This window comes from Ictidomys tridecemlineatus, chromosome 12 (genome assembly GCF_052094955.1).
Source record: "Ictidomys tridecemlineatus isolate mIctTri1 chromosome 12, mIctTri1.hap1, whole genome shotgun sequence".
Classification (NCBI taxonomy): domain Eukaryota; kingdom Metazoa; phylum Chordata; class Mammalia; order Rodentia; family Sciuridae; genus Ictidomys; species Ictidomys tridecemlineatus.
Genome location: NC_135488.1, coordinates 65,781,567 through 65,925,745, shown reverse-complemented (window position 1 = coordinate 65,925,745; position 144,179 = coordinate 65,781,567). Strand labels below are relative to the sequence as shown.

General features: G+C 38.1%; 2 protein-coding genes across 7 annotated transcripts; one reads left to right on the top strand and one right to left on the bottom strand.

Moving 5' to 3' along the window:
• Window positions 1-24,343: 24,343 nt before the first annotated feature.
• On the bottom strand, window positions 24,344-50,395 carry Cnrip1 (cannabinoid receptor interacting protein 1). 4 transcript variants are annotated; one of them, XM_078029090.1, is made up of 5 exons: window positions 50,257-50,395; window positions 49,712-49,956; window positions 47,383-47,533; window positions 42,451-42,479; window positions 24,344-25,323 (listed from the first exon to the last, which is right to left on the bottom strand). In XM_078029090.1, exons 2-5 carry the CDS (start codon window positions 49,888-49,890, stop codon window positions 25,179-25,181), a joined length of 504 nt encoding a protein of 167 aa, XP_077885216.1. In that variant the 5' UTR covers window positions 49,891-49,956; window positions 50,257-50,395; the 3' UTR covers window positions 24,344-25,178. The 4 variants fall into 4 exon arrangements, with proteins under 4 accessions (XP_077885216.1, XP_077885217.1, XP_077885215.1 ...); XM_078029091.1 differs by having other exon boundaries at window positions 50,369-50,385; XM_078029089.1 differs by lacking the exon at window positions 50,257-50,395 and having other exon boundaries at window positions 49,712-50,250.
• Window positions 50,396-62,485: 12,090 nt separating this feature from the next.
• On the top strand, window positions 62,486-123,844 carry Plek (pleckstrin). Of its 3 annotated transcripts, none has more exons than XM_040271194.2 (12): window positions 62,486-62,670; window positions 63,413-63,531; window positions 67,927-68,039; window positions 93,599-93,809; window positions 106,507-106,662; window positions 106,870-107,051; window positions 109,229-109,320; window positions 112,474-112,658; window positions 114,232-114,336; window positions 119,551-119,634; window positions 120,454-120,523; window positions 122,075-123,844. In XM_040271194.2, exons 4-12 carry the CDS (start codon window positions 93,768-93,770, stop codon window positions 122,209-122,211), a joined length of 1,053 nt encoding a protein of 350 aa, XP_040127128.1. In that variant the 5' UTR covers window positions 62,486-62,670; window positions 63,413-63,531; window positions 67,927-68,039; window positions 93,599-93,767; the 3' UTR covers window positions 122,212-123,844. The 3 variants fall into 3 exon arrangements, with proteins under 3 accessions (XP_040127128.1, XP_077885211.1, XP_040127127.1); XM_078029085.1 differs by having other exon boundaries at window positions 62,486-62,674; window positions 67,980-68,039; XM_040271193.2 differs by having other exon boundaries at window positions 62,486-62,674.
• The last annotated feature ends 20,335 nt before the right edge of the window (window positions 123,845-144,179 follow it).

The window sequence follows — 144,179 nt, the reverse complement described above, 5'->3', positions numbered from 1 at the left end:
GAAAATTGATTTTTAACTATCTTTTTTGTTTGTTTGTTTGAACTACAACTGTGGTTTATGATTCCATTGCCTGAACATGTAGCACTCCATAAATACCATTTTATGATTATACTTCATGTTTAGAGTTTGTAATTACATATATAATATAAGGCACTAAAATGAAAATCTAAGAATAAGACATTAATATGAAAATCTGAGAATTTTTTAAATATTTTTTTTAGTTGTAGTCGGACACAATACCTTTTTTAAATTTATTTATTTTTATGTGGTGCTGAGGATCGAACCCAGGGCCCTGTGTGTGCTAGGCGAGCGCTCGACCACTGAGCCACAATCCCAGTCCCTGAGAAATGTTTTTTAAAATTAATTTTTGTTTCTCAAATTTCTAGTTTTACAAGTTTAGTTGTAAATCTTTTAACAAGCTCCATGGAGTACATTACAGAGACTGAAGCAGTAAGCAGTTAATACATGCAAGAACCTGAAAGAAAAAGAAATACAAGAAAACATAGAAGAGGAAGATCGAAAGAGATTTTTTGGTTTGGTGTTGTTGTTGTTGGCTTTTTTGTGTATGTATGGCTTTTTTGTTGTTGTTGGCTTTTTTTTTTTTGTATGTTTTTGGTTTGTTTGTTTTTGTGTTTTCTTTTTTTGTACTGGGGATTGAATCCAGGGGTGCTCTACCACTGAGGTACTGAGGTACATTCCTGTTTTGAGATAGGGTGGAGTTCCACAGTAGAGAGCTTGCCTAGCATGCTTGAGGCCCTGGATTGAATCCCCCAGCATGGCAAAAAGCAAAGCAAACAAAGAAAACAAATGGTTTTTAAATTGTAAGCTCTGCTTTCGTGTCAGAAAAATGAATTTTTATTTTGATTTACATGTTTAAAAATGAACAAATGTTTGCTTTTTAAATGGCCTGCATTTTTCAAAAGAGATACGTTTTGCCTAGGGTGCTGTGTCTCCTATTTGTGGGTTGGACAGAGCACTTTAGGTGCCCTGCCATAGTCACACAATTAAGAATGTGATAGTTGGAGGATGACAGATGTGTAATTAAGGAGAAGTGATTAATTCTTCTGAATATAAAACTGAGCTCAATATGCTTATCTTATTTTGTCATTCTAAAAATGTATTAAACCTAAGTTAATTAAGAATGTTAAGAACAGAGTGCTTGGTGGGTCATGGTGGCAGGTGCCTATAATCCCAGCAGCTCTAGAGGCTGAAGCAGGAGGATCATGAGTCCAAAGTGAGCCTCAGCAAAAGCGAGGCCCTAAGCAACTCAGGGAGACCCTCTCTCTAAATAAAATACAAAATAGGGCTGGGGATGTGGCTCAGTGGTTGAGTGCCCCTAAATTCAATCCCCAGTACCCGTCCCCCCACACACACAAAAAAAAAAAAAAAAAAAAAAGAGAGAGAGAGAGTGCTCACAGGGGCTGGAGGAAGATCACTCCTAAGTTCGTTTTAAATCTTGATTTGGTGTCTTAACGTCCATTCTTAAATCTGACTTCTAGTCTTCAGCTTTTTCAAATGTGTTTCAAGTCCACTAGTTGGCTAATTAGACTTACAAAATGAAAAGGAATGTCCCTATGGAAGGATTTCTTGGTGAAGCAGCCTGAAATCTGATAATGTGTTTTACTAATATGGAGGTAGGTGAATTCAATCCATGCATTTTTAAGTTTCATTCTGTGTTTTGCTCTGTATTTTTTTCAGGTCTTTCAGGGGATCAAACTTGAACTTCCTCCTTTTTCTTCTACCATGTGGACAGAGCAAAACCAACAAATTTTGGGGTCCCAGCACCTTAATAGTACATGAATATTGTTAATGGGAACTTGAATTTAAAACAACTTTTTTTGAAAAAGAGTAGAAATAGAAAACATGCCTCAGAGAATCACAATCCATGTCTGGGATGCATTTTTATCATCTCTAAAATAAAGGACTTAAAATAGATGAAGGCCCAGCATCATCCCTCCCAGCTCCAAAGGTTTATGCTCTTATTGTTTCTCAAAGACCTATGAAACTTGCCAGGGCAAAAGCAGGCAAGTGTGTACACTCTGGGAGGAACTCAGAGGTTTTTGTTACTTTCAGCAACCATTTCAATTGAGAACCTCATTTTATTCTGCTGGCTATAGAACAGAGGCCTGCCACTTTCATTTCCAATCTGAATCACTTGGATCAATGTCAGAGAGAATAGAGCCTTCTTGTTCAAGATATGCACATAAAAATAATATTTAAAAAGAAAACTACAAGGGTTGGGGATGTGGCTCAAGAGGTAGCGCGCTCACCTGGCATGTGTGTGGCCCGGGTTCGATCCTCAGCACCACATACAAAGATGTTGTGTCTGCTGATAACTAAAAAAAAATAAATATTAAAAATTCTCTCTCTCTCTCTCTCTCTCTCTCTCTCTCTCTCTCTCTCTCTCTCTCTCTCCCTCTCTCTCACTCTCTCTTAAAAAAAAAAAAGAAAACTACAAAATATACTAACATAAAAAAAGCTCAAAAGCTCTTAGAGCAAAATATTTAAAGGGGGGAATGTTAACCCTTTATAAAAGGATCATGGGATAGCCTTTAATTACATATCACTTATATTCCTGGGAATAAGAAAAACCTTAAAAGACTGGATCATAGAAAGCTTTTGCAATTTAAAGAAACCCTTTTTTTCTGCACTGATGTAGCTAATAGAAAACTAATTGGAACTTTATTTTCTTTTTTTAAGATTTATTTATTTATTTTCAGTTGTAGCTGGACACAATACCTTTATTTTATTTATTTATGTGGTGCTGAGGATCGAACCCAGCACCTCGTGCATGCTAGGTGAGCGCTCTACTGATGAGCCATGACGCCAGCCCACTTTCTTTTTTTTTTTAAGAAGAAAAGCCACTAGAGATTAGACTCTAATGTTGTAAGTGATTCCTTGTCATAGGAATAATTTACGATGCCCAGATGGGTGAAGAGATAGGGGTCCATGGGGAAGGAAATGGTTTGAAAATATTTAGAAATAAAAATCTTCCTAATCTGAATCTAGCTTTTCTATGGTAGAATTAGATGTGTTTTAATCCTAGGTGACTGATTAAGTTTAATCATCAATATTAAAATCATCTCATTTGTCAGCTAAGTTATAACTGGAACACACCAGCAAAAGGTAGCACTAGAATTAACACACACACTGGAATGTTAACTCACCCACATTCTGCCTACTATCCCCATTCTCCTCCTGAACTACACCCCCATGTGTCTTTTGCATGCAGAGTTCTCTTTAAAGCCAGTGAGAGTTTCTTGCGTGGGAAATCAAAGCTACCTTATATAAAAGCATATGGTTAGGAGTCCAGAGGACATTGAAAAATACTATATACTTGTAGTCTCCCTGGGGGGTGCTATCCAACAATGAGACCCTTCAATTTTGCATTTCTTATGCCTACGCTGTTTAAATTGGTGGCCTCAGTGCTATAGCACCAGGGTTTGTTTTTACATTTAGTTCCCTTGGATTTTTTTTTTTTTATTAATCTACTTACACACACACACACACACACACACACACACACACACACACACATGCAAAATAGGGAAAGAAGGCAGGGGGCAATGAAAGAATAAATCATTATGCAGCTCTCAACCTCCACAGGAAAATAGCAGTACAAACCCACAGATCCAGAAGTGTCAAGTAATGGGGATGTTTGTTTACAAGTCACAGATTCAATTACATAACTAGATCAGTTAGGGGACTCTAGTGAGTGTATCATGGGTGGGAAAACCTTTGCTTTTGAGTTACTCAACAGACTTCATCTCTGAAATAGGTTCATACAGAATGTTTGCTTGTTTTTACTTTATGAATTTTTTTTTAGTTTTGTTGTACAAAAACAAAAAGTACAGTGTTTCCATGTAGAATAGCCTCTCATTCTTTATTATTAAAAATATTAGATTGCCTTAAAACACATTCTCTTCATGAGAGTTGTTAAACCAACAGCATGCACTTATAAGGAAAATTGGAATAGCTTTTTATTTGCCAGCCTAGAATTCCTGTCTGATTTCACAGGGAAAATGTGTTATATGACTAAGGGATCAGTCCTAACTCTCCTCCATTCTTTACCTTATAACTTCTTTTATTGGTGGTTTATTTTTTTATTTAAGTTTTATGACTCCATAATGTTTAGAAAATGAAAACCTTTAAAAATATTTCCACATTGTGCTGGGGGTGATGGTGCATGCCTGTAACTCCAGTAACTTGGGAAGCTGAGACAGGAGGATTGCAAGTTCAAGACCAGCCTCAGCAATTTAGAGAAGCCCTAAGCAATTTAGTGAGACCCTGTCTCAAAATAAAAATTAGAAAGGACTGGGGATGTTGCTCAGTGGCTAAATGCCTCTGGGTTCAAAATAAAAAAAAACTTTCCATGTAAATAAAAATTTCTTAGATCTGAGATAGTATAAAAATTCAACTCTAAAGAAAAAAGTTAAAAAATCAAATAAGTCATTTCATTGGACTATAGTAAACTTCATAAGTAGTTACTTTCAACAAAACTCTTAAAAAATGGTTTTATGATTTTTTTAATACTTACACTTATAATTAATCTTTAAAAATATTTTTCCCTGAAAATTTATAGCCAGATTTCATTGCTACATTGGTAAGAATGGGAATTAATTATGAAAGATTATAAGTAACCAACTTTTTTGGGGGGGAAGGGGGTACTGGGATTGAACCTAGGAGTACTTAATCACTGGATCATATTCCTAGTTTTTTTAATTTTTAATTTTTTTAAATTTTAGACAAGATCTCACTAAATTGCTGCATATGGCCTGGAACTTGTGATCCTCCTGTCTCCAGGTTTTGAAGTTGCTGGGATTACAGGTCTGTGCCACCATCCCCAGCTAATTAACCAACTTCTGACAGCAAATTAAACTAAAACTATGGTTTCAAAGTCAGAACATTCATATAACATTGTTTTTCTTTCTCATCTCTCTAACTTGTTATTCAATTGGGTCAGTTTAGTGTTATATGCTATTCCCTAGGGGAAAATCCTAAGGGAATCATTACAGAAGAATATGTTTTTCACCAGGCAGACAAAAGCACTGAGTTAGGTCCCTCAGGGAACCTTCTCAGGGTGTTCTGTTAATGGTGCAGGGCTAGGAGGGAGCTTCCCAGGGCTGAGACACAGTACCCAGAGGGCTGCTCAGCTCTTCTTTCTAGTAGACATTGAGGACAGGGATTAAGTCCAAATTAATCTGACAAGAAATGGCTTGTTTGGTTTTTTTGTTTGTTTAAATTCAAGTCTTGGCATAGAGCATGATATTTCGTGGCCTATGTCCTACTCAAGTTAAAGATGGGACTGAAATGATTTATTGTCCAGAGACAAGAATAGTGCAAGCAACTACAATAAATCATCTGGAAGAATAGTAAGTAGATTGTGTGTTCCCAATGCAGCAATATCATAGTGCCTCTGTGGTAGGATTTTGATATTTACCACGTGGTGAAGTTGGTTAAGGTCCTTCCATCCTTTGAATTGTCACTGAATATTAGGCAGAGGAAAATGAGTCAAAGGACAAGGGTAGATATCTACTACAGATGGATTTCTCTCAACTTCTATTCAAATTCTTGGTCCTTAGAGATTTTAATGCCATGTTGTTTCAATAATAGGTGATAAAGATGAATTATACAATTTATGTGGAGGTTAATTATATGAACAAGATTTTACACATCTGTAAATGTGTAAAACAATGATAGTGTACAGAGATGCCTACTTTGTCTGCTACCCAAAGGCATAAAAAAATCATCATATAAAATGATAATCACAATTATAATATTTTATCCATGATGCCTTAATTTAAATATTGAGCCTAAACTTTCAAAGCACTGTTAAGTACATAAGCTAATTTATACATAATCAGAGTTCTTTATTACACAAAGTACAATACTCTGAGGTGTGAAATGGGAGTGATACATACTTGTCTTTTTATAGGATGAAAGAGGAGTGGATTTTAGACAGTTTAAAATATAAGTGTTCTTCATTGCTGTATGTATGCTATACTTCCATACAAAGTTTAAAAGTCTCCGGAAATATTACATGTGTATTAATTTGGTATAAAAATCACTAAAAATGAGTGTGTCAGTTCTTAAAAAAGGACATGTTTTTTTTTAATATTATTTTTCAGTTGTAGTTGGACACAATACCTTTATTTTATTTATTTATTTTTATGCGGTGCTGAGGATTCGAACCCAGGGCCTCTCACATGCTAGGTGACCACTCTACCACTGAGCCACAACCCCAACCCCATATTCCTTTTTTTTAAATAAAAAATGGATAGAGATGTCTTTAAAGAGTGATTTTTATCTATCTATCCTTCAAAATGATTCTGATGATTTGTGGGTGGTCTTAAACTCTGGAGATATAACTGAGGTTTTATTAGGATACCTTGCATTAGTTTTTTAAGTTTAGAGAGACAGAATAGGGACAAAGAAGAGAGTACATTTCTACCCAGACAGCGTGGTTTCTGGTGTCACTTCTTGGTGATCTGTTTGAGATGATGCAAAGGGAATGAATGAGGCTGAGGCAGAATGGGCCTTAAACTTGTAATCATTAAGTGACCCTGTTAAAATAAAAAATAGAAAGGACTGAGGATGTAGCTCAGTAGTGAAATGCTTGCCTAGCTAGTATGAAGCCCTGGATTTGATCCCCAGTATCACAAAGAGGGGGGATAAGAATGAGCTGTGGGGTTTAATTCTCTGCTCTGTTTCTGCATCTCACTGAACCTTGGTTTCCTCATCTATAAAGGAGAAGGTTGCTCTGCAAAGTAGGTGCTGAATACTATTATTGCAGCAGGAGAGAACCACAAAATAACACTTTGGGTCTAAGTATTAGAATTATGTAATTGTAAAATAGATGAACCGATTTCCTTTCAATTGTAAGTAGTTTTAAACACCACCAAAGATGGTAAGGCTAAGCCATTAAAGTGGCTTTTATAAAACTTTTTTTCTTTGGCTTTTATCAACTATAAATTAAATCTGCTACTATAAATTTTTATCAACTATAAATTAAATCTACTCTATTCATAGTTTGAAGCTGAGGAAGTAAGCTCTTGTGACCTGCAAATATTTTCACCCCAGGAAAATGATTATTCCTAGAAAAGCCAAAATGTTTTACACTCAGTCCTCCTGTTTAAAGTCTAAAGATGTAACACATTTTATATATACATTTTTATATATACATATGTACTTTTTTCCTCAGTTGAAAAATCAAGAATTGTTTTCAAAACCTTAAACAAAGATCAATATAAATTACATAAGTCATATATTGCCTGAGGACCTTAATGGAGCATATAATAAATACTAATTAACTTTAGCAACACCCTTGTGGTAAAATGTTATTACTCTACCTCCCCTTTAAACAGCCAGGGAGACAAAGATTATATGAGACCAAGCAATTCACCTGAGATGTGTGGAAGAAGTTGCTAAACCAGAAAAGAGAACCCAGGAGGTTGGAATCTAAACCCCATGTGCTTACATTTTAAGATATCTCATTATGCATATCATCTCTCTTTTCTTTACATTGATATATCTGAAGTAGGGAATAGAGTATATATATACTACTGAGAATCACCCCCAACCTCAAAATTTAGCTACTCATTTTCCAAGACCTATAATTACAAATTACTTATTCATAATACAAACACTTCAGTAGTTTAGATCTGAGTTTATTTAGTAAGCTTCAAATTGTTCCTACATTTGGATTAGAAATGGAATTTAATAAGAAAATGAGGACTTGGAACAACAATGAAAATAAAACAAAGTTCTTTAAGCAGATAAGTAATTTACTTGTTCATTGTTTTTATAAATACATGCTGTTTATTATTATTATTAGTGTGTGTATGTGGTACTGGGGATTAAATCCAGGGATTAAATCAGCGATGGTAGGCAAGTACTCTATCACTGAGCTACACCCCAGCCCCAACTTTTATACTTTTGTCCCCACAGTTGTTAACTCATAAGGTAACCCAGGAATTGCATTTTGATCTCCTACCCTGTCTCAACCCCTTTGTGTATAGAGACCACTCTATAAAGACATTGTCAGAAACACAATAGTTCTCCCAGTTGTAGATGGACCAGTAATGAGCATAAGGTGATGTAAAATGGATAACACGACCTATAAACTAGATTGTTTACTAAAGCATTCACTTAATATAGCATATTTACTCATTTAACCAAGTAATTTGTAATTTAAACAACCCTAGAAATGAAACTGAGGGGCCTGTGTTGACTTTAACTAGTTAGCTTTGGTAAATAAACACCAGTGCTATTTCTATTTTAAAAATAAACATTTAACAACTGGGGTATGATTTATGATTTAAAAAAAAACAACAAAGATATTGACTGTGTCAAGAACCTGCATAACTTACATCTGTCCACATTTTATTTTACCAGAAATCACTTTTCCTAGACAAGAAGAAATGTTAGAGGCTGCTTGATTAACAGTATTTGGTAGTATGAAAAATGGAACTCATCACCATTTGCTAGGGTTTTTTCTCCCCCCAAAAGAGGCAATATTGGTTTATTAAGCACTCACGTATGTCCTTTTCTCTCACAATTTTGGAGTTGTAATGCATAAAATAATACCTTGAAATTGTTGATTATAATACAGAAAACCAGAATTGAATTTGATTTTATGAGATAGGTTTCAACTTTGAGGTACTGCAGTGCACTTCTGAAAATGAGCCTTGCAAGTGTTTTTCCACTAGAATATTTATGGATATAGTAATTTAGGCAGTCATTCCCTAGAGTAGATTATGACAAGCCCATAGCTGAAAGATAAGAATAAAACATAAAGTTTCCAGTTGCAAGTAGAGAAAGACATTTTATATTTTATACACACACATACTTTTTTTTTTAAAGAACCACTTTCTTTTTTAATATCATTGGCACTAAGTTAAAACAATCCACACATTTGGAAAACTGTCTTTATGACTATTTCTGATAGACCACATTCTTTCCTGTTTCTAGGTTAAAGTTAAATAACTCCCGAGACTTTAATTTTAGTTTCTCAAACAAGATAAAACCAGTCGAACTGCTTTTTATTATTTCCTGAGCCAGGAACTGAGGCCAACACTATTGAAGAGGTAACCACAAATTGACTTTTTGTGTTTTGTAGGTAAATATTAGCAAATAAAGGGGAGTTGTTGATGTCCTTAAAAATAATTTCAGAAGAAATGAAAGAGTCTTCATATTACTATTAATCATATTATTTCCCACTGCTTTTTCTGGGGAAGAATTTACAAATGTCAGTAAAACATCCACGTACACACACTTTTTTTATGGTGCTAAGGATCAAACCTGGGGTCTCAGGCTAAGCAAGTGCTTTATCATTGAACTAGCTCCACCCCCAGTAAAGTCCTTCATATGTAGAAATTATGGTGTTTAAAAACTTGCTAAAATGTCATTGCTGCTACCAACAGCTATCTCTGCAACAGGACTAACATCGTTAAAATACATTTTAAGAGTCTTGGCAGATTAGTGTTCCTATGATCATCACATTTTAAAGACCTTTCTAAATCTTGAGTTACATGAAATAAAGAACCAAAGAAAAAAATTAGGCGAGGTTGTTTCATTCAGCTGTGTGTTTTCCCTCTGGGGCCTATTAAGTACTATACAAACAAGGCTGCCTCTTGGTCTGGCTGATTTGGCCTTGATACACACCTCTCAGGCAAGTGGAGCCAATCCTCCAGAACACTCTGTCTGGTCTTGAACAGCTTGTTATTCATATTTCAGTCCTCTTTTTTTCACACCTGTTTTTCATTTCATGATGTCATCAGAGCATCTGATACTGATCAACAGAAGGTAGGCTAGGATGTGCGTATTCAGACAAGGACATGCTGGGGCTATATGCAAGCTTTTCAGAGTAGAATAGTGGTACAGGGTGTGTTTTACTGGCACAAGTTGTTTAACATCTGAGCAGAAAAAAAAAATGTGTTCAGAAATGTCTCTTTACCTCCCTCTCAGGGTTACAGTGGCTTTCCAGGCCAAGCATTGAACAAAGAAGAAAGGAACCCATTTTTAATAGCGATGGACAAATGCAGAAGCAACGTGTGTTGGCATTTCATCATGTGGAGTCTTATTCAGGTCGTTTATCCTAACACAGAGCAGGATGATTCCAAGAAGCAAAAATGTGTTTACTTTGGCCTCATGAAATTCATGCTTGGGCAAATCTTAGGGGTATAGAATCTTCTGCACATTCATGCATAACACCCATTACTGTTAATAGGAGATAACCAGATACATAGAAAAGAAAACATGCCCTTTAGAATTGAACTTGGACCTTAGGGATGAAAATATCTCCCTCGCTAATAGCTGATGGGAATTATACAGTCTCGAATTTACTCCCTGCTGACCTGACATCATTGAATTTGGAGAAGCAAAGCCAGGTTCATCCAGGGGTAGCAGAGGAAAAAAAATGTTTTGAAAAAAAAAAAAGGGTGATTATAAATCTGTCTTTTAAATTAAGTCACAAAAGTCCCTGCCTAATTATATCATAAAAACAAGTTCTAGCTCAAAGTTCCAAGGAAAGAGAAGCTGCAACAGATTTGTTTACTACTTTTGACCAATCACTCTTGATTAATTTTTCTTAAAACCATAAATTTAACTCCTTTAATAAAAATAAGACTCATCTAATAAAATAAATAATTTGGAGATTAATTTACATTTAATTTTAAGGAAAACAGTAAAAATAATTTTGATCCACAGAAAAACACAAACTTTGACTCATATACGATCAATGATCTTCTTGACCCCCAAAGTGAACAAAGAACCAGCCAATCACTGAAGCAACATGGTATTGAGAAATTGTAGTGAGTAAATAACCAGGTATGATGGCACATGCCTATAATCCTAGTGACTCAGAAGGCTGAGACAGGAGGATTGCAATTTATAGTCCAGCCTCAGCAATTTAACAAGGCCCTAAGCAACTTAGGAAGACCCTAAGTTGAAAAGTGAAAATAAAAAGGACTGGGGATGTGGCTCAGTGATAAATCACTCCTGAATTCAATCCCCAGTGCTAAAAAAAAAATTATTATGAGTGAAACATTATGGGAAGTGCTGAAGGGAGACAAAAAGCATAATTCTTTCATTTAAAGAAACTTAGGGCTAAACCTGAATGTCAGTCCAAAGCATATGGATAGTTTTCCATGCACTTTCTTGCTTTGACCTTGTCTCTCTCCTTTTAATAGGATTGTGAACAAAAGGGTAAGGAGGAGAAAAAGGCAAGGTCCCCAGTAGTCTATTGATTGGTGTGTGTGTGTGTGTGTGTGTGTGTGTGTGTGTGTGTGTGTGTGAGAGAGAGAGAGAGAGAGAGAGAGCGAGAAAGAGAGAGAGAGATGGGGGGGAGAGGGAGAGAGAAGGAGAGAGAGGAACTCTGAGCAATCAAACTATCTTAAAAAGACAAGTTTTAAAATAGATAAATCTGAGCTGTTCATCTCAACCTTTCCACATCTCTGACTTTGCATCTGTGATATGGGAGCAATGATTCTACTTTACAGGATGGTTATTTTATCAAATAAGATAGCATGTCTAAAGTACTTAGCATAGGACTTGATAAATAGGAAGAGTTTAAATACACAGTAGTCTTCATTAACATTAATGATGGATAGTAGCTAATATCTATTTAATATCTAGTATGCCTTTCATGGAATATTCCTGACTATTGAATTTTCTAGTGTCTCAACTCTCCAGGCAAAGAGTATGAATTATAACTCTATGAGAAATTGGTTGATCTCTTCTGCGGTTTGTTCCAAGGACTAACTCAGCAAATTACCCAGACTGGCAGTGTGGGGTAGAGGATGGGGTAGAGTAGAGGGTGAAGAATCATGCCTGTTCAGAGAGAATTAAGGCCAGCAGCATGCCTTTGCCAAGTCAGAGCTACCGCAGACATCCCTCAGCTTTGCACTCTATGGGACTTAGTAGCTTTATTTGGGCCAGGCTGGGCTTGTGGATAATCCTAAAGAGAGGTAAGCTAACTCCAGCATTGGGACTCTCAGGCGCTTAGTTTTGTAATGAAGCTTTGTTTTGGAACAAAGGACAGCACAATATCTAGCTCAGTCCAATCAATGACACAAGAGGAGATAAGTTCTGCTTAAAAGGAGGAAATCCAGAAATGAAATCACAAAATCTACATTATGCAGGGTGTGTGCAGAAAGACACCTCTGTGTCTTACCCATGTCAGTTGAGGTGATGGAAGACTTAACACTTTAAGAGAATTAAGGGTGAGTTGTTGAGAAAAGGCTTGAGTCCTGGAATTGGGGAAGCTCAGGTGAAGGTGCCATCACAGCAAAAAGTTCAATTATGTTTGTGCATCTGATGAAGATATGACTTGGGAAAATAACTTTAAGATGAAGAGTTCGGAGTTAGCCTAGATATATGTGAACCAATCCGGGAAAATTTATATTGATGCAGATTTTTTAAATTGTAATTTTTTTAAATACAAATTAAATAGAAAATCCTGCATTTTATATCTAAGGGGAAAGAAAAGGAAAGTCATGGGGACCTTGACCCCTAAGCTCTGAGGACATGTGCTAATGATAATTGACAAAGGCATGTGTTTTACTCTGTAAAATTTAGAAGTTGAACCCACATGTAGGTGTCTAAAGTTGGTCGCAGATGCAGGTATCCCAGATCAAGAGGAAGCTTGAAGGCCATCCAGTCTATCCTGCCACTAGTACCACCTAGTGGTGGCCAAGAAGATATGTAAGCATCTTTCTAAAAATTACTTCAAAAAATTGTAAAAGCCATGGATCAATACAATAAAACTCCTTGTTATACCAAGGGTGGTGGTGCATACGTGTAATCCCAGTAACTCAGGAGGCTGAGGCAGTAGGATTGCAAGTTCCAGGCCAGTCTCGGTAATGTAGCAAGGCCCTAAGCAACCCTGTCTCCAAATTAAAGGCAAAAAGGACTGGAGATGTAGCTCAGTGGCATAGCATCCTTGAGTTCAATCCCCAGTACCACAATACAAAACAAAACAGAAACCTCATTGTTAAAAACAATTGAAAAATGCATAAGAATTCGGAGCAAATTGTCAAGGGTTCTTCCTTATTAACAGTAACCCTGCCTTTCTGATGTAGTTCACCCAGTTTCAACCTTCCTCCCCTCTCTCTTTCTCTCTGCACTTAGCTTGTAAAAACATAAATGGACTCAAACTACATACCATGGGGTGATTTTCTGCACTTAACAGATATCTTTAAACCTATTTCCCGGCACAGGAAAACATGCTATTGAGCTCAGACACTAGGATTTGTCCACGACTGTTAGGCCTGCTTTCATATTCTGAGCTGCAAGAGTTACATGGATGTTAATGCCTTCCCCTGGATGAGGTTATCAGCTCTAACTGGCCATTACTGAAGGGAAAGTGAGGAACAAGAGACAAGTAAGCAAGAAATGAAAGATGGAGACCAGGAAGAGATACACACAGTTTATTTGTCAGAGCTGACAAATAAAGGCTGTCTCTCTGAAGGAGAGGTCCCAAGATGTTTAGGTGTGGAGCTTTGTGGGGCAGGGGCTTGGAGTTGTAGCTGTGGCACTGTGGGATAGGCTCCAGTGCTTGTGTTTAGAGCAAGGCAGGTGGGAATAGCATGGATTGGCTTAGGTTGATGGCACCCTGGGGCTTTCCAGAGCAAAGGGATGGTGTCCTTCTGGGATTGGCTAGGGTTATGGTACCATGGGGTAGGTCACTAATGGAGGTGGGGGGAGCTTGGGTAAGAGGAAGTACAGGAAAGTGAAACTTCTAAGGTGGCTACTTATAAGGTGGCCACTTACAAGGTGGCGGTTAACATTTAAGATGGCTGCTCAGATGTTAAATCAAGACCCTACAATTACCACTTCCACTGCTGAATCCTTCCCGATCTTGGGCAGTTGTTCCTCCAGCCCTCTACTGTTAAGGTCTGTAGACAAGTCAAAATAACACCTGGTATTTCGCCAGGGGAATGTACAGTTTGTAAACAAGTCTGGATGGTACCTGGCAAAATGCCAGAGGGAATGGTTTGAGAAGTAACAAAAGCGAGCCATTAAGTGTGGAAATTCCTTATTGGTTGACTGATGTATCTAGTTTATGCTAATTAAGATAAGCTGTGCAAAATGTATAAATAGCTCTGCTGTCCTACAATAAACGGCTTCCATTCCTGCTGTATCAACGTACACAAGTTATTCGTCACCCCCCTGGTTATTTTGCTGCAGCCAGACTGCAGCAGAAATGCTGAGGGCCATTACCAAGTAGGAATGACGCATCGAAATTTCCTTGCCAAGCGTACCCCATGCTGCTTAGAGGACATTCGATGGGACATTGCATGCATGCTTTAATAAGGTGACCTTGCTCAAGGACCAAGGCGGATCCGGGTTTAGAGCTGATCAGGTTTGAGGAAGTAACCGGCTCCTTGAGTTTAAGGTGTTGCCAGTTTAAGACAATGGGTTTTAGGGAAGTTGGAGATTGAAGATTATTGCTGGGATTAGGGTGTTCCTGCTGCTTGTTCCCGTTGAGTTCTCGTGAGATTAAAATGGGATTTGGAGATAGCCTCGTGGAGTAGGTGAATTGTGCGGGAGACAGCAGAACGGGTTTGCCCCTGGACCTGTGTGGAGGCGGTGTGAGAGCGGGAATAAAGAATTGCTGTTTGAACCTACAAAGATGTGTGGTGGCTCGTGATTCTAGTGCCAAGCCGAGACCTTGGCATAATGGTGGCCCATACTCCGGATGTCTGAAGCATGGGGTACGCTTGGCAAGGAAATTTCGATGCGTCATTCCTACTTGGTAATGGCCCTCAGCACTCTACCCTGCACCCTAAGCTAGCAATCTGTGGTCTGTCTCCATGCCTCCTCCTTTTCTCCAGTATTCTCAGTGCGCTGACCCTCTCACAGGCCTCTCTGCGGTTGTCACCATTTAACCTCCCCACCCTTCACCACTTCAGAAGCCTTGGAACTCATCTCCCTGCCTCCACATAGCCACCAGGAAGATTGCTTTACAACCAGATATCACTGGGTCATTTTATGCTTAAAAGAATTCCTCTAGCTTTTACTTTCTCTACAGTTAAAACTAAATTGCTTAATATGTATACAAGGCTCTTCAGAGGCCTCAGCCCACACCTCTTTTCTCCTCCACAACTTTCTAGGCTCCAGCCCCACAGAATCCCTTCCTCCAGAACAAATCATACACTTTCATATGCCAGCACCTCACAGGAACTTCTCTAGGCCTCAGATATGCATTCTTGCTCGTCCTCCTGATTAGATTCCACTAATTCCTCAAGATACAGCTCAAACATTATCTATGAAGCTGCCTCCTATTCCTAGCAGACTCCTCCTCTCTGCTCTCATGTATTTTATATCTCCTTCTAAACCATATTTTATCATCGATATTTAGCCATAAGCAATTTGATTACATATCATCACACTTCCATTACCATCTTCTGCCCTCAGGGTACCTGGCAGGAGAATGCTTATTGAATGAATCTGTGCACATCCTGAAGGACTTAGTGAATAAACCCTGTAGCAGTGATTTCCAAACTTTAATGTGTTAAGACTCACCTAAAGTGCTCATTAAAACGCAGATGCTTTGGACCTACTCTCTGAGAGTTCACTTGATTTGACAGGTCTACAAAGGTGGAGCTCAGGGGAATGTACATTTTAACAAGCGTCCCAGATAATTCTGATGGCTGTGAGACGCCTTCCCTAGGAAGGCACAGCATGTAATTTGAAGAAAAAAAAAAATGGCCAAGAACATTTGTTCCTGGAGATGGCACTCACTGAAGAATGTTCTTATGCCCTTAAGAGATCCCTTGAGGTAGTTGTTCTTGGCACTCCTGAGAATAAATAGATACCAGCCTAAGTTTGATAAAACGACAGTGAATTCCGGAAAGATTATAAAGAAGCATCAAGCAAAGTACAGGGCTGGGTTGTTTCTTTTTTGGGACGATTGTCATCAATCCCCATATGCTTGTTTTGTTAGAATCGTCACTGTTTAGCCAAGCCCAAGCTGTTTTCATTAATATGTTGCATTTGTGTCAAGCGTCTCTTTGGAGGTTCTCCAAGCATTTTAGCAGCTTTAAAGCCTGTCTTCCCTCATTCCCTGAGGGAGGAACAAGCACAAGTTCATGCCGCCAACTCGTTAGAGAGGCATTGCTCAAGAGCAGCTCCTGGGACACCAGATGCAGGCAGGAGCAAGAGTGGGCTAATTCCCAGCCCCCTCCCCTCTGCTCTGTCTCATTTTCCCCACCCACCCTGCCAAATGCTCATATTGTCTTTAGCAGGTGGCTTCCACCCCTGCCTTCAAGTCTGCTCAATTTCCCTCCCAAGATAGATAAGCTCCAAAAAGATTCACAGGTTCTATGCAATGCAGAAATGCATCCTGAATGCACATTGGGCAGAACAAAACCTTGAACAATTAATCCAAGAGGTTTTGCAGAAACCATGGGAAACATGGATTTGGTTCTGGATTAAAAGATAAGAAATTTTAGGCAGCAGGTGTCCACTAGTCTCCTAGATGTCTGGGGGATCTAGACTTAGCTACCTGGATCTACCTGGACTCACACGCAGGCTCCTCATTCTTACGATTAATCTCTGGGCAAGCCTCCTGTGAATTCTTAATCTTGCATTTTCCAACAGACTCTGATTTCTTATATCTGTTCTCAGGCCAATGAGGTTAGTCCAGTTGAGTTAACCCAGTGTTGATCAAGGCATTATTCTGACTCTGCTTTTTCTAGGTTCTGCCTCCCAAATCATGGTCTCTACTTTCCAGCTCCATTACTCCAGATTCAATAAAGTACTACTTAAGAGCCAAAGCAAGGTGCATATATTCAAAGCAAACCAGCTAAGGGGAAGAGGAGGGAACCACACTGGCAGCTACACCTTGGTGTGCCTATTCAGTAGTCGGTATGCTCCTCTGGGGATAATCCTTCATGCTTCTTGGAGTTGGCCTGACTTGATGGCTTGAGCTCTGGCCTTGTGGGCCACTTAGTGCATTAGTGATTTTATGTATGTTTATTTGTTTAAATAAGCATACAGTAAAATTAACTCTCTCTCTCTCTCTCTCTCTCTCTCTCTCTCTCTCTCTCTGTGTGTGTGTATGTGTGTGTGTGTACAGTTCTATGAATTTAACATACGTATAGGTTCATGCAATCTCCACCATTATCAAGGTGCAGAACACCTCCATCACTTTAGAAAACTCCCTCGTGGTGTCCCTTTGAGTGTATTCAAACATTGTTTTAAGGACTTGATCTCAAAAAAAAAAATCTTTTGGGAAAGGTTAAGTTCTATAGAAAAAGTTAAGAAAGAAAATAATTTTGACATTTCAAATTTTGCTTCAAAGAAAGAGGGAGGATGTCACTAATGTCATTGTTACCTCTTGGGCCTTGGCCTTCTCAGGAATGGTCATCTCAGAGGAAGGGAAATGTCAGCCTCTGGGGTTGTCAGAAGCCCAGAGTTCAGGAGGAGGAGGGGAAGTATGTTTGAATCGTACTGATTTAGGTTTCCATTCTGCCTCTTCTGCTCACACAAACTATGTGACCTCTGGCAGGCAGCTTAACTTCTCTGAGCTTCCTGTCCTCATTTTTGCAATGCCAATCATATATACTTTATAGGAGAGTTTGGAGGCTCTAATGAGGTAGTATATATAAAACCTCTGCACACAACAGGCCTTCAATGCCTGCTAATTTTGCCTCTTCTTTCTCAGTTTAATCCACCCCTTGACCTCCAAATAGACCCACATCCAATCTAGCTCACTCTGAGTTTATCTTATTTTTAAGAATTTCAGAGAAAAAAGATGGGTTAATTCTTCTCCTAATCCATCTTCTGACTTTTAACTGTACCTGACAGGAAATGATTTCTTGTCACTAACTTAAAAAAATTGCTTTTTTATTTGAGTCTAGTTCCACTGTAGGTTCCTCAGCAAAAAAGAAGAGCAACTGGTCTAGATTCTCCAGATATTGTAGACCATGCTATTGCAATGACTGAGCCCCAAGTGTTTTGATAATTTACCAGAAAAGAAAAAAAGAAAGAAAGAGGGAAAGAGGGGGAGAGAAAGAGAGAGAGAAAGAAGGACTGATACAGCATAAGGGGATAGAGAAATGACAGAAGCAAAATGTCAACTGCAAAATCCAGGTGATTGGTATGTATATATTTCTTGTGCAGGTTTTTCAAATATATATATATATGTGTGTGTGTGTGTGTGTGTATGTGTGTGTGTGTATCTATATCTATATCTATATCTATCTATCTATCTATATATATATATATATATTTCAGCATTTTTCACAATAATATGTTGGGAGAGAAGTTTATTGTTTCTTTTATGCTACAGGTCCAACAAAAATTAATAGGGTTCTACTCCCTGTCTTCTCACTCCAGGGCCCAGGATGATGGATCCTCTTGGAAGTGGCTGGTTACCACAGCAAAGGGAAAGAGAGCTCTGCTGAGCATTGCACAGATAGTCAGAGGCTATTCCAGCCTGGAAGTGACACATGTCACTTTTGCTCACAACTCATTGGCAGGGCTACTGGCACATGAGCCTGTTGATGACCACAGATGTACAGTCTTGTCATGTGCCCAGATCGGGGAGGGCTGGAAATATGTGGTCAGCAGCACAGGTGGTTATTACCCACAAATAAACAACTTCAGACACTCCTTCAAAGAACTACAGACCTCGGCATCATTGTTGTTCCTGCTACTAACATGAAAAGGCAAATTCATAGGAAGCAATATCATAAGAGAATTCAGAAGTGTTTTCTTCCTCATTTGCTTTCTTTCTTTAAAAGTCTCCTTTAAATGGAGCAGGAGAACTAAGCCACTAAAGGCTAATATATTCCAAACTTCTCACTGGCTGGTGTTTCAGTCAACCAGCCAGCCGGCCAGCCAGCCGGCCAGCCAGTCAGCCAGCTAGCTCTTTCTAGAATCTCATCACCTTTTTATTGAGTCAGCTCATTTTCATTGAGTCAGAAAGATGTGGAAGTTTTCCAAGGAACTTAAGAAAAACAGAAGTTTAGATAGAGGGAGCCTGGGGAAGCTTTTCAGAAATGGAATAATAAAATAAAATATTTGAATAAGCAATATTTCAAAATTATTCTTGACTCATCATTTTAGAGGAGTCGGGAAAGACTTCATAGCGGAGGTGACATTTAAGCTGGCACTTTGCTAGGTAGAAAGTGGAGCTGGGCATTCCAAGCAGAGGGAACAGGTTGTGCAGTGGCAAGGAAACTGTTTGGGCTTGGGATATGTGAAGGAGAATAAGAAATTCACCGTGGCCAGAGGCTTGTGTGTATATCAGGATTACATAAAATACTAACATAGGACCAGAAATGTTATACTTTTTATGTTAGCAAGCAGGAAATGAAATACCCTTCTTTCCAAAGAAAACTTTTAAATTTATCTTTATTTAGTGGTCTAATGGCAGTCAAGCTGACTTCAAAGAGAAAAGACCATCTCTGAGTAACTTGCTACGTGGAATACAGTAGTGCCCCTTTATCCAAGATTTCACTCTCCATGGTTTTAGTCAGCTGGGTCAATGGTGGTCTGAAAATATTAAATGGAAAATTCCAGAAACAAACAATTCATAAGTTTTAAACTGAATGCCTCTGTGTGATGAAAGCCCTTTCATTATAGCACACCTTGCTATATATTTGCTCTATTTTATTATTGTTGTTGTTAAATTCTTACTGTGCCTAACTTATAAACTAAATTTTTTTTCATGGGTATAGAGTTATGGAAAATGCATGGAAAATATAGCATTCAGGGAGGGATCTTAGAACATATCTTCTACAGATTAGAAGGGGACTGCTGTACTACAGGTAGATGAGTTTCAAGAAATAGAATCTTTCTGGCTTTTAGGCAATAGTTAAGTCATATATATTTAAAAATATATCCACAGTAATTTTCTTTGTGAAAAGCAAGTACTCTATTTGGCTACAAACAAATTAAGGCAAAGCTCCCAGATTGAAAACAAATACTGGGATCTGTGGTTGTGGCTCAGTGGTAGAGCATTTGCCTTGCATGTGTGAAGCCCTGAGTTCGATCCTCAGCACCACATTAAAAAAATAAGCAAAAAAAATATATATATATATATATATATATATATATATCTGGTATTTGTAAAAAACAAAAACAAACACTGCAGGAGTGTGGGCATGTAATGAGGTAATTTTAGATAAAATGTGTTTTTCAAGAGGAAGGTGAGGGAAAGAAGAGAAACTTACATATTAAATTCGTCATTGAATCCTAACAGACTTTTTTCCTCACCATTTTATCAATGAGAAAATCAAGAATCAAGTACAGAAGTCTCTTATAGAATTAGCTGCTTAAACTTGAGCCTCCTATTCAACCTCTGAGATTTATTTTTCCTCTGCAAAATGAGGATATGACACATGTTGCTTACCTGCTTACCTTGAAGGCTCAAGAGGATTGAAATAATAATAAATAGAAATTTTGGCACCATTCTTGACCTTTACCTAACTTAGATTCTCTGATTCTCTCCTGATATTTGTATATTAGTCAAAACTGGGTCTTTATAAAAGTGACTTAAAGAAGGCTGTTTGTGGAAAAAGTCTTCTAAGGACATTTGTCCCTCGATGACCATAGAGGACTAGTTCCAGGATGCCCGAATCCACAGATGCTCAAGTCCCTCATGTAAAATGTTGTAGCATTTGCATCTAACCTGCACACATCCTCTTGCATACTTTAAAAATGTTTCTGGGTTACTCATAATATCTATTGCAGTATAAATACAATGTAAATAGTTACCATACTTTAGAAAATAATGATGTCAAAGAGTCTACACATATTTAATACAAAGCAATTTTTTTCCAAATATGTTTGATCCATAGTTGATTGAATCCCCTGGAGCAAAACTTTATGGTATGGGGAGCTAACTGTACATTACTTCAAATATTTTTTTTTTAATTTTTCTTAGTTATGCATGGATACAATATCTTTATTTTGTTTATTTATTTTTATGTGGTACTGAGGATCGAACCTAGTGCCTCACATGTAAAAGCAAGCATTCTGCCAATGAGCCACACAACCCCAGCCTGCAAATCATTTATTTTTAGGTGGACACAATACCTTTATTTTACATTTATGTGGTGCTGAGACTCGAACCCAGTGCCTCGTGCATGCTAGGTGAGCAGCTCTACCACTGAGCCACAACCCCAGCCCCCCTTTTTTAATTTTTTAATATTTATTTTTTAGTTTTCAGCAGACACAAGATCTTTATTTGTATGTGGTGCTGAGGATCGAACCCAGGCCACACACATGCCAGGCAAGCACGCTACCGCTTGAGCCACATCCCCAGCCCCATCATTTATTTTTAAATAATTTAAAAAATGAAATCTTCATGTATATTTTCCCCAGTGTGTGTGTGTGTGTGTGTGTGTGTGTGTGTGTGTATGTATGTGTGTGTGTACATAGTGAGTCTAATCTCTGGCCATTAATATTAACTAAAGTCCATGCATAGAATATTCTAGGGAAATGAATTTTATTTCTTTAAATGCCTTCAGTTTTTCTCCTTGCATTTTAAATAATTTTGTCTGGAAATGTATCTCTCTCTTTTGAAAAATATTTTTAGTTGTAGATGGACACAATAGCTTTATTTTACTTACTTATTTTTATGTGGTGCTGAGGATTGAATCCAGTGCCTCATACAAGTGAGGCAAGCACACCACCACTGAGCTACAATCCCAGCCCTCCTCCCTTTTCTTAAAATGTACCAAACAATGATGTTACATACACAGCACTGTCCTAAAGGTTTTACATATATTGACTTATTTAATCTCCAAAACAACTCTACAAGATAAATATTATCATCTCTATATTGCAAATGAGAAAATAAGGCCCAGAGATATTAAGTGACTTGCCTAACATCACATAGCTAATAAGCATCTGGGCCAGGGTATGAGTGGAAGTTTTTGGGTCCAGAATCTGAAATTTTAAACACTGACCAGGCATGATATATTACTTAAGATAATGGACCATCTTCCTAAATAAATCAGAGCCCCAATTAAATATATATATATATATATATATATATATATATATATATATATATATATAATATCTACAGAAGCTAATGTAGTTTAGTAGAGGATTGTGTTCCTATAGTATAAGAAATGTCCCCATCTATTATATTTTGACTTTATTTTTTTATATTTTTTACATTTTTTTGTCCTGCCTCTATTAGAAAATTATTTTCCATATACTTACCTTTACCAATTACCTTCTTTCCTCTAATTATTCTGCTTTCAATTTCCAAAGAACCAGAGACTGAACACCCTACCTGTTAGAACTGTGCCTAAACTAGGAATCATGAGGGAGGCCTTGAGGGGAAACCCAAGCCTTTAGTGGATGGACTTTATAACATCTGTGACGGGGATCTTTAGTTTTGGGCATGTTTTCTGTTCTCAGTGGTGTCCAGATAATTCAGATAGATGGATAAGTGACTTTTCAACAAGCAAGGTGTCACAAAATATAAATTCAAGGGATTTCTCCTGTTCCACCTGTTCAAAAATGTTTTAGTCATCATCCTAATTAGAAGGGTGGCCTAGTTCCTCAAGCTTCTGAGTAGCCATTTGATGCTTGGAAGTAGAGAGACGTGGCTACAACTTGAATAAAAATAGCCCTTCCAGATGGCTGAGGGGCAAAGTTACAACTCAGCAGCTTGATATAGCTGAGCACTCATATTTTGGAGTGGGAGGAGAGCTGTGAGAGAAGTGGCCAGAGAAACTGGGCCTGAGTCCAATCCTAAGGAGAACAGTATATGCCAGGAGTGATCATTTAACGTGGCAGATTAGCCGTTAAGATTTCCTGTTACTTCATCTCCATCTCCTCCTCACCTCCCTTGATTCAATCTTGCCTCAGATCTGAAGGGAAAAACACATACACACATACCCTCCCTCCCACAGAGGAGTGGGAAGATAAGCCATGCAGGAGCAGGGGGTCATGAGTCCCACTAACACCTTGGGTGAGCTTGAGTGTTTGCTTCACCTCTCTGTATTCTAGTTTGCTTGTCTCAGAATGATGGAGACTTCAAAAATCCCTTAAGATGTACGAGTTAGTGGATAATCAAAAAATGCTTAAAGCTGGGTACAGTGGGAGATGCCTCTAATCCCAGTGGTTAGGGAGGCTGAGGCAGGAGGATCACCATTTCAAAGCCAGCTTCAGCAATTTGGCAAGGCCCTAAGCAATTTAACAGAAGCCTGTCTCAAAATATATTTATTTATATTTATTCTATTTATATTTATTCTATATTCCACAGTTTCCCTAGCCCTGCCTTGACTCATTTCAAACCTGAAATGAAGCCTTTAGTATTTTAAAGCATGGAATATTGCAAATGTCATGATATTATTTTTACCCCTGAAAACAAATACTAAAGCTCTGAGAGATGAGTCACTGGTTTAAAACCTTATTTCACAAATGAAAGTGTTTACAATCAAATGCTTAAATAGTGCAATAGACACAGTTCTCTCATTTTTCTACTTTCTAACTGCCCTTTATTTCTATTGAACATTCCGGAAGAAAACTGCAGCCTCTGTAAAACTTAATGTACTCTATTAAATCTCTCAAAGTCTGGTCAAAAAAATGAATGTTGGTTTTAAAAATATGGCCATAAGGAATGGGTTAGTGCTTATCTTTGGCAGTTGTAATTAGATGGTTATTTTTTCAAAAACAAGCTAATCCAGAAATTCTTTTAACACTGCTCTCTTTTAACACCATTTCTTAGCCCAATGCCAGGGCATGACTGTTCCCTGGTGGCAGTACAGACTCATTGCAAGCAAACTTCTTAAAGGGGGAAAAGAATTTGGTTGCTAGCCTCCCAAATTCAGTATTATAATAATCTAACTCTTCAAAACACTCCCACTTGTCTTGCACATTCTTACACAGAAGATTCACAGGTATCAAAAACATCTCCTACCACCTTATGCAACACCATAAAATTTGTGCTGCCCAAGGGAATAGCACAATATTGTTGGAAAGCAGGATGTTACTTTTTCAACAGGAAGTTTCTTTTCCTCTTCTGGAACTTTCTGAAGTGCAGGCTTTGTGCTAGGTACCCTAGTTTATGCGTACTGCTCCAGCTCCATACCCTGTGGCTATGAACTGCATGGCTGACTAATGGAGAAGTGGTCCATAGGAGGAGGAAGAGAGTGAGGAAAGGGTCAAGCATTTTCTGATTGTCTACCAAGTTCCTGGGCCTGTGCTTCCCTGTTAGAGCTGGCTGGAGCACTCCCATTATACAGGTGTGCTGATTCTCCTCCAGGTACATCCCCCTTGCCCTGTAGCATACAGACCTAAGAACAGGCCCTGAAGGATAAGCCCTCCTGTTATACAGCTGTTATCCAAATTAAGAATGAAAATCAGCACATCATTTTTAATACCTTTATTAAGAAATATCAAAAGTTCATTACAGTTCCATACACAGTTTTACAAAGTTCAAATGGGGAAATGTAGGATGCCATCAATGTGCACATTTGAATACTATGGTTGCTTGCCAGAGGGGTGACCCTACAACTCCAGTCACTGAGTTTCCCAGTGGTCCATAGCAATGCTTTTCCCCAGTTTCCATTAGGTCATAGCACAATATCTTAAATTACCTGAAGGAATAACATTAGAAAGACGTCTTACATATTTGTCCTTCTGTTTTGTCATTCATTGTCCCCTGAAAAAGCTGTTTCTAGGAAATACAACATTTGAGTTCCAGTTAGTGTTGTTTGTATTACATTTTCACAGAGGCTGCTTTGAAAGCTGGCAAACAATGTGTTTCACGTTACCACATTACACACGAGAGGACCCAAGCACATTTTAAAAAAATTAACAATGAAAAAAACAGGCAATTACTTATTTTGGAAACAAAATACCACTATCATTCAGTGGAACCCTTGAGTCTAGGACATGCCTACCACTTCCACTGACCCCCCACTGCATGACTGAGCACAACTGGATGCAGGAACACCAGCACACAATACAGGAAGGAGTATATTGGGGCGTGGTACATCATCTTTTATGTTTGGGGGTGCTGTATCAGAGGGGAATTACACTTTCAAGTAACCGGGGATAGTAGGTCATCAGTACCAGATGGGAAACAGCCAGGGTGCATGTGCCTTGCTTAAGGCTTGTGCTGGTTTATCTAAAAGTAAATTTCTGGAGAGATGGTCCAGCAACATCGGAAAAGAGCTGTCTTCAGAGGAAGGACTCTTTGTTCACCCACATGAGACTGCGTGTCTCGTTGGGCTTGCACTCATACTCAATGACAGAGAAGGGGCTTCCCCATTGGCAGTGGTCTCGCTTGTGGTAATTGTAGAACTTGACTTGCCACACTGTCTCAAAGGTCCCAATGTCCGTGAACTGAAGGAAGAGAAACATGACCAATAAGACCTCACACTTGGATAAGCAATGAAAGAGAGCTAATGTCACTGGCATGGTGCTTGAACATCATGCCTAATCAATCAAGTCCCTCTTGGTCTGCAGAATTTAGACCTTTGCATTTGTGAATTATCTTACTTTGTTCCCAGAGATATTTTCTGGAAAGCTGTCTAGCATTTGCTATCATATTGCTTTTATCAAAAATAACTCTCTATATTGTTTTCCAAGCTCAGTTTTCTGAAAAGCCATCTTAGAATCTCAGAATTGTAGAGCTTGCAGTAAAACTAAAACAAAGTTTGCAGTACCCACCAAAGAAGGAGAGCTGGAAAGAAAAGAAGGAATTATGTATACTGGCTGTCTTTTGGTTTCTACTTCAGAAGACAGTAGTACCAGATAGTATCTGTTCAGCATAGCTAAACATAAGATACATTTGTCCTTCTACCATTAGTTTCAATTCTAGGAAAATATATTTAAGTTGAGGTGATAGCCACAAATATTTTATTGAAAGTATTTGACTGTTAAATTATCTGCTTTAACCATCAAATATTGACTTGTAAGTCAAGAGTCCATGCCCACATCTCAGACTTATGGAATACTTTATTGGAAACCATAAACAATATTAGAGCATTTACTATGTACCTTGCACATATAAAATTTTGTATAAGGCATGATTCCTGCTCTTAAGGAGCTTGCATTCTACTTCCAGAAGGTAGGCCTGGCAGATAGTTGCACAGAATTCTCCTAAGCCTAAGGTTGCATTTCTCTTGTAGCCAAGAAGAGGGCTCAGAATACCCTAGAGACCAGAGGCAGATGCTCAAGTGGCCTACGGGGTTGCCTGACCCTGCTACCACCTTCTGGAGCTATTTAGGGGATTTGGCATTAAACAGTGTGATGCCTGACGTTATTTTCTCCTCTGACCCTCCTGTCATGGGTGGGGACAGAGACTGACTTGGCAGGATTCTTAGACTAGTCAGGAGCCAGAAGACATGGAGAGAAGAAGGGCAGTGAGCAATAAGAGCCTTATGCTTTGCAGCTGATACAAGAGGAGGGTGATCAGGTGCTTCCCAGATAGCTTTCCAAGATGCTCTCAAAATTATATCCTGCACCATTGCCTCATCCTGCTAATTTGGTACCAAAACAAGATCTGGGCTTTCCTTTGGGAAATTTGCTTGATGTGAAACAGTGGATGATAGACGTAGAGTCCACCAAAATCCCAGGCATGAAAATATGGTCTCTGTTTTTAGAGAGTCATGGCTAAAGAACTATTTATACAAGCATAGTATCTTTCTTCATAATAGACCCAGATTGGAATCAACCCAAATGTCTACTCATTCTCCTGGTGATAGGCAAGTTTGGTTATATTTATAACACGACATTCTACTCAATAAAAAAAAAAGTACATGCGAATTCAGGCAACAACAGGAATGGATTTTTTTTCCTTTTCTTTCCCTTTTTATTTTTTTGGTGCTGTACTGGGATTGAACCTGAGGTGCTTTGCCACTGAGCCACATCCCCCATCCTTATTTATTTATTTATTTATTTTTAGACAGAGTCTTATTAATTTGCTGAGACTGCCCTTGAACTTACAATCTTCCTGCCTCAGCCTTCCCAATCATTGGGGTTAGAGGCCTGTGCTACTACACTTGGCAAACAGGGGTGGATCTTAAATATATGCTGAGCAAAAATCTAGACCTTATGAACCCATCCTGAATGCTTCCATTTATTTAAAACTCCAAAAAATGATAGAATAGAATCCATACTGACAGGAAACATTCGTGGTTATCTAAGTTCTGGGATGTGCAAGAGGGAACTTTCTAGAGATGATGGAAGCATTCTATAATTTGAATTGGGGTAGTGGTTACATAGATGTATGTAGGGTCAAACTCATTGAACTGTATGCTTAAAATGGGTACATGTATTATATGTAAGCTATGCTACATTAACCAAGAAAAATAGAAATGTTCATTTTCAGTAAGGTACATGGATTCAGATAATCCAATGATACTAATGGGAATTGAATTATATAGCCTTTTGGAATGGTAACTTCCATCAAGTCAAAGGTGTGAGTACATTTGGGTCCAGCAATTCTACCTCTTATAATTTATCTTAAGAACATCACAAAGTTGAGAGCAATGAAAAGTTAAACTATAAATAGGAGTCTTTATATTATGTTAATTATGGAATGTCCAAATAGTGGATACCATGTAGCAATTTTAAATGTAAAATATTTAAACCTTTTCCATTATTTTGTATTGTTACATGGACTAAGCAAGTGTACTGTTAAGAATGTGTAGTCTTAATCAATCTTAATCATATTTGTTGCTGTTGAAAACTGATAGAATACATTTTATTTACTCCCATGTGCTATTTTCAAAATTTAATAATTTTTATAATCATAAAGAAAATGTTAGGGCTGGGGTTGTAGCTCAGCGGCAGAGCGCTTGCCTCACACATGTGAGGTGCTGGGTTTGATCCTCAGCACCACATAAAAATAAATAACAAAATAAAAATACATAAAAAGAAAATGCTAAAACCAAAATTGCATTTATGAGTTTTACCAAATAGTTACTATTCTTAGTTTACAAGATTACATGAGTTAATTAGTAAGAACTACTAAAAATATAAAGATATTAGACTGGAATACAGATTATTAAAAAGAAAAATAGTGTAACATCTGAACAACATTTAGATGTAATATTATTAGTAATTAAAGAAACACAGTCTTTTACTAGTCATTTATCAACTTAGTAAAACACTTCTAAACTTCTTGCTGGAAGCAATCTAAGCATTCAACATTATGATATGAAAATAGTAGCATATCCATATGATGGACTTAAAAGGGAAATTAGGGTTATTGATGCAAGAAAATGCTTAGAACAAGTTAACAGGAAAGAGAACTGTTTATACACATGAGCTCAAATATGTAAAATCAGGTGCATAGAACAAAGAAAATGAAAAATACTAACTTAGCTGGGCACAGTAGTATATGCCTGTAATCTTAGAAGCTCAGAGGCTGAGGCAGGAGGATCTTGAGTTCAAAGCCAGCCTTAGCAACATAGTGAGGCCCTGAGCAACTCAGCAAGAAACTGTCTCTAATAAAATACAAAAAAGAGCTGCATATGTGGCTCACTAGTTAAGTGCCTCTCTGTTCAATCCCTGGTAACAAACAAACAAAAAAACCTAACCTATACATATAGAAAAAGAATTATCTCTATCTTTTCATTCAGATTTTCCTACAGTAGGGCTGGGGATGTAGCTCAGTGATAAAAATTTTTGCCTAATAAGGATGAGGCCCTGGGCTCAATCCTGATATCACCTTCCACCCCTGTCCCAGGGCCCTGCTACAAGAAATTTTCCTTGAAAAAAAAAAGATACTTCTTAATCCAGATTTTTATATGGTGAGTTGGGTTTATCATCCTTCAAAAATTAATATATATAAATGCCCAAATGAGAGTTTATAAATTCTACTAAGAATATGTACACTCTAATGAAAATATTACAACCTTGTCAACAATAGAGAAATGGTGATATGAATAAATTGGAATTTGATTTTATAATTCAGTAAGACATTTACAGGTTTAATAATAATTTTAATCAAAACAAAGCACTGCAATTTTAAATGGGACTGATGTTTAAAATTCAATAAAATTAGAATTTTATATTATAGTCTGGGCACGGTGGCATACACCTGTAATCCCAGTGGATCGGGTGGCTAAGGCAGGAAGATTGCAAATTCAAAGCCAGCTTCAGCAAAAGCAAGGCACTAAGCAACTCAGAGAGACCCTGTCTCTAAATAAAATACAGAATAGGGCTGGGATATGACTCAGTGCCCTAAGTTCAATCTCTGGTACCAAGAAAAAATATTATATTATAAAAGTATCTTATAAATTATGTATATACCTATACATATTTTGTGTGTGTGTTGGGGATACTAAGAATTGGAGATTGAACCCAGGGTTGCTCTACCACTGAGCTACATCTCCAACCATTTTTATTTTGAGACAGGGTCTCACTGAGTTCAGGCCAGCCTCAAACTTCAATCCTCCTGACTCAGCCTCCTAAATCACTGGGATTACAGTGACCCCAGCTTAAATTATATATTTTATAATGAAATATTTTATTATAAACATTTTGCAAATACCAGTTAATCTTTTAAAAACCAGCAGTCTGAAATATGCTAGGCAAGTGAGAGAAACAATGCTGAGATCCTTTTTAAAATAAAGTTGGCTGGGAAAAAACAAAACAATTATGACCATAGGTAAGAAAAAAACTGAAGGCACTACACTTACATCTGAAAAAAACCTTAAAACCAGGAAGTCTCAATAGAAAAAATACCTGTCACACAAGAAACCAAAATAGAAATACATTGACAACAATGGTCATAGCAAAAGATGTGGGCTATTTCATTACTTATATTTCAGTTTTGGTTTCTAGTTTATTAGTGTTAGGTTCAAGGTTATGTGAAAGTAAACTTAACTGTTGTTCACTATGGATCTGCCTTCCCCTTTCCTGTGCCTTAGTTGTTCACACTTCCCGTTGACTTTCTTCCTATTTTTTTCTTTTGGAGTTCTACCTCCTGGACCTCTTACTTCTTAGCTCAGAATTTCTTCTAATCTGGCAAAGAACAGATGGGGTCTCAAAAGCTGACATTCTTCTTAAAGAACAGAAGCACCTACACAGGCTCTCCACTCCCTCCTAACCCATCTGTCCCTTTCTAGGAAATCTACCCAGGCAGCCTCCTGGGTGATGCAAATTATAATCTAGTATAGTTCTGTGCAGTTGAACAACATTTTTTCAGTACTTTTTTATATGTTATTTTTAGGTATACATGACAGTAGAGTGTATTTTGACATATGTATACAAACATGGAGTTTTACTGGTCGTGTATTCACATATGAACAAAGGAAAGTTATTCATTCTACTGTCTTTCCTATTCTCATCCCCCCTTCCCTTCATTCCCTTTTGTCTAATCCAATGAACTTCTTGAGTAGCATTCTTTTTTCTTTTTTAAAAAATATTTTTCATTTTAGTTGTGAATGGACAAAATACCTTTATTTTATTTATTTTTATGTGGTGCTAAGGTTTGAACCCAGTGCCTCACATGTGTAAGGCAAGTGCTCCACCCCTGAGCTACAATCTCAACCTTTGAATAGCATTCTTTACACAATCTTCTGCTTATATCATTCCACTTCAATCTTGGGCCTGACTTTGTTAACTTCATTTTATGAATGAAAAACAAAACAAAACAAAAACAGAAACCAAAAAACCAGATTCAGGGAGGTTAAGAAATTTGCTTTGGGTCTAGACTCCAAAGCTACTTCATGATAAGTGCAGGTCAACAAACTTTGTCCCCTAATTCCTAATTAGAAGCTATTATTAATGTACCAAACTATTTACATAAGCAAAAGGGCTTTTCCTTTTTTTCTCCCTGAGAACTTACATGAATTGTCACATATAGAATGTGTGTAGAACATTGTTATGGACAATGGGCATTGCATTTACCATGGTGTTCTACAAGTTGCAAGTCTAGTCACCTTTTTATTTCATAACAAATGTGCAATAGAATATATCCAGTTCCAAGGAAAGGAGACTCTTTAGTAGCCCTCTATTACAATGAAGAATCAGAAGAGCTCATGTCAAATACTTTCCATGGTCTTATAACAAATTGTCACAGAATCCTCAGAGAACTTCTTTCCATTCATCATGTCACCCACTTCTAGACATGAAAAATTCATAAAGAACAAGATCCACTCAACAGCCCACTGACTTGGACAAAACAATAACAATTATAGTGATAGAAACATGATATTGCTTTATTTTAAACAAACTGAGTATCAATACTCATCTATGATTTTTAGTGTGATGTGACCTATCAGTTCCCACTGGATTTCAAACTACTCCATTCGTGTACTGCTTGGAGTTTTATTTTTGAAAATGTTTTTCATTTCTCTTATCTAAACAGATTTTTAAAAAAAAGTTTAAAGTTTAGACTCATGTGATTGTGCCATTTTATATTTCTCCCAGTAATATGACAGTTTCTAAACATCATCTCCAATACCTGGCATAGCCAGACCTTTTAATTTTAGCCTGTCTAGTGATTATAAAATGGCAAGAAGAAAGGAAATAAAGAGCAGAAATCAATGAACCAGCGATGAAAGAATTATAGAAGGGGGAAAAAATCAATGAAGCTAAAATTTATTTTTTTTAAGAAAAAGTCCTCAAATTTGATAAACCCATAACAAAACTGAGGAAGAAAAGAAATATATCAGGAATGAAAAAAAAAAAAGGACATCATCATTACAGATACCATAGACTTTAAATAGGAAAATCTTAAAGTTGCTTAAAACCTTGCTAAGTTGCTGAGGCTGACCTTAAACTGCCAATCCTTCTGCCTCAGCTTCCAGAGCTGCTGGGATTCCAGGGATGCACCACTGTGCCTGGCTCTCATTTCATTTTATGAGGCCAAAATTACCCTAATACCAAAACCTGACAAAGATACTAGAAATAAAGGAAAATTACAGACAAAAAAACAATTTCATGGACTTTTATAAAAATGTGCTTATAATTTCTATTTGCTTAAAATATTAGTAAATCAAACCCAGCAACATATAATTGGATAACATATCAGGACCAAAAAGTTTTCATCTTTGGAATTCAAGGATGGTTCAATATTTGAAAAACCGCCATATTACCTAACCAAATAAAGGAGAAAAACTATACATAAATCATGTATTGCACAACTTTATTTTAATCAATGATGGACTGCAAATATGATGGTGGTCCCATAAGATTACATTGCCTAGTTATGTAATTGGTTTCTTAGTTTAAGTATACTCCATGATGCTTGCACAATGATGAAATTGCCTAATGGTGCATTTATCAGAATGTATTCCCATCATTAAGTGACACATTACTATGATCATATCAGATGTAGAAAGGGTTTTGACAATGCAACATTAATTCTATTCTCAGAAAAGTAGAAATGGAAGGTAAATTCTTCAACCTCATTAAAAGGCATTGAAAAAAATCAGTAGCTAACTTCCTCCTAAATGGTAAGACATTAAGTCCCTTCCATGTAAGATCAGAAATAAGGCAAGGATATATGCTCTTACCACCCCTATTCACTCTTTATTGGAGGTCCTGGTCAGTGTCTTTAAGATAAGAGTCAGAAAAAAAAAAAAGGAGGGAAGTAAAATTATCTAACTATGCCTTCAGAAAACACCAGGCAATCTAACAAAAAGCTACTAGAATAAGTGCATTTAGTAAGATTTCAGGATAAAATATCAGTTTATAAAAATCACTATTTTGTAAACAAATACTAGCCATTAACGGTTGGTATTATTTTGCCAATTTTATAGGTTAATATAAATACTTCCCTGTTTGTATTTTTTTTACCAATATTGAAATCCAACTATTTTCATATATTTCTTGGCCATTCATATTTATTAACCTATCTTGAGTTTTTGTTCATTTTTCTGTTTTTCACAGGCTATGGCTATTTTTTTTTTCCACTGGTTTATAATTTTTTTTTTGTATCAGTGATTGAACTCAGGGGTACTTGAACACTGAGCCCCATCCCCAGCTATTTTGTATTTTATTTAGAGACGGGGTCTCACTGAGTTGCTTAGTGCCTCAGGGTTCCTGAGACTGACTTTGAACTCATGATTCTCTTGCCTCAGCCTCTCCAATGGCTGGGATTACAGGTGTATACCACCATGCCTACCTTTTTTTTTTTTTTTAAATAACAAGGTCACACTCTTGCCAAATACTAAACCAAAGAGCTGGCATGTTAACTGACATTTTGGGGCATGCATGCATAAGGCTACCTCCCTTCATCACTCAACCTCACAACAACCTCATATCTCTCCCTGCCTTATACCTCCAAACACTCACCAGTTTCCCACTACAGGGGGCCAACACAAAGGAATATGATATTTGTGTGGACAGAATTTCTACCTGGACTCCCTTCTAGGAAGCACTAAATGGGGGAATTGGTCACATTAAAACACAAGTCAATACTTCTCTTTTTATTTATTTTTATTTTGTGATACCAGGGATTGAACCCAGTGGTGCTCAACCACTGAGCCATATTCCCAACTCTTTATATTTTATTTTGAGATAGGGCCTTGCTGAGTTGCTTAGCGCCTTGCTAAGTTGTTGAGACTGGCTATGAATTTATCACCCTCCTGCCTCAGCCTCCCAGGCTGCTGTGATTACAAGTGTGCACCACCAAGCTTGGTTCAACACTACTATTGGAAGTGGGTGCTGAAAGTTATCAAACCTGGATATTGCTTTATTAGCTTCAAGTACCAGGGCCTCTGGAATTATTTGAGTTCACTGCCATTAGAGGGCATCTAATACCTGGCTTTGGAAGCCATTCACTGCTTCAGTGGGTGACAATGGACTATGGAATGACATTAAGGTAGCACAGTGTGTATGGGTCATGTTAGATCAAGGTAACATGATTCAGGAGACTACATGTTATCAATAATTTATTTTACTAATCATCATTTGCATTTTAATCTAAATCACCTTTTACATTTATTAGTTCTATGATCCATGACAGAAATTTCATGTTATGTATAATCAAAGTTTTCAATGTTTACCTTTCGATTTCTTCCATGATTTTTTAAAGCTTAAATTAATTCTTTTCAGTTAAGAGTTTTTAAAAAGTTGGCTTTTTCCATCTGAAATATGTTTTGGAGTGTGGTATCAGAAAAGAAAAATAGTAATGTTTCCCTCACATAGCCAATTATCTCAGCATAATTCATTCAATGATTTTAAAATAAAAAATTACTTTATAATAACTTTAGATTCCTAAGCAAGACTGACAAGAGTAGCATGTTTTATAGAGTTGATGTGAGGGTGCTGGTGGTAGATTGCTTGCCTAATACATGTGAGGCACTGGGTTCGATCTTTAGCACCACATAAAAATAAATAAACAAACAAACAAATGAATAAGAGGTATTGTGTTCATCTACAACTCAAGGTATTTTTTAAAAAGGAGTTGAAGTGAAATATTAATTTAAAGCAGAAATACAAATGCTAAAATTGTCAGAATTGTAATGAAGCCTCAGAGGGCCAATGAGCTATTTTTTTAAAAAAAATTTTTTTAGTTGTCAATGGACCTTTACTGGAAACAAGTGCTTCACACATGTTAGGCAAATGCTCTACCACTGAGCCACAATCCCAGCCCCATGCAATGAGCTATTTTTAAGTTATTCATCCTTTCACTTAATAGGCACTGCACTGGGAAAGTGTGAAGGAGGCTGTCACATGTGAGACTAAACCTTCTCTTCCAAGGACTCACGGGTCAGGAGAGGAGAACTCCCCAATTCTCTGGAGCCAATATGGGTTGGGGGAACTAAAGCTATAACTTCCAGAGGTTGCTATTCCTTCTTGGGCCTCCGGTCTTACTTAGCAGGATGGTTTCCTACTTCTTCAGCTTTAAGTGTAAACAGAACACAAGATGGAGGTTCAGGGGAGATTAATTCAGTTTAGAAAGGCCTGATTCAGAACTCTTCCTAACTGGATCTGTAAAAAGTAAGAGTTTCTATATTCTTTTGAATTAATAAAGCATGAAGTTTTGTTTTAGTATAAGAAAGATTTAGACTTCGTCATTAAGAGAAAGGTGTCATTACTTAACATAAGTTTTGCTTGCCTAACCAAGCATCTGCTAAAAGATTGGAGACCCTTGTTACTATAACTCACAAATCCTTAGCCTCAGATATAGATGGATGCAATAACTTTATTTTGTTTATTTATTTTTATGTGGTGCTGAGGATCGAACCCTGTGCCTCAGCACTTTACCACTGAGCCACAACCCCAGACCATCCTGAGCCTCAGAAGTAAAGCTGAGGTTCTTATGTATGTTTTTACATCTAGAAGAAGCAGATGATTGATAATTAATTATTCCAAATAATTATTGCACAGCTGTTAGTGTTAAATTTGGCAATCTATTTGTAGCTGATCTGTAATAGGCTGATTATAAGAAAAATGACAAAAAAAAAAAAACAGAAGTTTTCTGATCAAGCCAGCAGCTCTAATGTTTAGTTTGAATTTTAATTCTAGTGGTGAGACTTCAATAGCTTCTAACACTATCTAGTACATTTTAAAGTCACCAATATTTAAAGCTTAAACATAAAGCCATATTGTAGACAATATGCTCTTATAGTCAGCACTGAAATCTTGATTATGTCCAGGTAAATCCTTTTGATTAAGTATCAAGTGCCTAGATTATTTAAATTTATGTAGTTCATCAAGGGAAGTGTAATCAGCATGGGTGCCCAAGAAAAAGTCAAGAATGTCAGAATTAGAACTGCAAGTCAGGAAGACATCAGGATACTCTCTACCCCTGGAGTTACCTGTGCGATCTCAGGCACACATAACTTGGTGTACAGACTAAGTGGATTTCACTATCTGATCTCTAAGACCACTTTCAATTTAACATAGTATGAAATTGTAAACCCACCCTTAAGAATGTGACAGTCATTATTTTTTTTGAAGACAGATTCTCAAATACTATAATTTAGGATCAGAGAAATATGAGTTAAGCCAGAAAGTCCCAGTTGGATTTCTTTTGGTTGGCATTCTGGGAGGGCTGAAAATGCACCCCCATATCGTAGAGGAGTTGTATATTTTTAAATGAAATGAAATAAGTAGGCTCAGAAAAGCCAGAGAGAAGATCACCCTCAAAAGGTCTCAAATGCACCACTTAAGAATTTTGTTTGTGGCTTTTCCCCATTCCTTAAAGGTACTTCTCAATCTCTTCGGGACTTGGCAGGAGAACATGCAGTATTATCTGTTGAAAGTGTCAGAAAACACTGACAGAGAAGTTGACAATTTAGGTAGAGATTCTTGAGCAAATTTTTAGAGTTAGTAGTATTTCCTACATTTTGATTCAATTTGTCTTCAGAGTATCTTCCACATATATACATTTTATAGTTGTGATTATTTTTAAGATTAAAAATTGGGTAATTATAATTATCTGTTGTCCAACTACATATTCAGTGTCACAATTTGAATGGTGACATAGGACTTTATCATGATATATCAACATTAGACTACTCACCAGATACTAGATTTATCAATTGTTCCTCACCATAAAAAGTATCAATTTTATGTGTATATCTTAATAGGAATGGAATTATTTGGTCAAAAGAAATGAACTTTTATGGTTGTTACCACCATTTTTTTCCTCCAAAATATTATATACATCATTTTACCATATTACCAGCAAATAAAGAAAACCTTGTGGGGCTGGGAGGATATCTCAGTGGTAGAGCACTTGCTTAGCATGTACACCTTGGGTTCAAATCTTAACATGGCAAAATAAATAAATAAACAAACAAATAAATAAATAAATAAGCAAGCGAACAAACCAACAAATAAATAAATAAATAAAATTTGAAAAGGCCTTATTATAATTATGACATCAATGGAAAGTACTTAAAAAAACAGATTTTCTAGTTTTATTTTTACCTTCATTTTTTAGGAATGTTAATTTTATTTCTTGTGAGAGTGTGGAAAGTGTTTTTCATGTCTTATTAATATTTCTATTGAATATTGGTATTTTTGGAAAAAATCAGACTTTTAAAGATAGGAAGTATCCTTTTTTCTCATTATTACTTCAATTTTTCATTATATAGAAACATAAGTTTCTTGTTTTTCTTTCTATTTAAAATTGAGAACACCATTTTTCCATAGTTGATAGCCTATTTTAATAATTTTAGATCTTATGTGATTAACTTTCCCCCTTGACTCAACTTTGACTTATGTATTTATACTGTCCATTACTTTATAAAGGATTTGCTATGGGGCTTAGCATTTTATATAAAACTAAAAAATACAAATAAAAATATTGTTAGATTTGGTTCTGCATATTCAGGTTGACTGCCCACAACAGTCAATTATTGGTGATTTAAAATATTTTACAGTACTATTCATTCATTTTCTTCACAAGATACAAAAGGCAGTCCTGTAATGACTAAATAAAGGAGAGAGGTTGGCCCTCCCTGCCCCCTACTTCTTTCAAGAGGCCAAGAAATACCTCAAGGAAACCCTGAGACTTCAGAAAATAGTTTGAAAAATATTAAGTTAAATCATTCTAATCATTATAAAGGAAATATTTTCTTGAAAACAAGAAAATAAAAGACTTTTCTAGTTCCAATTCTAAATTAACTCCACACGGAACATTAACAAGCACTTAGCCGTGAGTGGTTTTTACACATGGCTACTTCTTAAAGTTTCATAGCACTTGAAAGCTTAATGTCAAAAAGCCACCCCATGAAAATAGCTCTAAACTTGTTTAAGGATGCAATTTTAACATTCTTTTAACTCTATCAATGGTATTTAATAATCCTAGAGGCTAAAAATAGATTTAAAAATTCTATAGAAATAAATATTTTCCTCACAAAAATATCATATTGACTACATAAAACTTCCAAAAGTCAGAAAATCTTAAACTAAATTGAAAGTTAAAGATATTTTCCCCCAATATTTTTGTTCATAGTCTTGACTTTTTTGTGGGCAGATTCGGTCAGACTTTCTGCTAACAGTTTAGACCTATGCTATATAAATTGTTTCAGAGCTTAACGTATATATATATATATATATATATGTATATATATATATATATATATATGTATATATATATATATATATATATATATATATATAAAAAGTTCCTAATTCATTTAGTAAAGCCATTAACCCTACAACTCAAGACTATGAAGTCCTTTGAATTGTTCTTTGCCTATTTCCCTTTCCAATTTATACATTAGCCTTTATAGTGATTTTTGACATTCCATTTTTATCCAATATCAGAAACTAGATTGACAAGATTTTAAAGACAGAAATGATGAGATAGAATTGTTGGGTGAAACTATATAGATATTATAAAATCTGACAAAAATGTTAACAAAAACGATTTGAATTCCTTATAGAGATTATAAGTAGGACAGAAGCCAGAGAAAAGATCACCCTCAAAAGATCTCAAATGCACCATTTAAGAATTTTGTTTGTGGCTTTCTCCCATTCCTTAAAGTTACTTCTCATTCCCTTAGGGACTTGGCAGGAGAAAATGCAGTATTACCTGTTGAAAGTGTCAGAAAACACTGACAGAGAAGTTGAAAATTTAGGTAGAAATTCCCAAAAGTAAAAGAATTGCAGAAAAGATGAAACCCAAAGTCTGCCTGTAACTCTGTCATAATCCCTGGCTAGTTACATGTGTAGGATAGTGGAAGGGGCTCACTGAAAAAGATAGATCAGCAAAGAGACAAATCCTTGAAAGTAAAAGTTATACTAAATAAGATTTGTGAGTTTACTTTAAAAAAATTAAATGTATTTCAAAATCTGAGCAGTTGGAGCCTTACTGGCTTGAAGAATCAAAGCAAAGAATCTAGGACTGGCAGAGGAGCTAGAAATTTAGGGAAACCGTAGGGTAATTGAGTTCCAAAAACTCAGTATAAAAATTCAATTCTTTGGCTGATTGCTAAATCCTATGGGCACAAAAAAGGCCCAGGCTAGGAAAGCAGCAAATAGAAGATGAAAAATCTGAGCACAGACAATAGTTGCTGCATAATGCTAGGAAGACAGTTTTGAAGTTCAGAACTATTTACTACTGGTTAGAATATAAAAAGACAGGATGAACATATTTAATCTGGAAACTCTATGAAATTTGAAATTTTTGAGGAAAAATATGACACTCAAAAATTTTGGATTTTGAATTTTGGACTTTTTTAAATTTAAAATTTTTCAGATTAAGAATGCTCAATGTCTATGCAAGTATTTCAAAAACTAAACACTGAACTCAGAAATATTTCTAGTCCCAATAATTTTAGATAGGAGACACTCAACCTGAACTCAGAAGAATGAAGTAAATACTATAGTCAATATTATCCACAATGTTTAGTTTTTAGACAAAGATTACCAGACATCTAATGACATAGGAAGGTGCAATCCACATCCAAGAAGAAAGTCAGTCTATAGCAACTTACTGTAAATGGAGCCAGATATTGGGCTTATCAAAGATTTCAAGCCAGCAGTTATAAATATGCTTAAAGAAATAAAGAAAAACATAGTCTCTGTGAGCAAACAGATGATGAATTTTAAGAAATTAAAATTATAAAATATATAAATAAAATTCTAAAAATGAAAAATATGATAGAAAAAAAATTAGAGCACAATATAAACCTGGAAATAGCAGGAGAAAGAATCAGTGAACTTAAAGATACATCAATGAAAATGATCTACTCTTAGGATCCATTAAAAAAAATTGAAGAAAATTGAACACAGCCTCAAAGACTTGTGAGATAATACCAAGCTTTCCAACATATGTTTATTTGGAGTCCTGCAAGGAAAGAAGAAACAAAGGATTATTATGAACAACTTTATGCCAATAAATTTTATAGGTAAGTTACAAAGACTCAAGAAATAAAATATGGATAGTCCAGTATTTGGAAAATTGAATTTGTAATTAAAAGTCTTTAAGTTTATACCTTTAGGAGTAGAAAAAAATAGTTCATAACATAATGGTTAGAAATACTCCAAATTTGGTGAAAGCATTTTATAGATTCAAGAATTTCAATGAGTCACCAGAAGGAAAGATACAAAGAAATATGTTTATCTGCATCATAGCCAATCTATTGAAAGCCAATCTACAATATATAAAGGGATCATTTCACTGAATATATGTTATGTCTCAATTAAAATATTTCAAAGCAAACAAAAGAAGGAAATAAATATAAAACCAGAAAACAATGAAATAGAAAAATGGGGAATGAAGCATGTGGGAAAAAAGTCAGAATTTTGAAAAGGCCAATAAAACTAACACATTTCTAGTTAGACTTATCAGGAAAAAAAGATAGTTTAAAGATCAAGAATGAAAGTGGACTTTGTTAAAGAGCCGAAGACATTAAAGGATGGTGGAAGATTATAAATAATTTTATTCCAATAAATTTGACAATTTAATTGAAATGAATTGCTTTAAAGGCAAATTATAAAACTCAAGAAATAAAATGTGAATGGCTCAATCAATATCAATTTAAACATTGAATTTGTAATTAAAAGTTATCAAATAAAGTAAAATGTATGCCTTCATTGGTGAATTCTATCCAACATAAAGGATAATATCAGTTGTACAGAAACTGTCTCAGACAAGAATAAACACTTTCTAACTCATGCAGTTAGCATTACCCTAATATAACTAAATAAGTACATTATAAGAAAAGAAAGTCATAGACTAATATCTTTCAGTAACATAGATGTAAAAATCCTCAACAATATTAACAAATCAAGGTCAGCCAGACATACAGAAAATATATCATGATCAAGAATCACTTATTAGGGCTGAGGTTATAGCTCAGCAGTAGAGCGCTCACCTCACCCGTGCAAGGCCCTGGATTCGATCCTCAGCACCACAATAAATAAATAAATAAATAAATAAATAAATAAAGTTTTTTTTTTTTTTAAATCACTTATTGTGGAAATTCAAGGTTATTTAACATTGAAAAAGCAATGCAATCTAATGTAACAGAAAAAAGAGGAAAACAGCTAGTGATAATCTCAAAAGACAGAAAAACTTCAAAAACATTTCAAAAGAATCATGGCCAAAATGCTCAGTAAACTAGAAATAGAAAGGAACTTCCTTAACCTTATAAAAAGACTGATAATAAATGATATAGCCAACATCATACTTACTGTTAAAAAACTGAATTCTTGTTCCCTAAAATCAAGGGACAAGAATGACTGGCTACTCTCATCATTTCTATTTACCATTATATTGAAGGTCCTACTCATTGTAATCAGGACATATGTAAAAGGAATACAGATTGGAAAGAAAGGAGAAAAACATTTTTTTTAACAGATGAAATATAGTACATGTACAAACTTCTAGGGATTCTATAAAAGAATTATGAGTATTAATAAATGAGACTAGCAAAATCTCAGTTTTCAAGATCAATAAAAACCAGTTTTATTTCCACATATTACCAATAAAATAATTACACTTAAAATAGCATAAAAATATGAATTGTTTAATGATAAATTTAACAAAGTATATATGAAATCTAGATAGGGAATATTGTAACATATTGCAGAGTTTTTTTGTTTTGTTTTGTTTTTTTGGGAGTGAGTACCGGGGATGGAACTCAGGAGCACTCAACTACTGAGCAACATCTCCAGCCCAATTTTGTGTTTTTATTTAGAGACAGGATCTCACTGAATTGCTTAGCATCTCTTTTTTTGTTGAGGCTGGCTTTGAACTCACAATCTTCCTGCCTCAGCCTCCCGAGCCACTGGGATTACAGGCGTGAGCCACCGCACCCGACTTGCAGAGATGATTTAAAAACAGAAAATTAACGAAGATTTAAATAGAGATATTATGCTCCTGAGTTAGAAAGCTCAATATTAAGATGTCAAATCTCCCCAAATTGACTTTTGTTTGTTTGTTCAAGGGTCTTGGTTCTTGCTATTTTGTTCACATTGGCCTCAAAATCCTGGACTTGGGCAATCTTTCTGCCTTAGCCTCACAGTAGCTGATACCACAAGCAAGCCACAGTGCCCAGCACTTATAATTTAACATAAACTTAATATCTCAATTTTTGGAGAAATTCACAAGTTCATTCTAAAATCTATATAACAATTCACAGGGATTACAGCAGCCTCAAACAAACAAACCTCTGAATACAAATCTGTAGTTCTGATGTAAAGACTACAATACAAATCATAAAACAAAATTGTGTTGGCTCTTCCAGGTCTTTTGAATTTCCAAATTTAAAATATTGGCATATCTTAAGTATATAAATCAACTAGAATCCTCATATATTACATAGTTAAATATATACTTATCCTGTGACTAAGCAGGAATCCTGTGACTCAAGAGGAATGAAAACATGTGTTTATACTAAGACTTAAATTCATTGCAGATTTTTTCATACCAAAAACTGATAACAACCCAGATATCCATTTATGAGTAAGGGTATAAATGTATTACAATGTGATTTGTATTTTTCAGTGATAGAAGGAACCGTTACTGATACTTTCAACATAGATGAATCTAAAAAACATTATACTAGGGCTGGGGTTGTAGCTCAGTGGTAGAGTGCTTACCTAGCATGGACGAAGCACTGGGTTCGATCCTCAGCACCACATAAATGTAAAATAAAGATATTCTTAGCTAAAACCTAAGAATAAATATTTTTTTAAAAAGAACATTATACTAAATGAAATAATTTAGATACAGCATCATGCTTCTATTCAAATAATAATGGCGAATATTTAAAAGTAACACATTGAGATAGAAAGCTCAGGTAGAGCTATAAAGGGGATTGAATACCAATGAACATGAAGGAATTTTCAGGGTGGTAGAAATGTTTTGTATCTGTATTGGGGTGATGATCACACAGTAGGATCTTTTTGTTAAAGCATGCATAAACTGTACACTTAAAGTTGGTGCATTTTACATATGTAAATCATATCTCAAAGTTGATTTTAAAATTATTAGGGCAGAGGGGTTGGAGGGAAAGGGAGGGGGCTTGGGGTTAAAATGATGCTGGACTGTGATGGTCATTATTATCCAAAGTACATATATGAAGACACGAATTGGTGTGAATATACTTTGTATACAACTAGAGATATGAAAAATTGTGCTCTATATGTGTAATAAGAACTGTAACATTCCACTGTCATTATAAATGAAAATAAATGAAAAAAAAACTTTCAATGAATTCCTATAGACATTAGGATAAATCAAATTAGGAAGAAGGTCTTACATATTAGTTTGTTTAGTGTTGCTATAGCAGGATTCCTGTTAGTAAGTACTTTACAAAGAAAAGAGGCTGGGGTTGGAGTCACTTGCCCGTAACTACAGCTACTCAGGAGGATCCCACATTTGAGGCCCACCTGGGCTACTTAGCAAGATTCTGTCCCCCTCCCCATCCCCCCCCAAAAAAGAGCTTGGAACATAGCTTAGTGGAAGAGCACTCCTGGGTTCAATCCCTAGTATTGAGTAGGTAATAAAAGATGTTTATTTAGCTCCCAGTTTTGGAGTCTGGAAGTCTAAGTTCAGGCAGCTCCATCTGTTCAACCTTTGGTAGAAAGGGAAATGACCATGTATAGAAGGGGCCACGCACTTGGGGTGGCCTTGCTTTATAACAACCCATTCTTGAGACCAGCATTAATTCCTTCCAAGGCGGTGCCCTCATGACCTAACTACCTGGCCCTAGGTCTCATCTTTTACAGGTTTTACCACCTCAACACTGGCACAATGGGGACCAAGATTCTAGCATATGCACCTTTGGAGGACACACTCAAACCATATCCCAACTGCCACATCCTATAATATCTAACCCTTACTTGTCCCTCTGTACTTCCAGTCATCTTGGGTCCAGACATGTTGGGCTTCTCTCCTCCATTAGAACATAGCCTGATCTCTCCCAGCTCTTGACTATTGCAGCCTCTCTTTCCTGGAATGCTCCCTCTTCACCCTACACTTATTCATCCTTATTTCCTTTCTCAAGAAAGTCATCTCCCAAGTCTTAAACTAGGGTAAGATTTCCCCAAATGCCATATGCTCTATTACTTTCTATGGGTTTTTTAAAAAAATAATAAATAGTTATTATATTTGACAATATAGTTTAATATAACATTTGACAATATAAAGTTATATTCTCCTTTGTTTCAGAAGCTTGTAGAGTTAGGGATGTTTATTTTGTTCACTACTCTTCCCCCTAGTGTCTAATATAGGAAATATTTGCTGATCGAACAAGCAAATAAAAAATAATTAATATTCTAAAAATCTTAAATATAATCTGAGCAAATCAAATAGAGCAATATACTAGAATATTATTCTAGGAATTAAAGAATGGTTTAGTATTTTAAAAGGTATTATTATATAACTCATTGATTAATATATCAAAGGAGATAAAGTATCTAGAGATGGAAAAAGGAATTGGATGAAATTCAGTATACTTCCCAATAAAAACAAAACAAAAATCACTCCTTTTAGTGAACATGAAAAAGTTTGTTTTACACAGTAAATATCTGAAACTAAAATGGTACCTAACAATGAAATCCTGCAGACAAGGATACCCCTTGACACAATTGATTGTCAACATTATTTTAGAATCATTAGATAATACAATAAGAGAAGGAAAAATAATCAGAAAATGACACAGTCATATGCAGATTCTGACTTTCTATCTAAAAATCCAAGATATTTCACTGTAAATTTTTAGTAAGAAAGTTCAGCAAGGTGATCAGTTATAAATACATAAACACAAATTATAAAAATGGTGTATTTAAAACAATACAGTACCAGGGCTTAGTGGTAGAGCACTTGCCTGGCATGTGTGAGGCCCTGGATTCGATCCTCAGCACCACATATAAATAAATAAAATAAAAGATCCATTTACAACTAAAAAATATATTTAAAAAAAACAATACAGTATTGGCACTAGAATTGGTGTAAGAGTAAATGGAATAGATTTGAAGGTGGAAATATACTAAATTTGCCATTTAAAAATTAGTTTGAAATGATGATTAGAGAAGAATGGATTGCTGAAATAATTGTTTTAGGACATCAATAAGTGTATTCAATTAGGAATGTATGAGTAGAAACAATATTTAGATCTAATGAATCTGAAATTTAATATATGAGACCATAAGAGTTCAATGAAAATATACAAATGCATTGTGTATATATGTACACATTATTAATGCTAGAGTTAGAGAACAATTTTCAAGCTGAATGGATCCTAACTACAAACACCACAAAGGTAAAGGCTAATATTTTGGAATACATGAAAATTTAAATTGATATTGTAAGCAAAGTTATGCAAAATGATAAAGGAGCACACTCAAGATTCCACAAAAGATATGACTATAATTTTTAAAGATTTTTTAAAATCAGTAAGCACACAGGTATAAAATGAGTAAAAGCTATGAACATATTATCCACAAAAAAGTACAAACTGTAAATGAACATGTCAATATTTCAAATTAATAGTAACTGAAGAAACAAAAATTAGAATATACTGCCTTTCAGATAAAAAAGTTCAAAAATTTTTAAAAAATTTTTACTCCTAGTGCATATGGAGATGGGCAATTAAATGCAGATGATTGGAATGTAAGGTGTCTAACTTTCCTAGAGATCAGTACTATAAGATGCCTCAGCATGCAAATTCCTTCTAGAAATCTATCCCAAGAAAACATTAGGCAATTTTTGCAGAAGTGAGTGTAGCTTTAAATGTAGCTTTCTTAATAATACTTAATAATTAGCAATAAGTGACTGAGAATAATTTGGTACATTCATATGAGTGTCTAGATAGACTTCAAATTTATGTTTCATATTTACATCTATTTTTTGTTTAGTTGCCATCTAAAGATGTACATTAATAGAAAAAAGTACACATATACAATGATACCCAGTACTTACATATACACTCAAAGACATAGTAGAAACAACTAAGTATGAACAGTCACAAAAATGTTAAGTTATCTCTTGCAGGAATTATATATTTCTTCCGTTTTTGTACTTTTTCCTCTGTTGAAGAATCTCTAATGAAAAATAGAATTCTTTCCAAAAATAATTCAAATATAGGATGCAAAGGGATGGGCTGCCAGATTAGTTCCTTATGTTGCCATTGTGGCTATTTCAAGTATATTGGGCACAAGGAAACCTGAATGTTTCAAAGGACTGGATGAATTAGCTCTTATTTAGATCAACATTTCTCAAAGCACATTTCACAGACTCTCCTCATCTGGATGGATCCGCTGGTAGGCAAGTTGAAAGTTCAGTTCTTTTGGCCCTACCTCAGCTCTTCTGAACTAAAAATCACCAGAGGTGGGACCTAGAACTGGCATTCTAATTAAACACCAAAAGAGATTCTTATGTACACATATATTTGTGAACCTCTGTGACAACCCCCTATAAAGCAAGAAGGGAGTCAATTCAAGGTCATTCTTGCAATGGGAAAAGGCTGCCCAGGATTTATAGCCACAGTTTAGGTGAATTTTCCTTTACCTGTGTTTTGGCAAGCTTACTTCCTCCCCTATTGTGTTTGCACATATAGTTAACTATTTCTCAACTCTATCCTTTTACCAATTTGATATTTTTACTTAGAGGTCAATATTACTTGGCTATAAATTTGTATATGATATATAGATGGCTCTCTGTATCTATGGGTTCTGCATCCATGGATTCAACCAACCTTGAATTGAAAACACTCAGAAAAAAAAAATTGTGCCTATACTGAACATGAATAGACTTTTTCTTGTTCTACTGTATTATTTAGGGAATAATGATAACAACTTACACAGCATTTACATTGTATTGGGTATCATAAACTAAAGATCATTTAAAGTATACAGGAGAATATACATAGGTTATATGCAAATACTAAATCCTTTATATAAGGGATTTGAGCATTTACAGATTTTGGTGTTTGAAGGGAGTTCTGGAATCAATCCCCTGTGGATACAGAGGGATGACCTATTATTATCCAGTAGGACTGGATAACTGAGAGGTTTACTATTTTCCATGGAAGTCACTTTGGAAGGCCTCTTCCATTTAGATTAGATTTAAATAGCAAAATGTCATTGAAATCAACTTTTATGGGCTACTTGGAATATGAATATTCTCATCGAGATACTCATAAAGGCTGAGTTGAACTCTTTCAAGATTGCTTATCCTTAGTTACACATTAAAGTTATCTGTGGAGCTATTAGAAACCTAACTATATCCAGCCCCATCCCAAACCCCAGGGTCAATTATCTAAACCAGTCCTGATACAGTATGTAATAGGAAACATAGCAATGTAGGTACTTTCTCTTCCAGTACCACCTACTTGGTGTTTATAGGGTCAATCTATTATGCAAAACAGCAATTACCTAGTTCTAACAGATCCATGAAGGAAACTCAACCTAATTTCCACAGTAATTGGCTTCAATACACCTTTTCTTACAGAGATAGTGATTGCTTTCTTTTCTATACTTCCCATATGCCCTGAAACCACATCCTCCACACTCCCAACCAGGCCTTACCGGCATGGTGATCTGGATAGGTTGCCGTTCTCCACTCTTGGTTGGGGCCACACCTTCTGTGTCATATGTGCCCGTATAAACAACTCTGTCTCCATCAGGTTCTTTAGCCTTCAGCTCCAGTGGGACAAGCACACCACCAATGGAAATGTTCCTGCAATGAACTTGAGTTGACCATATATAGTAGGAGTTAGGTTAGGTACCCTGTCTTGGTCTAGACCAAAACCCTGAGCAGGAAACCTACAGAGTTTGCCTAAGGGAGAAATATTGATATGATAGAAAATTCTGATTGGGTACAGTGGCATGTGCCTATAATTCTAGCCACTCAAGAAAGCAAGAGACCCAGCCTGGGCAACATCATGAGACTCCCGTCTCAAACAAAATAAAATAAAACATCCAAGAAACTTATGAAAGTTCAGGAGGCTTTAGTTCTCCAACTAGTCAATCATGTGATCATAGACTAACTACTCTCTGGGCTAACCTCAGTATTCTCATCCAGATACACATAAAGGCTGAGTTGAACTGTATCAAGGATTGCTTATCCTTAGTTACATATTAAAGTTATCTGTGGAGCTATTAGAAACCTAACTATATCCAGCCCCATCCCAAACCCCAGAGATAGGGTTTAATTGGTTTGGGATATAGTTTGGTACATGTAAATCTATTTTAAAGTTTTCGAGGTGATCTTTATGTGCAGGTCAGATCAAGAACTAGTTGAACTAACTCTGTAATTTTTTTTTTCTTCTTTCTTTCAAACATGGGTCCTGTTTGAGGCATTTTTTCTCAAGCCTGCTATACCACCAGAAATTCTCACTGGCACCATTCTGGTGTGTTAGGATCATTGTTCTCAAAGACAAGTCCCTGGACCAGCAGTATCCACATCTACTGTGGACATATTAGGACATACACTCTTATCTTAGGTACCACCCAAGACAGCAAGCCAGAGACATCAGAGTGGGCCCCAGCCATCTGTTCCAACAAGCTCTCCTGGTGATTCTGATGTACACTCACCTTTGAGTTAGAACCACTGAATGAAAAATCCTTGATAAAATTAAAATGTAAGTTAAAAAAATAATTGCCACTAACAAATAGTTTTAGGTTTGCTTTAAATCTAGAGAACAATCCTGAAAAAAATGGAATATCAATAGATAAGCTAGGAAAAGAGGTTTCCAGGAAAGGGAAAGGAAAAGCCTGGGTTATATCCAGATGCAGGGAACACTGGGAAATGTATGGAGTTGTGTGCGTGTATGTGTGTTTTTGGGGGGGAGGGTCCGATAAATAGGTAGATCAGAGACCCTAGAAACCATCCAATTGTGGCTCTACATCCTTGCACCTTGAAGGCTAATATAAATTACTGAATTATAATAAACTATGGACGTGTCTGAGGGATTCAAAACCCCTTCCCCAGCATATGTTAGGATAAATGTTGATTTATTTCCTCCTTCCAGACGAGATTTCACACATCGCTTAGGTGGAAGTGCAGAGGTAAAGGACCCAGCCATAGATTCTTCTCCCATAGGCTACTGACTTAGTCGCCAAAGGTCTGCTGGGTGCATCCTGTCATCCCTGTGGTAGCTGGGAGGAGATAATCCCTGCCTCGAATAAATTAAAAAAAAAAAAAAAACATCCTCTTGTAGTGAGGATGTTAATCCCAGGCGACGTCACCAGGCTGAACAGATAGCTAGGGAGAAAAAAGTGGAGGGCATGGGAAACCGTGACACTAGGCCTAAGCAGAGGCTACACCTTCAGATTTGTTCCTGCTGCTCCCGCGCTGGGGGTCCCCTGCCACCAAAAGGCAGATGGAGGAATGGGGAGAATCTCTCAGGGAACCCCAATAACTGCCCCTCCTCCGCCTTTACACTTCTTTCCTCACCCTTTCTCCTTCCTTCGGCCTCGCCAGCAGAAGCCGGCGACACGCCAGGACCCAGCAGAGAAGGGCTGGGATTGCGGGAGATGAACCCTGCAGCGACCTTCTGCCATCTGCCCCAACCCTCCCCTTGCGGTTCCAAGCGTGGACAGAAAAGCAATTTACAAGAAAAACAACAACACCGCCCTCTCCCCCTCCGGCTTCTGGTCACTGATTTAAACGGACCCACTGAGGTCACTGCAATGGGTGGAGGGAAGCAGGAATCAGGGACAGCAGGGACCGGCAGAGGAGAGGACCAAAGCGGGGACAGAGAGCCCACCTCTTTCCCTCACCCCTTCCCCCGCCCCGAGTCTTCTGGGCAAAGGGAGACAAGGGAAAAAAAAAAAATCAGGAGCAGCTTAGTCTGTTCCGGGGGCCTCAGTTCTCCTCCAGTAACCCAAGCGCCACCCGGCGCCCAGCACTTACTCGACCTGCAGCGTGGTGGGCTTAATCTTCACCTCCACCTTGTAGGAGGAGCCGGTGAGCAGCTTGATGGTGCGATTCTGGCCGAAGCGCTGCCCGTCCACCTTAAAGAACACCGGACCATCGTTGGGTTGGATGCGCAGAGCGATGGAGAGGCGCACGAGGCCTGGCAGGTCCCCCATCGCTGAGCGAGGGGCTGGCGCAGCGACGCCGGGGGTCGGAGGACACAGCCGGCTGCGACCAAGTGGCTGGAGCGCGGTGGGCGGAGAGGAAGCGCGGGGAGGGAAAAGGAGGTGGTGAAAGGGAGGCTGCAACTAGGAGCCGTCACCGCCCTCCGCCCGGGCTTTCGAGCAGCAGCTCCGGAGCCTGTGTCCCCCAGCCGCGCTGGGCGAGGAAGCGGGCCCCAGACACTGCTCCGAGAGCGCGAGCTGCCCCATCCCCCGCTCTTCTTGCTGAGCCCTCCACGCACGCGAGGGCTCGCCGAGACCCGCTGGCCGCCGAGCAGATCGGCACAGCCGGGGGCGAGAGAGTTAATCCCGTTTACGCACCACAATCCCCTTCAACTGGGGAAGCGGACTTTTAGGCTCCTCCTAGAACAGCACCGGGCGGGAGGAGAGGATGTGGGGGACGGTAAGCACTGGGATAAGGCGACTGCTATACCAAGGAGCAAGACCCTCAGAGTCTAGATCGCCTGGGTCAGCCGGAGGGTGTGGATTCTGTTGCTGGCGGTTCTGGCCCCAGCCAAGCAGGAGAAGGCTGAGAGAGGAAGGGGGGGTGGAGAGAGGGGAAGTGGCTTAGGAAACTGCTAGTTCGTGATTTAAATTTCAGGAAATAAGTTTTTCCAAAGCTCAAGGCAAATGGCCGAGGGAAGGCGCAGTTCCATATAATGTGGACTGAGAGCCACACTGGATTAGGAATGCACTGAAGAACACTATTCAAGGAGCGACACCTTCTTGTAGGTGTGTATTTCCATTATACATATCTTAAGAATGACACGGTGTAATTAGTCACATATATTCACACTTCTCGAAGGATGAGCTATTAACCCTGTAAAAGGCAACTGGCACGTGCCTGAGGCATTGCTTGTGACAAAGGCCAAGAGGAGGTATGGATTACTGGCAAAGCACCCTATGTGTCACCGCACAAGTTTAGATTTACATATTAAGTGTGATTTGAAAGTCCTTGGATTAGAAACTGGTCGAAATTTGGTGATTTGGAGAAGCAAGGGGAGACAAACGTATTGGGGCTGGAAATGGCTTCAGAAGGCCGAAATCTAATACCTGCTTCAGCACCACCTAGGTGGATAGTACCAGAGCCTCTGAACACACCTGGGAAATGCAGGAGCAGATTAGTGAGAACAGTCATAGATGGATGGGTCTGTGAGTTTTTATTCACGTAGATCAGACTGCTTTTCTTTAAAAATAATAAACTGTGTGTATTGTGTATAAATATGTATGTGATAATGGTGTTCATCACAATATTTGTTGCAAAAATCAAAATCTAAAAGCAATATCATCCAATAAAGAAATGCATGACTGTACTACAGAATTTTATTCAACTATTAAAATAGCGAGTTATATCTGACATCGACAAACACATATGCTAAAGCTTAAAGGTGAAAGTGGTTGGCTGGAGAACTGTGGAAGCCTCAGAGCCAGATTTTTGTTTTGTTGGTTGCTGTATTCCCAGCATGCACAGAAGAGTTTCCAGACCATAGTAAGTGTTTCATAAATATTTATTCAATTAAATTGGTGTCCTTTGAAACAGTCATATTTAAATTATTCCATATTTTTAAAGTATTTAGATCTATGTGATTTACCTGGAATAAGGGTAAAAAGAAAAAAAATCTAGTTGCAAATAGCATCCATAGTATTTTAACAGAATGGAAAAAAATTTAAGCCATATAACATTTTAAAATATTTTTATTACTACTTTTAAAAGAATGAGAGTGTACACAGTAAACTTGATATTGGTTACTTTGGTGGTTGTGTAGTGAAAAGAGGGTGAATATCTTTTGGGAACTAAAAACATTTTTAGAAATTTTGCTTTTTTCCCCTTCAACCTTTTGTTCAGTATCCCACAGTTTCAAACAAGCTTCTTTCTACCTGTGTATTGAAAAATGAACTTGGAGTAAGATGTTTCCATTTTTAAATCTGGCTCAACCATTTAATTGTTTCCTTATGCAAAGCTCTTAACATCTTTGTGTTTCAACTTTCATTATTTATAAAATGTGGATTAAAGTGCTTATTTCCCAACATTGTGAGAATTAAATGAGAAAGAAAATGATAATAAACTGCTTTTCAAATATGAGGTATTGGCTGGGCATGACACACGTCTGTAATCCCAGGAGCTTGGGAGTTAAGGCAGAAGGATTGCAAGTTCAAAGCCAGCCTCAGCAAGAGCGAGGTGCTAACCAACTCACTGGGACCCTGACTCTAAATAAAATACAATATAGGGCTGGAGATGGGCCTCAGTGGCCAAGTGCCCCTGAATTCAATCCCTGATACCCCCCCAAAAATATGAGATGTTATTAATGCTGGACAACATCCATTAGGAATCATATTTTCAGAAACATACAATGTGATGTCTTTGGATTTAATTAGTGTAAAAGTAACTGGAAAATTTCTCATCACTAATACCTATGTGCAAAGAATATGGGTATGGTGTCTAATGGATCTGTGTTTATACCAGATCTGCTGATTATATAATGCTATATACATTAGCCTCTCAGAGCGCCGTTGTTCCTTTGTAAAATGATGAGGATGATATATATGAAACTCATAGAATCAAATGAGTAAAATTCAGAAGACTATCATTCACATATAGGCGCTAATTAAATTAAATGTTTATTTTTATTTAAAACATGCTATGTATTTTTAAGATCCTACTCCTTACAGCCTTATGTAGATTCATTAGTTAATGAATTTATACATTGTTTATCAATAAGTCAACCATTATTATCACTCTTTTGGAAATGGGAAATTGAACCCAAGTCCAAATGGACTTGACTGTCATTCAGAGGAGTCAGATGCTATGGTTTGAATGTTTGTGTTTACCCCCAAATGCATAGGTTGAGACTTAATCCTCATTAGCATTAAGAGGTGGAGCCTTTAGGAGCCTTTAGGAGGTGGTTAGGTCCTGACAGTGGTCCTCAGGAATGGGATTAGTGCCCTTATAAATGAGGACTGAGGAAACCTGTATGACCCCTTCTACCATGTGAGTAAGAAAGTACCATCTTATGCAGCAGAAGAGAGTGAGCTCTCTCCAGACACTAAATTGCTGGTGCCTTGATCTTGGACTTCCCAAACTCCAGACCTGTGAGTAATAAATTTCTGCTTATTAATTACCCTGTCTAAGGTATTTTATAATAGCAGGCTAACAACAGTTCCATCGCCAGTCCCGGTCTCTGTGCTGAATTCATATTACAGGCTTGACAAAGCAATTAGCATTTATGATATGGAGTATGTGTGTGTGGGCACACATGCATGCATATATTAAAAATAAAGTAGCTAAGTGTGCTGGAGTAGAATCACACACAGAACTATGTATTGAGTCATAATGTATGTTGGGCTTGAATCACACACACACACACACACACACACACACACACAGAGTCAATTGCAGCACACTTTTTTTTTTTTCATTCATGTCTACCTTCAGGTGTGGTTTAATATCTGCAAGAGTTAGTTCCTTATTTTTATTTCTGAATTTAACATCAATGATTTCCACGCTCCCCCCAGGTTTATTGAGGTTTAATTGACTAAAAAAAAATGTGTATAATTAAAGAATACCACATGATGATTCGGTACACATAAACTTTGTGAGATAATCACTACAATTAAGTTAATCACCTCATTCACTCCCTCACCCGATCAGTGTCAATGATTTTGAAATGACTTCCCCAGACACAATGTATTTCTATCAATGCATTTCCATTGTAACCAGCACACTTTACATATATTAAACTTTCTCTCCTGGTCTGAATTTGAAAGACTTGAAGACAAACCTTCTTCTTGGACCCATGCTGAGGAGCCCAGGCTCTTCTAGGCCCAAAGGTTCTCATAGCCATGGTGATGAGCAATAGGCTTCCTAAATTTGTCCCTGAGACTCCTGGGAGGAATCTGGTTATCTCTTCACACAGTCAGGGACCAGGCAGGATCCACTTCTTGGATCAGTAGCAGTGATCCTAATATCTGGTCACGTTTGCCTTTATTGTGGACCAATTCATTATAGAAATTTACATTCCAAATAAAACGTACACTCTTTTTTTTTTTTTTTTGCCCTGGATATTATTTGAGTAACCAGAATAGCCTCACTTACTTTTACTCTACCAATGTAAGTAAATATTCAATTAAAACTAGATTCCAATAAAGATGATTTTAAACTTTTTCTGTTTTTGATACTTTTTTGCTATGCTGAATGGCCGGTGTCCCATGGAGAAAGAATATAACTATCCTTACACTAGAGGCAAATACCTCTACTAAAAACCACTACCACACTGATACTCATCATTTTATACTTCAGGCTCAAACATTTTTCTAAGCTCTCAATTCGGATAGCAACTTCCTTTACACATCCATACTTAGGTGTTTAGTAGGTATCCCAATCTTCACATGGCCAAAAGAGAATTCTTAATTCTTTCACTTCAAACTTATTTAATAAAAAAAATACCGCATTTGACTCAGTTGTTCAGGTAAAAAGTGTAAAGTCTTGATTCTTGAATCCTTTCTTTTTACCCATCGGAAGTCCTACGAGGTCTTCACAATCAGTCCTGCGCATCACTTCTCACCATTTCCACTCTTACCACTCAAGAAAAGGTCACTGTCATCCCTCACACAGTGCTACCCATGCCATCCTGGTGTTTTTGATCCTGCTTTTTACCCTTACCATCTATTATAAATATCACCTCATCCAGGCCAGATCCTGTCTGCCCCATAATTGGATGGTTCCCTGAAGAGTCTCACAGACAAACAGAAGCCTATTACTTATTTCCATGACTACAAGATCCTTCCAGGCTTAGGAAGAAAGGGCCTGGGCTCCTTCCTCCACATGGGTCCAGGAGGAAGGTTTATCTTCAGTGTAGAAAATTAAATTAGGAGAGAAAACCTAATAGGGTGCCTAAGGGCACTGGTTAGGGTGGGCATCATAACCCATGCTCTTGTCCTACCTTGCTTTTCTTCAGAGCACATATCACCCATTGAAAATGTAAGATAAACTTGCCTTCATGATTGTTGATCTCTGTAGATCAGATATTCTAATCTATTTTCTTAGTACTTTGAAAAGCCCAGTAAATAGGGCATTAATAATTATTGAATGAATGAATAAATTAATTCTCCAATGTTATTTATAATTCTTCCCATCTATCAAGGTGCAAGTTAAGTGCAACCTTCTCCTTGAATCTATTACTGACAAGCCAGCACTTAATTTACTCACTGCCTTTGAAGTCCTACAGCAATCATGTTCTAGTCAGCTTCTAGTTATTGGAATAATAAGAGTCATGAGAGCTGAGAGAGGATATGGTCATGGATAACTCAAATTCATGATAAATGGGTAAGATATTGGGTTCTATCCTCAGCACCACATAAAAATAAAGATACTGTGTGTCCATCTACAACTAAAAAATATTTTTAAAAATCTAACAGAAAATGAACAAAATATCTATAGGACACTTAATATTTTAGCATATATCTTGCCCTTTATAAATTCCTTTTCTAAGGTAAAAGTGATACAGCTACTTTTAAGGATATGGAACTTCACATAAGTTGTTCAACCAAAAAATGACAAAGTTGTTCTTTGTTTTTGAATTACTTAAGTAAAGTCCACTGAATAGGTGTGTATCATTGAACAAACTCTCTTTTTTAAGGTTTTACATTTTGCAGGCACAGTTTGAGATACTCACCATGATTTATTTTGGCCCTATTTTCCACCCCACCAATCATTTTCCATCTTCATATTGAGCGACCTCACAAAAATATCATTTCTCAGTTTTTACAAACAATGTTTCCACCTCTGCTCTAGCCAATGGACATTGAAATTTTCTTCAATGTATCCTTTGGAAACCTCAGAGTATTTATGAATATGGTTTCTGGGCAAAATAATACTTCAAAGTTATCATCTGTTTTCAAGGCTGCAAATTTTGTTGTTGTTGTTGTTTACTGCAGCTCAACCCAGACAAAGACCATTTCCTGAGCCTCTTGTTAGAAACCTAAGCCATCACTGTCTTTTTCATTTCATAAAACCACTTTTCTCGTGACACTTTGATTTTTTAATTCTATTAAATGCAATCGACGGGGATAAAGTTTATTTAATATCTTGCCACCTTCCTGTTTTTTAATCATTCAAATATTTCAAAGATTTTCTTCCATGTTAAGATGCTGATGTATTATTACCAAGGTTATTTTAATCATACTCAAACATTTAGGTGTTCAACAACAGCTCACAGCTAAGATTTCCACACAACAGTGGCAGAATGTCAGGTTCCGTCACAATATCATAAGTTATATTTTATCTGTGAGAGGTTTAATGCTTAACATATGGCATTTTAATATTCAGCAACTGGGCATTTTTTTCTACAAGTGCAATATTGCTTTTAAAATGTACTAAAGCTGAAAATCATTCAACCCACTACCAGATTACTATAATAATTATTTTTATGTACCACCATATACAATTTTCCAATTATTTCATATGTTTTCTGTTTTAATCAGACCATAATTTCCTCTCCTTTTATTTATGCCACAATAATTAACACAGTTGAATTAATCAGGATTCTTTTGTATATTGCTGCAAAAAAAAAAAAAGGCAATTTTGGGCTGAGGGTGTAGCTCAGTGGCAGAGTGCTTGCCTAGCATGTGTGAGACCCTGAGTTCAAACTCCAGTACTGCAAAAAGAAACAAGGGAAGGAAGGAAGGCTTTCAATTCTAACCAGCTTAGTAGAAAGACTACTTAGGTATATTATGTAACAAAAGGAAGAGTTAATATGGCAATAAGAAGATAGAAGGGATCAGCCAGACCTCAGGGACAACTGTAATTAGAACTTTGAGAGCCAATGGTTGGAGAAGATGAATCATTTTCTCCCAAAGGAAGTGCTGTTTCCAAAGAAAGGGACTATTGAAGGTTCTGGGAAGGCAAAAAGAAAACATTAAAACAAAAATGAATGACAGGTGGGAAATTGGTCCAACTCTGGTGCTTGAACTCTGAGCAGAGGACCTGGGAGGCCTCTGATGAGGCCTCACATAGGTACTGCCTCTTGTCATACCACAACCCCGACCTCATAGAAGTCATAGCTATGGAGGTCAAAGACCAAATGGAAGTTTTTTGTTGTTGTTGTTGTTGTTTTGCTTTTGGAGCCTTATTGGTGATTGAACTCGGTGGCACCCTACCATGGAGCTAATTCCGGCGCTTTTTATTTTTTATTTATTTATTTTTTGTTTTGAGAAAGGATCTTGCTAAATTGCCAAAGCTGGCCTCAGATTTGCAATCCTCTTGCCAAGTCACTGGTATTACAGGTGGTGTGCCACTATGCCTGGCCAGATGAGAATTTGTAATGATCTCTTGACCTAGAGTTCTGTAATTAATTAAGAAGCAAGTTGGTTAAAGGAATTTAGAGAAGCTTAGCTTTCCTCACTTTGTGACCCCAACCTCTTCTGTGATGCATGCACTTGTCCACTTGCTCAGGTGCCCAAAACCCCCTCACAGTGAAACAATGCACCATCCCAGTCACTTCTCTAAATGTAGAGAAGGTTTTTGTGGATACTAAGAAATCCCCAAGCCCTTGCCAGACACAGCAACACATGCCTGTAATCCCAATTGAGGGATTAGAGACTGAGGCAGAAAGATCACAAGGTCAAGGCCAGCCTGATCGATTTAGCAAGACTCTGTCATAAAATAAGAAAAATAAAATAAAAAGATCTGGGGATGTAGCTCAGTGGTAGAGGACCCCTGGGTTCAGTCTCCAGTACCAGGGGTGGGGGAAGATATCCCAATCTCCTTAAATCACAAAATACAATAAAATGATTTCCTGCTAATGATGACTGGCCTCTCTCCAAGCTTCTGTCAAGATCAGGATCTGACTGGCTTGGCAAAGTGACCATTATGTTCTTGCTTTTCCTGCCTTATGTTTTGCAAAATGTCATTCCTGAGTAATCACAGAAGCTGTGATGCTAACAGTAAAAAGTAATAAACAGTGGAATCGATTGTGCACTCTCAAGGAAAATCAGGTGAGTGAAAAACAAAGCACAATTCCCGAAGATCAAATCGTCTCTTAGTAAAGTACAATATACTGTTTGAAAAAGATATGTATGAAAAAGCGTGAAGGAGAATACAGGAAGTTACATAAACAAGGTTAGGAAGCAGTAAATAAACTTTTATTTATTTTAATTTTTTTTAAAAAAAATATATATATATATATTGGTTGTAGATGGGCACAATACCTTTATTGTATTTATTTATTTTTATGTGGTGCTAAGGATCAAACCCAGCACTTTGCACATGTAGGCGAGCACTCTACCGCTGAGCCACAACCTCAGGCCCTAAACTTTTATTTATTTTTTGAAGGAGAGAAAGATACTATTAAATTACTGGTTTTAGAAAATCTGACCAGTGTTTTATGGAAAATAATGTGCAAAGAATTTCCTCCTCTTCTTTTACCAGTTCCACATGTGACACATAGACATGCCAAAGGCTGGAGTTGAGTCCCGGTTTTAGGGAGTGTCTGAGACAGCAAAGTTCAGGGACTGGGCACAGATGAAGACTAGGTTATGACTCACAGCAGAGGGTTCTCAATTGCTGCAACATGCAGGGGTAGTGTGAGACATACAACAGGTCTTGGCCTAACAGGCACTATGGAGACAAAAAATGACCCCAAAACTCAGCAGCTAAGCCAAGCATGGTAGCACATCCTGTAATTCCAGCAACTTGAGGGCCTGAGGCAGAAGGATCTCAAGTTCAAGGCCAGTCACAGCAACTTAGCAAGACCCGATCTTGAAATTAAAAAAAAAAAAAAAAAAAAAAGTAAAAAACGGCTGGGGATGTAGCTCATATCTCAGTGGTAAAGTACTTCTGTGTTTAATCTCCAGTGTGTACGAGAGCGCACACAAGCATGCGTGCGTGCGTATAGACATGCACGTACACACACTCAGCAACTGAAAACATCAAACATTTATTATACTGTAGTTTCTGGGTTTTCAGGAGTCTCGGGGAGTTTAACTGGGTGGTTTGGGCTCAAAGTATCTTAGAAGACTTCAATCTTTGTGCTGTGGCAGCAATCATCTGAAGACTCTCTTGGAGCTGGTGGATCTGCTTCTGATCTCACTCACATGGGTGTTGGTAGGCCTCTGTTTCTCTCTGGCTGTTGACTGGAGGCTTCAGTTTTTTGCTATGTGGGCTTCTCCAAATAATGTGGAAGAAGAGATCCAAGAGAAGAAGAGCACACACTCAAGACAAACTGAAGTCTTTATAATTCATCCTGGAAATGATATACTATCATTTCCATGTCACTATTGCAAGTTGAGAGGAAACTGATTTCATGAGAGTTGGCTACCTAAGAGGTGGGATGTGGAAAATTGGGATCTGTATTAGTCTGTTTTCTGTTACTATAACAAAATACCTGAGGCTGGGTAATTTGTAAATAAAGCAGGTTTATTTAACTCATAATTCTGGAGATTCAGAAGCATGGTACTGGCTTCTGCTTGTCTCTGGATAGGGCCTCATGGCCAACAGCATCAAAATGGTGAAAGTGTGTATGAGAGCAATCACATGGTGAGACAGAAAGCCAGAGAACAGGAAGAGGTCATGTTACTCTTTATTAACAACCTACTCTTGTGGGAACTCACTTACTCCTGGAAACTAGCATTAATCCATTTTGAGGACAGCATTCCTAGTTACTTATTTACCTTGTAATAAATGAGAGCTCTTAGAGGTTCCACCACCTTTTATTTTTGGTAAAGGGGATTGAACTCAGGAGCACTCAACCACTGAGCCACATCCCCAGCCCTTTCTTATATTTTTTATTTAAAGACAGGGTCTCACTGAGTTGCTTAGAACCTGTTGCTGAGGCTGTCTCTGAACTTGAGTTCCTCTTGCCTCAGCCTTCCAAGTCACTGGGTTACAGATGTGAGCCACTATGCCTGGCTAGCCACCACCTCTTAATAAAGCCATATTGAGGACCAAACTTCCAACACAGGAACATAGGGGGAACACACTAAACCAAATCCAAATCATAGCAGAGGCTGATCTGGAGGCTGAATGCCTTAGGTATAAAAGCATTTATCAAGCTTGTTTGTTCTCCTTAGGAAATGCCTGGTCAAACCTCAAAGTTTTCTAATACAGAAGCCAAAAAGCATACACATGTTTTTGTTGAATAAATAACATTTGTCTGATCACTGATCTACAAATATTTAAAACAGGAGTCAGCAAACTATTACTGTTGGGTTAAATCTGAGTCTGCCGATTTTTTTATAGTTCATGAACTAAGAATGGTTTTATATTTTTAAATAGTTGGGAAAAAAGTCAAAACAATAGCTATATTGAACGACACAAAATGTTGGTGTCTGTAAATAAAGGTTTATTTTAACATATACTCATTTGTTTAGGTATTGCCTATGACTGCATTTGCTCTAAACAGCAGAGATAGAGACTAAGTGGTCTGCAAAATCTGAAATATTTACTACTTGGCTCCTTTCATAAGTTTGCCAACTCATGATTTAAAAGGATGTTGAAAATAATGTCCTTGTTACTTGTAAGTGGTAAAAGAATACAATGATTTTTTTATTGGTTATAGAATGCTCCTTAGGGATTAATATTATGTAACAAACAGCACTATTTACAAATGTGTGGGTTTTTTTATTTATTTTATTTTATTTATTTATTTATTTTAATTTATTTTTTTTTATTGGTTGTTCACAACATTACAAAGCTCTTGACATCTCATATTTCATACATTAGAATCAAGTGGGTTATGAACTCCCATTTTTACCCCAAATACAGATTGCAGAATCACATCGGTTACATATCCACATTTTTACATAATGCCATATTAGTGGCTGTTGTATTCTGCTACCTTTCCTATCCTCTACTTTCCCCCCTCCCCTCCCCTCCCATCTTCTCTCTCTACCCCATCTATTGTAATTCATTTCCCTCCATGTTTGTTATCCCATTCCCCTCATAACCTCTTATATGTAATTTTGTATAACAATGAGGGTCTCCCTCCATTTCCATGCAATTTCCATTTTTTTCTCCCTTTCCCTCCCACCTCATGTCTCTGTTTAATGTTAATCTTTTCTTCCTGCTCTTCCTCCCTGTCCTGTTCTTAGTTGCTCTCATTATATCAAAGAAGACATTTGGTATTTGTTTTTTAGGGATTGGCTAGCTTCACTGAGCATAATCTGCTCTAGTGCCATCCATTTCCCTGCAAATTCCATGATTTTGTCATTTTTTAGTGCTGCGTAATACTCCATGGTGTATATATGCCACATTTTTTTTTATCCATTCATCTATTGAAGGGCATCTGGGTTGATTCCACAGTCTAGCAGTTGTGAATTGTGCTGCTATGAACATCAATGTGGCAGTATCCCTGTAGTGTGCTCTTTTAAGGTCTTCAGGGAATAGTCCGAGAAGGGCAATAGCTGGGTCAAATGGTGGCTCCATTCCCAGCTTTCCCAGGAATCTCCATACTGCTTTCCAAATTGGCTGCACCCGTTTGCAGTCCCACCAGCAATGTACAAGAGTACCCTTTTCCCCACATCCTCGCCAGCACTTGTTGTTTGACTTCGTCATGGCTGCCAATCTTACTGGGGTGAGGTGGTATCTTAGAGTGGTTTTGATTTGCATTTCTTTGACTGCTAGAGATGGTGAGCATTTTTTCATGTACTTGTTGATTGACTGTATGTCCTCCTCTGTGAAGTGTTTGTTCATGTCCTTGGCCCATTTGTTGATTGGGTTATTTGTTTTCTTATTGTCTAATTTTTTGAGTTCTTTGTATACTCTGGATATTAGGGCTCTATCTGAAGTGTGAGGAGTAAAAATTTGTTCCCAGGATGTAGGCTCCCTATTTACCTCTCTTATTGTTTCTCTTGCTGAGAAAAAACTTTTCAGTTTAAGAAAGTCCCATTTGTTGATTCTTGTTATTAACTCTTGTGCTATAGGTGTCCTATTAAGGAATTTGGAGCCCGACCCCACAATATGTAGATCGGAGCCAACTTTTTCTTCTATCAGACGGAGAGTTTCTGATTTGATATCAAGCTCCTTGATCCACTTTGAGTTGACTTTTGTGCATGGCGAAAGGAGGGGATTCAGTTTCATTTTGTTGCATATGGATTTCCAGTTTTCCCAACACCATTTGTTGAAGATGCTATCCTTCCTCCATTGCATGTTCTTAGCTCCTTTATCGAATATAAGATAGTTGTAACTTTGTGGATTAGTCTCTGTATCCTCTATTCTGTACCATTGGTCCACCCGCCTATTTTGGTACCAGTACCATGCTGTTTTTATTACTATTGCTCTGTAGTATAGTTTGAAATCTGGTATCGCTATACCACCTGATTCACACTTCCTGCTTAGAATTGTTTTTGCTATTCTGGGTCTTTTATTTTTCCATATGAATTTCATGATTGCTTTATCTATTTCTACAAGAAATGCCCTTGGGATTTTGATTGGCATTGCATTAAACCTATAGAGAACTTTTGGTAATATCGCCATTATCGAATGCTCCTTAGGGATTAATATTATGTAACAAATAGCACTATTTACAAATGTGTGGTTTTTTTTTTTTTAACCAGGGAATGAATCCAGGGATGCTTAGCCACTGAGCCACATCTCCAGCCTTTTTTTCATGTTTTGTTTAGAGACAGGTCTCACTAAGTTGCTGAGACTGGCTTTGAATTTGTGAACCTCCTGCCTCAGCCTCCCAAAAGCCTGGGATTACCAGCGTGTGCCACCACACCCAACTCTCCTTTACAGCTCTCGTAGGTACTCTGATAATGTTTCGTTCATTCATCATATTTAGGGAAGAATGGGCTGAATCCTAATAGATGATGGGAGATTCCTTCAATCTGAATTTGAGGAAAACAAATTCTCTTGTTTTGTTGTATTTAAACAAATATTTAATGTTTAAATTGCCTTCTGTTTTATTTAAATTACTAAGCAAAAATTTTCTTATATGTACTTATATATATATATATAGAGAGAGAGAGAGAGAGAGACAGAGAGACAGAGAGACAGAGAGAGAGAGCGAGAGAGAGAGACTATAAAAAATCAGAATATCACAAGCGAAACAAAGAAAAAATATTCATAGTCCCACCTACTTCAGGGATAATTAGTTATTTTAGTGTGTATCCTGAATGTGTATGTGTGTGTGTATATATATCACAAATGTCAGCTGAGGTTTCCTGTCCTTTGAGATAGCTTTCATTCAAGGTCTCTTTTATGTGAAACCGCTCCACCATAAGAATGGTACCACTTTGATTCCTGTCATGACACTGAGTGTTACGTTTTTAAGCTTTGAAAATCTTATAGGAGAAAAATGGTTTCTTACTTCATGAATTATTTAGTGAGAGTGAATATATTAAAAGTCAAACAATGCTTTCTGTACATGGTAGCATAAGATTAAAGTGAGCTGAACTCCACATTAATGAAGGTGTTGGGAAAATGACTTAAACAGTGGGAGGAAAAAATGTATTCTTCATATGACTTTTATTATGTTTGCAGCTTTCAGTTGATGTCTGAATTACCTCTGAGCAGTAACCAAATAAGAAAGGGGTGTCGCCTGCTATTTAATATTGATTATTAATTCTGTGTGAAGTCTTCAGCTAACATTCACACGTCAGGTGGGTATATAATCTTATTAATAAGGCCACCAATTTTGAAATATCTCTAAAATATTAAACCAATGTTTCATAAACTAAGCATGATAGCATTTCAATAAGAATTGTGGTGTTCCATGTGATCAAATAACCAGAAAATTCAGAATTTGAACATATTGATATATGTGTATATACTTATATACTTGTGTGTATATGTGTGTGTGTGTGTGTGTGTGTAAACACACATGAAACTATTGAGCTTTCCAGAGCCTTTACTTTAATATAATAAATTTTGCATTTCAAAGAATATGATATGATATGCGATTTTCTCAAATTTTTTCAACTGTCAAAACCCTTTCCTCAAAACTAATATTGATATCACCAAGGGGACTAGTGTTCCATAAACTAGCATTGCCATAAGTATTGAGAAATGTTGGATTAGAGACACAATAGGATATTAATATTTATTTTATTTATTTTTTAAATTTTAGTTGTAGTTGAAAACAATACCTTTATTCCATTCATTTTTTTTTTTTTTATGTGGTGCTGAGGATCAAACCCAGGGCCCTGCACATGCTAGGCGAGTGCTCTACCGCTGAGCCACAATCCCAGCCCCACACAATAGGATATTACCTAAATATCACTCATTGAGGGTACAAAGCAGAATTACACCATCTACTATTCATTTTTAAAATTAAAAAAAAATCAACCTTCATTTTGCTCTGATTATGTGTAATGAACTCAAGGTAAAGATTATGGCCTTCTGCCCAGTGTGGACTCCTTCTTCTCACTTCTCTGATGACACAGCTATTATTGTTGGGACAAGGTGCAGGGAGAGCAGTGAAGGCAATGGACAGCCACAGCCCCTAGCAACTAACTCCTACTCAGAAAATCCACCAGGAGAGTGAGTCCCTTGTGGTGATGGGTGTGGGGTAATGTGCATACATGAAGACTTGGTGGTGACCATAGAGGAAGAAGAGACAGGCATGTACCACATCCAAGATGGTTTTCCAGCTCACTGGCTTGAAACACCTCCTTTTACTAATCCCGGTTGTGTGATGTCTGAACTCTCCCCCTACTCTACTCATTTGTACTGACCAGCCTGGCCCCATCCCATGCAATCTTAGTGGAATCGCAGAGCACAGAGCTCCACACTGGCTTTCAACCAGGGAGAAAATAGTTTGTAGATGAGTCTGACAATGGCAGAGGCCTATGAAAGTTGTCCACGGTTTTCCTTGCTGGGAGCAGCGGGGGCTCAGGACCACAGAGCATTCTGAAGCTTTGGGTGTTGTATTTCAATGATGCCAGCTCTCCAGTGTAATCTAATAAATATACTTATGGTTTTTCAAAATTTTTTTATAGTACTGGGAAATAAACCCAGGTCTAATGCACCCTTTACTTTTATAATATGATATAAAAGGAGAATAAAGCTATTTTTAATGAAGCAAGATTGGAGGCAGAGATGAAACCAGGTATTTGGGATTAGTTGGCTACCACAATTGAATGTTAAGTTTAGCTCTGACTTTTATGGGGTTATGGAAAAACGTTAAGACAGGAAACACATGGGTTATTTTGTCTGATAAAAAGAAGCAAACATGTTTTTCTAAAGAGACAAGGATTTTCCTGGCACTGAATTTAAGGAGAAATCTTGTGTGGGGAGGTTCTTGAGTCAGGTACATTGAGTAACTTCATGGGTATGGTCTTAAAATGTGTTTTTTTTGCAAAAGACAGACTGTTCTTCAAATGAATTTTTAGTATTACTATGTTAGAAAACTGAGACTAATATTAAATCTTAACATAGTGAAGAATTCTGCAAGAGACCAAATATTTTTTGGTCAAGATAATTTTCACTCTTCATAGAGCAACCAAATGTAGGTTGATCCAAGCTCTTCCTCTTGTCTTAAAGCATTTCTTCTTCCGATACAAATTCACAATGTTATTCTTAAAAAAATGGATATTTTTGTCATTATTTTGTGATTCATATTCCAGAAGAAACTTAAACTTGTACAGTTACATGGGTTTTTTTTCTAGTTAGCTCTTTTTACCCTTTCTCTTTCCCAAATAGCTATAATTCTCTTTGTGATACAAGTTCACTTCTTGCTTTCAGCTGAGGAAAATCCAACTCTTACATACAAAAGCAAAAATCTGATTTGGTTGGCAAAATAACTTCCTTTTATTATTCTTAAACAAGGCCTGTAACACCTTCCCAACCTACCTGAATGTACAGGACTTCTGCTTTTCACATTATGGTGGACCATGTGGTTTTTAAGAGCTCTCCTCTTACCAAAAATCTCAAACCTACACAAAACACAACTGCAAGTCCATACTGTAATTTCATTTGTCCCTCTTTAACTCTACCTTCTAGGAGGTAGAAATCCAGAAATCACAAAGATGAATTAGGTCATAAGAGATTATTAAATATAACCAGGCACAAAAAAGATCCAATTAGCAGTAGTCCATTTCCAAAAAAAAAAAAAAATTATAGAGCTGGGGAAAGAATCAAATATGTACCAGCAGTGGAATTGACAAATGGATAATAAAATACCATACTTGGATGAAAATGAGCCAACTAGAAACAGATGTAGCTGCACAAACATATTTCTCAGTGCTCAGTGAAAGAAACAAGATCCCCAAGGATAAAAATGCTGGCATTCCATGCATTTTGGCAACAAGCAAAACCTCTGTACTGGCTAGAGATATACACTCATGTATACATTTATATGTGTGCATATAAATAATAAAGGAAACAAAAAAGTGATTATTATGCTGTCAAGATCTCAGTGACCCCTGATGGGAGGGAGGGAGAGATATATGATGGGGTACCTGTGGGGTTTCTAGGGTGCTAGGAATGTTCTATTCCTTAACTTGGGTGGTTACACACATATTCACTTCATAATTTTTCCTTAAGCCATTTATGTTTTACGCACCACTTTGCATATTTATCACACGATAAAACAAAGAAGAAAAGCTGTGCAAGGATCCATAGTTTCACCAATGAGGACAATTATGCTGTACTCATCTGACCACATTCATCAGTAAACAACACACAGTGCTGCCTTTTGAAAAAACCAAATAACAATAAACCCCCTCAATGACAAGAAAACTTTTAAAGTACATGGTATTACACTTAAGAATGCCTGTTCATCCAGACACCATCAGAGAAAAAGCAGTCCACAGAGTGGGAGGTGACATTTAAAATAAGGTCCAGAGAAGCCACATCTGAGCCAAGAGCACAGCTGGGGTAACTATCTCCTTCCAAAGCCCGATACCATGAAAAATGGCTTCACTATCTTTTTTTTTTTTTGTATTATAAAAATAATGCACATTCCTCATTCACTGTAGGAAATATAGAAAAGAAATGTGAAATACAAGAAATATGAAAAAAAGCATTTGTTACTTTTAAAATCTTTGTGTGTATTCTCTGATTATACACCCACTACCTCACCCCAACTCCATATTGTTATTTGGTTGCCAGTAAAGGAGATTGACCTACTTCAACAATTTAAAAAAAACGTATTTATTAAAAGGATCCTAGAAAGCTTGTACAATTCAAGTGAATGCTTAGGCTTCAGGATGCACAGATACCATGCTACAGGTACCTCAGCAATCTGCCTAGGACTAGGACTCTTCCAGGGGTTGTTTCATCTTTTAAAATCTTGTGTTCTTGAATTGTTACACCCTGGATCTGAAATCTCTTAGAAAGGTGCTTATTGACTGAAATGGAACGTTTTGTTAGTCAGTCCTACTAAAACTACATGGAATGTGAAGGAGTAGGGCTGAGACCAAGAAAGTGTGTGTGTGTGTGTTTGGAGGTAGGAAGAGAAGGGGACAGTTATTTCACCATAAAAATGGGAAGGAAATAATGGAGAGCCCAAAAACAATAGATATAAGACCCTCCTTTACTGTTTCACAGGAATGTTTTAAAAATTAAAACCTCTCAGTATTTCTATGTCTATATCTTTTGGAAGATTTTTTAGTTTTTATATTGAAATAGGGCATGCATGGGAAAAGTACAGAAATCCTGTCTATAGGCAGAGGAATTTTCTGTGTAACTATCACTAACATCAAGAAATGAAATAGTATCCCAGAAACCTCACTGAATCATTACTCAATCTTCTTTTCAAAAGATAATCCCCAACCTGCTGTCTAAATCATGAATTAGTTTTTCCTGTTTTAAAACTTTGTATAACATTGAATCATATATATTAACAATATATTAACTCTTTTGATATCTATGATTGAAGATTTCACCCAGGGATGCTTAACAACTGAACCACATCCCCAGCCCTTTTTATTTTATTTATTTATGTATGTATTTATGTGTTTCTTTATTTATTTATACCAGGGATTAAATCCAGGGGTGCTTAACCACTGAATTATATACCTAACCCTTTTTTAAAAAATTTTATTTTGAGACAGGGTCTTGCTAAGTTGCCAAGGCTGGCTTTGAATTCACAATTCTCTTTCCTCAGCCCCAGAGCTACTGGGATTACCACCGTGCACCTCCAACCTCCGCACTGATCAGCAAATTTGTAAGTGTCATACATATCACTATATTTAGCACTTGTCTATTGGTGGTAATGTCTTATAGTCCTTCCATTGAGTAAATATGGCAATATTTATTTCTTTTTATTGTTGTTGGAAATTGAGTTGTATCTACTTTTTTGGCTAATACAAACCGTACAGTTAGGAACTCCTTATACCTCTCATTTGGTGAACATATAGATGCATCTGCAAATGTTTAACCTTAGTAAATATTGCCAAGCTAACTTTCCAAAATGGCTTTACAAATTTACATTCCCCTCACCAGTGTACAATAGTTCTAGCTCTTTTACTTCCTTGACAACGTTTGCAGTTGTTAATCTTTTAAATATTAGCCATTCTGGGAGTGAGTAAAGAAATCTCTTTGTGGCCCTGGCAATTCCCTAATGACTAATAGCAGTGAGTGTCTTTCCAAGTGCTCATCATGCTTTGGGTGACATATACATTAGTGTCCTATTATTGCTGTGACAAATTACCACAAAGTTAGTAATTGAAAGCACAGAAATATACTTACTATCTCACAGTTTGGAGGTCAGAAGTCCTAAAATAAGATGTTGGAAGGTCTATGTTCCTTCTGAAGGCTCTAGGGAAAAATCAGTTTCCTTGCCTTTCTAGATTGTCTTTTTTTTGGGGGGGCGTAGTACCAGGGATTGAACTCAGGGGCACTCGAACACTGAGCCACATTCCCAGGCCTATTTTGTATTTTACTGAGAGATAGAGAGTTGCCTAGCACCTTGCTTTTGCTGAGGTTGACTTTGAACTCATGATCCTCCTGCCTCAGCCTTCTGAGCTGTTGGGATCACAGGCATGCGCCACCTCTAGGGCTTTGCCTTTCTAGATTCTCTATAAGTCACCATTTCTCAAATGACATTTATTCAAAGTCATCAGCCAGTGGTCCTCCAGCTTCTCTTTCTACAACCATCCTCAGGTTACCTTTTTCTGACCCTGAATTTCCTGCTTCCCTTTTGTAAGAACATTAGTGAATATTGGGCCCAAGTGGATAATCCAGGCTAAACTCCTCATCTCTAACTTAAGACTTATTTGCAAAGTTGCTTTTGTCATCTAAGGTAGCTTATCCACAAGTTTCAGGGGTAAGATGTGGATGTCTTTGGAGGGAGGGACATATTCTTCAGCTTACCAAAAGTGATTGTCCATTTCTTTTGTGCCCATCTTTGTATTAGATGGGTATTATTTTTTAAATTATTGAGCTTTAGGAGTTCTTCATATATTTATTCTAGATACAGAGAATAAATACCTGCAATATTTCCTCCCAATCTGTGCCTTGTCTTTCATTTTCTTAGTGTCTTTTGAGAAGAGGTTGCTAATTTTGAAGAATTCCAACTCATCAATTCACTTTTCTTATTCATCATATATTTGTTGTACTAAGAAACCTTTTTCTAACCTAAAGTTACAATGATTTTTTTTCTTCCTAGTTTTAGATTTTATGTTTAGAGTTATATCCAATTTAAGTTAATTTTTGTATGAGGTATGATACATAGGTTTTTTTTTTGGACTTTGAAACTTTAATAAATAATATGATGACTAAAATAGAATTTTCCAGCCACTGTGGGGGTTAGTGGTGGCTATCCTACAGTATAGCAGCTTCCTGGTCATAGTGTTCCTTTCAGATATTATGACTTATGTTGAGAAATATAGACTTTGGTCTTTATCCCCAGTTCCTGAAACAGAGCTCCCAAGACCTTCATAAGTTCCAACTCCTTTGGAATTTGCTGGGTGACAGAAGCATCTTTTGTTCTAATGAGATTATTCTGGGTGGTCACAGAAGGACCAAGCCAAGATTAGGAGCTTGGAATATTCAACCCTGCACCCCATCTCCGGGAGGGAGAGAGGTGTAAAAATTTAGTAATTATCATGCCTATGTGATGAGGTCTCTGTAAAACCTTCTCTGAACTATGGGGTTTGGAAAGGTTCCAGATTGCCAAAGCTGTGGGGAGATTCCTGGAGAGGTCCGGAAGCTCTGGCATTCCTTGCCCTTTGCTTCTCTTCTATCTGGCTTCTTATCTGTATTGCTTGTTATTCACTCTATAATAAGTTGGTAAATGTAAATAAGTGTTTTCCTGCGGGCTGTGAGCTGTCCTAGCAAACTAATGGAACCCAAGGAGGGAATGATGGGAAATTTCAGTTAGCATCCAAATTGGACAGAAGCTGTGGGTCACCCGACATCAGATGACATCTATAGTGGGGGACAGTCTTGAGGGACTGAGCCCTTAACCTGTGTGGTCTGACTGGAATGCCAAGTAGACAGTCTCAGAATTTAATTGAATGGATGTAGAGGACATCCAGCTGATGTCCCCTGGAGAATTCCTTGCTGAATAGGGACAAAGCTTCATACATTTTGGTTCTCAGAGGCAAAGTGTGTTGTGTTGACTGTAAGAGAACAACAGGTATTTTGTTTTCCTGTTTAAGAAAACATTTAAAAAATTCTCAAACAAAATCCTGAACTAACAACAACAACAACAACAAAACATGTTCCTTAGAAACCAGTAAGAGATGATGAATATGCTTTTTTCTACCACACGTAAAAATTATTAAATAATTTAATCTCTGCAACTCTAGAGGCTGAGGCAGGAGAATCATAAGTTCAAGGTCCAGCCTCAGCAACTTAGGGACACTCTCAGTGACTTAGAGTCTCAAAAAATAAAAAGAGTGGAGATGTAGCTCAGTGGCTAAGTGTGCCTGAATTCAATCCCCAGTACCTAATAATAATAATAATAATAGATTTATTGATTTATTGCAGATACTGGACAAGAATGCAACTGATTGACAGTTTTTTTGCTTGTTTGAGGAGTTATATGAAGAAACCTAAACTTATGAACAGTATGATTTTTATTTAGCCCAGAATATTGTCTATTTTGCCTATCTTTTAATGCTGTTCTTTATGTATTTTTTCTCTGGTTTCCAAGATGGAAAATATTTTTCCCCCTTACTATTATTTTACAATATTATGTTCTTATTGGGCAGAAATTTGTGATGGGGAGGAGTTAAATATGAGTTCTCAAAACATTCTGGATTTTTATTTATTTATTTTTGGTAATGGGGATTGAACCCCAGGCCGTTTAAGCACTGAGCCACATCCCTAGCCCTTTTTAAATCTTTTATTACAGACAGAGTCTCGCTGAGTTGCTAAGTGCCTCACTAAGTTGCTGAAGCTGGCTTTGAACTCTCAATCCTCCTGCCTCGGCCTCCCAAACTGCTGGGATTATAGGCATGTGCCACTATGCCCAGCCATTCTGGATTTTTAAATACTTACAATTTAAGTTCACTTTTGTCTTTGTCACATTGTGTGTTGTGTTAATTTTGTAAAGATTCACACAGATAATGCTACAAGCACTTGAAAGTTATAGCATCAGAGAGGAGAACAATGGCCTTGGCACCCAGAAGACCTAGTTTCAATCCCAGCATTGGCACTTAAGACTTTAGAGATATTTTTGGTCTTTTTATATCTTAGTTTACCCTTTTGCAAAGTAGAGGTGATGATACATTCCTTAGATGCCCAGACCAGGTGCTCTATAAGCTGAGCTCTATCGAGGAGGTTGTGGGGGTCAAGAAGAGACAGGTTTTGCATTCTCACAAGCATCCACTGAAGAGAGCTCTGGGCTGGATCGAGGGATGGAGAGGAGGCTTTCTCTGACTTTTGCTTTCCACCTGCTTTTCTGTAGTTGTGACAAAGTACGAGTCCCTCCCTGACTGCCTGCCTTTGCTGTTACCATGGTGATCCAGGTTCATTTTAGGAGTTTGTGACAGGACAGATTGATTTTGCAATTTGTGAAATCTCACTCTCTAAAAATAAGGACCAGGCAGTCTCACTGGCAGAGACAACATGGTGGTAGGTAGAGCTTCTGCCACCTCTCAGCTACACAGTCAGCCCCACATTCTGGATCTCAGTCCTTATCAGGGGGCAGTGATTTGACTGATAGGTCATGGCAGTTAAAATTGCAATTGGCCTCGCAGTTTACTTCCCTCAGTGACATGTCCTCACGTTCTACCCCTTTCTAAGATCATACACCTGCTCTCAGACCATTCATTCTAAAAAAGTAGACACAGAGACCATTGAATTAGCATGAAACACAGAGACTCCTATAAACTTAGTTAAGAAAGCTTTTAATGACTGAACATTCCAAACATAAAAAAAGTAGACTGTATTCATCACCCAGCTTCAACAATTATCAATTCATGGCCAATATATATCCCCATTCAGTTTCACCTTGCCTGCAGTTTTGAAGTAAATCCCAGAAATTATATCACATAGTCCACAAGTGTTTCAGTGGAAACCCAAAAAAGTAAAGATTGGGTTCTCTCTCTGTCCCCTCCCCACTTGTGAATGAGTGTGTGTGTGTGTGTGTGTGTGTGTGTGTGTGTGTGTGTGTGTTTGGTATCAAGGATTGAACTCAGGAGTGCTCAACCACTGAGTCACATCCTCAGCCCTTTTGAAAACATTTTATTATTAGAGACATGGTCTTGCTGAGTTGCTTAGGGCCTCACTAAGTTTCTGAGGTTGGCTTTGAAGTCATGATCCTCCTGCCTCAGGCTTCTGAGTCGCTGGGATTACAGATGTTTGCCACTGCCACTGTTTGTGTGCCTTTAACATCATCACAATACCATTTAAATGGAGATACTCTATCACTATGATAAAGAATAAAATTATTGCCTTGTACTTCTTCCCATAAGGATTGAGCTGCTGCAAGAATTTCCCTCCTGTAATAAACAACCAGAAAATCGAACCAAATGTATGTAACAACCGTGGTCAGACAATAGACACCAGGCAGTGTAGGACTGTGTAACCGGAGAGAAGGGAAACCAATAAGGCAAGCCCTATGAGAGTCCCTTCTTACTTTCTGTGGTCAATTCCTGGCCAGGGGGCAGGAAGGAGAATTGAAACAAAGCCCAGTTGGTTCACTGAATTTCAGAGGCAGAGATCAGAGTTTGAGGAGGCTGGCTAGAAATTGCAGGGCAAAATATCAATGAGGAGGAGATGCATGGGATTGGTGGTAGGAGAGACACCAGCAAAGTTACAATTCTGCACCTTGACCTTTTTCAATGAATAATATATCCATTCATCCATTTGTTTAGTTATTTTAATATTACAATGTTTCTTATATGTGCTGGATTCTGTTTTGGATGCTGGGGATATAGCTGTCCCTATAATGTATCATCTCATCAGCAGCTAGAGTTCCAAGTTCAGACTGGCAATAAAACTAGTAAGACACTAAAGGACTGTCTAGCACTAAGTTATGGACAGGTGGAAATAAGTCAGGGAAAACAACATGCAAACATCTTTGGTCTCATCAGTGGTCCAGCAACTACTTGCTGAGAATGCAAATATAGTTTGCCTGAACCAAGTTAAGATATATATGACTCATCTGGAAACAGAAAACATACTGCTCTAATTCCCCACTTATGTTTTTTATAGGTTTCCAGTAATGCCACCCAGGGTTTAAGTGCCTCCTAGTAAACCAGACAGCCAACTCCTGGAAAATAATATCTGTCATTATACAAGAAAACATCTTAAATGTTAAAACCCATTAAAACATTATAATTTATTGAACAATAACTTGACTATATTTCAGAGCATCTATATGCATCTATATTTGCTCTTAATTGGTGACCTAAAATACACATATTTTAGGCCTTTGCTAAGGTCTATAACCTCAAATGTTTTCTCAAGTTTTATTGTAAGCTCTGTGGCGAAAATTGATTTATATGGAGGATTGTTTAAAGGACATTCATATGAAGATGTGTGTCTGTATGTATGTTTATCTGTATTTTCCAAGTTTAATTTTGCAGATGCTTAGAGAGTTTTTATATAGCTCGTATTGTCTTGACCCCATCAAAACAGGGCCATTTCCAAGTTGAGGTAAGAATTTACTTTCTTACCTTAGATTTGTTGAGAGACTTTAAGAAATGGTTATATAAAAATCTAAGATTAAATTTATTGTAGAGTTATTTTATTCAGTGCTATTCAGTACCTTCTATATAAAAATATGTAGCAAAACTGGGCATAGTGGTGCATACCTATAATCCCAGTGACTAGAGAGCTTGAGGCAGGAGGATTGCAAGTTCAAAGCCAGCCTCAGCAACTTAGTGAGGCTCTAAGAAATTTAGTGAGACCCTGTCTCAAAATTTAAAAAATGTAAAGAACTGGGGATGTGGTTCATTGGTTAAGCACACCTGTATTCAATCCTGTATTCTTCCCACCAAAAAAAGCAAAACCCCCCAAACAGTCAATAATTAAGAACTCAATAATTAAGAGTTCATGGTAGCTTTGTTTGATCTTTGGGAAGTGAATGTTGATGTAAATTTAATGATTCCTGTTGGCTGCCTATCAACATAGCCTAGAGGTGACTTTAATCCAGGTATTGCGTGGGGCTTGCAGGCTCTGGAGTGAGGCAGATCTGGGCAGAATCCCAGCTGTTACTTTTTTGAGCTGAGTTGCCTTGAGTAAGTTATTTAACATCTCTGTCCTTGCTGTCTCCTCAGTGAGGCAAAGAAGATGATGATGAGGATGATAATAATAGCAGCTGCCTCCTTAAATTGAGAGGATTAAATGAGATTAAACACAAGTGTAGGGTTTAGCCTAATGCCAACACACAGTAAACATTCTAAAACCATTAGCTCTTATTATTATTATGGATTTATGTCAATCAGGGTGTTAAGAAGCATGTCATTTTTAAAAAGGTTGACAGCATTTGGAAGATTAACACAAGTCTTAGATGGATTGACATCTAGTCTTCCAATGCAGAGGTGAATTTTTTCTCTTTGATTATGGTTCTTGAAATCCCAGAAACTAGAGATTTGGGGAGAAAAAAAAATCAAACTATCCCAAATAAGCAAACACACAGTAATACAGAATGTAGGTGAATCCTATTTAATTCATTGGAATTACAGAGTCCAGGCGTTGGACAAAAAGTTAGATGTTAGGTATGGCAGTATCCCCTCCCAAAGTTAGTTATCAACTGTTGAAATAAACTCAGATATATTAAACTATGTCTGAGATTAAATTCTCTCTTAAACAAATGGGGAGTTTGCTTGAATCCGAATGAAAATATAGATATTATTTCTAAACTCCAGCATGTCAACATATTTTCAGAACTAAATCGTGATCTGACATTTCGCTGGGTTTGAATTCCGTGGACAAGCAGCTTCTACCACTTGCAGGGCAAGGAGGGCGGGAGAGCTCCGGTCGGGGCGCCACACCCAGCTCGCGACTGCGCAGTCCAGCTGTCATCAGCCGAGAAACTGCCGCGCGCTGCTGCAAGGAGGAGCATGTGCTGACCTAGGAATAACAGCTCGGAGCTGATGATGTCAGTAACTTTTAAAATAGCTTATTTAAGAATCTTTTCAGTGACCTCAGCTACACTTAATCCCACTTAGATCATCTGGACTGGAGCAGGAAATGTAAGAAGGAAGGGTGACAACTGGAACTCCAAGCAGCTGTATCCTAAGAAGCCCATTTTAGGAATGAACTTGTCTGAACAAGTTGAAGATTGAAGATCCCCTTGGTATCTAGTAACTATGATGCAGATATAGAACCCGTGTGTCCTCAGCTGCACAAGTCTAGGGAAAATCTAGCATTACCAGGACAGTTGCATATGGTGTTTCTCAAGCTTTGTGTGTACCTTCTGTGATAGCACCTTGAACCCTCTTCCTAGTCTTCTGTGTATTTTGGAGATTCTGAAGGGGTTGACTCCTGTGGACTCAGACACAGTCCTATCATCACCGTGGGTTTCCTCTATGGACCTTCTTTCTGTCCTGCAGCCCTTGTGTCCACTGCAGTGGGCAATGCCTGCTGAAGTTCTGCTGCTTCCAGACTGCTGATGCCTGATGTTTGAACTGAGAGCATGTCTCCCTCCAGGAGAGCCCCTCTAATGGTGCTGCTGCTTGCAGAAGTGTAAGTGGGCTAAGTCCCCACAAAGCTGCATTTAGCAGTCCAGAGCCCTCAAGTGCTGACACCAACCCAGGGTGCACTTTGGCCATTGTGGAATGACCTATTAATCGAACACCAAACTATATCTTAAAATTCCTAGTGCTGTATCTGTTACCTTGAAATGCTTATGGACTGTTAATTAAAACATGCTCTTACTAAAAACTTGACAGTTTATTCCACAGCACCTAGATCATTACAGGACATGAGAAGTTTTCAGTCTAATAAAAGGAGTTTGGTGCAAAATAAAACAAAACAAAAAGTCTTTAACTAATGCATGTTATGTTTTTCTCCCATTTATTTCTATTGCATGGCTTTTATTTTTCTACATATACTTCATAGTTCATTTTAGTTACTTTTTATTTTGCACATTTAGATTCTCCGGCATGTCTTGTTACTATAAATGAGACTGCAATGAGCATCCTTATGGCTATTTTTTCACAGCTATAAATTTTTCCTTGGGAAAGCATTCTAAGTCAAAGGGCTCATGTTTTTAAAGGTGTTTGATACCTATTTTCTGGTTGCTCTCTGAAATGGTGGGATCAACTTATATTTCCTACCATGTTCTTTTCAAGCCTGGGTGAATCACTAAAATAAATGTTTTTGTATATAAAAATCATTTCAGTGATACACATGTGTTATAACAAGTTCAAACAATATATAAGTGATTTAAGTACCAAGCGAAAGCCCTACTCCTTACTTTTCCACTCATGACCTGAAACTTTCGGTGTCATGTCAATAGTTTTGTATCCTGCCAGATGATCTTCTGTGCATGTGCAGATGGGAGAAGGTGACTAGGACATTTTGGCTTCTATTCTAATGTGTGAAAGGAAACCAGCTGAAATGCAAGATCACTTGTTTAATGAAAAACATTCATTCACCCTCTTTCATTTCCTCATTTGTTTCAGTCATTTCTGTACTGTTTGAAAGCTTACAAGTTGCTAGTATTAGGTTCATCTGTGAGGGATGCCAGTTGTTTTTCCCAAAACAATAAAAAGAAAATTTATCATCATGCCATATATGCATATTTCAGAATACTGTTTAGAAATTCAGTTGAAGATTTTTCTGTTGCTGTGCAGAGTTGATAATAAAGGATCACCCTACATCCTTTTGTCTAATCTGCAAAGAACAAGACTTCCATCCACTAGATTAGGAGTCAGAAAGCTAGTCCATGGGCTAAATTCAGCTTGACACCTGTTTTTGTATGTTGTGCAAACTAAGAATATCTTTAATATTTTTTAACAGTTTAAAAAGAATATTTTGTGACATATGAAAATTATATGAAACCCAATTTCAGTGCCCCCAAATAATGTTTCAGTCTGTAAGGGTTGCCAGTTGTTTCCCAAAACAATAAATGGTGAATTTATTATAATGTCATATATACACACTTCATATGCATATGAATGACAACCACACTCATTTATTTATGTATTCTTTGGTGACTATTATAATTTGGATCCTAAATGTCCCCCAAAGGCCCATGTATTGAAGACTTGGTCCCAGGGTAGAACTATTGGGAGGTGGTGGAACTTAGTAGGAAGTTTTCAGTTCATTGGGGACATGATTTGGGGGAGATTGTAGGACTCTCATCCCTTCCTCATTCTAGTCTTGCTTCCTGGTCATGAGATGAACAGTTTTGCTCTGCTGTGTGATCCCACCGTGATGTGCTATTTCTCCCCAGGCCCAAAGCAATCGAGTGAACCAATCATGGGCAGAAACTTCCCTTACCTAAGGTATTTGTTATAGTAACTGGAAGCTGACTAACACAGTAAATTTGTGCTGTAATGGTAGAGTTTAGAACATCTCTCATGGCTCTGAGAATCTGAAATACGTATTAACTCTCCCTTTGCAGAAAAAGTACATAAACCCCTGATTTAAATTTCCTTCCTTCTTTCCTTCCTCCCTTCCTCCCTTCCTTTCTTTTTGGTACCAGGGATTGAACCCAGGGGGACTTAACCACTGAGCCACATCCTCAGCCCTTTTTATATTTTATTTACAGACAAAGTCTCGCTGAGTTGCTTTAGGGCTTCAATAACTTGCTGAGGCTGGTTTTAAAGTTGTGATCCTCCTACCTCAGCCTCCTCAGTTGCTGGGATTACAGGCATGTATCACCGCACCCAACTTGATTTAGATTTTCAAATGAAAAAGCTGCACTACTCAACAGAAAACTCTGTTTATCAATTTAAATAAGAGGAATAATTCCATGGTGGATATTGGAAGGGAATCAGAGATCTGAGGTGCAGTTCGTAAGTGGACTCTTGAAAACTGAGTGGACATTTAGAAGAATCAATGGTTCATTCTGGAATGAGCAAGTGTGGGAAGTAGATGGTCCTTGGGATGAATAGTTGGTTTGTCTCACAGCATGCATTTAAAATTTTGGAAGTTACTAGGATGTTGTTCTGCAAAGGTGATTTAATATATTTAATATACTTACTAACAGTATATTGGAGTACCCTTGGATTCTCACTAATGCGGAAAAAAAATTCAAATCTGGGGGGCTACAAATAGTACACTCTCTTTGTTTTAAGTTGCATTTCTTTTATTACTAGAAAGGTGGGGATTTTTCTTCTTTGGTCACTTTATTTCATGTTGTTAACCCAGTTTTTTCTTGGATCATCTTTTTCTACTAGATTTGTCGGAGCTCCTCATATATTATAAATAGTAACTTTTTGTATTTGATGCTTATTTCAGATGTTTTTCCAAGCTGCCATTTATGCTTTAACTTCTAAAAAAACTAATACTAGCACTAAGCGCTAATACTGTTTACTAAGCACTTACTATGTACCAGACACTCAGCCAAGAGCTGTACATATATTCATAGCAACTTGTTGAGGTTGGGACTACTTGTACTCTATTGCTACAAATATGGAAACTGAGTCACAGAAAAACCAAATAATTTGCCCAAGGTCACATGGCTAAGAAAAAAATAGAACTGGGATTAGAACCCAGTGGCAGGCTCCTCATGACTTTTCCACACTATGTTCCGAAAGTGTTACTCAATATCTCATTTGCTCTTTTTTTTTTTTTTTTGGTACGAGGGATTGAAACCAGGAGTGTTTAAACACTGAAGCACATCCCCAGTCCTTTTTATTTTCCATTTTGAGACAGGGTCTCCCTAAGTTGCTCAGGGCCTCATAAAATTGCTGAGGCTGGCCTAGAACTTGCAATCCTCCTGCTCAGTCTTCCTAGCTGATGGGATTATTGGTGAGCACCACTGCACCCAGTTTTATTTAATCTTTACAACAGTCCTAGAGGCGGATACCATTGTTATTCATGTTTAACTAATGAGGAAACTGAGATGCAGGGAGGTGGTACAGTTAAGTGGTAGAACTGCAATTTGAATACAAGTTTGCATTCAAAATCCATTTTCTTTTCCATACAACAATTCCCAGGCATTTTTCTTTTACTTAAGGACCTTTCCTGAAAGAAGGAGGTCTCAGCTGGGTTGGCTGAGCTGAGACGGGCTTGGGAACAATTGGTTAGGAAATGTTAGAGTCACAGAACTTTGTTTAGGTCTCCTAAACTCCTTTGAAGATCTTCACAGTATTCTGATTGTGCTTATTTAGAATATTCCTTTTTTCCATTCCCAACCACACATGCATCACAGTGTGATATGACGTTATTGCACCATGGCCATTCTTTAATAGGACATGAATCTAGAATGCTTGCCTCTCGTAGTATTCTTTCGCCTTGCTCTGGACCACATCCTGCCCTACCCACTTCTGCTTTTACAAACAAGTTGATGTGAATGGTGGAGGGTGGTGCTAAAATAAACTAGCTCTGTGACAGGATACTTTCTGTATTATGGGGCAGCCTTCCAGAAAATTTACCTTCTGGTGGGAATTGGCCATGAGATGGAAAGCATATGGTGAGGAGATGGGGTCTTCATCCTCAGTACCTCGGATTTGCATAAAGGTACCAAAATGCTTAGACTCAGTCTGTTATATGAGAAATTAATAGATGAACATTGTGTAAGCCTCTGTTTTATTTTTATATGTCACCTACATGCAAAGAATACAGAAAGATGTTCAACTGTACTAATCAGAAAATACAAAAAAAAACTGTACTAATCAGAAAATACAAAAAAAAGACTCATGAGATATTATTTTACATTCACTAGATTGGGAAAAATTTAAAAGTCTGACAATGCAAATAGTTGATAGAAATATGGAATGACTAGAATTCCACTAATGAGAAAATAAATTTGTAAGTTTTGTAAAGTGATTTAACATGTCTTATAAAATATGATGCAGTAATTCCAGTCCTCAGTATATCCCCAACATCAGTGAGTACACATATGTAAAAAAAAAAAGACACATAATGATCTTAGGATCATTATACAAACAAATAAGTGGAAATAACTGCTAATATCTAGTAGCAGGAGAATTATAAGTTCAGATGTATTCATATCACAGAACATTAATCAGAAGTATAAATGAATGCACACACAAATATATGCCTCAACCTGGGTGAACCTTCAAATTATAATATTGAGTGATAAAAGCAACTTGTAGAAGAGTGTATATGATATACACTGTTTCTAGATCTTGTGCAGTATATTCTTTTCATTCTCTGAGATTACTACTTATAATAATTAATTTTTTTTGTCTTGCTCCTTGCATTATTTTTTTCCCACAGTCCTTTTAGGCTTGCTAATTTGTTTTCATTTCAGCACTTTTCTTCCTATGTCTGGCTATCTTTTGATGTCATTCATATTCAGAAATAAGGCACAGAAAGTCTGCTTGTGCTTGGGTGAAACATATCAACTTATGTTGTTCCTAGTGGTTGATGGAGCAGAGAACTTGCAGTTTCGATGGCAGTCTCCTCAAGGTCCACAGTCATTTCCCCAGAGAGGAATCCTCCAATCATCTTGCAGATGGGTGTCAGCCCACCTGCCAACAGGCTGTGCCCAAGTAGAGGGCAAGAGCTTGCTCTCACGGCTTCGTATGCAAACAATATTCCTGTTTTCAGAAAGTGCTCTATTTTCATTCTCAGCTGTGATGGTTTACTCAGAATCCTCCTTGTCTTTCTTGTTAAATCTCTCTCAAATGAGCAGCTCTCAAAGTGTGATCCACAGGCCTTTGAAGGGTCTCTCAAACCTTTTCAGTGGTCTATGATGTCAAAACTATCTTTCTAATAATACAGAGAGGTTATTTGCCTTTTAAACTGTGTTGACCTTTGCCTTGATGGTGCAAAAATAGTGGTAACACTGCTGATACCTTAGCATGAATCAAAACAGTTAGTGCATTTTCTACCATGATCTAGCCAGGGTGAAAATATGAAGGAGGAGAAGAAGGAGAAAGAGAAGGGGGAGGATAGGGAGGAGAAGGAAGAGGAGGAGGAGGAGGAGAGGAGGAGCGGGTGGGGGGGGAGGAGAAAGAGAGGGGAGAGGAAAAGGAAAGAAAGAAATACAATATACTTAGGAATGTCCCTGATAAAGACATTGAAGTAACCAATTTTGCCAAATCTTTGTCTTTCAGTACAGTCTTTTTAATATTCTGCAAGGAAAAAATATTTGTATGATTCTTGGAGTTGTGAGCTGAACTAGTCGCTTTTTTGAGGAAACATAATTTTTACTTGAAAGACAGATTGGCAAGCTATTTATTCAGATATGCATATTTGGCAGACATTTTCTTGTAGAATGATTACAACGACCCTGTCACTTTAGAGAAAATGATATTTGTTGCCTATGACATAATCCAAAACTTTCAAGTGAAAATTGCAAAAACCTTGTAGCTGTGACTATTATCTTGACAGTTTCTCAACACTTTAGGACTATTTTGATGAGTTCAGTGACAGCATTTTAAAAATGTAATTTAAACGTATTTTAGGATAAACAGTCACACTTGAAAAATCTGAATGTCTCGGTGAACCAATATTTTCCAAATCACCAATGCATTATGCTGTCAAATTGTGCAGGAGTAAAAAAGTCTACTCAAAATGCAAGTTAGACCAATAATTTCAATGTAATAGAGTATCAAAAGTTTATTGATATGGGGACTGGGGCTGTAGCTCAGTGGCAGAGTACTTGCCTAGCATGTGTGAGGCACTGGGTTCTATCCTTAGCACCGCATAAAAATAAACAAATAAAATAAAGGCATGCTGTCCATACACAAGTACAAAAAGAATTTTTTAAAAGTTTATTGATATGATTTTAAATTTTACATTACAACTAACTTTGAAGAAACTACGAGTTTTGGTGTTGTAAGAAAAATATATACAATTTTCTAAAAATACTCTTAAGACTGATCCTTTTTCCATATCTATGTGAAGTTGTATTTTCTTCAACTAAGTAATGTATCACAACAGTTTAAACACAGAAGCAGCATGAGAATATAATGCTGATTTTTTTGCAGGGGGGGGGGTACTGAAGATTGAACTCAGGGATACTGGACCACTGGGCCACATCCCCAGCCCTATTTTGTATTTTATTTAGAGACAGGGTCTTGCTGAGTTGCTTCGTGCCTCACTTTTGCTGAGTCTGGCTTTGAACTTGAGATCCTCCTGCCTCAGCCTCCTGAGCTGCTGAGATTAGAGGTGTGAGCCATGGTGCCCAGCTTGGGATGCTGTTTTAATAAGCTAGGTATTGAAGAGCTTGGAAAAAATATAAAATAGTATTTCTCATCATGGATTTTATTTTATTTTTCTCAGTACTGAGGATTGAACCCAGGGCCTTGTGCATGTCAGATACTGAGCCACACCTCCATCCCTGATGTTTGTCTTGGAAAACAAAACAGTTTTTATAGTTTAGTTTTGTAGCTCATTTGATAAAGATCACATATGAGGTAGAGTAGCTCTAAGATTAACAAATATTTTCTTAGGTCAGGCAGTGGAAGAGTGCAGAAAAGATGTGTATCTACAACCTGAGATGTATTAGAGATAATGGCAAGAATTCTTAACCCAATGCCACTAATAAATACAAAATTAATATTTATCCATCACATATTATGTACCAGGCAGTATGAGCACATCATCAATATTATTTGCAAAACATTTTTCATTAAGAAATGTTATTTGTTAAGCCAATCCCCCCAAATCAAAGGCCGAATTTTTTTTTCTGATAAGCAGATTTTGATCCCTAGTGGGGGGCATTAGGGAAGAATGGAGGCATTTGGATTGTTCAGAGGGTAGTGACGGGAGAGCTGGGGCTGTGGGAAGGATGGGAAGGATGGTAGAATGAGACAGACATTATTACCCTACATACATGTATGATTATGCTACTGGTATGACTCTACACCATATACAGCCAGAGGAATGAGAAGTTGTGCTCCATTTGTGTACAATGTGTCAAAATGCATTCTATTGTAATATATAACTAATTAGAACAAATTTTAAAAAAAGAAAAAAACAAAACAAAACAGAAGAGAGACCAGTAGAATAGAAGAAGGAGATCAGGGGGAGGGACAGGAGAGAAAGGGGAGGTACTGGGAAATGAAATTGATCAAATCATACTGATTTATTATGTGCACATTATGAATACATTATAACAAATCCAATTGTTTTATGTATAATTATAATGTGCCAATAAAAAGGGAAAAAAGATGTTACTTGTGCTATCATGTGATGGGGTTATTATTGTTATTTTTAATCAAGTGAATAACTTTAATTTCTGTTTTTAATTTTCAGTTGGTAAATGTCAATATAGAGAATCCACATAAAACAAAGCTCTTTGGGGTCCTTGGTAACTTTTTTTAGTTATGGATGGATACAATATCTTTATTTATTTTTATATGGTGCTGAGGATTGAACCCAGTGCCTCACCCATGTGAGGCAAGTGCTCTACTACTGAGCCACAACCTCAGTCCCCTGAGAAACTTTTGAAGGTACAAAGGTGCGCTAAGACTAAAAGTATGTGAGAACCATTGCTCTCTGAAGTCAGCCTCTTAATCTCTACATGGTGGCAGTGAGGCAGTTACTGGGCTGTGCTGGCTGGGAGGGAGTGGGGCTGTACCTCATCCATAAATACATTTATTTTTGGCTGCAGCCCACATTCTGGGTTTCAGGAAACAGGCTTCTCACTGACTTTACTTTCTACAAATAATTAGTTTGATAAATTTTTTGGTAATAACATATATGTCAAGTCTGTCTGTCTGTCTGTCTGTCTGTCTGTCTGTCTGTCTGTCTGTCTCTCTCTCTCTCTCTCTCTCTCTCATGGGTATTTGCTTGCCAAATCCTCAAACACTTGAAAATGTCTTTTTGAATCTTCGAATATATATGACCAATTGACTGTGAGTTGGGGAAAATTTTTGTAGCTAATTTTGTAGCTAATTTTGTAGATAATTTTCTGATTATCAATATGGCTTTCCACAACTTCCATCCATTCTTTTTTTTGAACTATTATTGAACTTGTACATGTTAAATTGGATCTTGTAAATTTGCCAGAGGCTCCAAAGCCAGAAGGATCCCACTGGTGTCAAAAACTTATACATTCTGAGGAAGATTCTAGACCAGGGCCAGTACACATTTTCTGTAAAAGAAATGAAAATAAATATTTTAGGCTTTGTGAGTCATATGATCTCTGTCAAGACTACTTAATTCTTCCATTCTGGTGTGAAAATGGCCATAGACAATATGGCAATGAATGAGTGTGGCTGTCTTCCAAGAAAATTTTATTTATGGCATGAAAGTGTGAATTTCATGTAATTTTTGTGTGTCACAAATATTATCCCTTTTTGATTTGGAAAACCATTTCAAAAGACAGAACCATTCTTGACTCATGGACCCTACCAAGACAGGTGAGGAGGGATATGTGACCTACAGTTTGGTGACCCCTGTGAGATCATCCACCATTCCCATAGGACTTGCATAACGAGTAAGCAGGTTCTACCAGCTTCAGTCAATCATAGGGCTCCTGCTGCATGCTGAAGTTGGGAAGGTAGGAAGAGGATTTCTTTGGAATCTGGTCTTTGTGTTTTCAACCCTATACCTCTGCATGGCCGGGGCGGTGGGAGCACATGATGCACTCTCCTCACACCAAGTGAGAGAGTTGTCAGGGAAAATTTTCAAGTGTTCCCAAACTGAAAGGTTTAAAGAAGGAAGACCTTGGACAGAGCTGTCCTCACTAGGACAGAATAATAATTTTAAAAATTACTGGAATAAATCTGCTCTTCCACTGCTGGAGGCTGAAAGCTTGGGTCTGGGACTGCATGCAGACCCTTTGAGGGAAGTCTGTCAGGGTAGGCTTTAAAAAAAATCCTGTGCAAGCTGGACATGGTGGTGCACACCTGTAATCCCAGGGACTTGGGAGGCTGAGGCAGGCGAATCATGAGTTCGAGGCCAGAGCCTTGACAACTTAGCAAGGCTCTCAGCAACTTTAGTGAGACCTTGCCTCACATTAAAAAAAAAAGAAAAAAAAAAGGCTGGAAATGTAGCACATGGTAAAGCACTTCTGGGTTCATTTCCTAGTACCATTTTTTTTTTCTAAAAATAAAGGATCCTGTCTAACAGGAGGGACTAACAGGAGGGATGAAGAACCCCTGACAGACAACTTGACTGCCAGAATGCACTCCAGAGGCTGAGGGTTAGAGACAGAAGGCTACCTTTCTACATCATGGGAATTGTTGTCCTCAGTGTGTGAGGGCAGCATGGAAGGAGCTGGCTGTGGTCCATGTGCCATGCACAGGTGCAAAACCAGCCAGGCAAGACTTAATCTAGAGCTGGTCCAATGAACATAGGCATGGGGCAACTGAACAAGCAGAGCTACTCATGACAAGGTCACTTCAAAGGTGTCTGTGCTCTAGGGGATTATTTATGGCCCTTAGGTTATCATGAAATGAAGAATTTCCTGATGTACAGAAATGAAGAGTTAAGGCACAAAACCTATTATATGCTCCTCTCTGCAGTCACAGGAACTAAAGCAGCTGTCCCAGATGTTAAGCCCCAGAGACAGTCCTGTTGGTGTGTCTTTCATCATACCCATCATCTTCCTGATACTCTGGACAGATCACCAAAAGGACCTAGCAAGTGGGGCTGGAAAAGGAGCCAGGCTAGAGTGCTGAAACCAATTGTAACCTCTGCCTCTCTACTTCAGGTTGCAAATGGGCTCAAGGAAATACTGAAATTAAAAAAAAAAAACAGTTTGCAATATTTTACATTATTATGGACTAGAACTATAAGATTATTATTTTAATTTGGATTTTTTAAAAGCTAAGTGATATTAAGAAATCTATGAGTCCTGCCCAAGATTCCATCCAAGGGGCAAAGAAAAAAGAACTGTCAGTCTGGAGGGGTTAGGGGATTGAGAATAGGGGATTATTGATCACATTGGATAGGAGGAATAAGTTCTTGTGATTGTAAAATTTTTAAATAGTGAATCTTCTGTGACATGAATTATAATCCAATAAAAATATTGTAAATAAAAAACCTGTCGAAGTGAGAAGTGCTGAGGGAAGAAAAGTAGTTGCCCTCTGTGCTTGTGCTTTCCTGAATGTGTTATATTCAGGGCTATCAAATCTTTTGGTGTCTGTTGATTTTGTTTGTTTGTTTGTTTGTTGTTCTTCAGGAAGGGGAATCTATGTATTTTGGTGATAGAGTTATCAAACGTTTTGTCCCTGTTCATGACATTCAATCTGAAACAAAACAAAACAAAAAAAGTAAGCAAAATTTTAGTCTCATTGTATCTGGGCAGGAGTGCTTCACTGAACGAGGGTCCTGTTGCATAAAAGGAAAAGATACTCCTTCTCCAGAGCCAGGTTCAACTTGTGCTGAAGTGCAGGGCTGGGGGGCCTCAGAGTGGATCTTGGCCTCCAGTTGCCCCCAGAGCTGGCCACCGTTGTGCAGTCAACAGAACTGCATAAGGGTTCTGTATTCCTGCAGCTCCCCCTAGCATAGCTTTCTTTAGAAAGATTGCCTTCAGTTCCAGGCAGAAGAGCCACTCTCCTCCTTCAGATGGCATGCAGATGGCATGCTCTCTGTGCCAGGTGTGAACTGGCAGGCATTTCCCAGAGGCACATCCTGTGCACTCCGTGTGCTGCACACCTCCAAATATTCTAGCAGAACTGACCTTCAGCATGGAACCTCAGCAGTCCACACCTCCAGCAGGCACTGCTTTCCCACTTGTCTGTGTTAATGGAATTCTTCTAGAGGATCCATCCTCTTAGTTTTTGGTCGTTGTTGGTATCAAATCTTTATTTAATAATACTTTAAAAAAATCTGAAATCTGAATACAGTTGTCTGGATGGACTCCAGAAACCCAGAGAGTTATACTCTCCGTTTAAATCTTGAACTTAACCAAGGCACCCCCTTTAAAGGGCAATTGTCTGTACATCGATAACTCTCAGGGGGAGAGGAAGAATGGACTAACATTCCCATTGAAAAATCTACTTTTATTTAAGCTAGAGTCTTGTTGAACAAAGTGTTATGAACATAATAATATGGATTATGTTGTAATCATATCACAATCTTCAGTTTTATATGATAAAGCTTAAGAAGTTGAAGATGAATCAGAAATGCTTTCTTTTTATTAAAACAACTTTTTATTTTAGAATAGTTTATTTATTTATTTTCTTAGAATAGTTATAGATTTGAGGGTAAATTAAAATAGCACAGAGTTCTCATGTACCTCATACCTTATAAGTAAAGAAAGTCTCTTTTTTTATATTTGCATAATAAACAATTGCCTTCAAAGATATAGCGTCTCCTTCCAGAGCAAAGAGCAGATTCATTTACTCTTTAGTGTAATAAATATAACATGTCCCTAAAAGACAGCAGTTGGGGGCAAGAGAACCAATACAAACATTTAACTTATCCTATTTACTGTGCTGGGAGTAACTAAACCCTTTGTCTCATTAGCAATCCACAAGTCCCTGGGCATGGTGTGCACTCCTGTAATCCCAGCAGCTGAGAAGCTAAGGCAGGAAGTTCAAGAACTGAAATCCAACCTCAGCAATTTAGCAAGGCCCTAAGCAATTTAGTGAGACCCTGTGTCAAAATAAAAAAAATAATAATTAACAAAGGAGCTGGGTGCATGTGATGAAGATTTTCTCCCATTCTGTAGACTCTGTCTTCACATTATTGATTGTTTCCTTTGCTGAGAAGAAGCTTTTTAGTTTGAATCCATCCCATTTATTGATTCTTGATTTTACTCCTTGAGCTTTAGGAGTCTTGTTAAGGAAATTAGTTCCTAAACTGACGCAATGAAGATTTGGGCCTACTTTTTCTTCTATTAGGTACAGGGTCTCTATTTGAATGCCTAAGTCTTTGATGCACTTTGGGTTGAGTTTTGTGCATGGTGAGAAATAGGGGTTTAATTTCATTTTGCTACATATGGATTTCCAGTTTTCCAGCACCATTTGTTGAAGAGGCTATCTTTTCTCCAATGTATGTTTTTGATGCCTTTCTCTAGTATGAGATAATTGTATTTATGTATGTTTGTCTCTGTGTCAGATAGAGTATTAATCCCCAGGGTATATAAAGAACTTAAACCCAACACCAAAAACAAACAAACCCACAAATAACCCAATCAATAAATGGGATAAGGAAATGAACAGACACTTCATGGAAGAAGATATACAATCAATTAACAAATATATGAAAAAATGGTCAACATCTCTAGCAATTAGAGAAATTCAAAATTACTCTAAGATTACATCTCACTCCAGTTAGAATGGCAATTATTAAGAATATAAGCAACAATAAGTGTTGGTGAAGATGTGGGGGAAAAGGTACACTCATACATTGCTGGTGACACTGCAAATTGGTGCAATAACTATGGAAAGTGGTATGGAGATTACTCAGAAAACTTGGAATGGAACTACCATTTGACCCAGCTCTCCCACTCCTCGGCTTATACCCAAAGGACTTAAAATCAGCATGTATAATGACACAGCCACATCAATGTTTATAGCAGCTCAATTCACAATAGCTAAAATATGGAACCAACCTAGGTCCCTTTCAACAGAGAAATGTATAAAGAAAATGTGGTATATATACACAATGGAGCATTACCAGCCATAAAGAAGAATGAAATTATGGCATTTGCCAGTAAGTGGATGGAGCTAGAGAATATCATACTAAGTAAAATAAGCCAATCCAAAGAATAAAGCTCAAATGTTTTGTCTGATATGAAGATGATAATTCACAATAAGTTGGGGGCGTGGCTAGGGAAGAAGAGAGTTACTTTGTATTAGACAGAGGAAGGGGTATGAGAAGGGAAAGAGTATGGGGCTAAGAAGGATAGTAAAATGAATCAGACATTATGACCCTATGTGCATATATGATTACATGACTGTTATAATTCTACATGGTGTATGAAGAATGAGAAGTTATACTCCATTTATCTATAATGTGTCAAAATGCATTCTACTGTCATTTGTAACTATTTGGAATAAGTAAAAAAAAATAAAAAGGGGGGCTGGGATGTGGCTTAGTGGATAAGCACCCCTGGGTTCAATCCCCTGTATGAAACAATATCTACATCTATATCTGTATTTGTATCTATATCTTCACTTGTTTTGACAAAACTGGCAGGCTGACTTGTTAGCTTGCAGTTGGGTGAAATATCAGACTCTTCACAGGTTTGGACATCTTTCCCTTAATTTAGGATCCTTAATTTAGGATCACTGATATTTCTCAGCTAAATTTAAGGTCTTTTTTTTTGAGTTGCCAATGCTAAAGAATAAATTTTAAGAAGAGATACAACTGTGACTCTTACATATGAAAAATCAAAATTTATTGAAGTGTTAACTCCTGCATGGGATAAGGAACCAGCCAGATGTCACAACTCACTGAAAAGAGAGATCAAAGACAAATTTACATGGAGTAAAGAAATGTTGAAGTGCAATTCTAATTTTAATTGAATTAAAACTGACTTTTTCCATGGGAGGGTACTGGGATGAGGAAAAGGGTAGAGGTGGTCTAGGGAAATGGAGTTTTCATTCTTGCAAGAATTATTTGCTTTGCTGTCAGTTATCTGCAATTTTAGAGTTGCAAAATGATTCCAAGACAAGGAAAATTACAAACACCAAAGAATCAACCTTATGAAGGTTTACTGTAAATAACACAGAATTTTACATTGGAAACACATAGTAATCTTTTTTTTTTTTTTTCCAAAGTCTTACTTTTTCCTTACACCAATAAAATGTGCTAGAAGAATGTTTCCAAGGTTATGGATCAAATGTGGGAGAATCAAAAGAATGACAGGATGAGGTTTAATAAAGTAAACCTGTTCAGGTACATAGGAAAGATATTGGAAGAAGTTCTAATGACCTGGGCATGAGGTCTGACAAAAAAGAACACTTGCTGGAACTCCCTCAAGTCCCAAATCCTATCGATTCAGGCAGTTCTCTCTACTGACCACAAGGTGTTGCTAAGCAGGCATGATGACCCAGGGCAGGAGGAGAAGGAGTCCAGTGGCAACATCTAATCCACCAGTTGTTCCATTGCTTCAAACATTTGGGGAGTCCCAAGACGTTTATTCCTACATCTATTCCAAGGCCTCGCACATAGTAAAGTCTTATTCATGAATAAGACTCAGTCCAAGTTTCTTGAAATGAATTATTCAGAACACAGGGAGTACTTTAATACTGTAGGCATTAAAAAAAAAGTTTAAATAGCATGACATTTCTGTGTAAAGAACTTAAAAACCTAATGTTATGGTTTGTATCTTAAGTGTACACCAGAGGTCTCTGTGTTAAAGGCCTGGGTCCCAGCTGATAAAGTTATAGTTACCATTGAAACTTTAAGAGGTGGGGTGTGGTGCAAGGGAGTGAGATCACTGGAGGTGTGCTCTTGGAGGGGATATCTGGAGCTCTGCCCCTTCTCTTTCTGCTCCCTGGCTGCCACAAGGTGAACAGTGTTGCTCTAGCACATGTTCCCTTGCCAAGGTGTTCTGCCTTGCCCCAGTTCCATAGTGATGAGGCCAAGTGACCATGGATTGAAGCCCAAACAATCCTCTCTTCTTTTTAAGTTTTTCATCTCAGGCATTTTGTCAGAGCAATGGAAAACTGACTAATACATCTTCTGATCATGCTAGGACAAAGGTAGAAAGGATTCCAAATTAGAAATCAGTTGGTCAATGAAAAGAAGACAAAATGAAAAGTAGCCATGAATAAGACTTTAGTTAATGTATTGATGGTGGTTTCCATTGCCGGTACAGATACAGCAAAATACTTTCTTGAATGTAAACACAGCAAATCATTCCTTTAATTTTTTTTTGTTTTGCTCAGGTGTCATCAAATGTTAATTCCTCTCCTTCTAACTCCAATGCTTTCTAATAATTTCTAATTAACTTTGGTGCAATGAGAAATGGATGGCAAGTTATCTACAATTTTATGTAATCTATATTAATAGGAAAAAAATTGAAAAATAGAGGAATCATGACTGCTGATTAGAAACATAGTTGGAAAGAAGGAAGAGAATGAATCAGGAAGTTCTCAGAGAATCTCGAGCACTGAAATTCTTCCTTCCCCTAATGTTCCTGGCTCCTCCGACCTTCAAGGGCATCTGTTGAGTTTCCCCATCTAGGGACCTCTCACTCTTTTCCTACTTCTGCATCTTCCTTTTATTTTGGGGGAAAACCCCTGCCCCCATGGTGCATGGCCTACTAGGGCCATCAGTCCACATGCTACCCCTTGAGATTCCTGGGAGGGAAGCTTCAAGTTGAACTAGACCACTCAGCGCCCTGATACCTGGAGATTGCCACAGGCCACAAAAACCACCAGACTACTTTCACCTTGATGCCCCAAAGAGATGGGCTTTTGGTTTTTACTTTCTGGAATCCTGCAGTGTCCTGGTTCTTGTCCCTCCAGAGACCCAAGTCTTCACTCTTCCTTCATGTCTGTGAGCCATCCTATTCTCTTCCAGTAAATTCCTATGTGCCTATAGTAGCCAACATTGGTTTTTGGCAATTACAGTCAAAGAACACTGACTGGTATAATAAGGAAAGGGAACTAGTTAGAAATCTAGTCCTATGATTACTTCTATGATCTCTGTTGAACTAATTATTGGAAAGGGCCAATTCTGGGATAAATGGAAACTTGCCTTGAAGATGAGGGATAACTAACATTTATGGATATTTACTGTGTTCCCAGACACTTCTGAAATTATGGGTATTGTTTCATTTAATCTTCAGAATGACCCCATTGGATAGGTTCTATCATCCCTATTTTATACAGGAGAAGACTGAGGCACAGAGTGATTAAATAACTTGCCCATCTTCAATGTTAGCTTTTCAAAGGTGCATTTGTTTTCTAGGGCTGCCATAACAAATCATCACATAGTGGGTGGTTGAAAACAGCATCATGTATTGTCTCAGAGTTCTGGAGGTTTCAATTCAGCAGAGCAATGTTCTCCATGACACTCAAAGAGAGAACCATTGCTTGCCTCTTCTAGCTTTGGGGGCTGCTGGCAATCCTTGGCATTGCTTGAGTTTTAAATTCGTCACTGTAACCCTGCCTCTATCATCACATGACTGTTTTCTCTCTGTGTGGCTCTTCTTTTCCTTTATAAAGAGAACAGTCACATTGGATTAAGGGCCCCTCTGCTCCAGCATGACCTCATTTCAACTTAACTATTTACATCTATAGCCACCCTATTCCAAAAATGTCGCTTTCTGACGTTCTTGAGGTTACGACTTCTTTTTTGGGGGGGAGACGCAATTCAATCCATAACCAAATTGTCTATAGGAATAGTTCGAAAAAGATTTCTGTAGTCAAGCAAGTTTGGGAAGCTGTTATGGCAATCATTATGTGGTACTTGATGTTTAAATGGTTAATCTGTAAGCTCATTCACCAAATTGGAACTATAATAAACAGTTTCTCAAACATGTTTGATCGCAGACTTCTTTTTATAGGCCTGTTGTGGGGTGAGTGTCCACTGTGGGCACTGCTGTCATACCTAGTGGGAGGCAGGGGCCCCCTGGTGTGGTTCCTCCCTTCTGTTCTTGTTTCACCTCTCACCTGCTGAGTCATCTTGAGAAAACCGCTTTCTTTATTCAAGCCTGAGTTTCCTTATTTCTAAGATAGGGGCAGCAATATACTTCCCCTCTGGGATTCTTTTTTTTTTTTGTGGAGGGGGGTATTGGGGATTGAACTCAGGGACACATGACCACCGAGCTGCATCCCCAGCCCTATTTTGTATTTTATTTAGAGACAGGGTCTCACTGATTTTCCTAGTACCTTTTGCTGAGGCTGGCTTTGAACTCACAATCCTCCTGCCTGCCTCCTGAGCCACTGGGATTACAGGTGTGCACCACTCTGCCTGGCTCCCTATAGGGCTCCTAAGAAGACCAAATTAAATAAGGTAGGCTGACAAACACCCGGTACAGGGCCTGGGAGAGACGTAGATGTTCACTTAACAGCAGGTACTCAGTTATGCTAATCAGATGGCTCTGGATTTCTTGGTATTGTTATTAAACATTTTCAGGATCTCAAAAACAATTCCTAAGCAGGATAGTTTCTACCAATAAAGTTTTCTTGTTCATCTGCCTTTTCTTTTTATTGTTTATTTTTTTTTCTCTCTAGGAAAAAATAAATAAAAAAGATAATGCTTTTCTTTATGGTAATAAAAATTTATCTTGGCAAATATTGCACCCAATTGTATTTTTAATGTTTCCAGTATGAGCAAAGCCTGGGCTGTTTGGCCCTACAGTTCCTTATTCTGCTCTTCCAGCCCACTGAGGGGAAGAGGATGTGATCATGCGATCACCAGCAGAAGGGAAATTGTGAAAGAGACCTCACTGTGAAAAAGACAGCCCACAACCGCCTGGGGTCTCAGAGGAAGGTGAGCTTCTGAGAGGACTTGTCTGAGAAGGGAACCGTCTGTCCTTCTGTCCATCGGCATGGAACCGAAGCAGATCAGGGAGGGCTACCTTGTGAAAAAGGTAAGTAGAAGCACCACTTACAAGGCTGTCACTCAAGACAGCGAGGGGAAGGCTGGTGTCTAGCTTCGAACTCGACCCAGTTCCTTCCAGGAAGGCATTCCGCTGCACCTGTTGGGATGCAAACAGGAGCTCACTGCAGCACGGGGAAGGTTGGGGTGGAGGACTCAATATGTATTCTACTGCCTTCTGTCTCTTAAAGGGAAATTGATCCAGCTCAGACTTTAGCACAGTTTAATCTTGGGGACCTGAGAATTCTGAGCAGCAGGATCTGGAAGGAGGAGCCTAGATTAACTCCCTCACCATTTAGAATAAACTTTTTAAGAGTCACTCATGTGCGTCTGCCGAATGAGCCAACTCTTCTACTGCAGAAGTTACTCGGAGAGACTGTTTCTTTTTAAATTTAAATCTACCCTCAGGGTTGTTTATTTGTTTATTTTTTTTTGGGGGGGGGCGGGTGATTAAAAATAAGTTGAAAAATGATCTAGTTATTATAGTTTATTTCTTGGGCCATCTTCCTAAAATTGATGTCTAAAAAACCCATTATCTTTTAAAAATTGTACTGGAATCTCTTCACTCACAACTCTTAATGAATTTGTTTAATAGGCCATCAAGGTGGAAAAAGCACAATTTTAAAGAGTAGGATATACAGAGCTGAGTATACTTAAAAAATGCCTCGTCTCACTCGTTTGGTATCAGGAACACTAAATCTTGTTAAGGCCGTTCATCTTTCTTCTGATTCTGGCTGTGTGTTTTCTGAGTCGATGTGAAAAGCCCCCATGGTGAATTCACACATAGGGCTTATTGGCATCCTGTGGGCAACACCTATACACACAAGCATGCTCACACTAACCCACGTGAAACCAGAGATTCAGAAGTGAACGGAATTTTAGTACATCCCTTCCGCTGCCATTCTGCTGAACGAACACCTAACATGACCCTGTTTTAGGCTTTGTTTTACATGTTGGCCTAAAATGTTCTACTTCTAAGGTGACTGAACGGCATATATTGCTGCCTGCTCCCATGCTGAATTCAGTCTGAAATGGACCTGCAATCAGCTGGCCTCATCTCCTCATTTGCACAAGAGGAGACTGAGGTCCATGGTCACATGGGTGTGACAGAGTTGGGACCAGAAACATACTCTGACTCCTGGCACTGACTCATGGCACTGAGCTCTGTTCAGAACCCCAGGATCTTGCAAAGCAAATTTAATCTAAGTGTTTGCAATATATTTGTGTTGGGGAGTTATGAGTTGGTGCTGGAGGTTAAATGTGCCTCTAGCTGGTACTGTCTCTGGCTAATCTGAAACCATCCTTTGGAAGAGACACAGGTTTACACACAGAGGTGCATGTAGTGTTCTTGTGATAGGAACTGGTGCTTCCTCTGAAAACCAATAATAATCAATGTTGACTGATTTGCCTAATCCATTTGGGCTTCTTGAGAAAAGCAGGTGAATGGAAACATTTTCTGCATGGTTTGTTTTCTGTTTGTTTGGTTTTTAGACAATGGAAAACATCTTGCAATGAAACTTGCTGTTATAAAGTTTGCATGCTTGTATTTAAACTTCTCTCAACTACAAAATATATATTCAATCTAATAACTGAGATTGTTTCATTAGGAAAGGAGGATAATAGAGTCAGGGTTATGAAGCATATGAACTTAAATTAGTAAATAACTTCTAATTAGTGAGAATCATTCTCTCAGATTATGGTCTGTAGATGCCCATTTAGAAAAGTGCCTAGAACCTAGTAAAATTTCATACTGATATTTTCACAATTTATATCTTTAAAATTTTTGTTTTCAATTTACATCTTCCCTATGTTTTACATTTTTATGTGGGGGCCACTTGAATACTCTCCATATAAATTTTCTAATTTGGCATTTTGTTTTTATTTAAAAATCTTATTTCAGGGCCTCATGCTCTACCACCAAGCTATGTCCTATAACTTGAATTTTTTTGGGTGGAATGCTTTAACACTGAGCCACAATCCCAGCGTCACCCCCCCTTTTTTTTGGTACCAAGGGGGTACTTAACTACTGAGCAATATCCCCAGCCCTTTTTAAAAAAATTATTTTTTTTGAGACATGACCTCAATAAGTTACTGAGCCTGGCCTTGAACTTTCGATCCTCCTGACTCAGCCTCCTGCATATCTGGGATTACAGATATGCACCACCATTTCTGGCTAATTTGACATTTTAAAGAAAAGTGTGGTTCATAAATACTTTCTTTGTCAGTTGTGGAACTAAACCTGGAGCCAGAGTTTCCCATAAGGTGTAAACGTTCCTAATTTTTTTAGATATTAAGTTTTTTCAGTCACTGGGTTGGTGGCCACGTTAATCATGAAGAAAGAGCCATGAAAATCTTTCTCTGATGAGACTATTAGGAGCCTTGACCGTGATTATTTGTGTTAAAACATGACAAGTAACATGAATCTCTCTCCATTCATCTTTTTCTCTTATGCACTTGGATAGTAATAAAGGACAACTTTCTCTTTGGTCTTGTTTTAGAAATGCTTTTATTGGAATATTTTGGGTGGAAGAAATATGATATTCCTGCTCACAGAGGAATTTTGTCATTAGAAATCTTGGTCTTGACAGCCAATGGGCTAGTAACTACAAAATGTTTCTGTTTTTCTTCTGTTGAGAGATAATATTTCACAATTTATGTTTCCTCTTTGGCCTCCTAAGATCTTAAATACATAATTATCTTAAACTTATAATTATCTTAAACACATAATTCTGTCATTTTCCAACCTTTTCATTCCAAACACCCAGATCTCCTTGCCTCAAAGTCTTGTCACTTTTTAAATTTTTTTTTTTTCCAAGAAGCATTTAGACTCAACTAGGTAGCAGCTGGCTGGTATACAAATGTGACCTCATTCAGTCTTTACCACTTTGTGATTCTCATCTTAGAGTTGAGAAAAATGAGGCTCAGGGAAAATAAGTGACTTGTTCCCTATCAAGCATTTGGTAAGAGGCTAACCTGGGATTCAGACCATCATCTCATGATGCCAGGCAGTGTTCTGAAAGGCAGGCTATGCAAGCTGGCAAAAGGAAGGTCAGATGAACTCAGCAGAAGCAGTGTGGGGTCTGGACAAATTGTATTGTGGGCAAGACTGGGTTTAGTAACCTCAGCCTCCTTTGCTCTCTGATTAGGGTGTTTATTTTGCATGTGTTTGAATACATACTGCTGAAGGGAATATGTTCATATGCATGGCTTTAAAAAAGAGAAAGGAGCAAATGAATACAATAAATAGACTAGACTCCTCCAAGTCATTTCCCTCATTCCTAGAGGTTTACGGAGCAGACCATGGTTTCCACGACAACCCTCCCAGCAACCAGTAGGTACAACAGGACTGATTCAGCGGCTTTGGGACTTGGATGTCCTGTGAGACTGGGAGAAAGCACAGGAATTAGGGTGTTGGGAAATAGAAGGATATGGGGCTGAGGCAGAAAGAAAAGGACTGCAGAAAACTGTGGCAGAAAGGGAGAGTCTAGGACAAAAGAGAGAGCAGAGAATCTTGGGTCCTCGCCCAGGAACGCTTTCCTACAGCTGGCTTGTCTTCTAGACAGGATGAAATATCCCAGAGATTTGCAGCCATTGATTCGTCATCACGGTAATGACTAACACATGCAGTGTCTGCCAGGCAGCAGGGACATTTCTAAGCATCACATGCATCAGTCCCTTCATGTGACATACTTAGAACAACCCTACACAATAGGTACAATTATCCTGACTTTATAGATAAGGAAAGGCAGAGCCTCACCCAAGATCCCCCAGATAAAAGTGGCACATCTGGTTTGGAACCCGGTAGTGTGGCCTCAGCTTTGCATAGAGCTGAGCTTAACCGCGTACTATCTGGCCATCTTGGGTTCATATTGCAGTGACGTTCTGTTCCAAAAGTACTCTTTGCTGTAATAGGAGGGACTCAGAAGAACCTCAAGCCAGAATAACTCCACCCTTGCCTACACCACTGTACTTGTTCCCCTCACCTCCCAGTACTGGGGATTGAACCTGGGTTCTATCACTGAGTCATATCCCCTGTCCTTTACACTTTTTAAAATAGGGTCTTGACAAGTTGCAGAGGCTGGCCTCAATTTTTTTTTAAACATTTATTTTTTTTAGAAGTAGTTGGACACAATACCTTTATTTTATTTATTTATTTTTATGTGGTGCTGAGGATCAAACCCACGTGCTAGACGAGCACTCTGTCACTGAGCCACAATCCCAGCCCCTGTCCTCAAATTTGTGATCCTCCCACCTCAGCCTCCCGAGTCTCAGGGTCTGTAGGCATATATGATGGTGCCTGGATACATATTTTTCAAACCCCTGCTCCCAGTTAGTTGCTTTGCTAAGCCCTTTATCATCTCCTTTACCCTTTACAATGAGAAGTAGGTAATTTGTTATCTTCATTTTATAGATAAACACAAAAGTCCAATTGCCCCAACTGTCAGCCATGGGTTGTAGGTTTTTTTTTTTTTTTCTTCAGTTGCTGGGGATCAAACTTAGGGGTTATTACCTGCTAGGTTAAAACTCTACCACTGAGTTCCAGTTCCATCCCTTATTTTAGTTAGAGACAGGGTTTTGCTTAGTTGTCCAGGCTGGCCTTGAACTTGTGACTTTCCTGCCTCAGTCTCCTGAGTAGCTGGGGTCACAGGCATACAACACCCCTCAGCTGAGCTGTAGCTTCTTTCAGTGAAGCTGGACATACACAGGAGGGCATGTTCTAATTTGTGCATTCATCACAATTAATTAGATGTTACTCTCTTCCCTGTTAAATTATAAACTGAGAGCAGAGACTGGATCTTGTTCATTTTGTTACACCCAATACCAGGTTGTGTCTGAAGCAGACTCTTTTATCATTAGTTGGATGAACTTGAAAGAAATTTGCCTAAAATAGACTCACAGAGACCAAGGAATCAGGGTTCCATATTATAGCAACTTTTTAAGTATTAAAAAAAATAATTTTAGACAGGATGTTCATTTTTAGATGACATGTAAAATGTGCTCCTAAGACTTATTGTTACTTTTTGCCTTGCTGATGAGGCCCAAAGATTAGAAATAGGAATTATAGAAATAAAAAGATAAAAGGAAATAAGGACAGCAGGCTCTTTGGGACAAATGCATAGAATCCCAGGGTAGAAAAGGATGTTAAATGTCCAATTGAACTTCTTCTCTGTAGCCTGCATTTCTTTTATTTTTCTATTAACAAGCATCTTGAATATTTCTTTTGTTAAGGAACTCACTAATTTAATTGTTTTCCTTTGAGTTGTGCATAAAACTGTATTTTGAAACCTCCATCTAGTGGGACTCCAGAATAATCCAAGTGTTTCACACCTTTAAAGACAATTCTCGTCTGCTCTGCCTGTTCATAGACAGTTCCTTCAGCAATCTTCCAGGAGAGAAGGTGCCATCTTTGTATTCTGTTTTGAACTGGCTCCAATTTTATCTGAACCCAGCATAGTTCTCCAGGCACCTGATAAATATGGAATTAGAGGGAATAGGTAGTATTTAAAGAGTGCTCACTGTGTGCCAGATATTGATTTCAGCAATTTATGTGGATTGCTTCATTTAACGTCCCAGCAACCCTGAGACATAGGGATTATTACTATCCTCATTTGCCAAATGTAGAAATTTGCTTAAAAGTCACACTGCTAGAAAGTGCTGGGGTTGGGATTTGAGCAGGAGTCATCCAGTTCCAGGGCCCCTGGTCACTTCCTGACTATGCCCATTTAAAGTTAGAATATTGCTTTCCTCTTTTAGATCCTATTCTATTTATACAACTCACAATGAGTGTAGTTTTTTTTTTTTTTTTGACAGCCACATTAAACTGTTGAGTCATAGAGCTCTTCCCCTCCCAAATGCCCTTTCCCCAAATCTTGGCCCATACTTTTTACTTTAAAATATTTTTAAAAATCTTATTAAATAAAAGGACTGTGTCTTACTTAATTTCAATTTGCATTTTTCTGTTGCTGTTGAAGTCATCCATTTTTATTTTTGTTGGACCCACAGTAATTCTTCTTTTGAGAATTGCCTGTTTATATTATTTGCCCATTTGAAAACTGAGAGCATTTGTATATTTCTTATTGATTCTAGAATGTTTTAAAAAATACCTTAAGGTTCTTTACCTTTAATCATTTAGTGATATATTGTAAATACCCATGCATTTGCTTTTGCTTCCAGTTATTGCTTTATTTTTTAATGTACAGAGTTCATTTTAAAAATATGATCAGATGTCTCATCTTTTTTTTTTTTTTTTTAATACCAGAGATTGAATTCAGGGGCACTTGACCACTGAGTCACATCCCCAACCCTATTTTGTATTTTATTTAGAGACAAGGTCTCACTGAGTTGTTTAGCGCTTGGCTTTTGCTGAGGCTGGCTTTGAACTTTTGATCCTCCTGCCTTAGCCTCCTGAGCCACTGGGATTACAGGCATGCGCCACTGTGCCTGGCAGATGTCTTATCCTTTTATGATTTCTTCTTTTGGTGTCATGTAATGTCAAACTCTGATATATCAGTCCCATGATGATGAATATATATATTTACCAGGAAACTTTAAATCTGACTTAGCATCTAAAACCCACCATTGTGGGCCTGTAATTGAATAGATTTTTTATTGTAATGGAAGAAAACAGACATATGCTACACACATACACACACACACACACAAGCGTGCAAACCATGCATACACAAACAAAATTGAACACCTTAATTCAAAAATAAAAAATCTGAAATGCTCTAAAACCTGAATATTTTGAGCACTGGCTTGACACCACAAGTGGACAATTCCACACCATTTAACATGCACAAAATTATTTAATATATAGTACAAAATTACCTTTGGCTTTTTGTTTTGTTTTTGTTTTGTTTGGTACTAGGGATTGAACCCAGGGGTCCTTTACCACTGAGCTACATCCCACCTCTTTTCATTTTTTAATTTGAGACAGGGTCTCACCAAATTACCCAGACTGGCCTCGAATTTGCCATTCTCCTGCCTTATCCTCCAAAATTGCTGGAATCACAGGCATGCGCCACCATGCCTGACTACCTTTCAATTATGTATGTGAGGTAAAAATGAAACATAAATTTCATGCTTGGACTGTGTTCCATCCCCAAGTTATATCATTATATATATGCAGATATGCTAAAATCAGAAAAAAAATAAAAATCTGCAACACATCTGGTTCCAAGCATCATTTTGGATAAGAAATATTCAACCTATATCTATCATATATCTGTCATTGTGTTTCTCCATTAAAGTGAAGTAGTTGGCTAAGTGTTATAAAAAAGAGATTGATCCAGATTTTAGAATTAGTTATCTAAGAACCAAAATGAAGATACCACCTGAGAGGAAGTGAAAGCGCATAAAACTGGGAATCAAGAGAACTTGGTTCTAGTGACAGTTTCACATTAACTAGGCAGGTGTACACGGCCTAGTCACCTAACAGGGGTCTCGGCTTTACCTCTATGGTAAAAGTGTTGATAGATGGTCCTAAATTCTTCTCTAGCTTGGTCAGTCTATAATCACACTTCCAGGTTTGCTTTTGGGTGAGCACCAAGAAGGTTGAGGCCAGACAGGGAAAAATATAAGAATGGCCAATAAGATCTATTGTCAGATTACCAGAGAATTCCATCATCCTAACCTAACTCACCACTATCAGGCCTGGAGGAGAGTACAAGCTTTATAAGTGGCCAGATTTCTCTTGATTTTCCAAGTATTAGGTTCCTCAATTTGCATAATGACCCCAAATCCCAAATGACACATCCCTCTAGGAGTTTGCTGACAGCCCCTAAAGCTATATCTGAATAAGGAAAGCACACATTCACTTTGGACAGTTGTCTCTGGATGCTTTAATTGTCTGAAAAGGGAATGCAGTTCTGACAGATTTTTACCAATTTTTTCCAATTCTAAGGTCAAAAGCCCTGAGTGATTATGGAAGGTATTATCCTAGATAGGCCTACAGTTGAATATTAAACTTAAGGTTTGAAAAGGATTTTAGCAGTCATCTAGTTGAAACTCTACTCTGAAAGTCTGTGGATACATCTTTCTGATTTCTAGTTATTTCAATTTTTATTGATCAGATTTGTCTATATATTTCAGTAAAATTATATTCGAAATTTTAATACATAGAATGTCAAATGTTGTAAATTTAAAAAATTTAAATTTAAATTTACTAACTTTCCCTAATTGTTTAAAAATATTCAAACCTATAGAAATTGGGAAAACCACTTCCACTAACCATATACTTTTTACCTAGATTCATCCATTGGTAAGGAAAGGATGCATTTGCTTTTTTTTCCCTTCTTGATATTTCTCTACAAATATGCCCACATATAATTTTATGTCAAGAAATTTGAGAGTATTTTGCAAACATCATGCTAACTCACTCCACTGTTTCAACACATATCTAGTAAGAACAAGGATATTCTCCTATATAATATCCTATGTAATCTTGAATGCCATTATTGCATCCAAGAAATTTAACCCTGATACAATGCCATTGTAACTAACATAACTTTTTATATTCAACCAATTCCAAATGACTCAATAATATGCACAACTGCTTTTAAAAACTTCATTATTCAGTCAAGGGCCCTATGTTGCATGAATATGCTGTTTTTCCAGTGATCAAATGAGAAAGGTAACTAAACTAGAATAGTGCTCTTTCATAGGATCAACCTGGCCAGGTATAGAAGTGCTTGTCTATAACCCCAGTGACTCAGGAGGCTGAGGCAGTTAGATCACAAGTTAAAAGCCAGCCTGGGCAACTTAATGTTCATTTGTTACACTCAATACCAGGTTGTGTCTGAAGCAGACTCTTTTATCATTAGTTGGATGATAAATTAAAATTAAAAAATTTGAAAGTGCTGGGTATGAAGCTCAGTGTTATAGCTCCTGGGTTCAATCCCCAGCACCACATAAAAAGCAACCTTAACAGAGCCATATTACTATAATTATTGTGTATGCCCTTCATGGAATTAATTCTCAGGACCTGTATACAGCTAAACAGACATTGCTTTTCAACTTGAAGGAAAACATATATACAAAAAAGCATGTAAGCTATGCCATAATTTTTACACACACACACACACACACACACACTCACACACACACACATATAATGTACATCATACACATAACAAGAAGAGACATTGACAGTATCCCATAAAAATCATTGCTCTCCTTCCAACTCTATACTCCCATCATAGGTTACCATTAGTGTAACCTCTCACCAGTTATGCCTGTTCTTGAACTTCACATAAATGAATTCATACTTTAAGTACATTTTTTGCCTGTTCTTTTTTCACTTGATATAACGTCTATGAAATTGATCTGTGGTGTTGTAAGTATCAGTAGTTCACTTTTTTAAATCATTAAGTTGTATTCTGTTATGTGAATTCACTGTATTAATAATAAATTTATATGTTTTCACTGTACAGTTTACTTATCCATTCTCCTGTTGATGGGTATTTGAGTTATTCTCCATTTTTGGCTATTATGAATGACGTTGCATGGGTGCTATGAATATTCTAGTATCTAACCTTTTTGGCAGTATACACTCATTTCTCTCAGATCTGTGACCAGGTGTGGAATTGCTGTGCAAAGGGCACGTGTCTGTGTTTAGCTTTAGGGTAAAATTTCCAAATACGATATAACACTTTGCATTTCTGTCAGCTATGTATAGGAATTTCAGTTATTCTTCTTTCTTGACAAATCTTGCTCTTCTCTATCTTTATAAATGTTGGGTACTTTTGTGAATGTATCAAGGTATCTCATTGTGGTTTGAATCCATGTTTCCCTGATAAACAATGATGGTGAACACTTTTTCATATATCTTCTTTGATTTCATGCCTGTTTATCATTTTTTGGCCCGTGTAAAAATCATATTGTTTCTACTTTTCTTAATGATTTTAAGGAGTTCTTTATGTACTGGATATGAATCTAAGATGTAAAATAGGAAGGAATTTGATTAAAATTATTTAATGTGTTGACATAGTGTCTGACCTTGTCCATTTTTTGAAAAGGGAAATAGTGTAGTGTTGCTTTGGATTAATTCTTCTGCCTGGGCAAAAAAGTGATAGTGTATTTTAGTTGGGGGTGGGGGACAGCTCTTTTAGGAGCCCATCAAAGGAAATGTTTGGACAAGAAAAAGTGATTATCTTCTTTGTATAGTCTTCCTTTGGGGCAACTAGACCTTTATATAGAAACTCTTTGTATTTGAGATAAGCAGCAGGATCTGCTGGGAGCTGGATGATAATTTTAATTTGTGGTGGTCATGACAGGGTGGTATTGTGGGTCAAAAAATAGAGGCAAAGGAATTTACTTTATTCCTTTTTCAAAGCCCTCTCCCAAATTAAACCAGAAAAAGAAATTTTCTCAGTCTAGTCAGAATGGTTAATTTGTTGGTAAAGGAGCAGTTGGCATTACTCCAAACCGAATCTTTGTAAGTATTAATTTTCCTGTGAGCCACATTGACTCTGATAGCATCACTCATATTGTAGACCAATTCGCAAGTGATTTTCATAGAGCCTAGCCATGCCTGCACACAGGCTCTTGTCTGAGTTCCTTCTTGACATCCATAGTCAGATAAAATCTGACTGAACCAAGGGATGGAAGCACTGCAGCACTTTAGGAGCTCTGTGAGCATGGACACAGCTGTTGATCAAGATGCTTTTCTAGTTTGCCCAGATTCAGGCACACACTCCTATTTAGTTTAAGCTGGCACTTGAGATAGAATCTATTTACCATCCTTGAATTGAATTAAACTCAATCAGCAGGCTTGGGAGCAGAAAGTAAACCACAGAAAGTCAGCCTGGAATGCGCATGAAGGAGAGTGGAGATCCAAATTGTACTCCCTTGGTCATGGCCCATTAGAGGCTGATTATAGGGGTGTGTGTGTGTGTGTGTGTGTGTGTGTGTGTGTGTATCTTAATTAAAAAATAGTTCTATCCAGGCACAGTGGTGCACGCCTGTAATCCCAGCGGCTCAGGGGGCTGAGACAGGAGGGTCTTGAGTTCAAAGCAAGCCTCAGAAACAGTGAGGTGCCAAGTGACTCAGTGAGACTTTGTCTCTAAATAAAAAATATAAAAAAGGGCTGGGAATGTGGCTCAGTAGTTAAGTGGCCCTGAGTTCAATCCCCAGTATCCAGCCCCCACCCAGCCAAAAAAAAACAATTCTAACAAAATGAAACTTCCCTTCTCCAATGAAGGCTGCTTTCCTGAGCAAGCTGATCATACAAATATGGATCACTTCCCTCTATATTGATCAAAGCTGTGCTATTTATTAAGTCCTGCATGTGTCTGTAGAATAATTTCAGAAAACATTGTTATGATTTGTTTCTACTCTAGTGTTAATCATTTCTTCATATCTTCCTCATTTAGTCTTAAATACTCATTATCACATAATGTGATTTTAAATTACAACCATTCATGCCACAAATTATTTATTGAAGACCTGGTAATGTCATTCAGTGGTAGGTTCTTGACCTCCTGAAATTAACAGAATTTGTTGGCAATTTTTAGCTGACAACGTTTTATATACTTTATGTTTTGAATGCACATATGAATATATATATATATATGCATGCATAAATATACATAGTATAATTCCTGTATATATGTAAGTATATATGTATTGTTCACATACATACATATTTTATTCATTATGTAACCCTAATTAGTACTTGCTAATATGATGTAAGATAGAATTATTATCTTCTCTTTAAAAAAAACTGTGGCTCAGAAATTAAACACATTCCCCCTAGGATATGTTCAACTAATAAACAGCACAAGGGTCAAATGCAGGTTTGAGGTCATCCTGTACTTTCAAGCACCCTAAATACACACATGCCATATGATGACCTAGGAGGCATGCAAGTCCAGGGATGACCCCAAACCTTAATCTACCAAAAAAGAAACCAAAAGAGAGGTGACTTGTTTGCTCACAAATACATCCACAAATGGACTTCAGCTTTCCCATTCATTATTCTACAGTGCACCTGGCTCATTGTTCCAGGGTCTTCCTCGATCACAAGATGATAGTGCTACCAGTTCATTACCACTGAGAGAGGATAAAAGAGTAGCTGTTTATTGTGCTTGAAACTCAAACAGGCATACAAACATGACCATCTCTTAAGATATTTAATAATACAACCTCCTGTTTATAACCACAGTTGAACTTTAAAAGTCCTGTCCACATTATTTCCATTAATATGTGCTAGAATCCTCTGAGGCAATCGTTGTCACCCCCATTTTAGTTCTGGGAACTGAAGCTCAGAAAGGCTGCTCAAGTTTGAGTAGCAAGGACACAGCAGAGCTTGAACTGGGTCGTCTGATATTCAGCAATCACGGAAGCAAGGTCTGGCCTTCCAAGTGAAGGTAGAATTGAGGTGGGACCAGATTTTATTTACAGCCATCTTCAGTGAATCAGATCAGATGGCCTGAAGATTATATTTTGAAAAGCTCTAGGAAAATTGCTTTCTATATTTTGACTCTATAATTCTGATAAACACCCCCAGGAATTAAAATTTTCTAAAAATTAAAAACCTTTTGACAAAATACCCGTGGTTGTCATTTTTCTATTTTTTCCTCTTCTCATAACAGGCAGTTGAAAACTGAAAAGTACATGAAGACAAAGAAATATGAGCTGTACTCAAGGAACCCTGCCCATCTCAGATCTTTCTGTTGTCATTCCAGGGGAGCGTGTTTAACACCTGGAAAGCCATGTGGGTTGTATTGTTAGAAGATGGAATTGAATTCTACAAGAAGAAAAGTGACAACAGCCCCAAAGGGATGATCCCCCTGAAAGGAAGCACCCTGATGAGCTCTTGTCAGGACTTTGCCAAGAGGATGGTGAGTGGACATCATGAGCTACAAATCTGGGCCAGGCACTGACCTTTAAGTCTGTGCATGGCCTGTAGTATAAGTAGTGCCCCCTGGACCAGCTTCATTCACTATCAACCACACTTCACCATGGCATTTGGGTCAACTGTTCTCTTTATGATGGGCCTCGGTGCCTTAAACATGGTCATTTCTAATGGGATGTGTTTTGATTTTCAGTTTGTGTTTAAGATTACTACCACCAAACAGCAGGACCACTTCTTCCAGGCAAGCTTCCTGGAGGAGAGAGATGCTTGGGTTAAGGACATCAAGAGAGCCATTAAATGCATTGAAGGAGGCCAGAAGTTTGCAAGGAAATCCACAAGGAGGTCCATTCGTCTGCCAGAAACCATCGACTTAGGGTGATTTTCTGGGATTGCCTCTCTCTACCCTTCCTTTTTTCTCTCTGCTTTCTGAGGGGAAGAGCACAACAGATCCTGCTCCAAGGCTTGCTTGGCCACCTCTGAAGTCTGTATCCACTCTGCCAAGCTCCACTGGCACTTGGTGGACCTAGATGTTTAACTGGGTCTGAGGCAAGAAGCTAATGGAATAGGAATGTATAATTTCCCTCACTGGGTAGCTTTGTGTATGTGGTGTATGTCTGTGGGGATGGGGTGGGGAGAATGGATGGCTCATCATTTCATTTATAAAGTAGCCATAATAAGTTATTAATCTGGAAAGAAAGCATCAGGATCTCTAGGCAGCAAGGAGGAAGCAGGAATTAAGTATATAAGCAAGGGAGATTACAAGTTTGAATTCATGCTTTTATTCTCATAGTCAGGGAGGGCCAGCCAAGATGAACACCCATCCTGCATGAAAGCCATTTGTTCCCTGCCCTGGTTTAATAGGCTGCGATACTGGCTAGCTTGGCATTGCAAGTGATAGTTATTGTCTAAAGGGGGTCAGAGACCAACAGGTAAATATAGCCTCTTGGCAGAGATTGTGAATGGAGTTCTTTCCTGCATGCTTCATATCTTCTATGAGCACAGGAATCTCTTTCTTTCTTTCTTTCTTTTTTTTTTTTTTTTTGAATACCAGGGATTGAACTCAGGGGCACTCGACCACAGAGCCACATCCCCACCCCTATTTTGTATTTTGTTTAGAAACAGGGTCTCACTGAATTGCTTAGTGCCTCGCTTTTCCTGAGGCTGGCTTTCAACTTGTGATTCTCCTGCCTCAGTGTCCTGAGCTGCTGGGATTACAGGCATGTGCCACCTCACCTGGCAGGAATATCTTTCTTTCTGGTAGTTTTGCTTTTCAATTGAGCATACTCTGAAACAGGAACCCTGTTGGGAGGAATATAAGCTAGTTGCTTAAAATGTCCAATAAGAATTCTCTTCACAAGGAGTGGATAAGAGATGGGGCACATCTAAGAGGAGACACAGCTGCATGATTAATACAAGACTCCTGTCACAGGAGTCATGTTTGGGCATTGAGCTTAGTAAGACTCAGCAGCTTCCCTCACCATAGGAGCTTTTTGATAAAGACCCAAGAGGAGATGACACCTGGCTTTGGCTGCAGCTGCTGGTTGGGGACGTCAGGTGATCACATTCCTGAGTGATGTCAGGGAGGAAATGATGCTCAAACTACATGGAGCCACAATATACAAGAAAGTGGCCTGTGTTGGGCCTTAGATTCTCTGATAAGGCTATTTTTGGTTTATTGTTCCAAGGACAAGAAAAATGAGAACTTCTATTTTGCTCTATCTCATCATTTTTAGAATAAAAAATAAGCTTAGTGGAAATGTTTGGTTTCTTCAAGGCAATAGTCTACAACATGGTCTCTTGAAGATCTTTAAATAATTGGGGGACTGTGTTAATCAGCTTTTCATTATTGTAATAGATACTCGAGATCATCAACTTACAAAGAGAAAAGGTTCATTTTGGCTCATAGATTTGGATGTTTCAGTCAATGGTCAGTTGGATACATTTTGCTTTTAGGCCTTTGGTAATAGTGGTACATCAGGCAGAAGTGCATGGTATAGTGAAAACATTCACCTCCTTTTGGGTTGTGAAAGAGAGAGAGTCTGGGGTACCACAGTTCCCTTTGAGGGCAGGTCCCCAATGACGGAAAGACCTCTCACAAGGCCCCACCTCCTTAGTGTCCTCCCCCTCTCAATAGGACCAAGCTGCGAACTAAGCCTTTAACTCATGAGCCTTTGGGGGGGGGGGGATATTCCAGGGATCTTAAAGATCTACAATGTGAGTGAAAAATTGGCCCTCAAAACCTTTAATCTTTGGAACCTAACTCAGGGCAATTTCCACCTCAGGCACCAGGAATTAAATTTTAAAAGAGCTTAATGAATTTTAGAAACATTATGTATTTTTCTAGTGCATTTTACGAAATGCTCTGCAGGCCACAGCATTATGTAAAAATGAATATTTCTCTTATGGTCTGGTGGAGAAATAGGTTCACGGGTTACTCAAAGTGGCAAGGGAAGCTTGTGCTCATGGCCAGCCTCTCCAGGGTGGCAACTCCCAGAGAGAACCCACTATTCTGAAATGTTCCCTGCTCATCATCTTTTTTTATCTCTTTGCAGTGCCTTATATTTGTCCATGAAAGACACTGAAAGAGGAATAAAAGAGCTGAATCTAGAAAAGGACAAGAAGGTTTTTAACCACTGTTTCACAGGTAAAAGGATGTGCATGCCTGAAATGGGGTGAGAAGGGAGGGAATAGGGAGTTCTCCTTTTGCTGTCCCTCAGCTCTATGTGTCTGGTGGGGGCCTGGAGCATGGGGAATGAACAGTGTCACTAAATGCAGAGTGATGAACATAAGAATTGACTTTTCCCCATGTGGAATCAGAAAGAAGGGTGGAAAAAACGTTTTTGTCCAAGATAACATTTCAGAAGTTCTAGCTGCATCAATTAAAGGATCTTTCTCCCCCAATAAATGGCATTAAATGATTGTTAGCCATACATACTCAATTAAATAAGATGCATACCTTGTTATGATAAACAGGGGTGGAGACATATACTGTTAGAGTTAAGTGATAATATTAGGATGTCAGAGGCTGCACGGGGTAGGGTTTTAGGTGTTATGAGCTTAGGTAGTATGATGTAGTGATTGAAACATGTTCATTGGAACCAGACTATCTTGGTTCAAATTCTCCTGGGTCTTTAACTTACTAACTATAAAAGCTCAGGCCAGTAACTTAGCCTCTATGTCCCTCACTTTCCTTATAAAATGTGGGTGTCATAGCCTATGTACTTTATAGGCTTGCTGTTCTGTGTGTGGAACATTGTCTGACACACAGCGGTGCTAATGAAGCAAGCACTCAAGTGACTATTATGACTGAGGAAGTCACATGTCTGCCTAAGTGAGTTCAGAAAAGAGTTCAGAGGGTTGTTGGGGCTGAATAGGAGGTGGTACCTAACTTTGACCCGGAAATATGGGTATATCATTCATGAGGAGGATGTCTGATGAGGAGGCTTGGCATAGGACAGTGAGAACAAAGTTATTGGGCAGAGATGTACAATATGTGTCTAAGAAAAAGAAATTGACCTGCCCGGTAGGGCAGATAGTTCATTAAGGGGAACAAAATGAGATGTATAGTTTTGGACAAGATTTATCAGTTACCAGGCATGGGTTACTTATGATGACAAGAGGCATCAAAGGAAGTAAATTCTGAGAAAATATAAGAGATATTGAATCTGAGGTATAAGATCAACAGATAATCTTTTTGTTGTTGTTGTTTGGTACTGGGGATTGAACCCAGGGGCACTTAAACACTGAGCCACATCCCTTGACCTTTTTAAAAATAATTTATTTAGAGACAGGGTCTCACTAAGTTGCTTAGGGCCTTGCTAAATTGCTGAGGCTGCCTTTGAACTCGTGATCCTCCTGCCTCAGCCTCCCAAACCGCTGGGATTACATGCATGTGCCACTGTGCCCAGCTCAACAGATAATCTATGACAGTGGTCCAGGTCAGGGTCAGGAAGGAGAAGGGGAAGAATGTGAGCTGTAGTATCAGGGGAGTATTTCATAGGAATGAGTCTTAGGAAGTTCAGGCAGCAGCCCGTTAGCATCAGACAAGTAAAAGATGAGATTTGAGACCAAGATACCTCGCTGTGGTTGTTGGTGAGGGAAACTGACAAGAGCAAGACAGCGACCTAACTCTACAGGACTGTGGTCAGGTCTACAGAACAAAGGGCAAAGGCAACAGGAAGAGGTTCCAATGTAGATCTGGTCACAAGATCCAGCTGACACTCATTTCTTGTGTTTATGTGCTCCTGAGTCCCAGGGTATTGGGCTACCACTTCTTATATCTTTTCTATTGAAGGTCATGGTGGGTTCTAGAAATTTCCATGGGTAGAGGCTTCAGGGGAGTCAAGTAGTCTCAGCTGGGAGACGAAGACTGAGGCAGAGACTGGGACCCAGATGTGCTGATGTGTGATGAAGGACCTTGAATATCAGGTGACAGAGACACTAGAGTGAGCTTATCTTTCAGGTTTCAGCACGCCTAGCTGAACAAGCATAAAATGTGAAGGCCTAGCGATGGGCAACCTAGGCCTAAGGACACTTAAACTCTCTGAGTCTAAATTCTCTCATCCTTCAAATAAGGTCTGTAATTACTACCCTACCTCTTTTATAGGGTTGCTGCAGGGATTAAAAGCAGAGATTCAGTATTAATTAATTTATCCTTCTAGAAAAAGTGGACTAAACTTCTCATATATGAAATTCACAGAAGGCTCCCTTACCGAAAGCTCTCACTGCTGTTGCAAGGGCGGCACACCCCACTGCCCTTGCTTGGATGACCCAGGCCTGGCAGGGTTACACGGGCTCTGTCATTGTCATCTAAAAAAAAATGCACTGTTATGGATGCAGCTCTTTACTTTCACCTGTTAGTAATCTAACCCTTGGGTCAATTTCATTTTATTCCCCTTGTTACCCTTTCTTGAGGCAAAAGTTTGATTAAATGACTTCTTGAGGGACCTGCAAGATCCTGCAGAGGTGTGATGATAAACAAATAAGGTCGTCAAATTTTAATTTAGGACACACATCCCATCATGGTGATATTTGCTGCTTAAAAACTTGCAATGGCTCCTTAGTGCCAAATGACTTAACAGGCCATCAAAGTTCTTCCCACTTATCTTGCATCTTCCTTCTCCTCCTCTCCTTTTGCCTGGTCTCATCACTCCTCCTCCTGCCCCCGCCCCCACTGCTGGGGCAGCTGCAGCTTGTGTGAATCTTCGCACCCGCTGCTCCTCAGCCTGTGCTGAACCCTCTCAGCCCTGTCTTACATGTTTGCAAACACCTACTGCTTTTTTTAGGTCTCAGCCCAGTGTCAATTTCTCTATGAATATTTTCCCGGACAGTGCATGGCAGTCCCCTCCTCCTTCCCCTGCCCCTTCCACACCTTCAGATGTGACTCAGTAGATCTGCAGTATTGACTTGCTGGGTTCTAATACTTCTCATGCATCTCTCTCTTTTATATTCCCTAAGTGAATCTGCCCAATACCCATCAGAGTACCTATTAGGTGCTCGATCTACTAGATGTTCAATAAATGTTAATTAATGAAAGAAATGAGTGGGCTAGGAAAAATGATTTCTTTGATGCAGATGTTGCTTCTTACACAGCATGTAGATATTTTTAAAAACTTCTTACATGATTCTTTTTGTTTTCAGGTCTCTATCCCACTAATTTTATTTTTTCCTTCTTGGAATAGCAGGGAGGATGAGACAAGTTGGACATGCAGGTGTTCTGGAGCCAGTGCAAGAGTGATGGTCAGTGGCTTGCTCTTTGAGAAGGAGGATTAACATTCCCTCTATTGGTCTTCTCTAGGTAGCTGTGTCATCGACTGGTTGGTATCCAACAAATCTATTCGGAATCGCCAGGAAGGCCTCATGATTGCCTCATCACTGCTCAATGAAGGCTATCTGCAGCCTGCTGGAGACCTGTCCAAGAACGCAGCGGATGGGATTGCAGAGAACCCTTTCCTGGACAACCCGGATGCCTTCTACTACTTTGTAAGTGAGAAAAGCTACCGATCTATTCTTCCCATTGGGGGACAGCCCAGGGCAGAGTCTCTGTTGATTTCAGTTCTTAGCCACATATGCCAAAGAAAGTGCCCAGACCTACAGAGAACTATTAGCTGGGGTGGGGGGAGGGTGAGATCAACCGGGGAGAAAAAGGAACTACTCCAGGCCCCTAAACCATGCAGCCTTGAGGCCCACAAAGCTTCTACTACACCAGCAAGACCCAGACTTGACAGCTGTTCACTCCACAGCGCTGCCCCATCCAAGTGAAACAGTTTAAAGGAAATGGTGGACTACTTGAATAGTTTTTTTTTTAAACTGAATTTTTTTAACTCTACTCTTTTCATTCTTATACTAAGCAATAATTTACTTATACAAATTTATTAGGCATTCCTACATAGCAAGCCCTTTCCTACACAAAGGAGATAGAGCAGAAAAGAAAATGCAGGCACAGATGTACAAAAAATCACAGAGCTGGTTGTAATTTTATTTTCAAATATACATTAAAATAGGTGGTTCTTCATACACAGTGTGTCTATGCATGTCACATCCTACACGTTGTGTACTCCCCACGCCTAGTCTGCTTACTGCAGATTGGGAAATGCTGTATTACACAATGGGGACCCAAACTTGGGCTGTGTGATAATTCTGGCAACTGTGGATTTCTGGGGGAATTTTTGCAGTTTTGTTTCTATTTTGGATCAGAATATAGAAGTTAGGAAACTACTTAAGAGAAACATCCTTCTTTCAAAAATGAAGTGAACATCCCAAATAGAGTTTCATTTCACTTTAGAGGAAGTTTCTCTGTCATTATTTTTTTCTTCAAACTTTTTATTATTTATAGCTATTTAAATAAATAGGATCCTAAAAATACCCATCACAGTGACTGCTCCTCTGTATGATTTATCACTGAGCAATTTGTTACTGATTCCCTCTTGATGTGAGGGGTTGGTGCTGGACCCTTGCTCTTTAGTGTTCTTAAAGTTGGAGAAGGGGTTGAGTGGTAAAGGTCCCGAGGAAGATAGTGTTGTAAAGTGTTTTAATGTCAATCACCCTGGTTTCAAGAATGTGGTTATGAGGTCCCAGGAAAAGGAGTCCTCAAAGGAAGAAATACACAAGGTGAGGAAGATGGAGATAGACTTAGAATATAGTTTGGGGGGGGGCTGGGGTTGTAGCTCAGTGGTAGATTGCTTGCCTTCCTCCCTCCCTGGTTCAAACCTCAGCACCACATTAAAAAAATAAATAAAAATATTGTGTTCATCTACAACTAAAATTTTTTTTTAAAAGAATATAGCTTATGGAATCTTAGAAAATGAAAGGATGTTGTCAAGATAACATTTAAGTGGCACTGAGAAAGGAATGGCATGTAGAAGCAAGAAAAATGGAGGAGAGGAGACTAGCTAACCAAGAACAGCCTTTAAAGTTCAGATGGGGATGTGCCCAGTACTGGAAGGAAGAGGAGGAACCTGTCTCACTAGCTGGAAGGGAGAGGGAGGTGGGCATGGTGCACAGAGCAATATGCCTAAAACTGGTGAAGTCACTTTGCTGATTGTTTTCCCAATAGCCAGACAGTGGGTTCTTCTGTGAAGAGAATTCCAGTGATGATGATGTGATTCTGAAAGAAGAATTCAGAGGGGTGATTATCAAGCAGGGATGTTTACTGAAGCAGGTGAGTGGCCACCCCTATTTCCTCCTAGCCTTTCCCCTTAGCAATTTCCCCCAAAGTTTTCCCTAAATGACTCAATGGCATTTAGTTTATTTGACCAATACTGAACCAGAAAATGAAATCCAGAGAATAAAAGTGAGAGGATTAGCTAAGTCGATGATCAAAGATTATCTTCCCAAACATTAGATTGGGAAGACTGAGGCAGGCAGGGCACAAGACACCCCTACAATAGAAAAAGATCTCCTTTATCAACATCACAGGGAGAAAAAGTTTTAAGAAAATATTTCCCATTTCATTCTGGAGGAAATAAATTGGCTAAGAGATGTCATCCAAAAGACAAAGATGTTTTATGCTGAAGTACTGCCATTTTGCCTCTCTTCTTCCTTTCAAAGTCACCAGGAGATAGGTATAGGCCACACCCAGGTAAGAACATTAAGCACTTTGTGGGCAAGGAGTACCATTCTAGATTGTGTGTAAGCATGGTGAAACCAAAAACTAGAACAAGCCCAAGGCTAGCTCCCCACAGAAACAGCAGGCAAAGGTCAAATCTAGTCTGAGGGCATGGACATAGCCCTGGGGGAAGTTATATGCAGTTACCAGGTGTCTACAAATATAGGACATCATCAATCTGGGAGGAAAGGACTGGGGTGAGCTGAATATCTCTAGTCAGTTTTTAGGGGCCAAGGCACATGATGCTTCGAGGTAGGAGAATAGAAGGGCTGGGGGTGAAGGAGGAAGCCAGAGCCAGCACTTAGCAGAGGGATAAGTAGCAGGAAGACATGAGAATATTCAGGGTGAAATGAACTGATACTAGCATAGGGTGGCAAAGAAGCCCAGGCCACTTCAGAGGACCAAAGTCTTGTCTTTCTGGCTGTACTGTGAGCTGTATTAATAGCACCATCCAGTTTCTTTATCCATTCATCTATTGAAGGGCATCTAGGTTGGTTCCACAGTTTGGCCTTTGTGAACTGGGCTGCTATAAACATTGAGGTGGCTGCGTCACTGTAGTATACTGTTTTTAAGTCCTTTGGGTATTGACTAAGGAGTGGGATAGTCAAATGGTGGCTCCATTCCAAGTTTTCTAAGAAATCTCCATACTGTTTTCCACATAGGCTGTACCAATTTGCAGTCCCACCAGCAATATGTGAGTGTAGTACATATACACAATGGAATATTACTCAGCATTAAGAGGATAAAATTATGGCATTTGTAGGTAAATGGGTGGAGTTAGAGAATATCATGCTAAGCAAAGTAAACCAATCTCCCAAAGACAAAGGCAGAATGTTTTCTAGGATAAGTGGATGCTAATCCATAATGAGGGGGGGGGGCATAGGATGAGTGAAGGAACTTTGGATGGGCCAAACTAGGGAGGGGCCTGGAGGTAGGAAAATGGTGGAATGAGACAGACATCATTACCTTAGGTACTCGTATGATTGCACGAATGGTATGACCATACTTTATGTATGACCAAAGAACTGAAAAATTGTGCTTCATTTGTGTACAATGAATTGAAGAGCTATCTTGTATAACTAATGAGAATGAATGAATGAATGAATAAATAAATAAATAAATGCAAGCACCACTCAGTATATAATGGAGAAAGTCTGGTTGATGTAAAGAAATTTCTGTGTACTACCTATAGGTTCTATGAGACTAAGAGATTTTACTTCATATTATAGTCCTTCATGTTAGTGGTTAATGGAATGAACAAGGAGAAAAGAACCAAAACAGAGCATATATTTTTATTTTAAAATATAAGTCTCATTGGCTTTGTTGAGATTAGGTAATAAGGAGGATTTTGAATTATCCTGGGGAAGTGAAACATTAGTATTGAAAACTTGTCTTAGCTCCAAGTTTTAAAAGAACCAGATCCTAAGAAATATACAGCAAGGATTTAGAAAGAATTCATTTCCTGTTCTAATATCTTTTGACAAGGTAAACAACTTGACTAGATTAAAGGAAAGGCAGTGGGGGCAGGGCCAATTTTATATAGGAAAGACTCAGAGTTTGCCCCTCGTTGGATTCCTCATTGATTCCAGAAAACATTCTTAGGTTCTAGGTTCTTTGATTTCAGATGCTGGAAGATGACTGTTAAGACAGGAGTAACTTGGAGGGAATTTCCTTTTCGAACCAAGGGCTTCATGTATGCTAGGCAGGCTTTCTACCACTGAGCTACATGGCCAGCCCCAGGCCCTAATCTGGAGAGGAGTTCTTAGAAAGCTAAGCAAGAAGGTATATAAAACATCTAGGCTGGACTGGAGCCATATCTAGGTGGAGCACCCAGTAGAAGATGGATGAATAGTCAAAAATTGGTTAAGGAATAGGTACCTGAATGTGTTTTGAAGATGATAGGGACTATGAGGAAATGGTGTGGGGTGGCAACTGTAGTAAACTTGTATGTGTGTTTTCTTTACCTTTCCTTACCTAACCTTTGATAGGTACAATTTAGTTGTAGCTAGCCCAGTTGATAAACAAATTTGACAGCTGAAGAGCTATAAAAACTGTACCCCGGCTGATCAAACCAGTCTTTGGAATTTTGTGGCTTCCAAGTGATTCTGATGTGTAGCCAGTGCTGAGAACCAATGAGCTAGCCTTTTTAGTCTTAAAAGATAATTTATTCTATTTTTAAAATACAATTATTTAAAATGTCATTCTATAAACTTCCTTTCTACTTAGAGAAAACAGGAATCTGTATGCATTCAGGGATTTGGTTCTTTTACACTATTCTTTCTTCCAAATTGTTTTCGGTGGGGCAGAGTAGGGAGAAAACCAAAGACCTCTTCTATTTGAATTGGCATTTTTCTTTAATGTTTCCAACCTCTTAGCCTCAGTGGTTAGTAACTGTGGTTCGTGTCAGAATCACTTGAGGGAATTAAAAAAAATTTTTTTTAGTTCCTCAAAAAGTAAAGTACTTTTATAATCCCTTGCTGGGAGCTAGCCAAGGCTAACCTGCCCACCAAGATTGTCATGAAAAAGGAACTGTGCTCCACACTTCAGAGGTGGGAAATAGCTTTGTCCAACTGGAAGACTGTGTCCCACTTTCACCTCAGAGGAAATAATTCTACTTTGCCAGTGGAGAAAGTTTGAGGGTAAATGGTTGTGGATTAGATTCAGTACAATCCCTTCTTTGTATAATTTCTTCTGTTGAAACAATGAATGAAATATGTAGTTGTTTAATTCCCAACCAGATGTTATACATGCATCTTGTTTCTACTGTGAAGTTCAGTGTCCTTCTTGGTCCATGATTGGCAGTAAACACTTGTGAAGTGAATTCAATTGAATATAATTAGATGACTTTGACAAGTTTAGCAATAATCTTGAAAAGCTCAGGCCTGCGTACATTACTTAAAATCCCTCAGGAAACACTCCTAAAATGAAAGATGAGCAGACACCCCCAATTACAGCAAACTCTGCAGTATACCGCACTGATGTCAGTGAGGACTTCAAGGGAATGAGGTGACTAGTCAGGGAAGGCTGGTTTCACCTTCCTCTTTCCTGTTACCTTCCTCTTCCACCAGCTCATGATCTGGTGATCACTCAGTAATTTTGTAAGACAGCATGACATGAGGGTGTGCAGATGAAGAGGAAATGGTGCCGGGTGGCAACTGTAGTGTTTGTATCTCATGGATGACGTTAGTTAAGGGAAAGAGTAGGAATCCATACTTTTAGAAGCTGCTGCATTGCAAATGCCAATGATGATATAGCAGACAGAACTATTTCCTGCCCTTCCATGTGACTCTGTAGGGTTCCTGGCTCTATCCCTTCAGGCAAGTAAAAGATTCTTTGGAATGAGGTGGTTTTTTTTTTTCTTTTTTACCAAATTCTTGGCCATAAAACTTAGACCCCTTCTTGAAAGTGCTCTTTAAATTCCTCTGACCTGATTTTATGAAGGAGACTCTGCTAAAACCACACGTTATTCATTGTTTTGTACATCAGCAAAATGAAAAATGTTGGAAAATCCATCTTTATATATGCCTGTTGATATGTGGCACTTTAGATTATTCTTCATTTTGGGTACAGAGTATGTTATCTTCTAATTTAATACCATTTTAGGCTTCTGGAGGTATTTAAATCCTTTGAATTTTCTGTGGAAAAAAATCACAGAATCAGATTGACTGTGATCATTAAACTTGCTCTTTAATGGCCATTACAAAGAGAGATGGAGCAGTTTCCATGATCCAGACACTATGGTGAGCACTGGGGAACAAAGAGAAAGTTCCTGTTCTTAAAATTCACAGACTAGATGATGCCAAGGGTTTAATTCTACTGAGGAAGACCAAGTTTTAATCTATTTTTATTATGTCTATTATAGCCAAATTCATTTTCATGGCTATTGCTGCTACCTAAAGTTAGTTCCTAATAATTTTATGTCTGGATTATTCAATCATTCCCTAATGACCTCATTTTTACATTATTATCTTCTACCTGGCTTTCCTTTATTCCATCTAGCTGGTCCATTCTGTACTTTGTCACCATATTAATTTTCCCCAAATTGTAATCTTTTCCCGACTCAAAAGTCTTAGTAATTATCTCCTATCTTCCTTTTCAAAAGTCATTTTATTTTGACCAAGGTCTGTGACTTTTTCCAGCTTTGCTTCTGCTACTCCTCATGCATAGTGCATCTTAGCCAGACTGGTCTCATTCATCAGCTTCTGCTCATGCCCTGTGCATTTCCACCCTTTTTTTTTTTTTTTTGTGTTGTCAATAATCTTTATATCCATCTAAATCCTGTGTGTCCCACACAGACAAGTCCAGGCCTTTATGAGGCTTTGATTGACATCCAAAACCCCTAATTACATATTCCTCACTTATTTCCTTTCAAATCCATTATCTATACAAATTATTTGATTTAGGCTTTGCTACTTTATATTTCCACATAGTTCATAAACTCTTTGAAGAGCAGGCCCACATCTTAAACTGATAATATCCCTAACATAGCATACAGTACACAGCATCGCTTTACATGATAATGAAACTGCAAACCAAGCTTGGAAGTAATCTAGTTCATCCATTTAATATAATAACAACAAGTTATTAATTGGCCTTAGTGCTATCCCCTGAGAATGTCCTGGGTCAGGGCCTTGTTCTCCTAAAGTTAATGTTTCATCTTCTTTTTTCTTTTATCCAATTCAGAAAAGACTTATGACCTAGGCACTGAACATATCGAGTAATGCTAGGAACTCATCATTTCTTTTCTTTTGTTGTTCCTGGATTTAGGGGCATAGGAGGAAAAACTGGAAAGTGAGAAAATTTGTTCTGCGAGAAGACCCTGCCTACCTGCACTACTATGACCCTGCTGGGGTGAGATTCTGTGGTCAATAAACCCATTCAAATGGAAACCTCCACTCCATTTATGGGCTGGGCTTCTTATTCTCTGTGTTGTTCATATTTCCATTTTCTTTTCACCCTCCCACTTTTTTTCACCCATCTGCCTTTACCTTTTCCTACCTACTCACACTGCAACGATCTGAACCCCTAAGCCTTTAAGGCCAGTATAAACTGAGGGATGGAATATAATATCACTGTATTTTAATTGATTTGGTTAGCTCAATGTAAATTTTTTGTTTGCCCTAATCTAATATTTTCGGGGAAACTCAATCAGTCCGACACTCTGCGAAAAAGTGATAATTCCTCTCCCAGGCCAACTTAGATGAATGCATTATTTAATTCCTGCAATCAGGCTGTTGATTGTTGAAGAGAGCTTTTTCCTCAATAAAATGAGTCAACTCTGGAGAGTAAAAACCCATGTTAGGGTTGAGTCCTTGGTCTTTGTTTACAGTGCGGGGCTCTTTGATCTGCTCCTGGGAGGGTGATACTACTGTGTCAGGTGCAGTAAACATGCATCTTTTCTTTAGAGGGGCATGGGGACCTCAGCATCTCCACTTCTGCCACTTTCCTCCAGAGTTGAAGTCCAGCTTGACTTGCATATTCTCATGAAACCTCCCTGGCTCCATTGAAAGTGGAGAATGGAGGATCTGGAATGGATTTCCTTTAAGGTCCTTCTGCTATTATTTATTTTAATCTCCTAATACTTACCAGAGTGAGTCTATGAGAATTTTGCACCATTAAAATAAGATGTATCCATACAGTGTATGGATGAATGACTTCTCTTTCCTCTAGGGGGAAGATCCCCTGGGAGCAGTTCATTTGAGAGGTTGTGTGGTGACTTCAGTGGAGAGCAATCCAGATGGTAAGAATGGATTTCTGTGAGAGATGTGTCTGCTTAGACTCTGTACTCCTGTGCATCTGGTACCAATATAATCAATCAATCAATCAATCAATCAGGCATAAGCATGCATGAACTTGCTGTCTGAAAACCTTGGAGAAACCAAGAGCTATTCTTTTCCCTGAGCTGCCCCTGCTTTCCAGACCTGAGGAACTGGAGTGGCTTTGTGGATGTCTAGAGTAAATCCTTGAGCAATGCTGAGAAAATACATTACTTCCAAATTGGCTTAGATAGAGAGCTTATTAGCACCTGATATGATGACATTCCTCAAAGGAAATTTTTTACTTATCCAAACGGGGAAATTCCCCACAACAAAAAGAGCATTTGTGCAACAAGGATTGTGATGAGTGGACAGAGCACCTGGGTACTATTCGGTCTGTGCGACTCATTCAGCCACAGGACCCTCAGTGAACCACCCCACTATGGTGAATCTCAGTTCTTCCTCTCAATATGAGGGGCTACACTGGATAACCTTCAGGTACAAGCTTATGCTGGACATATGGATAGTTTTGTGGCTGCACATTGACTTCTGAGGTGCAGAGGACAGATGGAATCACTGGGCGATGTGGTTTGGATAGCTCAACCCTGATTTTATTTTGCCATTTTTGGTTTACGATGTTATAAAGGTGACAGGAAAACCATATCAACAAAAGCCCAGATTTTTACTACCCTAGGTCTGCCATCTCTCTGCCACCTAGAGCGATGCTTTAGTTTTGGAGAAGATCATGTGGCTTTTTAGTTTGAGATGAATGTTTTAAGTGGCTAACTTAACCCTTGACAAAAATCAGTTCAAACTGTATGTAAAACACTGATGGTAGATTTGGTTTTGTTTTCATATGCATGTATAAACATATATGTATATACAAATGTGTATGCATATATATACATATGTGTATGTATATATATACACAACCATACATATATATGAGACCATCAGCTCGTGATTTATATTATAAGCAGAAAAACATCAGCCATTAGATAGCATCGGAAATTATTGACAAGTGTGGTGGCACATGACTGTAATCCCAGAAGTTTGGGAGGCAGAGATAGGAGGATCGCAAGTTCAAAGCCAACCTCAGCAACGATGAGGTGCTAAGCAGCTCAGTGAGACCCCGTTTCGAAATAAAATACAAAATAGGTCTGAGGATATGGCTCAGTGATTGACTGAGTTGAATCCCTGCCCCCCCCTCAAAAAAAATATTTGTGAAATATTATTGGAATGCAAAGGTGAAAATTTTACTTACAAACTATGAAATAAAATGTTTCTCCTTGAGTATTTTACTTGTTTCTTACAAATATACACATACATATAGGATCATACTATGTACCCATCCATATGAACACAACGTATATACTTATGTATAAATATACATAATCATACCATGTTTATATGTTTGAAAACCACATACTTCCTCAGGATTTTTTTAAAAAAGTGTTTCATGACCTGTGAGCAGGAGGGCAGGCCAGGTGACTTTCTGGTGCTCGTGTGTGCTGCCATTTGCTCTCTCCTCACAGGCAGGAAGGGTGATGAAGAGAACCTTTTCGAGATCATCACGGCTGATGAAGTTCATTATTTCTTGCAAGCGGCCACCCCCAAGGAACGCACAGAGTGGATCAAAGCCATCCAGGTGGCCTCGCGGACTGGGAAGTGAAGACATGTCTGCAAGTCCTCATGCCCTCCAGAGAGAAGCCCTTGTATAAGCTTGGTCCAGGACCTGTCCACTTCTGTGACATTTCTCCTGGAAAGGGTCAGGAGTGGGAAGTTTTTGCCAGAATGTAGCTAGCCATGCGCTGCATGATGTTCACCTGCACTGCCTCTCTCCCTGCAGCCTCTGTCCCACTCCATGTCCCCCGAGTCATATGACAAGCTGTGTGTCCTGGTTAGACTGTTTAACCTTTCCAGGCTTCAGGGCCTCTTTGGAAAAATGATGGAGGTAAACTAAGGTGTCTGAAGTCCTCCCTAGCTTAAAAAACAAAACAAAATAACAAAAACAAACAACACGCAATAACAACAAAAGCAATGCCCTGTGATTTTAATCCCCACGAGAGTGAGAGTACTGCTAGTTATCCTGCTGGTGTCCTTCCTGAGTCTTGGCCTCCAATGGTCTTGAGATGAGCCAGAACCCGACAGCCCTTCCCTTCGAAACTGTTGCCAATTTGTACTGAGAGGACTAGGCACTGACCTCTTCATTTTCTTTAGCTGTCTTCCACTTATTTTTGCCCGTGAGAGCATGTCACAGAATAAAAGAGTGCACGCTTCTTTCTTCCTTCCCTTCCCCAACACTTCCTGAGAGCAGTGGTGGATTTTAGGATTAAGTCTTATATTGCTTTTTACCATTTGGGAGGTTTTATCTTCAGAGAGAAAGACCTGAGGTAGTCAGGAGCAGCTGAGGGTCCTTTCCAGGCCCTGAGGCCACACACAGCTCTATTCTACTCCCATTTCAGTCTGATCTGAAGGAGGTCTCCTAGTGTTCCTTTCTGGAGCATTTCTCTTCTACTTATTGTAATTAGAGGGGGCCCAAGTATATGAATCTCTTTTGAGAGTTAGTGGGGGAAAAAGGGCATGTGGGTTCCCTGTATGAGTGAGACCTGAGCAGCAGCCGGGCTAATATGCTCCCATCTGTAGAGAGTGGAGGAGCTGGACCCCAGGCTAGCTGATTAGATGGTGGCATATAATTGTCATCTCTGAAAGGACTCGGACCCTCAGAGCTTGTGGTGGTGCCTGTCACCATTGTGTAGTGCCTTCAGTTCTCCAGTTCATGATTCCTGTGCTTGAGCCTTAAACACAAGCAGTAAGTAGCTGCTCTGATGGGCTCTGAGGGTTTCATGGCGCTGTCATTAGCCAGAGTGATCTGACCTAGGTCGAAATGGAAACCAGTTTAGTTTTTCATTCGGATCTCTAAATAGTTAATCTTCTCCCAAATTGAGAAAGATAGCTCCTATACAACCAGGTATGTATGTGAAGGTGTAGTTCATAGTTTTCTAACTCTAGGCTATTTTTAATTTTATGGCCCCAGGAAGAAAAGGCAAGTAGGAAATTCTTCATGATTTGATAAATTTCCTCTTTTGCCCTCCTCAATTCCCCTGCCTTATCCATGTGATTATGCACCTCTCCCAGATTGTTTTATCAGTGGCCTAGAGGTGAAGGGCTACCTTTTTCTCTAATTCTTAGCACCGTGTCTTCATAGAATATGCACAATAGTTTTTTCTACTTTCAGTGTTAAACATATTTATTATTATGGAGTCAACATTATGTTTTGAAATAAATCTGACTTTTGGGTGTGATGACTCTGTTTTGCTTCTTATTAACCATTCTCCTTTTCTATAACTCATTTTCATTTACTGAGTAATAATAACCATCTTTTAGCTCTAAGATCATTTCCATGGTCTTATGGTTTTTAAACAAATTATCAGTCTCTTGTTTTGGCAAGAATAGACCAAAGGTGAAGATAGGACTTAGAGAACAGAAAATACATGGACAGACTGTATCACTGATTTTTAACATATACCACCTTGATTATAATGTTCAGGCAAGCAAATGGATCCTTCAAGTATTTGCAAAAAAATTTTCCTTAATGGAAAAAAAGTTTCCAACTGAAGGGCTGCTATGTATGGTTGAACTGGATGGTTTGGTCTAAGGTGACTAATGCTCCCTAGGACTTGCATTACACAATTGTATATTTGTACACTGTGACCTGTGGGCATTCACAGCATCACTAAGTCTTCCTAACATAGGTATTGGTTCTTCCTGGTGGGAAGAAGGTGTCCCTTGACAAAGTGGACATATATAGAGAACAGATATAGATGATATGTCAGAACTTCTTTGATTTACAAAGCTCAGATCCTATTACATGCTACAGTGGGCTAATCCACAAGGGTCTAAGCCCTGGTGCGATAGATAGTACCTTCAGTGACGTGGAAAAAGAAATGTACAAACTGTCAATTTCATTTGAAGAACATCTAAAGCCAGAAAGAAAAGGTGTCCAGCTTTGACTTGGAATTCCAGTTTAGAATGATAAGAAAACAGATTGTTTAAGAATTTACTGTGGAAGGATTAAGAAAGGAGATTAAGACAGGTGTGGTGGCACATGCCTATTATTCTAGCAAATCCGGAGGCTAAGGCAGAAGGATTGCAAGTTCAAGGTTAGCCTGGGCCATTTAGTGAGACCCTGTTTTAAAAAAAAAAAAAAAAATGGAGTGAGGGTTAGAGATGTAGCTAAGGGGCAAAGTATCCTGAGTTCAAACCCCTGGGGTGGGGGAAGGAGAAAGAAAGACAAAGAAAAAAAAAAAGGAGGTTAATATCTTCTTGCTATGTGTGACTGAGACTAAGTCAGAAAACAAAGTATCCAATTGGAAAAAATTAACACCCTTCAGAAGAAAAGAAGGAGACATGTTAGGTGAGGATCTTACACATAGGTATAGAACATACTAATGATTTAAGAAGAGATGCTGAGTTTCTCTTGTAAACACACACACACACACACACACACACACACACACACACTCGTTTAAATTCTACCACAGAGAATGGCTTTCAAGAATAGAATGAGGAACTTGCTTAGATTAAGATAAACGGTTTTTTAGCCCTAGCTGGTAGCCATTAAAGAAAGTTAAACAGAGAATCAACATCATTTCCTCTGGGTTTTGTGTGAAGGCTGATGTAGACATCCCTCAAAACCTGTAGGGTAAAAGGAAAATCACAAAAGTAATTTTTTATATTTTGGATTGTATGTTCTGAATAAAAAGCTTCAAAACTATGCCTGCATATTAAGAGATGTTGTGGAAGAAAGGATAGTGAGAAAAGAAAGTTCTGAGAAAGTTAATTTAGTCTGCTTTAAAAAATAAACAGTGTGAAATTATAGCCCTCCGTGGTTTTTGGCCCAGTTTCAGAGCAAAGAGAAAATAAAATTTAGTTGTCACTGGAGGTGAGAAAAGAGGATGGGAGGAAACAACTTTTATGATACCACATTTGTTACTTTATTTAAGTGGTGGTAAGTTTCAAGTGGAGAATGCTCACAGATGTTTTTGGGGAGGTCCTTTGATATGGTGGGGAATCTGGTAGTCCTGGAGCTTGGAACCTGGGTTCAAATCCCTGGTCTATGACTGACTACATTTGCAACATCTCTAAGTATCTCTTACTGTAGCAAATCCTTGAGATGATCAACTTATATAGAAAAAAGGTTTTGGCTCACAGTTTTAGACGTTTCAGTCTGTAATTAGTGGGCCCTGTTGCTTTGGGGCTTGTGGTGAGGGAGCATATAATAGCAGGGAGCACATGGCAGAACATAGCTATTCACCTCATGGCTGGGAAGCAAAAAAAGAGGGAAACGAGGGGGCTCTTTCAAGGTCACACTCCAATGACCAGAAGACCTCCCACTAGACCCTACCTCTTAAAGTTTCCACCACCTCCCGATACAGATACACTGAGGACAAAGCATTTATCACATGGACTTTTGGGGGACATTCCCATGACAGCCATATACCATGTTGGCTATCATCATCAGCCATGTTTTCCGTTTTAGAGGTGTGTTCTTTGGTCAAAAAGGTGTCCATGCTTTACAGTTTTTTTGGTCTTTCCTAACAACTAGTTCAATGCTTATGCATAGGAGGTGCTCTATAAATAGCTTTTAGAACAAAACAATTACTAGTTATAGTAAGCAGGTCTTGATATACCTACTGGAGCTTGGGAAGATTACTGCAGCTCTAATAGCAAACACTTTCTGTTTGCTATCACCATTCTAGGTAGTTTGCAAATAAGAATTCAGTGTTCAAAACAATCCTATGATATACCACATTATCCCTATTGGAAAATTGGAGCACAAAGGAAATTGTGGCACGGAGAGGTGAAACGGCAATTTGAAATTCAAGTTCACACAGCTAGGAATTGTCAGAGTCAGTGTTTTAGCCAAGTCTGGCTGGTCTCAAATTCATAATTCATGCTCTTAACCTTCTTGTTGAACTTCCTCTTCATAATAACAGAGTTTAATTAGAGCTGACTACAAGTGCTGGGAACTTTGCTACATACCACAAGATTTTCTTACTTAATTTGTATAACAATCAATGAGGAAACTTTATCTGCATTTTGGAAACAAAGAAAACAAGGTTAATCAACTTTCCCAAGAACCCTGAGCCAGTAGTTGAAGGAAATTCAAAACCTGGTCTGCCTGGCTTCAAGGTGTTCATTTAAGCATTCTGCTCTGTCATGGATGTACTTGGTTCTTACCACCTTTTTGCTATCTTGTTGCCTTGAGAAGCTGCAGCTTACTGTGTCCACGCCTCCTATCCTGTCAGCTGCAACAACATTTCCTGTTACACCACAGTCCATCATGACACTGGGTTTTAAGCTTTTCTTTGCTTAAAGGGAAACATCTACCGTTAGATACAGCCAAGCAAGTAGTTCTGCCCTGCTGATATTGATTTTGAGGTTTCTGGGGATTATATTTTCTATGATTATGTAATAAAACATTTTTGGGGTATGTATATTTGTGAACTTGTATATATACTTAAAACTTTTTAAAAAAAATCCAATTCCACTGATGATAAGCACAGAGTACATACACAGGAACAACCTATTGTATGATCAAAAGCCATATTTTGCCAAAAATGAAAAAAAACAAAGAACATAATTTAAAAGGGGGGAAACTTTACCAAAGATATATAAATGACAAATAAACACATGAAAAGATGCTCAAAAAAGGAAATGCAAATTAAAACTACAATGAGATTTCACCACATATTTATTAGAATGTCCAAAATTATAAAGATTGACTGTGCCAATTATCAATAAAGGTATGGGGATATAGAAACTCTCATATACTGTTGGTGGGAAAGTAAAATGGTACAACCACTTTGGAGAACAACTTGACAGTTACTTAAAAAGCCAGACATACACATGTACTCCACTTGCAGCTGTATGTCCAAGAGAAATGAAAGCATATGTCCATACAAGACTCATACATGAATGTTCGTCATAGCTTTATTTGTAATAGCCCAAACCAGGAAGTGACACTAATATCCAACAAAAGGTCAGTAGAGAAACCAATTGTGTGTATTCATACAATAAAATATTAAGAAATAAAGTGAGCCATTGTTATTTGCAATATGGTTGAATCTCAAAATAACTATACTAAGTGGAAAAAGCCAGATATTAAAGAGTACATACTAGTTAATTCTACTCATATAAAATTCTAAAACTTATGCACTAATCTATGGTGACAGAAAACAGATGAGTGGATGCCTTCGGATGGGGAGGAGAGCCAAAAGAAATGTGTGGAAAAATTACAAAGGGAAGAGGAAAGTTTTGAGAAGCATGCGTTGGTTCATTTATCTGGATTCTGGCAATGGTTTTACAGGGAAAGAGGTATGTCAAAACTTGCCACAGCATACACTTTAAATATATGAAATTTATTGCATGTCAGTTATACTTTGCAAGTAGGAGGCTATGTATCTGGGGTTTGGCAGACCCTAGTGCTTTGCAGTGTATCAGCCCTTGACTCTCTTTGCCAAGATCCCTGCTATGTTCTTGGGGAGCTGGTCCAGGAGTAGTCTGCAGGATTTAAAGCACCATCTCTAATGTCTAAGTGAGGTGAGCTGCATCTGAGAGTAAAATCTGTATTATCCCAAGATGCTTTAGGAATGTTATGTTTAGGTTAACTGAGATTTCTCATTGTTTGAATATTAAGCAGACATGTTCCTAAGATAAAATCTTCAGCTTGACAATCTCCCTAAAGTCTTAAGGCTAGGTTCCTGCCTTCTAAAGACCTGTCCCTTTAAAATCCCAATGACATTTTTCATAGAACTAGAAAAAGCAATCATGAAATTCATTTGGAAAAATAAGGGATGAAGAATAGCCAAAGCAATCTTAGGCAAAAAGAGTGAAGCAGGAGGCATCACAACACCAGACCTTAAACTATACTACAGAGGCATAGTATGACATAGTATGGCATGGTATTGGCTCCAAAACAGACATGTAGACTAATGGTACAGAATAGAAGATACAGAGACAAATTCACGTAAATACAGTTATCTTAAACTAGACAAAGTCTCCATAAACACTCATTGGAGAAAAGATAGCCTCTTCAACAAATGGTGCTGGGAAAACTGGAAGTCTATATATAGCAAAATGAATTTAAACCCCTATCTCTCACCATGCACAAAACTCAACTCAAATTGGATCAAAGACTTAGGCACTAGAACAGAAACCCTGCACCTAATAGAAGAAAAAGGAGGCCCAAATCTTCACCATGTCGGCTTAGGATCTGACTTCCTTAACAAGACTCCTAAAGCTCAAGAAGTAAAATCAAGAATCAATAAATGGAACAGCAAAGGAAACAGTCAAGAACACAGAGAGCCCATGTAATGGGAGAAAATCTTTACCACAGGCACCTCAGATAGAGCATTAATCTCCAGGGTATAAAAAGAGCTCAAAAACCCAACGCCAAAAACCAAAACCAAAACGAAAAACAAAAAAAAACAAACAAACATCCAAATAACCCAATCAATGAGTGGGCGAAGGAACTGAACAGATACTTCAAGGAACAAGAAATATTGTTCTTGGTCGACAAATATATGAAAAAACAAAGTCAACATTTCCAGCAATTAGAGAAATGCAAATCAAAACCACTCTAAGATTTCATCTTGCTTCAGTCAGAATGGCAATTATCAAGAATACAAGCAACAATAAATGCTGGTGAGGATGTGGGGGAAAGGGGGAAAAGGTACACTCATGTATTTCTGGTGGCACTGTAAATTGGTGCAATAACTATGGAAAGTGGTATGGAGATTATTCAGGAAACTTGGAATGGAACCACCATTTGACCCAGCTCTCCTCCTCCTTGGCTTATACCCAAAAGACTTAAAATCAACATGCTATAGTGAAACAGCCACATCAATGTTTATAGCAGCTCAATTCACAATAGCTAAAATATGGAACCAATCTAGATGCCCTTCAACAGAGAAATGTATAAAGAAAATGTAGTATATATACACAACTGAGTATACTACTCAGCCTTAAAGAAGAATGAAATTATGGCAATTGCAGGTAAATGGATGGAGCTGGAGAATATAATGCTAAGTAAAATAAGCCAATCCCAAAGAACCAAAGGCCGAATGTTTTCTCTAATATGTGAATGCTAATTCACAAAAAAGGGGTGGGGCTAGGAAAGAATAGAGGGACTTTGGACTAGGCAAAGGGGAGTGAAGGGAGGGAAAGGAAGTATGGAGGTGGAAAAGACAGTAGAGTGAATGGAACATTATTATCCTATGTTTATGTATGATTACACGACATGTGTGATTTTACATCATGTACCATCAGAAGAATGAGAAGCTACACTCCATTTATATATGATGTGTCAAAATGCATTCTATTGTCACATATAAATAGTTAAAACAGTAGCGAAGAAGACATTCACTCTTTGTCAGTGTTTCCCCAAAGTTGTTTTCTTCTTGATTTTACCTATGACATTTTGATACATTAAAATTTGTACATTTTTGAGTCTGAAAAAAAAAGAGCCATATGAAGCTGTCTGAGATTCTCTTTGTTGACTGAGGAGCTTGCTATCTGGGAGATGATCTTTCTAATGGTATAGGGAGAAGAGAGGAAATGAGAGAATGTGGGAGCAAGTGGGCTGCATCAGGGCAAAGTCAAGACACCACGGGGAAGCTGTTTGCATCCTCAAGTCTCTCATGTTGGCCTGCATTGTTGTGGCTTGCCTCTTTATTTCAAAATTGGAATGTGGAAATAAATTCCTATTACTTTTTAGAGTTCTGATTAGTTGGGTTTTGTTTAGTCTGAAGTTTTTTATAGTTGGAGAAGTCCCCTCTGAATGACACAGGAAATAGACTCTGTGAGGTATGTAAATCCAGGCAGCTGAACAAGTTTGCCAAGAAAGGCTAGAATGATATGCCGCTGGAGTGGGAGCTGGTGAGCTCACATGAAGATGAAGGTGTCTATAGTTCCTAGGAACAAGGTATCTCTAACAGAAGACCAATTCCCTGAAATGAATAAGTCTAATGATTCTGTATTTTTCTACCCCTATTATGGAAGGGAGTTCATAGCTCATATAAGCAAATCAGTTGAATCTCTCTGAGCCTTGCACACACAACTATAATATAAAGATACTGACACCTACCTTGCACCAGTAACCTGAGATTAAATGAAATAATATAAGGAAGATGACAGACAACAGCATGGATGTTAAATGTAGGGTAGTTCAACAAGGTAATAAAGTAAGATTATTTTTGTCTCTGATCTGCTGAAGCTCTCAAAAGGACCAAAAGTAGCTGTCCAGTACACCCACATTAAAGCAATGTGAAACATGCTAAGGGGTGGCCAAAAATGAGTTCTGAGGTTTCTTAGCTCTGCCCCCATCTGGAAGATCTAAAAAGGCTGAAGAACTCGAAAGACCAGTAGAAAATTAGGGGGAAATTCTTTGGGTAAAACAATTGAAGTGCAGTGGCTTTTTCCTTTCCCCTGCAAGGGCATGATGTGAGGGGTGCTTTCTTTTATCCCAGGTAGACCAGAAGGGGCTCTAAGAAGCTCTTAACCTGTGTCTCTAGAATCTGTGTAGCCCAGAGACTGGTGGCATGTCATGACTGGAAACAGCCTAAAAGACGGAGGTTGTGCTGACTGGTGTCCTGGAAGAGAGTTAGCTATTCTGGAATCAGCCTGTGTGCCTACATTGTCAGGGCAAAGGATGCAGGAGTGAGTTTGGCAGCGTGGGCCACAAAGAAGCCTCTCTGAACAGCAGGAGTATGATCTCAACAAAGGGGATGACCAGGGATCCTCAGAGATTGAAGGATAAACCTCTAGTAAGGAAAACATAAAATGAAATTTATTACAAAGAAAAAAAAAAAGAAAAGAAAATGTTGGCAAACCAGCCACAGAACACATATAACCTGACTCATGGGAACTATATCTTAATGTTCTTGGGGTGAGAGTGAGTGAACAATGACTTGAAAGATCCATGAAAGCACTCTGAAGAGGCAGCTTTGAACATTTGCAGGCCAAGAGGAGACCAGCACTGGGTTAGGTCCCCAGCAATTGGTACTTTCCTGCTCCTTGCCTCCCCTCAGCCCCTCAGCGCCCCCCCCTGCCCCCCCCTGTGGCATTTCCTTTCTGAAAGCACTAAAAAGAGGAATGGAGGCATGGGCAGGACACAGGAAGGCCCTTGCCACATCAGTCACCCTGACCACCACAGGCTTCTCAGGCCTTGCAGCCTAATGCATAGAAGACGGACTTCTCAACTCTAAATGAGGCTTGGAGCACTGTGGGAAAAGTTATATTTTAATTGCTGAGGTAAGATGGGTTTTTGACTTGAAGCAACTAGAGGGCATTTTATGATCTAAAGGAGACTGGAAACTATGATGAAATCTGCCTGAGAGTCCACGCTGAGGTGGGGAAAGGTTTAATAATAGAGAACTGATTTGAATGTGCTATGAGAAAAAAAAAACATTGAATGCTTATTCTAGCTGTCTGCTATGAGTCTGGCTTGGTCAACATAGTGGTTATAGTGGCTATTCTTAGAACAGGAGACATTACTCATGAAGGCAAATGTGGCAGCCCTGAGGGCTGTCACTGTGTATTCCCAGCTCTGTCTTCTGGGCACATGCTAGGGCTACACTTCTCAGCCCCTTGGATTTGGGTAATGTCCTGTGACCAGTTCTGGGATGAGCATTTCATTGCTTGTATAAGATTCTGGAACTCTCTTTTCTCTACCAATGACAAGATCCAACCTGTAGTCTGAGTAGTCCCACGTAGCCACTGAGCTCTCAATTTAGTTATTCCAAATTGAGATGTGCTATAAGCATAGACATATCAAATTTCAAAGACTTGGTACAAAAACTGCATCTAAAATCCCTCACAAATGATTTTGTATTTATTACTTGTTGAAAAATTATTTTGAATATAGTGGGTTATATAAAATATCTTATTAAAATTTATTTCCACTACTTCTTTTGACTGTTTTAAATATGGCTATTAGAAATTTTAGAGTTATACACATGGCTCTCATTTGTGGTTGGCCTTATGTTTTTATTGGACCATGTAGTTCCCAGTAGTTATTTCTTTCTTGGACTGGTAGGTTCCTAAAGTATGTATATGGAAAGTGTGGAGCAGATCCCACGGCCAATCAACAATAGATGCAGAATGTGAGCAAGAAATGAAGGTTTTCTGTTTCATGTCATTGTGATTTGGGGTTGTTTGCTACTATTGTATCCCTAATACCCTCACTATCCTGATTTGTTCAGCTTGGAGGAGGAATGGCAGCAGAAGTGAACTTTCTAGCATATTCTCTGAAATCTCTATGAATGTCCTCATCTTCATGTCTGACCACTAGAAATAGAAGAATCTTCTAGGGTTTTCCTTGTTTTTCTTATTGGCTTTTTGTTTAGTAGTAATTCAGGAGGAGAATGGCAAATTCCATATCACTCTGTGGATTTTTCTTTGATTATAAATTTCTCAATACACAAGGAAGATAACTTCTTGGTTGACTTATCTGCGGGTTCCAAATAAGGTAACCTAAGAAAACCAGAAGACTCTTGTTTCAGTTTGGTCATTGGCTTCCTGTCACAGTGAGTGATCTGGTTGGATAGGCAGTGTACTTTTTCTGTTGGCCTCCTTGTCTGATTAGCCTTTCAGCATTGTAAGGTTAACAGCAAATGTTAACTCCATCTGGGGAGATTCTGAGTCAAGATCTTTCCATCCTAATATTATATTTGAATTGGCTCATGTTTTCTTTGAGAACATTCACAGCTTTCTCTTGACTCTTAAGCCAATAATGTTTCAAAAGGGCAACAAACCACATTTGAAAGATATAAGGAATAGCAGCACATGACCTTCACTTTGCTGCTTTGCTGCTTGAGGCATTTGTTATAAACAGTTTTATAATTTTCAGACTCTACTTGAAAAATCTCTGGTGGGACAGTTATAGATGGGATGGCTGGGTTGTAGTCTCTGGTTTCACTGAAAGCTTGGCGACAGGCAAGTAATACATTCTCCTATCACCATTAACCAGCTGGGTGATCTTGAGCAAGTCTCTTGCTCTCTGGGCCTCTCCGTTATTTATTCACACTAGGGCTTTATAAGCTCACTTCACATTGTGGCAGTTGTTTGCAGCTGGGCACTCCTGAAAGAATAACAGTGGTCACTCTTGTTGTCATAACCCAAGTAAGAGATGGTAAGGCTTCAATCTCAGCCACAAAGGTGAGGCAAGTGGGAGTTAGGTTCAGTTGAAAGCTCCACAAATATTTAAAGAGGGTTCCTGAGATATCAGCAACTGTGCTAAGATGGGAGATAAGTTAGCCTTCCTCTATGCCCTCCAGGACCCCTCCTTCTTGGGGAGAGGAAAACTTCCAAGCTGAAGACTACAACATCCTGTGACTGTTGAGTGCTGTGATGCCTAGAAGAAGGGAGATGGGCTGTACAGAGAAGAATTCTTCCTAGAATTGATGGATAAATAGGATATACCAGGCAAAAGAGCAGGAGACAGATCTGAAAGCTACTTAGGAGGAATGAACAAGACAGGAAAGGCACTAAGATGATTGCCAGTATATGACTTAGTGACCTGGAAGTTGTTCATTTCATTAATGAGTGTAAGAAATAAAAAAAAGAATAGCCCAGTTGATGGAAAGAATGATGCAGGTAGATTGGGAAATACTGAATTTAAAGTTCCAGTTGGGAATCGAGGAGTAAATACCTAATTACTATTAGGCAGCTAGGGATCTACAAGACTTGAGCAAAGGAGAGAGGCCAAAGCCAAGTTTTAAATTTGGGAGTTATGAGCATGTCTGTGGGTATTTGAAGATGTAAGAATGGATGAGAACATTCAGGATGACAGGAAAGCAGGAAGGATCCATGTATTTATTCACTGACACATTCATTACTTACTGAGAGTACACTATGTGGTGATTGAAGGTGAGATCAACATGATAAAGTGTACATTTCAAAGATAAACAGGCGTGTCGACTCTACTTTCAAGACACCTAATGGTTCAGAGAAAGAGATAAGTGGGCAATAACTAGTTGAGATAGGAAACAAAGAACACTTATTAAGGATGAGATAGAATTGCTGGAGTTGAAAACTTACTTGGATTTCATCTATATTTAAAAAATCATTTTTTTGCCAATGAGAGAAAATAACAAAAATTTCAGTTGATTGTACCCATAATTTAATATTGTTCAAATTTATAGGAATTTCATCATATTTATTAATATAATAATTTGATTCTCCTCTCTATTATATAATTTTTCCATACTACAAGTGATAAATAATTATGCTTCAAAAGAAATTGATACAAAAAACTTTAATTTTGAGTTAGGTGGTATTTATGTGCCCCAAATGACCCAAACATATCCTCTAGAACTTATATCTGTGGAGAGAAATTAATGCCAGTGAATCATACAGATGAATACTGTAATGAGTTTATAGGTCCACCTCAAGAAAATACTTTAAAAATAGAAAATGGCCAGGCATGGTGGCACACACCTTTAAACCTAGTGGCTTGGAGGCTGAGACAGAAGGATCACAAGTTCAAAGCCAGTATCAGAAGCTTAGTGAGGCCTAAGCTGTCTCAAAATAAAAAACAAAAAGGTCTGAGGATGTGGGTAAGTAGTTGAAACAAAAACAAACAAACAAACAAACAAACAAAAGACTTAAGGAAGAGAGTCTAGAGAACTGAACTGGCTTGGGGTTTTATTTATGCTAAGTAAATAAATAAAGATTTTGAGTTTTGCCCTTTCCTCTTGTAGGCAAGGGAGAGCCATTTGTTAAAGGGAACAAGGTAGCTATCTTGGAGGAAGCTGGCTGAAGAGATGGGCAGATCAACTAGGGGACTATTGTGGTTCATCTGAATGGGAGGTAATACAAATGTCAACAGTAGAAATAAAGGTGAACAGTGAACTGTTTCATATGAAGAATCTACAGATTAAATAAGATGGTGACTGAATAAGATGGTGAGAGTTAAGAAGTACTCTTGAACCATTGAGACAAGCAGTTCCTTAATAGAAAAAGCAAATCGGAATGAGATTGGGTTTGGGATATAAGTTTGAAAATAAGAAGAGAGTGAGGATGCAGGATAGGCTTAGGCTCATGAACAAGGAAGTAAGAGCTGAAGTCCTAGGAGATGTGTTCATCAAAAGAGAATATGTAGAACTAAAAATCTGACAGCTCTCTGTCAGGACAATTGGGAGGACCCATGCATGGAAATCAGGATCAGGGAGAGGAGCCAGCAAGGGGTTGGTTGGTAGAAATATAATCAGGAGAAGAGTCTCAGAACCTGGGAAGAAGAGAGATTCTGCAAGAAAAGGGAAATGGTCAACAGTGTCAAATGCATAGAAATGAAGGAGGCTTAGACTTCAAAAATGCTGTTGGGTTTGGTCGTGAAAGCATCATGGTGATCTTCAAGGCTTCAATTAAAGAAGATGGTAAGGGGAGAAGGGAAGTAGGGAAGCAGAGGTCGTAGACTATTCATTCTCCATGTTTGTTATAGTGAATTATAGCATGAAGAATTGACTTGTGGCTTTCAGGAGTTGTAGGGTAACTAATTCATTTATTTGCTCAGTAGGCCCAGATTTATTAGAACCCACTGGTTACCTTTTCACTGCTTGGTAAATAAGGCAAGCAAGATCCCCACTACTATGAACCTTGCAATCTAATATAGGAGAGATGGTTCTATAAACAGTGAAGTAATCTTAGATATTAAAAATGCTATGGTGAAAGTGAAACAAGGCATGAGATAAGTACATTCTAGATCCTGAGGCAAGACTGAGCACTGAATGTTCCAGGAAGAAAAGAAGGCAAGTATGTCTGGTGCCTGGTAAAATGGGGAGAAAATGATGGGAGATATCAGAGAGGCTCAGGAGTGGGGTTTTATTCTAAATGCAAGAGGGACCATGGGAGGGTTTTAAACAAAGAAGTCACATGATCGAATTCTCTTTGACTGCTTTGTGAAAAATGGAAGGCAAGAGTTGAAGCTGGAAATACAATGGGAAACTTCTAAAGAATGCATTCAAGAAATACTGTGTATGGTAAGAAGGGGGTCAATTTTGGGATATATTGGGATAGAATCCTCAATGGGATGAGCTAAATGATGTGGGAATGAGTCAGAAGGCAAAAGACAAATGAATGTTGTCCTAGGTTTTGTTCCAAAGTGACTGGATAAATAGTGGAACTATTCACTGAGGTAGAAGACTGGGAAAGGTGCAGATGTGGGCTATGATAGAAACAGGAGCCAGAGGTTTTGCTTTGCTTATCTATGACATGCTTAGTAGAGGCAGAGTAGAGGAGTGGTGAAAACCAAGTGAAAGATGCTTCTTCTAGTGGAGAGCTGAACATTTCTAGATTTTAGATTAATGGCAGGACTATGCTGAAGAGAAGAGAAGAGAAAACAAGGAGTGCTTGGGAGGAGGTGTAGAGGAATTGTATCAATGGCCCAGGCAGAGAGCTAACCATGGAGAGCAGCAGGGACACACTGATTTGAACAAGGAAATAAAGACAGGTATCAAAATAGAGTTCTTTAGAAGTCAAGAGGAAGAAAGAGGATAGATATCCTCTGATATCTCCCCAAGAGATGAGGTCATCTGCTTAAAATGATTGGGGTGAGAGGAATTGTTTGGTGCTTGAGGAGAAAGGAATTTTGGAACAGACATTGTGGGAACTCAGTTGAGAGTAGAGAACAATGATCTCTATGGAGTACAAAGAGTAAGAAAAGCCCTTGATCTCTGTGTTAGTCTGTTTGTTGTTACCATAAATAAAATACTTGAGGAAGGCTACTTTGGAAGGAAAGAAGATTATTTAGCTCAACGTTTTGGAGATTTAAGGGAATAGTACTAGTTCTGTTGACGACCTCATGGCAGATCACCATGGCAAGATGAGTTTGAGAGGGAGGATCACGTGGCTAGGCAGGAAGCAAGAGAGATATTCAGGGGTCATGCTTATGCTTTTATAATAGATGGCTCTCTCAAGAGCTCTGGGGTCCCACAAGAACTACTTTAATTGTTTTGGAGAGTAGCATGTCCAATGACTAAGGCCCCACCTCTTAAATGTGTCATACCATCTCCCAGAACCTTTGAGTACAATATCCAAACCACAGCAACCTCCTTCAGAAGTCCTTAGTGAAGACAAGAGTGAGGAATTCATTGGGAATGACATCAGTGCCCAGGTGAGTGTGAAGTCCCTAGAAGCAGGTTAAGGTGTGTTGGAAGATTAGGTTAAGGGTATGTGCAACATCCAGGCAGGGAGTCTGGAGGAGCCAGAAGGGCCTCAGCATATTGAATGTGGCTTAGGGGTGATGTTCCTAGGGAAGGCAGAATGCTAGGTGTGTTTGCTGCTGTATAACGGTATAGAAGTGCTGCTAAAATTGTCATCCACAAACCAGCAGCAATAGCTGCTTCCCTGGGAGTCTGTTGGAAATGCAGAAGCAGGCTTGGGATATAACTCGGTGGTAGAGTACTTGCCTAGTGGGCACTATGCCCTGGATTCAATCAACAAGACCTGGGGTGGCGGGTGGGGGAGAAAAGAAATGTAGAGGCTGGGGTTCCCACCCAAATCTCAGTCAGACTGTGCATATCAATTAGACGCCCCAGTGATGTGCTGTTTTGTGATATGCTGCTCTAGGGATAGAGGCTTTCAAAGTTTAAGTCCTTTTTGAAATAAGAACTGTATAGTTCTGCTGAAGAACAGATCTTGTGGAAATATTTGATAAATTTTACTTTCTAGTGTATCTTCATTTTTTTCTGATTTAAAAAAATATCACTGACAGTGTTTTAAAAGTGGAAGATAAAGACATGTATGAAGAAGAGACTAATTAATGTTTCACCACATTCTTAGGGTTTGCTACTAGAAGAACAGAACCATGATTGTGAGAGTCCTCAGAAGTTTAAACTCTACCAGGACATTATCCCTGAGAAGCAGTTTAGCTATAGAGTAGCTCTTTCCTGCAGCCAGTTCCTTAACATATCTTCTGTTTATCAGCAAAATGGGTATTTAAATAATAGTGCTTAGGGTTAATAAAAGGATGACATTAAAATTTATGTAAATAACTTAAGAAACTTCCTGGCACATAATGAATGGTCAAACATTACTATGGTTATATATTAGGATTGTATCAAGGTAAGGAAGCTTTAAGCAAGGCAAACTTTTAATACAATATAACAGCTGTCCCTGCTTGTAGATCTTTGGGCCACTTCAGGTATAGACTATTGTCTTGAAGGTGCTCACCAGCCAGGAGAGTTTAGGGGAAGAACACTGAAGTACTGCAGGGACAAGATACAGCCCTGACTGGAAGTTGATGGTCAAGGAATGGAAGCCAAAGTCTAGGCAAAGGGGGAACAAGACATGGAGACTTTGATGTGGATAATTAGAAGCAATAGGGCATAAGCCAGGTCCTGGGATGGAAGACCCACTGTGGCACATGAATAAAGTGGCCACAGTGGCAGAGATGGAGGTTATGCATTGTCCCAACAGCATTGACTCCCACTTTCCAAGGCTGACCTAACTACTGCCACTTTTGAATGTCCAACCTGTCAGCAATGAAGACCAAGGCTGAGCACCCAGAATGGCACCATTCTTCAAGGAAACCAACTAGCCACTTGGCAAGTTGACTATATTCCACTCTGAAAAGGCCAGTGATTTCTTATCACAGGAATAAATGCTGATTCCAGGTATGGATTTCCCTTTCCTGTCCATAGAGTGCCAGCATCACTACCAATGGCTAACAGAGTGCTTACCCATAGACACAGATTTCACACAATACAGCATCCAATCACAGATACATTCCAGGCAGCAGGAGGAGATACGAAGTAGACCTTCATTCTATGACTAGCATATCTCAATTACCTTTTCTCCTTCTTGAACTTCTCCTTACTCCATCAACTACCAAGTTCTTAATAAAATGTTGAAGCCATCCTTCTTTTTTCTGTCTCCACACTTTTGTGTTAAGATCTGAACCCCATAATTTCTTGCCTGAACTATTTCAAGAGCCTGGTTTTTCTGCCCCATGATTAGGCTGTAATCTACACACTTATTTAACTCTAAACTTCTCCACATGGGATGAAGAACACTTGTCTATTAAAAAAGAATCAATTCTGGATTCTCTTTTCATTTGATCCAAGTATTCAAGATTCAGAAGTTCTGCCTGCTTCCTAGGATAATGTCCAATTGTGAGGGATATGTGTGATGCTGGTGGAACATCACAGCAGGTGGGGAGAGGTTTTGGTCTGAACAGATATTTTAAGGAAACTTTTCTATATATATATATCAAACAATGTCCTTACATCTTACCCTTATATACTTTCTGTTAGTTAACTTTTTAAATTAATTCCAATGCTTCAGCTTTGGCTTAACTGAACCCAGAAGTCCTTTCTGCAACCAATATAATCTTTCATAAGTATTTCTAAAATGAACATTAAGAGATTATTATTATTACTATTACTATAATTTTTGAAGCTGGGTTCTGCCCATTTCTCTGCAGAGGCTAAAAGAGTGTAAGTATAAAAATTGTCTGGAATAAAAAGTACATCTGATCTTTTTCATATTACTATCTTAAATGGATTAATCACATTATCTTGGATGAAAAAACAGCCCCCAGAAAGTAACTACTGTACAAGTAGCTACAATACAACACCATTTATGCAAAATTTAAAATCAGGCAAAATTTATGAATGTTTATTAAAATCAGAAGTGGTTACTTTTAGGGGCTGTGATATTTGACATAATAAGAAACATGTATTTGGTCTTCATTCTTGGTTTCTGGTACAGGACTCCTAAAACCTTGAACCTTTTGAGTGACAGGGGTAAGAAGAGTGTCCTTCATTATTCATAGTAATATCCTTTCAACCATAACTGAATTTATGCTACTGAGATGATTTTTGGAGGATGTGGGATGGTTATCTGAGGAACCAGTCATGTGGTTAGAGTTGGAACTTTCAGTTCTTCTCCGTCTTCAAGAGTAGAGAAGCAGGAGATTGAGTTCACTCACCACTGGCTAATGCCTTCTTAAAAAATACTAAATGATGTGGTTTGGAGAACTTTCTAGTTGGAGATACAGGGAGGTGCTGAGAGGGTGATACATGCAGAGAGGGCAGCCCCTCTCTCATATCTTCCCCTATGCATCTCTTTATTTGCCTGTTTTTTAGTGATATCCTTTATAAACAAACAAACAGGTAATTATAAGGACAGTGCTTTCCTGAGTTCTGCAAAACATTCCAGCAAATTATCAAACATAAGGAGGAAATTATGGGAACCCCCCAGAGTCATAGTCCATATCACAAATTGAAATTTGTAACTGGTGTCTTAAATGACCCCAGACTTGTGAGCATAGTGAGCCCTTAAATTACAGGATCTGCACTAACTTCGGATAGCTGATGTTGTAAATAAATTGTAGGATATCCAGTATATGTCGGAAGAATTGCTTAATGTGTGGGGAAGTCCTGAAGTATCAAGAGTGAGTGATTTTTTTTTTTTTCATTTTGGGGGTTGTAGTGCAGGAGCTGGGAATTTGCATGAGGGAATCTTATAGGATTCTAGGATGGTCTTTATGTATTAATATGTGAATACACTTAAAATTAGTGTATTTTTTACATTTGCTTATATATATTCTTTATATAAAATTATCATATTGGTTTCCTATTACTGTTATAACAAATTACCACAAATTTAATGGCTTAAAAGAACACATATTTATTATCTTATAGTTCTGGAGGGTTTTTTTTTTCTGGACAAAGGATTGAACCCAGGGCTTTGTACATGCTAGGCAATTATTCTACTACTGAGCTACATCCCCAGCCCAAGTCTGAAATGGGTCTCAAGGTGTGGACAGGCTGTATTTCTTAATGGATCTCTAGGGAAGAACCCATTTTTATACCTTTTTGAGCTTCTAGAGGCTGCCTACATTCCTTCCATTTCATAGTCAGAAATAGCCAGTTGAAAACATCTGTCTGGTTCTAAGTCTTCTAGCTCCTTTATCCCCACTTAAGAACACTTGTGATTAACTGTGGGTCCACATGAATATCCAGGATAATCTCCCTATTTAAATCTACAAAGTAGGTACACAAAAGTCCTTTCCCTGCTCTGGTAAAAAGAAAATCCTTTTATTTCCCCACTAATTTTACTTATTCATTTAACCTTTCAACAGCTTGTTATTGATTGCCTCCTCTCAGTAAGGTTGAGAAAACAAAAGAAAAGTGAATCACTAACAGGCTCACTTAATGACAGGGAGACCTTCTGAGAAATCCATCTGTAAGTGACTTTGTCATTGTATGAACATTACACAATGTACCTATACAAACTGAAATGGCTATAAGGTCACAAGGCAATATAATCTATGGGACCATTATTATATATGAGGTCCATTGCTGACAAAAACATCATTATTTGGCAAACAACTATATGAACTCTAAGCAAATCGACTTCCCTTCTGTTGTTCCCAAGCAGGTAAAAGACTAGGTTAGATTTTCATTATAAGGAAGGCAAGAAAATAGAGCACATTCAAATTGAAACACTTTCTTGTTACTTGTACATTTTACCCACACTCATTATACATTCATGCATCTGTTCTAGTCATGCTCCCTCTAGACATGTTTTCTTAGGACCTGCTGTTTTGTCAGAAATTGGAAAATAGCTTCACGAACAATTCTCTCATTCTTTCCATCCCCTCTTCATTTACATTTGCCTATGAAATTCTTATCTTTGACAAATAAATCAACAAAGTTACAAATGTCCCCTTGTTTGGCTTGATTTATATTTTCTGAAGTCACACTGAAACAAAGGTGCCAGTGATGCTTTTCCAAAGTCCATGGTCTCTGTGCATATGGAATGCACATGTGAGGGTGTGTTGTTTATCTCCTCCAGGCCATCTGGCTATCTGCAGGATGGCCACAAATGCTACTTGGTCACATGTACTCTCTTTCAAAGCCTAAGGGCTTTATAATACTGAAATGTCTAACATCAATAAAAGAGTTTTAAAATGAAGCCAAAAAATAAAAAATAAAATGAGATATACAACTTTGGGTGTATGTATGATTAACATAGACAAATTAAAATTTAAAATGGAAGAATATTTGTTTTATTTTTTGAGTAATGATGGGTTGAAACCAAGGCCTCATCATGCAAGGGAAGTGCTCTACCATTGAGCCACATTCCCAACCCCCTAAAATGGAAGAAAATTTGAAGTATATAGACATTATCATTAGCATGCAAAAAATTTTATACAGTACGAATATTTTAAATTCATTAAAGAAGAAGTTGGAAACTTCAGAAAGTTGTCACTGGAGATTCTTCAGAGAATAGGAAAAAAAGGAAAGTATCTATGCTCCTGTTATAGTGAGTGCTAATTCTGGACTTGTTACAAAACTTAAATTTTAAGACAGAATATTTTGCAAAGATATAATATATACAAGTGCTTATCACAGAGTCACCAGGAATACTCTATCCTTAAAATTTTAAAAATTGAAAATACTATGGATGTATACTATAAACTAAATATGCCTCCAGTGCTTAATTCCCAGACAGTTCTATTCTCTGTTTATAGATTGGCTGCACAATTGCTGGGATAGCAATGGAATGAATTAGTTGTGCAAAATGTTCAAGAGGTTTTTTGAAATATTAATTTGAAAAAAAATCCAACTTGTTTTGTCATGAAAAAAAAATCCGTTTTAGATATCCAGCAAAATTGAGCTAACGATGTGGTCTTATAATTGACATTTTAGTTTATCACAATTTAAATATATCCTCCTATGTGAGCATTCACAGGTGGTTACATAAACATATTATGTAATCTACTTATTCCTAGTGAAATTGTGTCTCAGGGATACTCAACTGACAAATAATAATCTGACCTACTTTGCTACAGTGAAGTCAGATTCCAAAAATAGAAATCATGGTATGAAGTATAAATGTGAAGCTAAGGACTAAATTTCAAAAAGTTCTCTGATTCCTAACTTTATGAAAATGAGCTTAGACTATTCTTTTCACCATCTAACTTGATAGTGTGGAAAAATTCCTATAAATAAAAGTACTATACTGAAGTACAACAAAATCATAAAAAATAACTTTATGGCTATTTTGGAAGAGCAGAATTTTATAAATATCTTGGATTGGTTAACCCAGATGTAAAAACCAATGTGCAAAGATTGTATCCATATTTGGAAACACCTATATTCATAATCAGCTGTTTCCATTATGGTCAAAAATAAATATCTATTCTACATAAAGCATTTAAAGCTAAATTATGTTGCAAACAATAACAAGAAATACAAGACCTGACAGTTACATATTAGCAAGAAAGAATGTGTGAGGTTTTAGTTCCAAATTAAAGAAGTAGCAAATCAAAAAAGGAAATGCAATGTAACACTAAAGTGTTATTATGCCTTTACAAGTACAGATCACCTCCCTCAGCCTTGGGAGAGCTTTGAATCTGTTACAGAAGCTAGGTGAGAGTCAGAATAAGGTAATATTTCATTATTGACATTCTTTACACTGGCAACCAGACAATAGGCTTAAAATCCAGTTATGATAAGAGAGAGAGGGCCTATTCCTTTTTAGGCCTGGAAACTCAGACCACAGAGCTACTATAAAGAAGATATTCCTTCTGCTGGGATGCCTGAGTGTTGGAGCTAGAGCATAGAG

Bases quoted from the DNA above. Each gene is read 5' to 3' on its own strand.
- Cnrip1 (XM_078029090.1), bottom strand. From the start codon at position 49,890: ATGGGGGACCTGCCAGGCCTCGTGCGCCTCTCCATCGCTCTGCGCATC. The intron at 47,534-49,711 runs GTAAGTGCTGGG...AGTTCATTGCAG, and splicing joins CCCACCACGCTGCAGGTCGA to GAACATTTCCATTGGTGGTG. The intron at 42,480-47,382 runs GTAAGGCCTGGT...TGTGGTGCTGAG, and splicing joins CTATCCAGATCACCATGCCG to GATCGAACCCAGTGCTTCGT.
- Plek (XM_040271194.2), top strand. From the start codon at position 93,768: ATGGAACCGAAGCAGATCAGGGAGGGCTACCTTGTGAAAAAG. The intron at 109,321-112,473 runs GTAAAAGGATGT...GGTCTTCTCTAG, and splicing joins TTTTAACCACTGTTTCACAG to GTAGCTGTGTCATCGACTGG. The intron at 114,337-119,550 runs GTGAGTGGCCAC...TCCTGGATTTAG, and splicing joins AGGGATGTTTACTGAAGCAG to GGGCATAGGAGGAAAAACTG.